At 37.1% G+C, this 113,922-nt stretch overlaps 5 protein-coding genes across 9 annotated transcripts; 3 read left to right on the plus strand and 2 right to left on the minus strand.

Moving 5' to 3' along the window:
* Positions 1–1,602: 1,602 nt before the first annotated feature.
* On the minus strand, positions 1,603–18,178 carry cdc123 (cell division cycle 123 homolog (S. cerevisiae)). The gene is made up of 13 exons (XM_059325497.1): positions 17,992–18,178; positions 17,662–17,733; positions 16,550–16,613; positions 15,451–15,483; positions 15,110–15,205; positions 13,694–13,800; positions 11,019–11,070; positions 10,809–10,884; positions 6,130–6,252; positions 5,803–5,831; positions 5,039–5,143; positions 4,798–4,935; positions 1,603–2,395 (listed from the first exon to the last, which is right to left on the minus strand). The coding sequence occupies exons 1-13, from the start codon at positions 18,063–18,065 to the stop codon at positions 2,333–2,335; spliced, it is 1,032 nt and encodes a 343-aa protein (XP_059181480.1). The 5' UTR covers positions 18,066–18,178; the 3' UTR covers positions 1,603–2,332.
* Positions 18,179–19,886: 1,708 nt separating this feature from the next.
* Positions 19,887–32,950, plus strand: nudt5 (nudix (nucleoside diphosphate linked moiety X)-type motif 5). The gene is made up of 10 exons (XM_059326277.1): positions 19,887–19,918; positions 20,245–20,318; positions 22,046–22,113; positions 26,748–26,800; positions 26,893–27,000; positions 27,156–27,251; positions 30,027–30,128; positions 31,613–31,621; positions 31,708–31,761; positions 31,840–32,950. The coding sequence occupies exons 2-10, from the start codon at positions 20,262–20,264 to the stop codon at positions 31,947–31,949; spliced, it is 657 nt and encodes a 218-aa protein (XP_059182260.1). The 5' UTR covers positions 19,887–19,918; positions 20,245–20,261; the 3' UTR covers positions 31,950–32,950.
* A 935-nt stretch (positions 32,951–33,885) lies between these two features.
* On the plus strand, positions 33,886–62,423 carry fbxo18 (F-box DNA helicase 1). 2 transcript variants are annotated; one of them, XM_059326237.1, is made up of 21 exons: positions 33,886–34,323; positions 37,008–37,175; positions 37,491–38,068; positions 38,182–38,318; positions 40,361–40,508; positions 40,613–40,794; positions 40,880–40,954; positions 41,175–41,266; positions 43,553–43,721; positions 48,310–48,529; positions 48,632–48,719; positions 48,801–48,896; positions 49,007–49,143; positions 53,612–53,708; positions 53,820–53,986; positions 54,671–54,734; positions 54,822–55,019; positions 57,720–57,845; positions 58,625–58,731; positions 61,425–61,544; positions 61,891–62,423. In XM_059326237.1, the coding sequence occupies exons 1-21, from the start codon at positions 34,305–34,307 to the stop codon at positions 62,050–62,052; spliced, it is 3,150 nt and encodes a 1,049-aa protein (XP_059182220.1). In that variant the 5' UTR covers positions 33,886–34,304; the 3' UTR covers positions 62,053–62,423. The 2 variants fall into 2 exon arrangements, with proteins under 2 accessions (XP_059182220.1, XP_059182221.1); XM_059326238.1 differs by having other exon boundaries at positions 57,720–57,752.
* Positions 62,424–67,770: 5,347 nt separating this feature from the next.
* On the minus strand, positions 67,771–83,417 carry il15ra (interleukin 15 receptor subunit alpha). Of its 3 annotated transcripts, none has more exons than XM_059326448.1 (9): positions 83,085–83,417; positions 81,788–81,991; positions 79,001–79,045; positions 78,875–78,922; positions 75,984–76,094; positions 74,245–74,358; positions 69,769–69,882; positions 69,527–69,617; positions 67,771–68,204 (listed from the first exon to the last, which is right to left on the minus strand). In XM_059326448.1, exons 1-9 carry the CDS (start codon positions 83,161–83,163, stop codon positions 68,120–68,122), a joined length of 891 nt encoding a protein of 296 aa, XP_059182431.1. In that variant the 5' UTR covers positions 83,164–83,417; the 3' UTR covers positions 67,771–68,119. The 3 variants fall into 3 exon arrangements, with proteins under 3 accessions (XP_059182431.1, XP_059182432.1, XP_059182430.1); XM_059326449.1 differs by having other exon boundaries at positions 74,245–74,355; positions 75,984–76,097; XM_059326447.1 differs by having other exon boundaries at positions 75,984–76,097.
* Positions 83,418–87,796: 4,379 nt separating this feature from the next.
* rbm17 (RNA binding motif protein 17) lies at positions 87,797–104,404 on the plus strand. Of its 2 annotated transcripts, none has more exons than XM_059326328.1 (13): positions 87,797–87,978; positions 89,559–89,706; positions 90,818–90,934; positions 91,247–91,413; positions 92,413–92,525; positions 92,743–92,787; positions 94,862–94,994; positions 95,791–95,942; positions 96,348–96,398; positions 98,605–98,684; positions 98,906–99,004; positions 99,089–99,161; positions 104,120–104,404. In XM_059326328.1, the coding sequence occupies exons 2-13, from the start codon at positions 89,584–89,586 to the stop codon at positions 104,221–104,223; spliced, it is 1,257 nt and encodes a 418-aa protein (XP_059182311.1). In that variant the 5' UTR covers positions 87,797–87,978; positions 89,559–89,583; the 3' UTR covers positions 104,224–104,404. The 2 variants fall into 2 exon arrangements, with proteins under 2 accessions (XP_059182311.1, XP_059182312.1); XM_059326329.1 differs by having other exon boundaries at positions 87,798–87,978; positions 98,608–98,684.
* Positions 104,405–113,922: the final 9,518 nt, after the last annotated feature.

Here is a 113,922-nt window from a genome sequence, read left to right on the forward strand (position 1 = left end):
AGTGTGTGAAACATATTCCAGGTTACTTGACATCTGCTTAAGAAATACTAATGCAGAAGAATTCAGCACCAAATGCAGCCATCGCATTTAAATGCCCAACCAATACCGTTTTACAGGAGGAGGATTTTTAACAGCTGTTCTATTGCATCTATTGCATTTTTTTTGTCTTTTCAATTTTTTTTTTTGCAAAACTCGTCTTTACTTAAATAATCAAGCATCTATATAACTTTTCATTACATGTTTTTTTCTCCTTATTATTTCAAGTAAACCTTTTATATATATAAGAAAATAGAATAAAAAAATACATCAACCAACAGCCCCAGGATTAAATAACAATGGGTGCAAATCTCTATAGTGCATTGTCTTATTAAAAAAATTAACAACAAATAGAACAAGCATCAAACAAACAACACCACAATTAAATTGCTAACAGGCTAACAGTTAGCTCTGTAGCAGTACAGTGTGTATGTGCTGCTGCTGCAGGAGGTGTTCACTTAGCGATCTCTGTTTGTTTACAACAAGCACCAGACACACAGTTAGCGATGCCGGTTAATTCAGAATCACTATGTTTATGATCAGGAGACGCTGTGCATAATTAGCCATGTGATCACGGATCATGGTCGAAGCTGTCGCTAAGCGATTAAGCTACGATCGAAAGCCATAGGTCACCTCTGGAGTCTAGTAAAACCCTCTGGGGCCCTTTTTGTAATGGAGACACTGAGTGAGCGGACATTTAAGAGGGCGTGGCCTGAGACTTTCCCAGCGGCCGCTCTTTAACCTAAAGGAAACACAGCTATTGTTCTCATAGGTGGCCTCTGTGAACTCCAAATGATGGACATCCATCGTAGTGACGGAGAACTTAAATCCATGAGCTGCCCTTTAAAATACAAGTAGCCATTTGATTCACTGTGATTATATGAATAATGAATGAATGCAGCTTTAGCTTATATGAAAATACACTCAGTTAGGAACATTTAGCTAAAACGAATGCAGTTTAATAGAACAGCCTTGCAAAAAAATTATAGTACTGCATTGTGCTAAGGTATTTCTAATATTTCTTATAAACACCTGATTAAGAAGAAGCAATAATTGCATTCTGTGTTATGCCACATTTGTTTTTGCTTGGTGTACTTATTAAACTAGCAACTGCTTGTACATCTTCATCACTGGCTGAGCTTTGTGTTTACAGATAAAGAGCTGTGTACAGATACAGAAGCTCATCCTCCACCACCGCAGGTCAAACGAGGACGCCTCCTCCTTGTCTGGCTGGTTTGTTTACAGCCAGATTTCATTTTTAAAATGATGATTAACGTGCAACGCTCCCCGCAATATGTGCCTTGTACACTATTTCCCGTCTACGGCCCTTCACCCGGGGAACTGTAACTCTCATCACACCAGCTCTTTCCATCTCCCTGTAATTGCTCTATCAATCCAGCGAAGAAAAAAAAGAAAGAAAGAAAAAAAAACAACCCAAAATGAACTGCCCTGCGTTGTGCATGCACAGCTCATTTAGCTCCCGGCGTAATGAGGGCCGTTCGAAAAAGCACAATCAATTTCTAATGTGCTAGTTTACAGCACCCACCAGACTGACAGCCGAGCCAATACACGACAAGAAGTTTAATGGTGTTTTTTGGAGCAACAGTCTACAGCAATGCATGATGGGAAAAAACAGGAGTCGAAAAGAACGCCCGGAGCAGCTCGGAGCGATGAGTGTGTCAAAACTGCTCAGAGGAAATTGGCAGGGAGGAAAAATTAAAGGTGACTCTTTAGTGTTAAATAAAGAAGTCTGTCGGAGTCTCACAACACATAAATACACAATGAAATGTGTGTGGACTAGGTCATTTTACATCCAGAGACATTTCTTGGCTTCAATATAGATACATTAACTATTAACACACTTATTTTAAAGTATAAAAGCAGGCATTCTTTACAGTATCGGTGAATACATCAACTTGCAGTAACAGAATTTTCCCCCCATAAAAAAATAAACAGGAATAAAGGGCTACTCGACACTACAGGGGCCTCCCTTACCTGTCTCACCGAGCCATTACCATCAGTGAGACGGCGCTCAGCAAAGAACTACCTGCAGAAAATGAATCCTCAAAGAGCCATTAACATGATGTGCTAATTTAACGTGTTCCATTAGACTAACACGAGAGAGCTATTCAAGACGCCCCAGGAACACCGCCCACCGTTCACAGACGAGCGAGGGAGCAAAGGCTGAAATGAAAAATTAGCTCAAACGGGACAGAAGGGTAAAGAGTCACTTCATGCAGAAAACATATATATGGAGCGCAGGTGACACTAGCAGCTACTCTTCAGATTAACTGTGTCACTGTGGAGCGTTCCCCTCCTCTTCTTCGTCCTCCTCAGACTCTTCCTGTTGGCTTTTCTTCTGTAGAGAGGACAAGAACAGGAGAGGAGATATAACTTCAGAACTGGCTTCTCATTTTTATTCATTTTACTTTTTTTTCTCCAACTCTTTTTATTGATTTTCCTCATTTTGAACATAAAACATATCAGACAATACAGACACCATACACATTTACACAAGTACACGTTTACATAAAACGGTCATTTAAATTGTATTAACTTATGTATCTCAAACTGCACTATAGTGTGTAGTAGATTCACGCTTCTAGAAAAGACAAGAACCTTAATATAAGACAGTCCAAAAAACCCTGGATTGTGTTTAATGTCAGCATTTTTAATACTCTTACAGTATAAATTATAATCCTTATGATTTTTGTTTTGGTAGATTTTGTGACAGCTGTACAAAATTTTGAAATGTTGCATTACAGAAAATGCGAATTAGCAACGTTTCCATCAACTTGTTTAGAGTGAACAAATAAAGCTGCATTAACGTGCTTTGGTCAGAAGATGGCAGTATTGTATAATGTATTGCTGTAGGCTAATCTGTCTGTAAACAGTAAAAGAAGAAGAGACTGAGAAAGAGAGAAAAAAATTATTTAAAAAGTTGCTAATTGGACAACTTTGGTCACCAGATTTTGCCATTCCGCCTTCGGAGGTAGTAACAGTGGTTAAATGTGAACCGGTGGAGCCAGCAAGACGGAAAATATGTGATGTAAGTTATTTGTGTGCTTGGTTAATAAAAAAATGACGTGGACCGTATCATCAGAAACCTCTCACTTCAGTCCGACAGTCATCGAATCATGTTCAGAAAAATGCAGAACAACTTTGCTTGAGTCTGTAGAATGTCTACAGAAAGAAACAGCACGATGTGCAGTTCTACCGCCATCTTTACTTTCAATGCGCTCAGCGCCTCCGTCACTTATTGTACACCTACTGCTAGAGGTGTGAATCAGTGTATCCGCCCCACGATACCATTTTATCCCGATACTTGAGTCACAATACGATATTATTGCGATTTTAAGCATTTTGCGATATGGTGAGTATGGCAATACCGTATACTGCGATTTTTAACTGCATTTTGTGTCCACAAAATCAAATTCAATCAAGAATTGTTTTGTCAAATCAGAGAGAATTCTCAGTCTGTTCATCTCACTCCAGTCTTTTTATTTCTCCACAATGAGAGTCAGACCCACAGACCCACAGAACATGTGTGGACGACAACAACCGCAGCATTTTCTCAAACTTTCCTTTATCTTTAAGCTTCACTGCTCTGAATTTTTTTTTTATTGAAACATAAAAAAAGCCAGACTTTGCAGTGTTATTTTGACAAGTGTTGAATTCTTAAAAGTGAGCCAGCTACGGGAAAAAAAAAATACTGATGGCCCACCAGGCCATTGGAACGCTAAATATTGATATTTGGCAGCCATGAATCGATATAATATCACCACGCAAAATATCGCGATACTTAGCTGTATCGATTTTTTCCCCACCCCTACCTACTGCTGCTGTTCACTACTGTCTCCTCCCACTTCGATTCACAATTTAGGATTGCATTTTAATTAACAAACTGGGGACGAAAATATTCTGCCGTTATGGAATCAGTATTGATGTGCTGAGGAGAAATGATGGCAGAGCTTCATTATAGCATTGTTGAATCGCCACTGACAATGCATAGAGGTACGTAATAGGATTGCACATCTCTGTGATAAACGATTCGATTCGCATCTAGATACACAGGTTACGATACGATTCAAAAACAATATACTTTTATCACAAACCCATTCGATGTAAGAACGATATGATTTTATTTATCTTCTGATTCGCCATGGAGTTGATAATCCGTTTTATTGTGGGTCTGAACAACAAAAAACCACAAACATCTTTCTACATTTATAATAATGTAAAGAAAAATCGTTCTAGAAGCTTTTTTTCCTTTCATGACCTGTTATTTCCCCCATTCAGATTTCTTATGAATACTATTAAAGTAAAAAAAAAAAAAAAAAAAACAGTAGAGAGTCTGTCAAGAAAAAAAATACTTATTAATCGTTTGTCATTTTCATTCAGTCCCAGTTCTGCAATATTAAATAACGAATTTATCATCAGGATGATCTATATACAGACGTAAATAATAGGCTAATACAAAAATAATATAATATAAAGGCCTGAGCAGGACACGGTTCACAGTATAAATACACAATGCAGGTTTTTATTCATGTACAGAGAAAACACTAATTTTATTATTATTATTATTATTATTATTATTATTAGTGCATGTCTCCAGCTGTTAAAGTGACTGACAGCTGATCCAGCTGTGATCCATCATTAGAAACAGACGTCTCTTCACGTGACGCTTCGGAGGGAATAAAGGACGTTTCATGTCTCTTAAAACGTTTCGCAAGTGACGCAAGTAAACAAGTTCCTCACCAGTTTGAGGAAGTCGATGAGTTTGTAGGCGTCCTCTCCGGTGGAGAGGTCTGCAAAGTCCCGTGGGATCCTGTAGCTCAGACAGGGACTGGGCTGCACCGTCACCTCGCTGGTGGTGCAGCGGAACGCCGGGCCTTCCTGCACACACAGAGAAAGAAACCACTGTGAAACTCTTTCCAACTGATTTAAGCAGGACACAATCCAAACAATGTCATTGTTTTTGTTTGTCGTGAAGGCTGACCTGCTGCTGGGCGATTTCCCCTCCAGACGTCAGCTCCTCCCAGCTGAACAGCAACGAGTCTGTCACCTCTCCGAACGGGTTCACGTCAATCAGCCACACCCTCCCCTGCAACAGACCGAGGTTATTATAGTTAACGAAGACTAACAAAATAATGAAAACTGGAATTGAAAACATTTTTTTGTTAACTGAAAGAAAAAGAAAAACGAGTGTTTTAAAAAAAAACGATAACTAACTGAAACTGTATTTTGTGGTTACAAAACTAACTAAAACTAACTGAAATTATAGTGAAAATGTCCTTCGTTTACGTCTTTGTCAACTTTTTTCATACGTAAACCTTTTTGGTTGATATTAAATCTATTTCATCTATCTGGTTTTATGACTTAGTAAAAACGTATTGGGGCTGAGATGGATCAGACAAAAGAAATAAAGGCAACATTTATTGTGACCTTATTGAATCTCGCACACAACAAATACCCCATTCCAAAAAAACTAAAACTAACATGAAAACTAATAAAACCTAAAGTAGAACTAAGCATTTTCCAAAAAATAAAAACTAATTAAAACTAGCAAACTCACTCTAAAAACTGATTAAAACTAACTGAATTTGAAAACAAAAATTGACAACGAAATTAAAACTAAAACTAATGGAAAAAAAACAAAACGATTATAACCTTGCAACACACACACATAATATATGAATGTGCCTCAGTTGACGAGTGGCATTTTAAAAAGCGGGCAAAATCTAAATTCATTGATGTGCTTACCTGGCTATCTCTGTAGACATCAAATACAACTGAAAAACAGAGAAACAGATTTAAAAAATACATATAAAACAAATTTATATTACATACATGGATCTGCTAGATTCACAAATAACTAAGACATTTAATGCTTCCTGCTATCACATTTCAAAACCACAATTAAGTGAAAAATGACACATTTGACCGATGTTCCCCTTTCCCCTCCCCTCCTTTCCTTTCCCCTTGTTTACGACAGTAAATATTTAATGACTTTAAAAAAGAATCAGTCTGTTTGTGTCTGAGGAGAGCTGGAGGAGGTGTGAAGCATCCACAGAAAGGACGCAGGCTTACAGTCTTCGTCCAGGAAGTTGTACTGGATGTGCTGGCTGAAGAACTCCTGGATGGCGTGACAGACCTCCTCCTCCTGCTTCAAGACGTGCTGGTAATACTGAGTGTAGTCTCTCTGGGAGATAGCTGTGAAAAGACACATGAACCATTAGTGGAGCTCAAATTGAATTTTATAATTGTTTCTAAATTAGCCTGCCGAGTAAGAGTACAGCTCAAACATCATTATATCACTGTAGCAATAGAGGTTTCTTTTAAAACGAATTCCCAGCTCAGTTCTGTAGAAACAGCACCCTCTTGCTGTTTTGTGCTGTTAATCAATTCAGCCTGTTTCCCTCATAATCCAGCTGGGTGGCTTACAATGTAAAATGCAACATAGATATGATGGTCTCTTTTGTTAACAGACATGAATGAAAAAGTACCCAGATGATCATGACGTCTAAAAACATATTCCTCATCCAAAAAATCCCGGTCGATTGGTTCCGAGGGTTCAAAGTCCGGATCAGCTATAAAATCATTGGCGCTGTTTTCATCAAGATCGCTTCCGTCACTTACTTCTGAGCTCCCTCCGCTATAATCGTCTTCCGCCATGATTTCAAAGTTCTGGAAAAGTCCCATGTTGCATTGCGACACTCCCGTATTTCCTCTGATGCATTTCATTAGCCAAGAGACCAAAAATAGGTGGTAAAAAACTACAAATACTACAAAACGACGTATCGGCTTTCCCGGCCGTAATGGTAGAATAACGCAACAGCGCTCCCGGTTTTAATGGTAGAAATGCGGTAATGCTTTCCCGCCCGAAATGGGTTAAGTACAAACTTACTAAAGCTGGGGTTCAATTCCCCAAAGGTGGGCCGTCACATGAAGTAACAGTCTTTTCTCTCTTCTATAATCCACTTTGCCTCTACTGTTCCACTCTGAATATTGGCAATAAGCAAGACACATGAGTCTTCAGAGGCAGTTAGTCCATTTAAAAGGTTTACTCGAAACAAAATAAAATTACAAGATTCACTGCTTGTGCTCAACTCGTCTAAAAACTTTCTTTCTGAACAGACTGATGAACCTTAACTGAGAGCTATTGGCTGAGATGTAATCAGCAGCAGAGCTAAAGGAGCATTTCAACATTTTTGCTCTAAAGTCACTAAATATATCTAAACAATTCTTAAAGGCATACTATGCAAGAATTGTTGCTGACTGTTTGTAAACACAACATTAAAACTAGCCCTTTCTCTCCGGCTCAACGAAATTGACAGCCAACGAGGCTTGGGCTTATGTTTGATTGAATTGACAATCAACGATGGTTTGAATCAATTGGCAATGCCATTCTAGTGGTTGATGCTTTGACTATTTGATTTGCCAGAAAAACACTGCCATGGTGAATTTAAAGGTGTATATCCCTTTTCAACCAAGGCAGTTCGAGGGCCAGTTCTTCTTCACGCTTCGACAGCCAAAGAAGCGGCTCTTAGCCAGGAAAACTGGTTCCAGAGCGGCACCAACTCTTTGCTGGTCTCGAACCACGAACCGATTACATCAGGGGCAGGATTATTGTGACCAACAAGACCGATTTATGCGTGTATCATTAATTTTATTTTTGACTGCAATGTGATCGATTCTAGGTAGTCTGTGCTAGGTAGCTAGTTAGACCTAGCAGGCTAGTGTTAGCTTACAACAAATCCTAACATTAACATCTTATGTTCAGTGTTAACAAGCAGAACAAATGTGTTGTACATGTACATGTTTGGATGCCAATGTAGGCTCACAAAGCTAGGAGCAATATTTGTGAAGAGACGATGCAGTCCGCCATTGTTGTTATTATACTTGAAGTTGGCACTAGTGTTTCTGGGAAAGCGGAGACATATACAGTGGCCTAATGACTTGGCTCTCGAGTAGAGGTCGGGAAAAAAATCGATACAGCATAGTATCGCTATATTTTGCGTGGCAATATTATATCGATTCATGGTTGCCAAGTGTAGATATTTAACATTCTGATGGCCCACTGTTTACACCGCTCCAGAGGCCATATCGGGCTCACTTTTAGGAGTATATTGGACATACTCGTTTCGGAACGAGCTTTGTCCGTATGGTGTTTTGCTCTATTTGTGGATTTTGCCAAGCTGTATTCACAATTTTCGTGGCTTTATGTCCAAAAGCTGAAGCCCCAAAAAATCCCAAACACAGCAAAAAGAAAATAAAAGATTAACAGAAAAATAAATAAAAGAAAAAACAGGCAGAGGACAGCAGCTCTGCAGATACAGACAGCACCAAACACTTTTACTGGGTCATCAGTGATGATTGAGAGGGATTGTTTTTATCTTTTAACTTTAATGGAAAAAATCTTGCATATTGTACCTTTAATATGGCTATTACATTTCCATCCCCTTACTGCTTATGCTGGATGCGAAACAATTACCATAAATTATTTACACAAAGAGACATAAAATATTCAGCCTGCATTTGAGATGATGTTTGCATAATATACAAAAGGTAAATAAACTTTATGCAGAGTCTGGTCTGTCCAGTATGTTGGTTTTGGCCTGCGAGGGGCCGATTTATCCATTATAAAGACAATCTCTTTAATCAAGAAGTTCCTCTCCATGTCTGTGGGGTTGTTTGATACTTGTGTTATTTCTCTGTTATTGATGATGATGATGATGATGATGATGATGATGATATTGAACTTCATCCATGATAGTTTGGAGACCTTCCTATATTGTAACTGTTGTTTGAGCTGAAATTTCACAACCTTTCTTACAGTATGGATTTGTCTTTCCATTAAACCTTGATGAGAAGCTGCCAGGGTGTTAAATGTGCTACTTTACCAATCTTACTACTGTTATTTTTCTACTGTTCAATTGTATATAATATCAAGTTTTTTTTATCTCATTCATTTACTTTTTTGTTTTTAATTTAACATTTATTGTTTTATTTTTAATGCCATGCTGTTAAGCACTTTGAGCTGCATTTCATGTATGAAAGGTACAATACAAATACAATAATTATTATTATTAATAGCCACCTGATGGCTTTTTGTATCACGGTGTTCGTCTGATTCAGGCTTCCCCATTCTAGATTATTCTATTTCTGTGTTTTTTTTGTGCATCACGCAGTTCTTTTTCTGCTCCATCGTACAAAACAACCCACCATTCTCGTAAGGAGTTCCCATCTTGGAAGCGGATCAATCTGACCTCTTGGATTATCGATCTAATTATAAAAACATTAGCCTCAGGCCTGTTATTGTGCAGACCAAAGCCAACATACTGGATGACCAGACTCTTTATAAACTTTATTTTGTGTCTTATGTAAACATCATCATGAATGCATGCTGAATATTTTATGTCTCTTTGTGTGAGTAATATTTGGTAATGGTTTTTCATCCAGCATAAGCAATAAGAGGCTGGAAATGTAAGAGCCATATTAAGAATTGATTAAATGTATTTAATGACTTGGAAGCAAAAAAAAAGCTGAAATGCTCCTTAAATTAAGCTGATGATGACATCACAGCCAAAAACTCTCAGTGAGGTTCATCAGTTTTTGGACCGGTGAGCCAAGTTGAGCTCAAACTGAGCAAAACTAATAACTTTAACATGTTTTGAGTAAACCTTTTAAATGGACTTACTGCCTCTGAATTTTTATTATGCATAAAGCGTATTGCCAATACACAGACTGGAACAGCATGTTGCTTACTGAACAGAGAAAATAGTCGCTACAGTGCCAAAAGTAAAAGTAGTCATTATACAGAATGGCCAATTTCATTATAATGTTCAATAAATTATTGGATTATAAATAGTGATGCATTATGTGTGAGGATCTTTCATGTTTCAGCCAGTAAAGATAGTGCAGATATCGACTGATTACTGGTTAATCTAACGTAATCTATAATAATACAGCATCATTTATTAGTTGATTATATTTTGTAATAATATTTTGTAAGTTTGTCTTAATTTATATCAATATTATAAATTAGTATTTTATTTGTTTGTTCTATATGGGCTGAAATATGTGCCACCAGAAACTGAATTTGAATTATTTATATTTGAATTTGAATTGATTAACTTGAGTAATTGAATTAAAAAACTGAATTTGAATCACATCATTTGAATTTGTATTGTTCAATTTGAATCATTGCATTGAAAAACTGAATCTGAATTGTAATTTGAAATTTAATTTATTAGTTTGGAACTGAACATTCAGTTCTCACAATTCAAATTCAGTTTGCAAATTTCAATTTTCTGCGACGAAGATACACAGAGCGCCCCTTCCGCCAATCAGCACCTCCGTTTTCTTTGGTAACATTTGTTGCCACCCGGTTGCCATAGCGCCTTTTCGGCCAATCAGCACCTCCGTTCTGTTCCAGCCTCATCCATGGTCAAGCCAGTCTAACTTCTTCCTCCGTTTCGTGGCAAATAATGTTACAAAAGAAAACGGAGGTGCTGACTGGCCGAAATAAATAAAAATAATTAATTCAAATTCAGTTTCTCGTGGCACATATTTCAGCCCATAGTTCTAATGCACCAATTCACCATAGCAAATTCCTTGTATGTGAAAACCTACTTGGCAACAAAAAACGGTTCTGTTTCTGATAATCTCACTCAATTAATCACAACTATCTTGAATGAAAAAAATGGATGTTTTTATAATGCTTCGGGACAAATGAGGATTGGTGAGTGGAGGTTGGTTTTTTTTACCGATCAGTTTGTTTTCTTTGACGAAGCAGCGAAACTCTCCTCCAGGAATCAGCTCGCTCCACTTTCTCAGGACCAGCTGAGGACAGAGGACAACAGCTGATCAAATAAACTCTGTAGTGTGTAACACAGTGAGAAGATTAAGCTGACAATTTTAGGGACAAATAACATAATTTTTTAAAGCTAATGACAGTGATTTGGGGGTAAAAATACCTCATAGTTTATGACTGGGTCTGGGGAGTCCTGGTCACTACACAGAAGGAATCTGCAAAGAAATAAATGACAGTTACAACCAAATATAAACAATGCATTTCCAATTAACTGTAGCATCACAGGCATTTGTTGTTTCTTAAAGAATATGTAATGTAATATTATTAGGGATAATGTGGATTTTTTAAAATGTGGTTGTATGACCCACAGATACAGGAAACTAATGAATGTATTGCTGCAACAAAATAGATTTTAACCACCTAAACAAAAAGGCCAACCTAAAAATATTTTTCCACAGCCGTTTCATTTGGCGCTACTTTTTGTCAACCGTAGAACTATTCTTCTAAACTGTGTCAGTGCGCAAAACATATTAGTGCTCTTATGAGTAGGAACATCAAAATTAAGAAAAAGTAGTGCCAAATGAAACGGCTGTGGGTAACAACAACAATCGGTGGACAAACAGTCATGGATAATATTATTAGACCACCCTTTTTTTCTTCAGTTTCTTGTCCATTTTAATGCCTGGTACAACTAAAAGTACATTTGTTAGGACAAGTATCTATAAAAGCAAGAAGTGTCTGTGTGTGTGTGTGTGTGTGTGTGTGTGTGTGTGTGTGTGTCTAGTTCATATATCTCGATTTAAGATTTTTGAATTCATTTTTCGAAATGTCATCATTATTTACGTAGGACGTGTTGCTGCATTGCACTGTTTCTGATCGGACGCCTTTTAGGGGAGCTCCGCCCCCTTGTGTGATAGGCCTACACCTGGTCAGTAACACAATTCACTCTGGATTTCCACACCTGACTTAGGAGTTTTAAAGTGCGCTACAAGGTTTGATTTTCCAATAATATTCTAATAGTTTCCAGCGAATATCAATGTTCAATGTGTATGTGCTGGATGGTGTGCTACCTTATGAAAAGTAAGTGTTTTATGGAGTTGCAGATGTTGTTGTGGTCTGCATTTAATGCACGAATACATACTTCCTACAGGCACTGCACTAGTAATGATAACAACAAAAAAAAGCTGATAAGAGTTTAATTTAAGAGCTGATATCTAGACATTTTTCATGGTTTTCTTGAAAATGATTTTGGTTATTATCAAGAAAACCATGGAAAATGGCTAGATATCAGCTCTTAAATTAAACTCTTATGAGCTATTTTTGTTGTTATATGTGTCCAAACAAATGTACCTATAGTTGTACCAGTCATTAAACCATTTAAGGCGGGAAAGCATTACTGCATTACTACCATTAAAACCGGGAGCACTGTTGCGTTATGCTACCATTAAGGCCGGGAAATCGGATACGTCCTTTTGTAGTATTTGCAGTTTTTTTCCACATAATTTCGGTCTCTTGGCCAATGAAATGCATCAGAATACATGTCGGAGTGTTACAATGCAACATGGGACTTTTCCAGAACTTTGAAATCATGGCGGAAGACAACTATAGCGGAGGGAGCTCAGAAGTAAGTGACGGAAGCGATCTTGATGAAAACAGCGCCGGCGATTTTATTGCTGATCCGGACTTTGTACCCTCTGAACCAATCGACCAAGATTTATGGATGAGGAATATGTTTTTAGACGACATATTTTCACTATAATACAAACAATATAGATAAAATGTATTATTATTATTTATTATTATTATGATTATTATAATGTTTTTTATTACAGTAGGCTAATGAGAACTATGTCTATTTCTTCCAATGGTCATATCATGTTTGCACCTTGCTAATGGGCATGTATTACTATTATGCATAGGATTTTTATTCAGTCAAATGTAACATTTGCTGAGTTTGTTGATTTTTAAAATACCTTATTGAAGGTTTGGACAAATAAACTCAACTTCTCATGAAAGCCACGGGTATAAGCTCTCAAATACTTTTTGAATTGCATTTCTATCTGCTACAGACGCTGAAAAATATTATGAAAAAATCTCCAGAAAAACTTCAGGTTTTAGAGGGTTCTTTCAAAATCGCCCAGAGGTTTTCCAGGCATTTTTTCCAAGCGTTTTAGGCCTTAATGGGTTAAAATGAACAAGAAATTGAAGAAAACAAGGGTAGTCTAATCAATTTTTCCATGACTGTATTGTAAATACAGCGTACACATAAATGGGTATAACACTTATGTTGCCCTTTGTTTAGGTGGTTAAAATATTGTTTTTTGCAGCAATTCATTCATTAATTACCCGCTTGGAGTTTATCTAGTTCTTCAAACTGGAAAAGTTCAGACCATCAATTACTGCAGTAATACACTGACTGTGGGTAAGTACCACACTTCAAAAAAATCCAAACTTTCCCTTTAATTTCGCCTTTTTCCCTGCTATATTCTTGAGTATTTCCATATCCATAATCTGCTGTATTGCTCTCAGGAAGTTTTTAAAGGAGTCTGACAAACAAGCATATATCACATTACTTTCACTACTCTCACACACACACACACACACACCGCTTTCCCGAGGCTGTGCGCAGCAGTTAATCACTGGCTGTGCTAAATGTTTGTCATGCAGAGTGGAGAGAGCGGGAGGTATAAATCTACATCACAGCAATTTCTCCAGCTGCCACTTGTGTTTTTACTGCAGACTGAAATCAGCATGTGCAAACCAAACCTGCTTATTTTTGCACAATGGTTGCCATCTAAATGCAAAATATGTGTGTGTTGATGTTGTTAGCGGGCTTACGGCTGCGTCAGGTCGTGGGTGATGAAGTCAGAACTTTTGAAGAGCAGAAATATATCACTGAGGCTGTGGCACTGCAGGGAACTGTTCAGAGCAATCCAGTTAGCATCCTGAAAGGGACACAAACACACATACTAATATAATAACAATAAATCATATTGACAAACTTCTCTCATGAATTCATCACTCTATAAACTTAAATGCAGCAGGCAAACACAGATTTTCAATTTATCTTAATGATCTGAACCCCACAACCTACTGAAGACTTGAAAGGCAAGTTTTCTTTAAAAAATAAAAATAAATGGTGCAAAAATTGCAGATTTTCACATTTCTGATGGTCTTTGAACAAATCATGTTCGACAAACAATTCAGTCCTAAATCTAAGCTTGAAATAGTGAGACTTAATCGGAATCACTTCATCTACATGTTTAAATTCAGGCTAAAAATAACAAAAATGCACCAACTAGATCCTGGGGAAAAACATGAAATTCTGAGCATTCATTGCAACTGGGAACCAACAGCTTAACAACGTAAGAAGTGGCGTAATCTTACCCATGGGGATTATTTTGATTATTTTTGGGGCAAAGGTTCCAATCAAGGAAGCAACATGGAGGAGAACTCAAACACAGAGCCAGCTACGTTTTTACCCTAGAAAAATTCCATATCTGTCCTTTGGACACATTTTAGCTTTAGGGAAGACGACACAGAACAAAAACAAGTCAAATGTAAATACTGCGGAAGAACTGTTATTTATTTTTTACTGCTTTAGAGAAGCTGATTTTTACTTTGAAACTAAAATGTGACATTTTCATTTCAAGCGATGCTTTGATTTCAGTTTGAAATATTCAATAAATAACCACAAAGTAGTTCATCTGTGTGTGTTTTCTTAATTTATTTTTTAAATCACAAAAATATAAACTCTTTCATGAGGAAAAATATCCCAGCTTTCATAGTTAGTAGTAGTAATAGCATATTTACAGTGGAGACCATGTCAGTGAACTATGAGGGCAAAAAACAAAAACAAAACAAATGTTCATTAATCTTAATTGAGGTAAAATGTTCAATTAATTGTGATATTGATTTGCAGTCATATCGCCCAGCCATGTGGAGCCACATTTTTTTCCTATATTGTGGAAAAATGTTGCAGATATAGAACCCTGCTCATTCTGTTTTTTGTAAAACAAACTATTAAAGTAAAATTAGCGTTTTTTATGATTTATGGCATTGCAACTGTGTTATTCTGCACAAAAGACATTTTAGAGTTCTCTCTTCTTCTAATCATGATTGTGCCGTTTCCATAGAGCTGCAGGACTTTTATATATTTCAGGGAAAAAAGGCTACATTGAGTAAAATGTGCCAAGAGCAAGAAAAACTGAAACTGCTCGGGGTTGAAAGGAGCAGCTGTGTGCAGGGTTTTACCCGTGGAGCGCTCCAGTTGAGTTTAGGAAAGACTCGCCCACCCAGGGCGTTTATGGCCTCCAGCACTTTAGAGGTGAATTCTGGGAACTCAGGAGCCTAGCACACAGAAAGCCAAATCATGAGATTACAGTCATAAATATTGCATTATTCAATTATATGCCAGGGGTGATACACATTTCTGTCAAACACAGAGAGCAGTAATGCACCATAAAGGTGAGGAGGAATACTTCATACTTGTAAATGAAGGTTACAAAACATGTTTAATAAAGAAAATTGAATGCATTTGTTTGGCATTAAGAATACAGAAGTGCAATTTGATAAGAAACACTTATTTTACTTACAGTGACAGTGGAGGTTGTTTCATCATCTGACCACTAGAGGGAGGTAGAGAACAAGAAACAGGATCAGAGGGTAAACATTAACTTTACATACAAGTCTAAATGATGATGCTATAAATAATATAATGAGGCAAACAAGCAATGTAGAAAGAAAGAAAATTTAAGGTGATATGATGACATTGCTCCCTGATAAAAGCCTCTAAAAACAACGTGTTTCAGTACATATATGAACTCAAATTTAAAAGTGAAATATAGATCAGAGTTTCCCTACTTTTTAGTCCCTAAGGTAGGGCAGCATGAAGCTGCTAACAGTATCCTGTTATGGTCTATGTGGTGTTTGAGACTGCTTTTCAGTCTTTTTATACAAATGTAGATAACTCTATAAATAATTAATGTGTTAAATACAAAGTGACACTTTGACTTAATTAAAGCAGAAGTGATGGCTGCATGCTTTCTGCAAAAAAATTTAACAAATCATTCGGATTGTACATTTATACAACTCATACTCTGTCCAAAAGAAGAGGCAAAATAAGACAGGATACACACCAGGGCTGTCGATTTATCTAATGTTATTTAAAATTATGATTATGGCTTCCAACAATTATGAAGACAAGATAATCAAGATAAATGTATTGTTGTGGTGTACTTAGTTTCTCAATTATGCTCTGGATTTTGTCTTGTGTTATAAAGTCAGCACGTCTCTGTCACTTACATCGATGCACTTCCACCTCTCACTAGAAGTGAAAACTGTTCAGTTCAGCCCAAGCTGAGATGACTGAAGGTAAAAGCAATTCATATGTTTGGAAACATTTTGGTTTTTAGGAGTCCAACAATGATTTATGCTGTGCAAGATTTGTTACACAGAGGTTTCTGCACTCCATGGCAATATGAGCAATTTGCTTAACTGTTTGCTTTTTTTGCATTTATTTTCATTTCAATGTATATTTAAAGTGTTTTAGGTGCAATACATGCAAGACTAATCCTGTTAAATAGGGATTTCCAACATAACTGTGATTATGATTTTTGTCATAATCAAGCAGCCCTTATAAATACTGTAGAGAGCCTTCTGGTTGACAAACAACCTCAGTCTCTTTCTCTGTACCTGAATATCTTCTTCTGCGTCAGAGTCGCTGTTGTTAGTGTGTGTCTGCTGTGTGTTATGGTCACTGAAGGGAAGAGAAACAAGAGATAAGGATTAGTCAGTATAGCAGCTGCACTGGAAACTAGTCAAAAAGTACACGCTTATGCAGGACACAAAATCTGAGGATCTTATAGCACACATTTTAAATGGAGCACATATAGTTTGAGAGGACCTGCTGTGACAACAATAGGGACAATCTGTAGCTACAAACAACCCCTCAGTTTTTTGTTTTTGTTTGTGTTTTGGTCTCTATTCTTACCCTGTGTTTATTTTGGATCTCTGTTTTGGAATTGATGTTTGTGTGTGTTTTTCTTTCTGTAACCACCTGGCAAATATTGTATATATTGTAACTTGTTATTGTGAATAAAAATAAAAAAATAAAAAAATAAAAAAAACCTTGAAATAGTAGCTTTTGTCACATTGTTAGCTGGGACTTACAGTCAGAGCGATGTGAATATGTTTGATCAAATAGCGATGAAGCAGCTTGCAGTCATCAATGAATTTATTGTGCACATCCACTCACGCAAATGTAGTACGGTGGGGTATTATGGGACATGTGTTCCCATGAACGAAAGATATCAGAGTCATTATGTCAGTACTAGACATCAGCTTTAAAAAGGCTTACATCCACTTTTACTGTGACACATGAATTCCCATTTTCTCTGTTAATTTTCTAAGTTCATCATCTCTCTTAAGATCCAATCTTTGTGTGCAGCATGTTCTTCTGAAGTAACAGGCTATTTACTTTGCAAAATTAAAGATATTTTTTTAGTTTGCTGTCCAGTTCTTCAGGCTAAGCTTGGGGGAAGCACACTGCATGTGGTTCCGTGTAGGATTGTAAGAAATATTGTACAATGAAAGCATGTAATGTTGTGAATTACTGTATTAAAATGTTTTTAAAAAGAAAAGAAAACAACCCCTCAGCATCTTTATATCGATGTAAACACAACAAGTGCCTTTCAGGTTTTAAAGAAGGATCAGCAACTATAGGTGAAGCTGCATCTTGTCATGACATTTTATCATCCACTGCAACAGAAGTAACTTAAACAGAAAGTGTGTGAGAAGCCACTTACCTCCCAGAGACTACCAGTGTGCCATCGTCCAGTAAATACTCTATTACATTCTGAGGCAGTGGGAGAATCAGGCTGCAATAAATAATAACACAAACACGTGTAAAAATAAAAATAAAAACAGACTGGCGTACGAAAAGAAGTGGAAGATGGAATTAAACACCATTATTTAGTAAAACACACGAGAAAAATAAAGATAGGTAAGAAGATACTGATGGCAGCTAGCTGTTTCTGTCTGGTAGCTAACGCTAGCGTTTGACTAAATTTACTTTGTTTTACAGCAACAACATTTAAAATAGTTCCTGAAGTTAATGTACAAAGTCAGCAGTCTACCTTTTAATCGTGTGTTTCTTGAATATCGGATACCAAACCGAAAACTGACAGTTGACAACTTGCTCCTTCTTCATGCTGCAATATCCTGTAACGGAAAGAGTCCATCAGTAAATGTCTTCCGGCCCGCTGATGTTTTGGATGTTTTTGTTATTGTGCGGCCGCATTCTCATTAAACGCCTTGTCATTTTAAGGCAATCCTGCTCTTTATTTACACTCTTGTTAATTTATTTTATTCATTAAAATCACCTAGTTAAATATTCAAAACGTCATTGCTAGAATTATGTAATATATTTGTGTTTACAGAGGGGGGCGGGGGGGGAGCCTTTTTGAGGTGCACATGTGGGCGTGATGCTGGAAAAACCGCTGATTTTGACAAAGATCGTTTATTAACACAAAAACTTACTCAATACCCTAGACCTGGATCCAGGATCTTTGTATACTGGTCAACTTCTTTTTTCTGTCAACCATCCATATGTCCATCATTGCTTACAAATCATTGAAACTATCACAACAAATTGTATTTTACTGAATTCATACTTTAAACATGTAGGAATTAAAAGTTCATTGGCTATATTTAATAGTTAATAAAAACATTAACTATTAAATATAGCCCAGTCTTCACCTTAATCAACAAAAAGGTACACAACAGCAGCACATTCAGATCAAATATGAGTGATACAATGCATATGATAAAATTAGATCACTAAAACACAGTTCCATTGATAAACACAATTACGTATATGAACAAATATCAACATATTCATTAAACCAAAGTTATGTTTACTGAATATTTACCTTTGTGACCTACAAAAATGAAAAATCCTTACTCAATATTTGTTTTCTGGAAGCTAAAAGATGTATAGCCTGCTCATGGAAAAGGGATAAACCTTGTACTACTTCACAATGGCTAACAGGGATGTCTTTCTCCTTGGCTTTAGAAAGATAAGCTACACCACCAAAAACAAACTTGACAAGTTTTTGAAAATCTGGAAGGTTTTCTGTAATTTCCTTGAGAAAAATGATATTGAAGTAGATGGCTGGAATGATGAGCTGAACTGAAGATTTATTTATCTTTTCATTTATCTTGATTTAGTATACACATTTAGAGCTTTACAGACATGTATATGTATCTGTGCGTGTGTATATATAGATATATGCTAGCTACTTATTTATTTACTTATTTTTCATTTATTTATCTTTCTACCACCATGATTTTGTTTTGTGGTTATAAATACCCCCCTCCAGCCCCTTTTTCCTTCCAATTATATATATATATATATATATATATATATATATATATATATATTTATTAATTTTATTTTCATCATCATTATTGTTATAATTATTGTTGTTGTTTTCTTGTATGTGCCTTCTTGTTCTATGTTGTTCACCGTTTGTAAATGTGCAATAAACATATGTTTTTAAAAAATCAACATATTCAGTCAGATGTTTTAGGGGATGAAATCCATAATTACTAAGAGGCCTTTTATTATTATTATTATTATTAGTAGTAGTAGTAGTGGTAGTCGTAGTAGTAGTAGTGGTATTGTTGTTGTTATTATTATTATTAATATTATTATTATTATCATCATCATCATCATCCTCCTCCTCATCATCATCATCACCACCTGGTTAATCATAATTAAAAAAAATGTTTAAAGTTAAATGAGTAAAAAAGAGTTAGTAGCTTTAAAGTAAAATAAGATTGTTTCAAATACAGTGCTTATAGAGTAAAAATAAATAAATAAATAAAAGCTAGACATAGACCTCCAAAACGTGCCTCTAGGTAAAGTTCATTGTATGTTTAAACCATTGTCTGTAGTCCTCACCTTCCTGTGAGATCACTGACTGCGGTACCCGGAGGAGGAGACAGAGTGACTCCTCTCTGCTTCATTCCTCTCTCTGCTTCTACTACGGGAGATTTCACGTGAGTTTAGTTTAATTTGTTCAGCTTGAAAGCTTGTTTAAAGTGTAAAATAAACGAGCTTCAACCCCCGCTATCACTACTAAGTGTAATGTAACTAAGTAGCATTAAATAAACAAAGTTACGCAGAGAAAGAGGTGAAAGTGGAGCTGCAACACGGGGAGTTAGAGTTGGTTAGCGCTGCCTGCTTGTAGCAGCTAATTGAAGAGAAACGTCTCGTCCCGTCAGCAGTTAACTGGCGACTATAACTCTGTTTTGTGTTTTCAGATGAACTCGCAGTGTCAAATATTAGTTTAAAGCCTTCTGACTGGACTTTCCTTCATTTTTAGTTGTCCGGAAATTGAAAATGAGCAACAGCGATGATCCCAAAGCTCCCACTGCTCCACACGTAGTGAAGGAGGAGGTAAGTCTGTTGTTTAGTGTTATTATATGTATTAATAAAACTCTGACAGCTGCTTTAAAATGATCCACATGAACACTGACAGCTATGTAATGTTTATGATTAGTGCTGGGACTTACTTGCTCACTTATTGTGTATGAGATAGGATAAAGAATATGGATTGAGACAAAAATCCATTCTTTATCAAATACAGTGCTTTATCTGAAGGGGAGATACTGCAGGTGAGTAGGGTAAAAAAAAAAAAAAAATCAGCTTCACAGATATCAATGAAACTAGTACAATTATTTACAATATATTTATCTTTCAATTATCAAATTTTAATACAATACGTTTTCTAAGAAAGGCCGCGCACACTAAAACTTTTTTTCAAGATTTTTCCAATAAATGTCTTAAACAACTTCAGACTTTTTCAAAACTTCTTAAAACTTGTTAAAATTCTGAAAATGGCTACAGAAGTTTTTTAATTTATTTATTTATTTTTAATTATAATTATAATTTGATTTATTGTTATTTTGTTTTTGTTTTTTTTTCTTTTATGAATATTATTATTTTTATTTCTCTAATTTTGCTACACTGGAACAAATTGCTGTTTGATTAGTCATAATTTTTGGATGACTACTATTTCAGTTGCACAATTTTATTGGAGTGAATAAAAATGTGAAGTTATTTTATATCTGATCCAAGATGAAATATTGAGGAAAGATGGCAAGTGTAATCTGAGGATGCATTATTGGAGGGGTTCGATTTATGTATACCAGATGTATGCAAAATGTTTGTTAAAATGTTCAATAAAAAGAAAGTTTAAAAAAAAATGTTTGGTAGTTTTGAACAAGGCTGAAGTTGTTTAAGAGATCTATGAAAAAAATCTGAAAAAAATATTGATGTATGGTGATTTAATAGCAGTTTTGGTGTTTGTGGCCTTTTTTGGCCAAGAGGGTCACGAGAACGTAGTAAACACGCCAATGGAGTATAAAAGACATGTAAGGGTTAATGACAATGGATTTAAAAAAATTTACTAAAGAGGAAAGTTCCTGCAAAAATTCTTGCCTTAAGCTGTAACACAGCCAAAATGATCAACAAACGGGGGGAAAAAGAGAGAAAAAAGGCCTAAAAAGCCAGAGGAGGGTACAAGGGTTAAATGTGCAAATTAGGAATAATCAATGTATTTTGGTTAATTTTCGAGAAATCTACTGATGCAATTTTACAAAAAAGTACTAAATTAAATAAACACACGTAGTCTGATAGAAGACATGTTGGAAGCAAAATAGCCCAAAAATAAATACATTTAAATTTAACATTTCTACTTATTGATTGGTAAGGCACATGTCATATTCTTTACTACTGTTTCAAAACATAGTTACAATTTTATATGGAGATTTGAGTATCAACAAAACATCAGACAACATTTCCAATGAATGAATGCATTTTGATGGACCTGCATCAACACTCTCAAAGTTAGACATTTTTCAATTACACAAATTAAACCAAATTCAGGTTAGAGTCTTGCAATTATTGCATTTGATTAATTTCTTGGTAGCTTTTTTTTTTTTTTAAAGAAAACCCTCTCAGTATACCACACGTATGCTTCTCTTTGAGATAGTTTCCATTGCTGGTTGTTGTAGTTTGGTGAGATTAGTAATAGTAATAGCTCATATTGTGATTTAGTTTCATTCCTGAGCTGTTTATCTGTAAAACATTGTGATTTCAGATTTCATCTCTCTGTGTTGCAGCTCATGGCAACCGGAAAATGGTTGAAGCTGGAGAAGACGACATATGTGGACCGCGGTGGAAACACCAGGTACTGTCCTGTCTGTGACCCACACAACTTTATTATTACTAGGGCCGGGACTCGATAAAAAAAAAAAATCTAATTAATTAGAGCTTTGTAATTAATTAATCAAAATTAATCGCATTTTAATCGCATATAAATATTTGACCTGAAAACAGTGAGAAGTAATTTTTTTGCCATGGATTTTTAGTATACCATTGAATAATGACTGAATACATGTGCTTAAGCAACAAAAATATTGTTTATTTTTGTTCAAGTCCAACAGACCAGTGCAGTTTTTGCCATTAAGTGTAGCAGTAGCATATTTAGAACTAGAAAATTTCCTCTGGGGAAATTCTGAAAGGGCCACGGGGGCTACTGCCGGTGTGTGTACGCTATAATGAGATTCTTCAGAGATTTCAAACTATGCCCTTTAAAGGAATAGTTCGGAATTTTGGACATAGGACCTCATTTCCAACTTAGCCGGTGTGATATAGGTCGGTGGAGACCGTTTTCAGCACATTTTATGCAGTCCTTATAGTTGCACAAGTCACTGTTGTGTCGTGGCAATTCTGGTCAATTGCACTAAGTTAGTGGGTGAGCTGGCCAAGAACAAAGCACTCAATACTCTGTTCAGCACAATTTATTAGTACATTCGTATTCCATACATCGCAAAATCCCGAATGACTCTTTCACAATACAACAAAGTCCCGTACACCGCTCGACTTATGACTGTTGCAGTTCCCAGCATTGATTCTTTAGTAAGCCTCAATGTGGCCCTATCTTCCTGCCCTAAACATCACATCAGGACAGAGCCCACTGGTCAACACGTTCCCCTCAGTCATGGTGTTACAATTGTTAAGTTCACAGAGTCAGTTCCCACAATGCCTTGTGTCTTGAATACCAAGTAGGTCGCCGCCTACTTCATGTCCCACCATGCAGGAAAACCCAAATTTCCTTCACACTTCCCCCCTTTTGACTAACATATTAGTAGTCAACTACAAACTAGAAATTTGGTTGCAGGCCAAGGGGGAACTGTATCACTGATTGGTAACTTAGTTACACCATGATTGAGTGGGAAGAGGACAACAATGCAACAGTAATTTTAATAGGTGCATGTGAGATTCAGAAACAGTGAGAAAAAGCATGGTGATGTTTCAAAATAAACAATGTAAACAATGAAAGTTGAAAATGGTGTACAGGTAAACATTCTAAAAAGAAAAGAAAACATTCTAAAAAAGTGAATAAAAAAAGTCTTTAAAAAGTCAATGAAACATTCTAAAAATGACAATGTAAGCTTAAAACTCAAAACGGCAATATATACAGCATGGCCAACCAGTACAATGTTTTGCTTTGCTTGTTTTACTGAGTGGTATAAGGTGTCTAGGGGTGTTACCATATCATCGTTTTTGGTATCTTATTGTGACCCCAGGACTCCCCCTCTCTGAAACTTGGGAGTGGGTCAGTAGGTGGCCATTAGTCCATTCCTTGGCCTGTGGGTCAGCCTGCCAATGTCCTTGTTGTTGTGCATTTGGCCAGTCTCTTGCTAAGTAGACAGGCCGTTGTGCTTCGTGAATCCATGTCACCTTGTGACATCTCCTGCTACCTCTGTAGTTTTCCCTGAACAGTCCTGAAGTCTCTGGTGTTAGACCTGTAGTGTCCAACCAGCTGCAGCAAGGCCTTTGAGAACTCCTTGGATAGTTCTGGAAGGTCAGGCATTGCGTGTCTCTCATGGCGTGAAAGCAGACGCTGGCTGGCCTCCATGGTCCTGTCCCTGAATCAAATAATCCTTTTGATGTGTCGATTGGCCACCCTGCAGTGTCGATGGAGTCTCAATCCTCGGCGTTGATGGCTGGTGGCAGGGGCAGTGGCCAGACATGGGGGAAGTCACAGGCAGATCCCTCTTTGCATCACTGCAAGTATCCACTGCTGGTGCAGAAGGTGGAGATGTGTTGAGTCCATCTCCTTGTTTGAGGAGGGTAGCTGGTTCTGGCACACCCATCACCCTTGGGTTGTGGACAAGCTGGCTGTGACGTGGTGGTGGGGGTTCTCGGCCAGGAGTCATCACTGCTGTGTTGCTGGGGAGACAGTCCAGGGCTGGCTCCAGACTTCTCTCTGTCTCTGGAACTGCTGCAACAGCTTGGACAACATTAGAAGCTCTTTGTCTGGCCCTCGCCTCTGCCTCTATCACCCACAGATCAAGTGCTTCCCAGTCAACTTCAACCTTCCTTAATTTCTTGGATTTCTCATACTGCTCTAATCGAAATTTTAAGATTGCAAGTTGGTTAGTGCTGAAGCTACCCCCAGTTGGAAATCCCCATTTATCCCACAGATCAAGCTGTTCACATGTCCATTCACCATATTTTTCATACATAACTCTTGCTGGCCCAGCTAATGGAATTAGTTTTTTCTTTTTCCCCAGTGAACAACCCATTTTCTTTTTACTTAATTTAATCAATGCTAGGGTTTTCACTTAAAATGCAAGACAAAAGGGAAGCCTTCAAGGCTTCACCCAAGGTGAGAAAAAGCAATGGACAGTCAACACCTCCCTCCCCCTCTTTGTTAACGTAGTTAACATAACCAACACCTAATTTAAATTAAAAGAGGCATTGATCTAAAAACTAATAATAATCACACGGTGACTAGGAATGTATTTTGTAAATGTAGCTAGTAGCTAAAATAATTACATTTAATTTAGTAGAACTGAGTATTGGCTCACCCGTGTCCGGTAAAATCACGCATTGAGTAGTTCCAGATCATTCAGCAGGCGCTCAAACCTCTCACCCCCTCCGGCGTCCAACAGCCTGTTCCCAGGGGAAGGTACTGAGTTCCAGGATCCGATCCTCACCTGCAGAATAATCCTGGTCCAACTCAAGTGGTGATCCCGGACGAGCCCCCAAACTGTCGTGGCAATTCTGGTCAATTACACTAAGTTAGTGGGTGAGCTGGCCAAGAACAAAGCACTCAATACTCTGTTCAGCACAATTTATTAGTCCCACCATGCAGGAAAACCCAAATTTCCTTCACAGTTGCTAAACTGGTGTTGAGCTAGCGCACGTCAATAGTATCATCCAGCCTGTCACTAAAAACAGCTTTACCTGCTCTGCAGAACACCCGAGACAAATGCATTACAACGTCGGACTATCGATGTACATGTCTGTGTTGATAGAATAATTTTAGAAATTAAACCAACCTTGCATAGCATTGGAATAGCTTATACTTTGTTCCCTGTTGTTGCTTAGGCTACGGCAGCGGCGGAGTGATATTATCTCCAGGCTAGTGAGGCTACAGTGGAAGACGGTTTCGGTTTCGCTGACAATCATGCGAGTTTATTTAGGTGCTGTCATAGCGGAGACAGGATAGCAGGACACTATGGCCACTGCCAGCCATGCTGAGATCGGTGGAAACTCTGTGGTGCCCATCTCTAACTTTTATTGCTACAATTTTTGAACGCACACTGAAGCGGCATGTTTATAACTACGACTGGAGGGCTCTTCTGGTTTCGTTTTGACGCACTACTACTAACCCACAAAGTAAAATTCCGCTGCTGCTGAGAAACTAGTCCCTCAAAATGTTTTAACATTGAAAATGCAAGGTTGGTTTAATTTCTAAAATTATTCTATCAACACAGACATGTACATCGATAGTCCGACGTTATAATGCATTTGTCTCGGGTGTTCTGCGGAGCAGGTAAAGCTGTTTTTAGTGACAGGCTGGATGATACTATTGACGTGTGCTAGCTCAACACCAGTTTAGCAACAGTGACTTGTGCAACTATAAGGACTGCATAAAATGTGCTGAAAACGGTCTCCACCGTCCAAAATTCCGAACTATTCGTTTAACCTCAAAATGTGTGTGTGTGTGTGTGTGTGTGTGTGTGTGTGTGTGTGTGTGTGTGTAATTAAAATCAATCTTCCTGCGTTTTTAATATGGGAGCCAATGAGGCTGTTGGTGCGTGTTGGTGGATCATCTGTGCGTCCTACGCCCAAACTATAACTCTGACAGCTTTACCAGAGGATTGTGAGTGAGAAGACTAATTTTCCTACGTTTCTATGTATAAGTTATTTCTGTATAGTGGAATTTGTGGCCTGGAGCGCAGTTTTCAAATTTATTTTTTGACAATTTTTTCTCTCCCTCTACACTCTGGCGATGATGTCACACACTGTGACACGAACATTCCGTGCAATACACACCCATTATAATCTCAGAATTTCTCCAAAAATGATCATGGTCATTGAACAGGGATTGATAAAAAACTATATGACCTATCGAAACGTGGATTAATACACCGATACACAAGACTTGTGTCTACTGTTTGAAGTTTAAATGGAGTCTCTAGGTGAAATTATGCCGGAGAAGTAGACGTTTAAATATCTCCAATTATTGTTCTTTTTCGCTAATTTTTTTCGGCCATCCCATTCATTTCAATGCAAAATTTTGGACTGAACTCATGCGTTGTTGCTCCAGTATAATCGGTCCGCCTGAAACGCATCCAGTGAGAAACGTTCCGCGGTGCAAAAATAAGTGTGATTAAAATGCGTCAATTTTTTAACGCGTTATTTTTTGTGTAATTAATTAATCTTAATTAACGCGTTAAAGTCCCGGCCCTAATAATTACACGTTTGCTACAGATTGTTTCACCCACCCATACTGTTTATCACCAGAACCTGGGAGACTGTGAAAAGGACAACGAGGCAAACCAACTCAGAAGCAGATGGTGAACTGTTTTTATTTTCTTTTGTCACAAACTTCCATTGACAGTTGGATTAGATATAGAGTTGTTCAGCCTGTAACACACTTTCCCTGCAGGTGTTGGGATTATCGCGCTGCTGAAGCGGACGCTCCATAAAGACTGCGTGGTGATGGTGAAGCAGTTTCGTCCTCCTATGGGATGCTACACTCTGGAGTTTCCTGCAGGTCCAAAGATTTTCAGTGACTGAAAAGTCCTTTTTAACTTTTTATGTCATGTGGTTTTCTTATCAGTCTTTCATTCCTTCCCCCACACAATGTGCTAGTTGGGACTTTACAAACTGTTGATACAGCATCTGTGTTTCTGTATCTGCTGTGCTCAGGGTTGATTGACGAGGGGGAAAGTGCAGAAGCTGCTGCACTGAGGGAGCTAAAGGAAGAAACTGGCTACAAAGGAGAAGTAGTCGGAGTCACTCCAGGTAACACAGACACTCATTGTGCACAAAGAACAGAGGACCTACACACTGTACAGTCCTCTGAGGCTCATTGGTAATCTGTGAATTTGAGCTATAAAAAGACAATTGAATTGAATGCATGTGATTACATAAGCCCTTTTCTGTGTGTGTGTGTGTGTGTGTGTGTGTGTGTGTGTGTGTGTGTGTGTGTGTGTGTGTTCTTGTACTTCCTACATAGTTAGGACCGTAACACGTTTTGAACCAACAGAGTGAGGACATTTTTGTCCCGTCCTCACTTCTTTAAAGGCTTGTTTGAGAGTTCAGACTTAGTTTTAGGGTTAAGCTTACAATTAGGTTTATGTTAGGGTTGGGCATTTAGTTGTGATGGTGAAGGTTAGGTTAAGGGTTAGGGTCAGGGTCAGGGAATTCACTATTCCAATGAGGGCCCTCACAGAGATAGAAGTACAAGAATGTGTGTGTGCGTGTGTGTGTGTGTGTGTGTGTGTGTGTGTGTGTGTGTGTGTGTGTGTTCTTGTACTTCCTACATAGTGAGGACCAGAACAAGTTTTTAACCAACAGAGTGAGGACATTTTGGCCGGTCCTCACTTCTTTAAAGGCTTTTTTGAGAGTTCAGACTTTTTCTTTAGGGTTAAGGTTACAATCAGGTTTATGTTAGGGTTAGGGCTGCAACTAACGACTATTTTCATTATCGATTAATGTGTTGATTATTCAAATGATTAATCGATTAGTTGTTTGTTCAATAAAATGTTGAAAAATATCAATCAGTGTTTCCCAAATGACAAGATGACGTCCTCAAGTCTCTTGTTTTGTCCACAAACCAAAGAGATATTCAGTTTATTGTCATAAAGGAACAAAGAAACCAGAAATATTCACATTGAAGAAGCTGAAATCAGAGAATTTGGACTTATTGGGCCTCATTCATGAAACGTGAGCAGAACGAATTTGTGTGTAAACCGTTCGCAGACGGAAATTTACGTGCATCTCCGCATTCATCAATATTTTAGTAGCTCCGATCTTTTCGTAGCTACTAACAAAATCTACACATGCTGCTGACCACACGTAGTGCTTGTGTAAATTTAAGAACGCATATAAATAATGCTCGTCACTGTTGGAAATTACAATTTTAATTCATAATGCGTTCTGTTATGTACACAATACGCAGATGCCTTTGAAACATGTGATATAAACATGACAAACGATTAAAAATATAACATATTTAGTTAAATTAGTTGGCAATTGGCGGGATTAAGATTCAGATTAAACTCATAATTGTGAATTATCTATGTAAATTGACGCATCCTGCCTGCAGTTCTCAGAGGTATCATTAAATTAATGCCAGAGTATATCCAATTTCCATACGGCGCACAACGGCAGACAGAAGTAATGCAGGGGTTCAGCGCAGTTGCAAACATGCCAGGTGTTATCGGTGCCATAGACTGCACACACGTACGCACCAAGGCTCCATCCGGTGATGCATTTGCTTACATTAACCGGAAAAACTTTCATTCCGTGAATGTGCAACTGATCTGTGACGCAAAGTGTGTGTTGTTAAACGTTGTGGCACGGTGGCCCGGTGGGACGCATGACGCATTCATCCTGCGTAATTGCGCAGTTGGCACGCGTTTGGAGGATGGAGCTGTGAGAGACGGCTGGCTCATTGGTAAGAATATAGCCTGCATAATCACATGTGTGTGTTATATATGGACTTACCTTTCTATATCCATAGGGGATAGGGGTTACCCACTGACGCCGTGGCTTATGACCCCACTGGCCAGCCCGCAGACACCACAGGAGCATACAATGAGGCGCACGCGGCTACTCGGGCCGTTGTAGAGCGCACCAACGGGGTATTTGGACTCTGAGCGTCCTCCTCCTGTGGCAGATGTACTTTTTTTGTGTGCGCTAATGCGTTTCTTTGCGTCAAGTTTAATGTCAAACCATTTACGTTTAACCTCGGACGTAGTTCTTTGCACTACAGAAACCACATTTACTGGGTCCGTCACCTCCCTCCACGCTTTCGCTTTGCCTGTCCCTGTCACACCACTACTAACAGATGAAAATAAAAAACTTTTTTTGGTCTCCACTTCTCCCAAAATAACTTCAATCTCCGCTTCGGAAAAATTCTTTTTTCTTTCTCGTTCTTTTTTTCTTTGTGCCATGACTGACAGGTTGACAGGATGCCTCTACACACCTCCTTATATGGTGGTCATTAGCAATTCATGGGCGGGGTTCATGCTAATTGCTGATTACCGGGAGCGCGCTGCCACCTTACGATGGATTGGCATTCATGATCATACACACGTGTTTACGATCAGATCTGAGTTTCCCGCGGCGTTCATGAATCCGGAGTAGGTTTTTAGTAGCGTAGGCTTTTATGTGCAAATCTACGCACAAATCTACTAACGTTTCATGAATGAGGCCCATTGTCTTTAAAAAAACCTGCTCAAACCAATTATTCGATTATCAAAATAGTTGACGATTAATTTAATAATCAATTATTGTTCGATTAATCGAATAATTGTTGCAGCTCTAGTTAGGGTTAGGTTTGGGCATTTAGTTGTGATGGTGAAGGTTATGTTAAGGGTTAGGGTAAGGGGCAGGGAATTCACTATTTTCCAATGAGGGCCCTCACAAAGATAGAAGTGTGTGTGTGTGTGTGTGTGTGTGTGTGTGTGTTTGTTTCAGGGGTCAGCAGTACAAAGTGAAAAGAAGTTTTATTCTTATTTTTAATTTTATGTACATGGAATATAAGTAGTAGCATTAATGTTTTGACTGCAGTGACCTGTCTGGACCCCGGTCTGTCTAACTGCACCACCAACATCGTCATGGTGAACATCAACGGAGACGAAGGGGAGAATATTCACCCGACACAGCAGCTCGGTGAGAAGACAGACAGCATTCATTTATTTACTTCCACTTCACTCACTCGTCCAACTAAACACTTGCTTTTTGCTAATTTAATGGTCTGCCTCCAAAAAATATTTTTAATTAAAATGAGTGCTTTAATTATTTGAGGGGACTTTCATCTCATAATTTTATGTTAGGGGACTTTTATTCCATAATTACTCATTCACTTAAGTCAGTAGTAAACAAACAAATAGAAAAATGATTAAATATGCATATACAATGAATAAATAAGGCTATGAAATTAATCCTGAAATAAAAAAAATGCTAATAAATAAATATATTAAAAAAAATAAATAAATAAAGGAGTCAAGGAAATTCAATAAATAAATTAATCAATTTTTATTTTATTTATTTCAAAGGTCTGCTTTGATTTATTTCAGCGGACTTTTATTTCATAATTCTTCATTCATCCAACTAATGAATATACCTATAAATAAATATGGCTTTGAAATAAATAAATGCACCAATAAATATATAAATACATTTAAATATAGATATATTAAGGAGGAGTAATACATTGATTTTTATTTTAAAATATATATTTTTTAAAATAACTTTTATTTATTTTAGGGGACTTATTTCCTGATTCCACATTTATTTGTTTCAGGGGACTTTTATTTCTTAATGCCACGTTTATAAATCACAACAGACATTTAAAGCTCCATTTGAGAACCTCAATAGAAACTTTAAAACATGACACTTCAGCTCTATTGATTTATTTACTCACTGGCCGATCATTCCTTTAATCAATCACTTTGGCTCATTCTGTCATATGCAAAACTCATTCAAGAGAACATGTCAGCATCGTTGATTTTTGTCAAACTTAGAATTTTCTATTGGGTACAAACAATTTGAGTAGTAACCCAAAACCTCACAGAAAAAAAGTAGTTTGTCCGTAGGGCTGGGTGATATGGACCAAAAGTCATATCCTGATATATTTAGGCTGGATATCGATATACGATATATATCCTGATATTTTTATCGCGAAGCAAGAGCAAATGTTCAGTCAAAGTCAAATATGACATGTCACAAGTAGTTTTATTTTATTTAAGTGAACATAAATACTGTATAACAACAGGAGTACCTTTTTTTCTTAAATCAAAGCTCCATAAAGTGCACATTTAATTAAAAAAATATCTTAAATAAAAATAGCCTATGAAATAAAATAGGCCAATCTTATCCTGGAATAAATATATTTGTATGAGAAAAGAATAATGAACATTACAAAAGAACTAAATATGACAAACCCTAGTAAGGGCAACATTTATATATAAAGAAAGAAAAAAAAAAAAGAACTATATCGATATATGCGATATGGTCTAATTATATATCACATTTAAAAATAGGGCTGGGCGATATATCGATATAAAAAATATATAGATATATTGCCCAGCCCTATTTGTCTGTAATGTAAAAAAATGTATTCAATAATCTTATTTACTTTTGTTCTTCCACAGGTGATGGAGGTGAGTTATATTCTTTATTATATCATAAATAACCATTTTCTCTAATAAAACAAATCATCACAAGCCTTTATTTTCTCTTTTCGTAGAATATGTCGATGTCATCCTTTTACCTCTTGATGAATTCCAGACGAAAATAGATGGTGAGACTTCCACGTTTTCAGAGTGACAACAAACATTCAGACCAAGGCACTAACACTTGCTCTTTTTTTTTCTGGCAGATCTGATGAAGAAAGAAAAAATCGTGGTGGATGCTAAAGTGTACATCTTTGCGATGGGGATGGTTCAGGCCTTCTTTAAGCCGAGGGAGCTCCCCGTCCTGAAGCAGTGAAGGAACATGCTCAGGATGAGAATGAGAGGAAGAAAAAGTATTTCCTGTTACATAGGGCTCCTGCACAGCACTGATGAATTGGTATTAAAGAGGAACCAGAGGATTTCCAAATTGTACGAAAATGTGCTGTTACATTGTGGTCTTAGACTAAATGTAACTTCATATTGTAAAATTTGTTCCCATGAAGATTAATGACCATCCATAAACAATATGGAAGCTAGAACACAACTTTGTGTATTAATCATACTGGACACTTAAATCTAATTATGAAATCAAAGTATTAGAAAGTGAACTATGAAGGAGCCCGACAAGTACTGGACCACTTTTTGTTCTCAAGGCCTGAAACATAGTCTGGTGGCCAATGAATTGTTTGCACACTTAACACAGAATATGTTCCAGCCTTTAGTCTCAAATGCCTTACTTGACAAATAGTCATTTCCAGGTTTTAATGAGATTATATGTAGTTTAATGAGATGCAATTTGTTGTAACTTTTATTTAGTGATCTTGAAACATTCCTAACATAATGTGAGGCAGAAACAAATCAACCACAGAACACTTTTTCTGGAAAAATCGGCTATTGCGGAGATGCAATCCAAGTCTTACTTAATATAGTTTGGTGTATTCTTCTTTTTCTATTGTAAAATTCATCAAATCAATCTGGGATCCTTCTGGATTTTTCCTCAAGGCATCCAAGGGGCCAAAGAAGCTCATTAACTTTAGAGAAAGATGAAAACTTGGCCATTAGTTACAAAATAACTCATGCAGTGTGATAAAAGTTACATGTAGTATTTGGTTGCTATATTAACAATGTTAATTATATGAGGGGGGATTACTCCACTAATGTATGACCAAGGTACTGTAATAATAAAGGTGGTAACATATTAATAGGCAATCATCCATGCTGTGCCCTCAACTTCATTATGGTTCAATTAACTGGACATTGATGCTGTACTTACAAATTACTGACCAAGGAATAAATGTGATAGTATTTTTGCTCTTACCTGAATCTGTGTTTCTGTCTCAAACGTAATTGTCAGCAATCACCGTCCCAAAAATAATAAGCCCTGTGTGTTTGTTTTGATTTGATTTGATTACTGCAATCTTCCATTTAATATTAAAATATGTTTAAAAACACAACTACAAACCCTGATAAATACAGGTGCATCTCAAATTAAAATATAGAACATTTCATATCTTAATTTTAATATGGAAATGTTGGCCTCTGAAAAGTCTGTCCATCTATATGACTTAATACTTTGTTGGGGCTGTTTGACTTCAACGACTGGAAATGTACCCTTCCATGATATTCTAATTCATTGAGGTGTACCTGTACGTGGTTGTAAAGTTTCATCAGGCTGTGATTTTCCTAGAGGTCACAGCAGGGCATTTTAGTGAGGTCAAGTTTAAAAAATGGTCACACTCCAATGAAATGGCTACTTTGGGGACTAACATAATTTCACATAATTAAATTGGGCTCATTGATTCCACAAGACCTTTCTACTCCTTCCCAATTTATGCAATTCACAGACTGTTTAAGGACCCCCAGTGTGCAGAAATATTCACATAAAGTATGCTAAAATAACACATTTGTACTGCATGAGAAAATCTGCATGGTTTTGTCCCAAACTGCATGGGATTAGTATAAAGTGGGTATGTCTGTGAAGTGGAGACTTGTGGATAAAAAGTAACCCTCCAAACAATGAGCCATATGCCCTTAGGACCCCGGGAATATAGATAATATGAAGCAGTTTCTAAAACTGGAAATGGACTTTTCCATATTCTAATATATGGAGATGCACCTGTATTTAACACTGAATGATTTTCTTCAACACCAAAGCACTTCTACTATTGTTTTCTGTCCCATACTTTATTCCAGTAGGTGGTGGTAATGCGCCCTGAAGTTGCCCTGGCAACCACCAATAGGAATAAACGAAGAAGAACCGACCAATCATGTTGCTCCATAGCAAAACAAAGTTTAGGACCTCTGCCTAAATGTTTGCTAGCTAACTTCGAAACATTTTTTAAGCTACAAATACAACAAAAGCAAATGTCAGCGTTAGTTAGTTAATTCACGCTGTCCAGGGCAGTACATTTGAGTCCTGCACAGGCCGCTGGTCACACAGTTGCGTCAGAAGTAATGTTAGCATACGTATAATTGAACTAGCATCAGTCGTTGTTTACTACAATGTAGTTAGCATTAGCTCAGACGGTTAGATTTTAATTTTTTGTCAAGTCTACGACGACGGCGTTTCTAATGAGGAAAGTTCGTTTTGGGCCTCAGGAACCCCAATTCTGTGTCCTTCCTGCAAAGTTACGTATTGTGTGACTAATAGACGGATGTTCTGGACACAAAGATGGAAATGTCAGCAAAAGGTAAGTTGGAGCGGTTAAAAGTTCATGTGAGAGGGTCGTCCCGGTGCCACTCCTGGTAGAGCCATACCATAGAGCAGGGATTCCCAAAGTGTGGTGCGTGGACCCCTGGGGGTGCGCGAGCTGCCTCTAGGGGGTGCGCGAGATGAAAAATGTAATGGCGGTCTGATAATTACACAATTACATTTTTTTCCCTCCACACAATAAAGAAGTGTAAATAAACATTTCTTTGTAAAATGTAAAATCAAAAACTGTAATATTAATTAATTAATAAATGCAGGCTATTCAAAATGCACTTCATCTTAAAATGAAGCGAAGAAGAAGTTATCTTCTTCCATTTTTCCAGCCTGTGTTATGATGACGGGGTTGTGAAACCTCCACGGTCATTTAAACTTCCTGCAATTTTTGTTCAACGCGGCTCAAAATATGATAACATTCCCCCAACTTATGTGCTTTCTGCCTCTGATCCTGAGCCTGTCACCATCCTCTTTGCTCTTAAAAGTGGAAGCTTGTTCATAATTTTGTTGCATTATATTGAAACTGTTTTTTAGGTTAATTCAAATGCGAGAGCTCATTGTTGTGATGGCGATTATTTTATTATATGTGTGTTCTGGTCATTTGAGCATGATCAAACATGCCGCCTTTAATATGGCTATAAAAAAGCTTATTGCATTTTGTTTTTTTTGAAGGTCTGGGGGATTGGGGGTGCGTCAACACGGTTGGGACATAGAAGGGGGTGCACGGCTAAAAAAGTTTGGGAACCGCTGCCATAGAGGCATTGTCCTGGTGAGCGGGCGGTCCGGGTTCGAATCCCACTCAGAGCCCTTTCTGCATGTCTTCTGTCTCCCCCTCCACTCTGTCTCTCACTATCAATAAAGCCTTGATAATGGCCAAATGAAAGGTTCCGGCGAGTAACGTGCGTGTGTCAGTAAAGGGAAACCGTTTAAAAGCCAATATCAATCAAACCAAAATACTTTATTTATCCCTGTGGGGAAATTCAGTTAGTCTGGTTGAATCTCTGTTAGAATGAGACGTCCTGATAGCTGTAGGAGAGAAGGATCTTTTGTATCTCTCCGTCCTGTAACAGAGAGAGAGGAGCCGTCCACTGCTGTTTTTTTGGTCCATAAGGATGGCCTCTAACATGTTGACAGTTCATCTCTCCACCACCTCCTCCAGTGTGTCCAACCTGGCTCCAACCACAGAACCAGCCCTTTAGACCAGTCTGTCCAACCTCCTTCATCTCTGTGTGTGATGCTGCCTCCCCAGCAGACTGCAGCATAAAACAACAAACTACCACCACACACTGATAAATCATCTGCAGCATCTTACTACAGATGTCAAGAGATCTGAGCTTCCTTAAGAAAAAGAGACTGCTCTGCCCCTTTTTGTAGAGAGTGTCTGTGTTTAGGGACCAGTCCAACTTATTATCCAGGTAGACACCTAGGTACTTATAACTTGGCACCACCTCCATGTCCACCCCACAGGTATTCACTGGCTGGAGGGGGGCTTGAACCTGTGGAAATCTATGATCATTTCCTTAGTCTTTGAGGTGTTCAGTAGGAGATAGTTCTTGTGACTCCAGTCACTGAAGGCTTTTATCAGATCCCTATATTCAGATTCCTGTCCATTCCTTATACACGCCGCAATAGCAGTGTCGTCTGAGTACATATACATATTCACCCTTAATTAGTATTTAGTTGAATTGAATACATGTAACGGACAAACTAAACCCGGACCAACTAATGATAATTTTTAATTGTCCTAGCAATAAAAGGACAATTTCAGTGCTTACCGTTGTAACTTCTTTTCAGTGTAGAAAAACATTTGGAACCATATTTGGATTAAAAACAGGACTTTTCTAATATTTACACGTGCCTCATAGGGTTGTAGTTGTTTTGAAACTTCTTTAAAGGCCATTTAAGCAAAACACCTAATTTTAAAAGTGTGTAAAAGGTGAGAAACACTGTAGGATTGGACTGGCTGCTTATTAATCAAAAATGATAATGTACAGACTAACTGCCATTGTGAAGAAGGGCCTGTTGGACCATAAGTGAGATAATACAGTACGGTTCAACACATATTGGGTTACATGAGTTATTATGCACTTGATGATGCTGCTCTGGTGGTGAGCAAAACTGGATGCTGTCTCTAGGGGGACTCCCCCCACTCTTATCTCTATGTGTCATATATGATTTTTTTTTTTTTATTATGTATGATATTGCCCACCCCCTGCGGTTCTTGTTGTTATGGTTGTTTTTGTCTAAGACAGCTCTGTTTGTTTGTTGTTGTGGCTGTCTATTCTGGTTTGTGTGATGTATATTTGGCTACTCATGATGACATGCTGTATATATGCGAAGAAAACAGAAACTGTACGGCTTTTTTTTTGTAACCCATGACATAACCTTCCATCCATGTTTCTCCAGCCGATTGCTTTATATTTGTATTTATGTTATTTTATAATTTTTTTTGTTCTTGTTATATGAAAAACTCAAAGATATTGAACAGAAAAAATGATAATGTACAGTATTGCACAACACAAGCATGTTTGTCCACCCTAGCACTTTAAAGGCAAGACAAGAGTACATACCGTAAGAGATACAAAACTAAAGAATAGCTGACATTGTGAAAGGGCAATCCCAATACAGTTGTGCTGATATGGCTGATTGTTTGTTTTTATGATTTTCTAGGAAAGGCCAAAAGGATGCACCTGAATGCAGCGGAGTGTGATGAGCTGGGACAAAGTGCAGCTGGCACGAGTTCTCTCACCCAGCCCAACGCCGTCAACCACGCGCAGGGCAATCACAACCCCAACCGGGGGTTTTACCCCAGGACACCCACCAAGCGGCGGAAGTGTGGTAAACTGCCTTAAAGCTTCTGCTACAAATGTTTTGATAAAAGTGTGCTCAAAGATTAAAAAACAAAACAGGGTTCTATCTCATGTACCAACCTCTGTAGGTTCTCTTTTGTTTTACCTCAATAGTGCACTACTCTATTTTTTTTCTCCTTTCTTTTAATAATATAAATTGTTAAAAAAAACAGGGTGATATCTGTGCAGCTATTTTTTTTGTCTAGTAAAAGTCCTGACTGGCTAATTTCTGCCATTAGGAATGTCAATAATTGAATGATTGTTCTTTCTCCTGCTCTCGCTCTCTCTCTCCTTGCACCATCAGCATCTGCATCGGTAAGTCCTTTCAAACAAAAAGGCATCAACAACTTCTTCTCTGTGACTGGAGTCCTCAGTTCCAGTCCGCACAAATCCTCCTCCAAGCCCTGCTCTTCCAAACATACAAATGGGCTAAACGGAGAGCTCTTTCCTGAAGAACGAGAGGAGGAGGATGACGATGATTATAGCCTATTAGCAGTCCCATTGGCTGCAGAACCTATAGCCGAGGAGGAGGAAGACGAGGTTGATGATGAGACCCTGTTAGCTGCCGAGATGGCATCACAGCCTGAGACAAAGAAGGAGGAAGCGGTGGATTATCTGGAGGGAATGACGGCAGAGATGTTTTGGGATGATGATGAGTTTGACAGTGACTTTCAGAATGAGGAAGAGGAGGTGGAGGCCCTCCCTGACGCCCACTATGGTCTCCTGGGCAGCGGCAAGGTCCTGCTGCAGCCCCAGGGCTGCATGGAGGACCTGCCAGAGGAGGTGCTGAGGCAAGTTCTGTGCCTCGTCCCCGCCCCGGACCTCTACCGCAACGTCCGCCTCGTCTGCCATCACTGGAGGAACATCGTCCAGGACCCCAAGGTTAAACAACCCACAGAATTACATTAAGTCATATATTAGCAGCAGGGAGACAGGTCTGATGGTGAAGGTTACTCACAGTTTTGGATGTTGTGTTTTTCTGTTCCATGGTCCAGTTTGTCCCCTTCAAGAAACAATATTTCTGCTACATGATGAGAGAAAAGGAAACTATGCTGGAGATCTGCTCCATCCTGAAAAACGGCAGCATAACGGATCCACCTTCATCACAGAACAGCATACGGCACCTTGTACTGTAAGTCTGCATTTCCTTTAAAAAGGGTGTTTTTCTAATCATACATACATGGAGAAGAGTCTCTGTAATGTTTTAGATCAGGGATGCAGATGTGTTTTTTTAGGGCCAATAACTTTAAATAATAATTTTCTTTTTATTTTGGACAATACCAATACATCTGGTGTCATGAAGGAAGCGATATATGAACAAGTTTCATTTTCTAATTGTTTTTAATTGTCAGTACTCATTGACTTGTGGGATTCACCAAGGTCACATTCTCTACGTTTTGTAAGAGAAAATGTCAGCAGTTCAAGAGCACTTTTACCAATCAGTATTATTAAAAATAACACCTTGACAGTGGGACAAAAATACCCATTCATAACACGGTTTCAAGTGCTGACCCAACCTTGCAACAGGCTCCACATTATCGTTGGCAATTATCGTCTGAAACTCAATTATGAATGATGATCATTTTAAAGGTTTTTCAGCCAATAATGTATCCACCAAATCCGCACCTTCTTAAAATAATGGCCCGAGCCATTTTTTTCAGGTTTTTCAGAAAACACAAAAAACGATTTAGGTAAAAAAAAAATAAGTTTGGTCAAAATAACACATAGGCCATTATTTTAGGGAGGTGATGAAATGCGTACTCACTTTTTATTTTAGTTAAGACAAGAAAGTGACAAGATGTTAGCAGTTGAGCCTCCAGATAAATACCAAACAGACATTAAAACTTCCAAAATAAAAGCTCAGGCTTAGCTTACCAGTTATAGCAACACAAAGCTGCTTACTAATTTGAATCAAGTGTAAAGTCCTGTCAGCTCTAGACTTTTTTTTTTTAAATCTTCAAGCTATTTCCTTTGTAGCTTGGAGCTTCACTTAAATGATTAAATATTATTATATACTGAACAAAAATATAAACGGCTCATGTCAAATATTGATGCCACATGGAGTTAACAACTCTAAGTGAACATATGCTGACTTTTACTTGTACAATGTGATTATTTCTCTTGATTTTTGTAACATTTTAATCCATCTCTCTGTCGGTGAGCATTTGCTGAGTGATGCAGTGATTTCACTCAGTACCTGGGTGTGGCATTTCCAGATGGTGATCAGACAGAATGAGCAGACACTCCTTACACTGGGGATAGTAAAAGGCCACCCAAAAACTTCAACTTTTGTTATAAGTCATCATGCCTCAGATGTCTCAGGTTATGCGGGAACGTGATAATGTTAATTATCAGACGATAGGCCGTTTGAGAGTTCTATTCTCCGGACATGTCGCCCATAGAGCATCTTTGGGCTGTTCTGTATGGAGGTGTCCGTGACCAGCTCCGTGTGGTCCTCAGGGAAGATTGAAATAACATCCACAGGCCACGATAGAAACCTGTTCAACTCCATGAAGGAGATGTGTTTCTCTGAGAAATGCAAATGGTGACAGACAAGATATTGAACATTCAATTCCTTCAACCTGACCCCCAACGTGTTCAGAGGATTGTCACTTCTTTGCAGATGCCAATATCAAGATGTAATGGACGGTGATCTGAAGATTAGTCATTAACAAAAATGAGTTTTGATTCGCTTCATATATTGTGTAGTGACTCGATTGCTACTCAAAAAAGATGCCATTAGTATGATGAGATCCCGTTTATAGCGTTTTACGCGCACAAATGAAATGTCCAGTTTCCTTATATGAATTAACTGAGTATATTGTAACTTTCCAGACAAAGGTATACTTCCTTCTTAAACAAAAACAGTTATATTTCTAACTCAACCAAACTGTTTGCCTCTCAGGCATCTCATCACAATCAGTCATACATCAGTGCCTTATATTAACTCATGACATCAGAACCAATAATGAGTGCTCTTCTCCACCCGGTGGTGGGAGGCACAAACAAACAAACAAATAAACAATCAAAACAAAATGGCTATTACATATCGCATCTCCCTAATGTTAATAAGAACTCTAAAATTTGACATTTATGTTTTTGTTCAGTGTATATAATGACCAGACTGGTGCGCATAGATTTTTAAGTCTTTTAATATCTGTGTGTGTTTGTCAGTTTGATGGCCCAGCATAGGTTTGGAGAGCGGGTGAGGCCGGAGGACGTTCTGCAGTGTGTTAAGAAACATCGTCTTTTCCCTCATGCTGAGGCCTCCATCAGATTACGGATTCCTGATATTCAGAAGTGCTTTAACCTTGGTATTGAGGTATGACTATCACACTAATGCAAAAAAGATCCTCTGGTGATAATATATGGAATAAATTGACTCACTGTGGATCTTCTCCGCACTCATTTTTGTCCAATCTCCAGGGTCCCAACCCGTACGCCGTCATGGCCGTCATACTGATCCTGGGTGAGAATGTAGGTGACGTGCAGACCTTAGTGTCTCTGCTCACCAGCTGCTTGTCGCACACTGCTATCACGGAGTACCTCAGCCACATGGCCATGATGTTGCTCGCCATAAAAAGAAACAACATCAAGATCAGTAACAGGTAAGAGCTGCACGTGTCAGCACCTTATAATGCCACATCATTCTCGTCCTCCACCCTGTAATCCTTTTCCTTCCCCTCTCTGCAGGTCGTATTACAACATCTACTACGTGCTTCACCTGATGGAGAATGGTCCTTTTTCTGTCGGCTCCGGTCAGAGCAAGTGAGTTCCTTTAGTCTGACTTCTGTAGTGCCTTTAACTTCTTCATAAGCACTGCATCAAGCACTGCAGACGATGTTTATTCCGACTTCCATCTCTGTCAACAGTTTCTCTATTTGTACGAGAGGTCAAGTGTGACACTACGGCAACATAAACTGCACTGAAGTAGTGGATCTCTGAGGAGCTTTTTTAACAGTCATCATTTTGTGTGTTTTTCTACTAGGCAGCCTCAGATTCATCTCACACGTGAACAGCAGCAGATCCTCAGCCATGACATCCAGCCGGATCATGTTGTCAAGATTGTGGCCTTTGCAGGTACAATAGCAGCTGCTAATGGCACCATAGCCATTCAGATTTTTTTCTTAGTCAAGAACACACTGAAATAAAATACATATTGCTGGGGAAAGAAGGTAATCACATGTGCCGGTGTACATTTTACTTTTATTTTTTATTATCACTAGTACTCCCTTTGGGTCCTCGGTGTGAAGTTGATTGGATGAACTTTTCTTGAGATATGTGAAAGATAGTCATGCATACAAAATACACAGTGTTCACACAGTTAGATGATGCTGCAACCGAGCTACTAATTGGCTAAATGGCACCAAGCTTGTCATGGTCACTCAAACATATCTACACATATCCACCAAAACGGTGGTTCCTGGGGCGTCCCTGTGGCTTACAAGTAGAGCACATTCCACAAAGGCTGGGTCCTTGTCACAGCAGACCCGGGTTCAAACCCAGCCTGGGGTCCCTTTGCCACTCTGCAGGGTGGCCCCTTTTTCCCCTTCTTCCATCTTCTCTTTAGGCACATTTCCATTAGGTACTTTTCCCTCTAGTGAGCGGCTATGGGTGTGGTTTGGGAGAGAGGATACGTCCAACTTCACCGGTTAGTGGCTCAGGTGGCGTCTCAGAAAGTACCTGCCTCGGGTAGGTCCTTCCTGAGCCGCTACTGAGAGGCGATTTTGCGCATGCGTGATTCATTTGCAGACTGATGCAAACTGGACGCTGAGGGGTTAACAGCTCCTGTTCTGCTGACTGCAGCTGGGAGAGACTGCTGCAGGAGGACTGGGCCTGTGCTTTGGGACAGCGAATAGGAGCGAGTCACCAAAAGTCTCCAATTACACCAGAAAAAGTCATTAGATTTGTCTCAAGTCACTTTTTTGAAAAAGAGGCACTAGAGGGATCTGAATAGTCGCTTAATATAGTGACAAAGTCGCCAAGTAACACTGCTTCCTGCGTCGGTCTGTTGTCACATTCGACCTCGTTGGTAAGCCGCTACAAAAGTACCTGTATGGAAACAGAGGCCGTGGGGAAGTGGGTGGAGCCAAAACACTCAGCCGCTTTCCAAAAAGTACTCAATGGAAACACGCCTTTTCACTAACAAAATAAAGCTGATTGATCTAAAAAGCATGAAGCATTCAGAAAATTTTAAGTTTTTGGTAATATAAGCTCTGCCCTAGGGGTACAGCTATTGCAAAACCCATATGGAAAATCCCAAATCAGAAAAAGTAACTTTTTCCATCTTTTTCCAGAGACATTCTGTACCAAATTTGGTGATAATAGCTCAAGGATTGTAGGAAGAGTCGTAAAAACAAAACAGATTTGGACACAATTCAAAATGGCCTAACCCTTACTTATAAATGTATGGATCCATCTGGACCCTCCAAACAGCACCACATTCTACACTGCACTCCTTCGGGTGTCCAGCAATACACCTGTCATGTGTGAAGTAGATCAGATTAACAGTTATTGAGATATGCAAAGGACAAACACACACAGATTCCTTGCTTTATACGTAGTTGTGTTATTTACCCATACGCAGATGCAGCATTTACATGTAAACATTAAAACAGAATTATACTATATTTTTTTAACCTTCCAATATGTGTTTGTTCACGTCCTGCCTGTGTGTAATAGCAACTGTAGTTTAAGTGTAAATTGTCTAAAGCGTCACCAGGGGGAACCATTTCTCTAGATCATTCTACAGCTTTCTTTGGGTTGCAAGTCAGCTCTTGAGTAATGAAGAATAGGTTCAGCAGTACAATGTCTAACATGTTTCATTTGATTTCATCATATATGAAATTTGGTGATATTGTTTATCTTTAAACGCAATGGCATGTTATGATAAGTTTAAAGAGTTAAAAATGAAATGTTGAAATGTTGCATTTTGAAAAAAAAAAAGTAAATGTTGGATATTAGTTTTAGTATCGTATCTTCTATAAAAGACATATCGATATATTTTTAAATGTGATATGGAATTAGACCATATTGCACATATTAATATAGTTCAATTTTTTTCATTCTTTATATATAAATGCGGCCCTTATTAGGGATTGTCATATTTACTTATTTTGTAATGGTTGTTATTCTTTTCTCATATAAATATATTTATTTCAGAAACAGATTGGCCTATTTTATTTCATAGGTTATTTTTATTTACGATATTTTAGCTTTGACTTTGACTGATCATTGCTCTAACTTTGCGATAAAAATATCGGGATATAAATCGTATATTGATATTCAGACTAAATATATCGAGATATGACTTTTGGTCCATATTGCCCAGCCCTACTATCTTCACTGTCCTGCTGTCTTCTACAGGTACAGGGAAGACGACCACGTTGGTGAAGTACGCTGAGCAGCGGCCACACCTGCGCTTCCTGTACGTGGCCTTCAACAAGTCGGTGGCCAGTGAAGCGCGGCGGCGTTTCCCCAGCAACGTGGCCTGCAAGACTATCCACTCGTTGGCCTTCAATGACGTTGGGAGGAAGTAAGAACCCAAGTTTCCCTTCAGATGCTCTCAGTGGCAGTCAAAGCTTTGTGTTCACAAGTACAGACTGGACAAAAAGAGAAGGCTCTGGCATGTTTTTCGGCTTTATTAATTATTCGGATAATTAGTCTGTAATATCATATACAACCCTGGTTCCAAAAAAGTAAATAAAACAGAATGCAATAATTTATTAATCCTTTTTGACATACAGCATACTCAGTTGAAAAACAATGCATCTTGTGTTCAAACCAAGGTTATAATAGATTTGGATTTTTCATTAGTTTTAGTTTTAATTTCGTTGTGAATTTTTGTTTTCAAATTCAGTTAGTTTTAATTAGTTTTAAGAGTGTGTTTGCTAGTTTTAATTAGTTTTTATTTTTTTGAAAATGCTTAGTTTTAGTTTAGTTTTTATTAGCTTTAGTGTTAGTGTTAATTTTTTTGTAATGGGGTTTTTGTTTGGTGCGAGATTCAATAAGGTCACAATAAATGTTTCCTTTATTTCCTTTGTCTGATCCATCTCAGTCCCAATAAGTTTATTAAGTCATAAAACCAGATAGATGAAATAGATTTCATATCAACCAAAAAGGTTTACAAAGACGAAAACTAAGAACATTTTCACTATTATTTTAGTTAGTTTTAGTTTGTTTTGTAACCACAAAATACAGTTTCAGTTATTGTTTTTTTTAATGTTTTTTTTTTAATTCCAGTTAACGAAAATGTTTTTTCAATTCTAGTTTTCGTTATTTCGTTAGTTTTCCTCAACTATAATTACCTTGGTTCAAACTGACTTGGAATCAGGATTATACTACAAATATATGCCATGTGCTGTTAAATATTCCCTATATTCTAAACTCGATCATTTAGACAATGTGAAATAAACACAGGAAGTGATGCCTCTCACTTCAGTTGAGTGGGTGAAGAGCATGTGAGCAGTTTGACTATCAGGGAGAAGTTAACATAAGCGGTACAAAAACAGCTCAGACTCACTGTCTCTCCGACACTTCCTGCAGAAAACTCACTTCAGGGCTTATGTCCATGCACACACACACACTTTATTGGTCACTTCTTTCTTGATAGTGTGTCTGAAAACTCAAAAGAAATGTTGTTACCTTATTTTGTGCAGGCCACATGAGAGTAATTATGAAGCAGCTAGCAACACCCCTCCTTGATTTGGACACAGTTCAAAATAGTACTTCTGGGCCCACAAATCCATGATTAATGGTTCAAATGTAGATTTCATCATCATCATCATCTTAACTTATCCAGCACTAAATAATTCACTTCTGTTAGTCAAAATACTTCCAATCTGTATGCTAAATTCAGGTAGCTTTGTCTCTAAGTATATATGTTTTTGTATTTTTGTAACAGTGTTTCTGAATAGCATAATCTGATGAATTAAGTTAACGGTCCATTTGACATGTTGTCATGTCATTATTTGTTTGCAAGACTGAACTCATGATTTTAAGTTCTGAAAGTTATAATTAGAAGCTTTAAACATGAAACAGTTTATTTCATACAGTCATGGGAAAAAATATTAGACCACCCTTATTTTCTTCAACTTCTTGTTCATTTTAATCCCTGGTACAACTAAAGGTAGATTTGTTTGGACACATATAATGATAACAACAATAACAGCTCATATGAGTTTAAGTTCAGAGCTGTTATCATTATGTTTGTCCAAACAAATGTACCTTTAGTTGTACCAGGCATTAAAATAAACAAGAAATTGAAGAAAACAAGGGTGGTCTAATCATTTTTTCCATGACTGTATGTTGTGGGTGCCAATTTTGTGGTCTGAAGAAAAACTGGAGAGACTAAGGAAGACTGATATGTACAATTAACTAAAAAAATATGTAATATGTATGAAACCAGAGTACTGTGGTCTTGCATAGCCAGACCTATCCCCACAGTGCTGTATCAGTGCCGGAGAATTAACTGGTTGTACCCATTATCATTCAGGGATAAGAGAAAAAAACACTCAAACTTAATCAGGCTTATCCCAAAAGTTTACATCCAATAGACGGAGTGCATTTAAGCCAATGTCTCTCCATGGACTACTTTTAAAAACAGTGTTCAATAGGTAAAACCCAGAACTAAGTTTTTATAAACTGCCAAACCAAAAAACGAACTTTAAGAGATCAATAGAGCATACAGGCGTATACAGACATGAGACATAAGCAGTTACAATGGAGGAAACTGTGTGATCCTGAAACTGTTTATATTAAACATTTACTTTTAGACAACCATGGCCTGAAGCACTAACACATGTCTGTTTTGAGCTAAAACTATGAGATTCAAGAATATCATATGATTATTTTAGCACAGATAGCTAATTTATATCCACTTTTGTCCTCTTAAAAGTTCAGTTTTTCAGCTTTGTCAGATTTTTAAAACTTAGTTCTAGGTTCTTTAACTTGTTGGTAGTGCATTCTACCACACAGCAGCTTTTGCTTTCAGTTTTTTGCTAATGGACAAAATTGTTAAGGAGGCACATTCTTTCAATACAAAGTCAATAGAGAGTCATGGTTAGTTGGGGGGCGTGGTCTTCAGAGTATGACACATGGTGCTCTGTCTCTATGAGTCAGACTAAGAACACTGTAACGTCTGACATCCAGTGAGTCAACATTAAATATTTAAAGAACAGCTCAAGCCAACTTAATTTGAACTTGAGGTGTCTAGATAAGGCCTGTTTGACCACCAAAACATTAAGCTGCTCTTCACTGTTATCTTGGCTACATCTCTGATTACAGGTGCGTTTCCACTATAGTCGAATACCCGGAATGAGGCAGGTCTCTCTCACGAAACGCCCCTAATTTGAATGTGAGCCGTCACTAGCGGCCGTTTGACCGGCCGTTTTTTGTCCCTGTAGAAGAGTAGGGCAATTTTTCTCCCCTGAAAAAAGCCTGGTTGCTGATTGGATAGAACGCTAAGCGGGATTTAACGTAGTACTCGACGCCACAACAACACGCGACATTTTCGTCCAAAATCATATCCGCCATATGCATGAACGCGGCGACAAGAAATGCAGTAAGCTCTGCGCCTTCCATCTCTGCGTCTCTTTCCTTATAGTTTAAGTTTGGCGCGTCCCCCATGTTAAATCCATGACCATCGTGACGGTCAAAACTGTCAATAAACAATAATGGGACGATTGAAAACCATGTGTCACCTCCGGAGTCTCATAAATCCCTCTTGGGCCTTTTTTTCTAATTGAGAGGGTGTGGCCTAGGGCTGGGCAATATATCAAATAAAAAAAATATCAAGATATTTTTAAATTTGAATTAGACCATATCGCATATATCGAAATAGTTTAAAAAATATATATGTATAAATGCTGCCCTTACTAGGGTTTGTCATATTTAGTTCTTTTGTAATGTTCGTTATTCTTTTCTTATATAAATATATTTATTTCAGAAAAAGATTTTCTCATATTATTTAAGACATTTTTTTATTTAAATGTGCACTTTATGGAGCTTTGGTTTAAAAAATGTTAATATGCTAAATGGAGTGCACTTATATATCGCTTTTATCCAAAGCGATCTACACTACAGACTGCGCTCATTCGCCCGTTCACACACACATTCATACTGGTGGCCGGGGCTACCAGGGCACACTGGTGCCACCTGCCACCATTGGGAATTCATTCACACACCGATGAACGCAGCATCAGGAGCAATTTGGGATTCAGTATCTTGCTCAAGGATACTTCGACATGTAGGCTGCGACGGTCAGGGATGGAACCACCGACCTTCCGATCAGTAGGCGACCACTCTGCCAACCGAGCCACAGTTGCTCTGGAAAATATACGGTTTCAATAAAACTACTTGTGACGTGTCATATTTGTTCTCACTTTGCGATAAAAATATCAGGATATATATCTTATATCAATATTTAGCCTTAATATAACGGGATATGACTTTGGTCCATATCGCCCTGCCCTAGTGTGGCCTGAAACTTTACCAGCGGCCATTTTTTTTACCCTAATGGAAACGCGCCTTACATCCATGGTGACTTACAAGTGTAGCAGTAAAACGATGCACCACGGTAACAGCTGTTTAATTTATGGAACAAATTTGAGAGAGACTTAAAAACATGCAATACCATTAACTTATTCAAAAAAGTACTTAAAAATAGGATGATTCATTTATATAAGTTAGAGTAATGTGTGGTGACACGTTCTATGTGGCTACTATTTAGGAAAAAGATAAATCAAGCCGCTTCTTTCTTTTCTCTCTTTTGTGACCGCTTATTTATTTTATTAATAGATAACAGATTGTACATTTCTAAATTTTAAATTAACTTGAGTTGTAACAGGGTAGGCGTAATAAGCGATGCTTCAGCCTACGCTTTTTCGGTCTAAATGTCTATTATCAATTTTCTTTCTCTGTTTACTTATTGTTTACTTTGATCAATGTTTTTTTTCTGGTTTGTTATTTCTGTTTTAATGACATGTATTGACCGAAATAAACGGATACAAAACGAAAATAACGTTCTCTTTAGCTTGTTTGCCTTTCATTTCCGTATTAACTTGTCTTCTACTTGAGGTTTATCAGTATCACTTGTTGTACTTCTGTTATCTTCCCTCCTGCAGATATCATAATCACCAGAAGCTGACCCTCAACATGAAGCCATTCTCCATCAGCTTTGTTCTGCCTAAGGGCCGTGGCGCCTTTAGCAAGGCCAAAGTGGTCACCACAACTCTCAACGCCTTCATGGCTTCAACGGATGAGACCATCAGGGCCAGGCATGTCCCCTGCTACATTAAAAACAGGGATGGCCAGAGGCAAGATATACCCGAGGGTGAAATAGCGGTATGAAGACATTTATGTAAACAAGTCACACACTTTATATATTTAGTGTGAATAATTAATAAGCACTGCAAAGTCACATAATCTGTTTTTGTGCAATCCTAGTTGTTTGTGCAGGACGCGAAGGAGATCTGGAACAAAATGAAAGAACTCAGTAAGACCAAAATAGACGCCTTCCGCATGACTCATGATGGTACGCAAACTGCAAATAGTAAAAGTAATTCTGTGTTGGGGGGATGCAGCACAGGTGGTCAACAGAACTGTTTATTCTTAGGTTATCTGAAGTTATGGCAGCTCCAAGTCCCGAAGCCATGCCTGTCTGACAAATACGATGTCCTTTTCATCGACGAGGCTCAAGACTGCACTCCAGGTAATGATAGAGTTCCACAGTCCAAGGATCGTGGGAAATGTATAATTGCGATGATGATTTTTTTTTTTTTTTTTTTTAACTCTCTCCTTCTGTCCCTTCCTCTCTCTCAGCCATCATGGATGTGCTTCTGTCTCAGAGATGCGGGAAAATCCTGGTTGGAGATCCCCACCAGCAGATCTACACCTTCAAAGGAGCCGTCAACTCCTTGAACATTGTCCACCACACACACATCTACTACTTGACACAGGTATGCACAATTACACACTGGGGCACGCTGGCTGGCTGGCTACTCCATGTTCTATTGGAAAGCATGTTCACAGCAATTAAAAATGACAGGATAACAAAGATTCTATAATACGGTATCTACCAACTGTGACAAATGTTATGTGAGGTGTTTGCTCAAGATTGATGCATTTTTTTTCTATGTATGTAATATAAAAAAAACATAGTATTATAATAATATAAAGGGAGTCAAAAGATCAGAGAAACGGAAACATTAACAATTATACTAATAAAAGAAATACATATACATAATACATACATATCATTGGATGCATCGGGGGGCACGGTGGCGCAGTTGGTAGCGATCTCGCCTCACAGCTAGAAGGTCCTGGGTTCGATTCCCGCCAGGACGCTGTGGGCATTGGAGGCGTGTCCCCACCTCCATGTCTCCGGTGTCCGTAGCTGGTCGGTGTCAGCAAAAGTGCATTTCTGTGTGGGGTTTGCATTGATCCTGGTCGCTATAGAGCCTCCCTCTGGTCGGTCGGGGCGAAGCTTCGGGGGAAGCATGTGGCTAGTTCAGGGCTCTCCTCAGACCGACAGGGACGAGGTAGCGCCCAGGATCATGAAATAGGACAAACTGGGTGATAAATAAAATGGGTTACAAAAAAATTGGAAGAAAAAAAAAAAAATTGGATGCATCAAATCGACTAAGTTGGGGTCCAGCGAGGTGAGGGTACTAGGGTATCAAGGAATATTTGATATTTTGATCAAATATTTGATTTTTGATTTTTTTCCAAAGACAGAAACGACATTAAATCAGTGTGTGTGCGCTGGTGTGTGCGTGCTGGTGTGTGTGCGTGCTGGTGTGTGTGCGCGCAGGTGTGTGTGCCTTTGCATCGCACTTATCTGTGCGATAAGTGCGATGCACTAGTGCTCGGTTTCCTCTGCATCTCCAGCGGCTGTCCCAGATTGCCTGAGAGCATCCACAAGAGAATGCTTGTCACTGTCAACATTATTCCCACATTTTCATTCTCCTTGATATGATCAATTAATGCAGTACTGCCCTTTTTTGAGTCCTGGACTTTGCAGCAGTTGTTTAAGTAGTACTTCCTTCCAGCTGGACTGCCATTGGTGTGGCTCGTATGACAGTATACGGACCCTCTCGATGTGGTTGATGCCACTTTTGTCAAAAGATTTTGATGTAGACTCTTGAGGATATGTAGTCTTCCATTATGCACCAGTCCAAGTTGAGAGAATTGCACCAGGCATGGATTTTCTGAAGATTGGCAGCCCAATAGTAAAATAATCAATTAGGCAGTGCAAGACCTCCATCCAATTTGCCTCTTTGGAGAGTTGTTTAACGCGCTCTTGGGCTTTTAGTCTGGCTGATTTAAAAAATTTTCTTATATAAAAATACATGCATGCCGTTTTACTGACGTTTAGTGTCAGGCAAGACTCAGCCAGGTGGCAATTTTGGCCATCGCTGCTGTCAATTTGGCTGCCACTTCACATCTGTCCTTTCCATGTGCCAGGAAATAGCAAGTAGCCGTTTCAGTCGAGTCATTTTTTCTGAAGCCGAATTGCATAGGATGAAGAAGGGCTTGTCCAGAATTTAGAAAGTCAGTTAGTTGTTCAGTTACCACTTTTTCTGCAATCTTTGATGCCACAGGCAAAATACTGATGGGTCTATAATTGGCTACATCAGTTGGTTCACCTGCCATGAGAATGGGAACTCCAACTGCAGCCTTCCATGCAGCTGGAAAAATTGACTGTTTTATAGACAAATTAACTAGATGTGTAATGGGGGTGCAAGTAGTATTCTTTAAAATTGTTGAATCCCATTCAAATGTATCTTTTGCCTTTGAGGACTTTAAAGTGCTTAGGATCTTATAAACTTTATTTTCAGGAACTTCAGTTGTCTTAAAAATCGGCTTATTAAAATCTGGTGCTACTATGTTTTTAATTCTTGCACAATTTACAATTTCCTTTACCGTCTTAATAACATCCATAAAAAAATGTGCCTTTGCTTTCCTTAATCCATTCACTACTTTATTGCGAAGGCTTGTAAAAATGTGTCTGTCTGCAATTGATTTAGACTTCAGTGCTACTTTCAGAGCAAGATCACGTTTTTTCATCAAGTCCCACAGGTGGTCATTAAACCAGGGTAGCTGTCTTTAGTCTTTTCTTTAGTTCTTTTTACTGTGCTTATAAAAGACTCACAGGAGGCCTCTATATCATCTGTGAGCAAAACAGCTCTCCAGTCAGTTTGACTTAGTTCTTCCTTGAATGCCTCCATGGCTTGTTTCCTTATTCCATATGCGTGTTTAATTATCTCTTGTTGGTAGATAACCCTGTTTTTTGTCAATTTCCTTGCAATAAGAGTCATATTGTGATCGGACAAACCAGTGAGGAGATTATGAGTATAATTCCGTGTTTGATCTCCACAATCATTCATGCAAACAAAAAATCTTTCTATGTTTGGAATCAAATGATTGTTTGTTGTTTCCGGCGGATTACCACCGGACACATGCTGTGTGTTTTTTCATCATTTATAGCTAGATGAGTCCTTTGTTGATCACGTAATGGTGATATCTTCAATGTGTATTGAGGATAAAAGTCCATTTTAATTCATTTTAAAAAAATGTTTTAGATTTTCAGTGATTCAGGCCCCCAAAGATTTGGCAATAGTGGAGTATTCTGGAAATTGTGAATCACCACATTAAACAGAAAGGCCGTGGAATTACGAGATTTTAACGTGACAACTTGTTTGCTCCTGACACTGACAGCAGTGAAGATCATCTTAATATTGAATAAATCTTACTGGACTGCTGTCAATGTAAACCTGTGTGCAAAGAATCCTCCTTGAATAAGAACTGAAGGAGTAATGGCTGATGTGGACACACACACACACACACACACAGCCAAAAAGGCAATGTCAAGTATTTTACACTTGTATTTCAACATTGTATTTTTCAATAATTCTGTATTCCTTCCTTTGATCTGTTGTAAATATTAAGGTTTTTGCAAAGAAACTAGTCTCAAAGTCCCCCGTGGAATTTGAGATTTTTTTACCATGGAATCCTGGGTGGCCTGAATAACTGGTTTAGGATAATCAGCAGGACTTTGTTTACCATTTTGGGAGCTGAAACGAGACCAAAAAACAGCTGTTGTGTTGCCCAAAGGGAAACTTGCGTCCTGTTTCCATTACCCAAAGAATGTTGGGAACTGTGGTTCCAAAACTTATTCAACCAAGTAACACGTTAATAATACTGGAATATGAAGTCTGTGGAACACTTTTCCCTCCACTTCCTTTTAAATGTTGTGAAGTCTATACATGCATACATCTATATAGACCCTTTTTCAGCCGACGAACGTGCTTGTGTTTTATTTGCAGGCGGAGCGTCATCGGCTTTGTTGTTTTGTGTACATGAACACAGAAGGCACAACATCAGGACTACTAGAGTCTAGGGCTGGGCGATATGGACCAAAAGTCATATCCCGATATATTTAGGCTGAATATCTACGATATATATTCTGATATTTTTATCGCAAAGTGAGAGCAAATGTTCAGTCAAAGTCAAATACAACATGTCACAAGTAGTTTTATTGAAACCGTTTATTTAAGTGAACATAAATACCGTATAACAGGAGTACCTTTTTTAAAAAAATCAAAGCTCCATAAAGTGCACATTTAAATAAAAAATATCTTAAATAAAAATAGCCTATAAAAGGCCAATATTTTTCAGAAATAAATATATTTATATGAGAAAAGAATAACGAACATTACAAAATAACTAAATATGACCCAAGTAAGGGCAGCATTTATATATAAAATATATATATTTTAAACTATATCGATATATGCGATATGTTCTAATTCCATCTCACATTTAAAAATATATCAATATATCTGTAATATTGATATATATCGCCCAGCCCTACTGGAGTCCAATGATGCCGTTCGTTTGTTTAGCTTAGCAGGCTACTAGCCAAATCTATTGCCGGCTTATCAAACTTTAGCTGCATTTGATTACTATTCTAAATAGTACAGACAATCGCTAATGTAAACAAGGCTTCCCGTTAAATCAAAGAGTAGATAGATAACCTTACCTGATATAAAGTGGGTGCTGCAGACGCCAGCATTTCTAGTTCTGTCCTCATTCCAGTCCACGCGTTTAATCACCTGCAGCCACAGATGCCGTCGGATGCTCTGAAATGTTCATTCTGTTAGAATCCTAAAAAACTTCAGTCCACCGGTGCGATTCCTACAACCGTATACGCAACAAAAAGACATATTGATGCTGGGAACCGTTTGTAAATGCTTATAAATGCTTTTTTGTCAGTCAGAACGGCTGGAGTACAATACCACTTCCGTTATCAGAATGCGAGCCCATACGTTCTACGTCATCATTGTGGACAAACAGTAAAAGGGTCTATATACAAAGAGTTTGTGTTAATCAGAATATTAACCTCATTCCTACTGATTTGTTCAGAGCTTCCGGTTCGGTGCAGAGATCGCCTACGTGGGCGCCACCATCCTTCAAGTTTGTAAAGGAGTGGAGAAGATTCTAGTAGGAGGAAAGCAAAAAGGTGAATACTATAAACATTTCTCCTACTTCAAGAAGAAGATGGATGCTTTTAAATCCCTGGAAGTTGACAGTTTTGACATCATGTTCGTGTGTGTTACATGGCGCTCTATAGGCGGTGTGTGTGACGAGGACGCAGACAAGATTGGAGAGGCTTTGAACACGGGGGTCAGTCTTGGCCAGGGGAAGACGGCCATCTTGGCTAGATGCAATATCACTGTGTTCAGCGAAGCCGTCCGGCTCACCGATTCCAACCCGCAGTGCCAGATCCACCTCATCGGAGTGAGTCATACATACACTAACAAACGCACACAAGGGGAGTAGTTCAAACTAGGGATGCACGATATTGGATTTTTTGCCGATATCCAATATTTTTTTACAACTAATTTAGCCGATACCGATATTTTTTTCCCACACGACTAATACCCACAATTGGGGCAAATTTGGCCAGTTTCCCAGTTGGCATAATAAGTAAACATAACCTGTGTTCACTGGGAACAAAAGTGCAACTGTACAGCAATTAAACCCAAATTGAATAAAACTACATGTACCTTACAGACTGCTGATTAAATTCAAATTTAACTTAAAACAAGAGCAGAAATATCAGCAGCTTCAGTCCATAATCAGAACCTGTGGCCTAGAGGTTAGGAATCGGGTTTGTAACTGGAGAGTCGCCGGCTCGAATCCTGGTACTGACAGGTCAAGGAATGAAGTGCCCTTGAGCAAGGAACACAGTAATGTGCTGCCCACTACAGAGTGTGTAGTGCACTCCATTATTTAATCAGTTTATGATATTGGCGTGTTGGCCGATAGTTCATTTTCAAGCCAGTATCGGCCGATAACGTGTAGATTACATCGTGCTTCCCTCGTTCAAACATACTTTATGTCATGAATGCACCTTATTTTAGATGTGATAAACATCTAAAAACCCATATCAGGCACTTACAAGTGTACCTTTTCCCTCAGGGCCTCCCAGGTATCGGCCTGGATAGGATCATGGACATCTGGAACCTCATGAAAGGGAAAAAATGTGAGCTTCATACACATTTTCAACCTTCAATTTAAGAAAAAAAATCCTGCCACTTGACCATTAATGTTGAATTTGCTTTGCCTTCAGACATCAAGGATCCGATGCTTCGCTCCTTTGCCAAAAGAAATGAAGGTTGTGGCTTCTTTGCTCTAAAGAGGTACGTCCAACAGACTGAGGATCTGGAACTGGACGGCAAAGTCAACATTGTCGAAAAGTACGGAAATCGCATCCCTGAACTGGTCAGCCGCCTGGAAAGGTGCTTTGTAGAGGACTTCAACGCAGCAGGTATGCAAAAAAACGAACTGAAACTAACATAAACACAGCTTGAGAAAAAAAAAAAAGTTTTCTACTTAGCCACTTTCAGGACCTAGACATAAACATGCAAGTAAATTTGTCATCCATGGTCATGTTATCTGCATCTTTTACCCTTTTAGACTGGATGCAACTGTCATGAACCGGCTCATCGCTCATGACAAACAAGGGAGACCACACATGTTTTCAGATTATAAGTAACAAATATTTATTTGTTAAATTAAAACAACACAAAGATACTCAATTATGTGAATCAGTTATCAGTGGTGAGGTGTGTGCATCCATGCGATGTGATGAAATGCTGGTGTTTAAGATGAAAGTAACTAACAAAGAACAAACCAGCTACACCAAACAAAGTTGGTGGCTGTGAAGGAGAGCGACGAGCTGAGGCCTCAGCTCCTCTACAGTCATGGAAAAAATAAATAGACCACCCTTATTTTCTTCAAGTTATTGTTCGTTTTAATGCCTGGTACAACTAAAGGTACATTTGTTTGGACAAGATAATGATAACAACAAAAAAAGCTCATAAGAGTTTAATTTAAGAGCTGATATCTAAACATTTTCCATGGTTTTCCAGTTAAGGATTTTGGTTATTATCAAGAAAATTAAACTCTTATGAGCTATTTTTGTTGTTATCATCAGGTGTTCTCCTGACACTCCTCCAGCACTCTGCAGACTGGAGGAGTGGCATGGCCTGTGGCTCCTCCTACACAGGAAGAGAAATACAACATGCCACAACACACAGAGGGGGGAGGGGGGTCATCACACAACATACTGTATGTGTGTGTGTGTATATACCTTTAAGATCGGATGCGACGTCCGCATGTTCTGGATGATGTCGTAATTTTTAAGACACATAACCGATGAAGTGCAATGACCATAGACTGTATATAAATAATGGACGTAGTCACCGTGACGTCACCCATTGGTTTGTGGCCCATTGGAAGCATGGGTCAAAGTTATGAGACCAAACTGGTAAACGTCCTTTTTTATATCTATATAACGTTATATATAACTTTATTGACACGTTGCTGTGGATACGCATTGTTCTGCTTCTCTCCTGATGACGGCTCACCTTGTTAGTGACCTGTCAATCAAAGGTAGCCACGCCTCAAATCATATGATTCTTTATCTTCTATTTTCTTCTAAATGGGGCCATTATTAGAACTATTAACATCAAATTGTCTTGAAGAATTTTACTAGTGATTGAGACCATAGTGTTGTCCTAAAAACATTTCTGAGGTAATAAATAAAGTGAGAAGTTTTCTCATTTTTGCACTGAAATGAATAGACAGAAATTAGCAACCAAACTTAGCGCCCCCTGCTGGAATTTTCGGTAGAATGCAGCTTAAGGCACTTCCTGGTTTGCCTCCCTGCTCAGGCACAGAGGTTGCCGCCTAGCAATGACAGATAGCGAGTAGTTTGTAATAGGTACAGTAGGATGATGTTGTACACGAACTGCAAACACTGCAAACAAACTTTTATATAGTTATTGCATTACTTTTAACTGACACTTTGTTTTATTGAAAATATTGCTATCACTTTTTTCTTTCTGTGCCACACAGATATTACATTTTCATTATTTTTGTTGTTGTTTATTGATGTTTTAGAAAATGTTAATGCACTGTAGGACAAGGCAATGTTTTACAGTTACAGGTGCATCTCAATACATTAGAATATGATGGAAAAGTCCATTTCCAGTACAGTACATTGTCAATTCAGCAGCAGAGAGCACAGGATGTAAGATGTGAGGAAGCATGTGATGATTCAGTGGGTGATGAAAGCGGCAGGACGTTTCGTTCTGAGATCAAATACAACTGAATACACAATCCAGTCAAAGCAAAACTGACAAACTATACTGTTCTCAAATTGAAATTGAAAGCCAAGTTATTATATATTATTTAAATTAAGTGTTATATACAGGTGCATCTCAATACATTAGAATAGGATGGAAAAGTCAATTTCCAGTAGTTCAAGTCAAATATCCCGAACCAAGTGTTGAGTCATATAGATGACATACTTTACAGAAGACAACATTTACTTATTAAACATACTTTTTAAAATTGGTCTTTTGTAATATTGAATTTTTTTGAGACACTGAATTTTAGGTCTTCATTAAATGCAAACCATAATCATTGTAATTAGAAGAAATTAAATAAATTAAGACATGAAATGTTTCATTCTGTGTGTAATGGATCTAATGTGTTATTTCCGCTTTTTGAATTAAATTACTTGCATAAATAAACTATTCTATGGTATTCTAATGTATTGAGATGCACCTGTAAAGCTTTCAAATAGTTTTTATTTATCGTCTCTGTCTGCTACAGAGGCTGAGAAATTAATTATTTAGGAAACGTTGACAGAAAACCCTCAGATTTTGCAAGGTTGTTTTTGAAACAATGCTTAGGTTTTAGAGGGTGTTTTTAGAGGCGAATTTAGGTTTTTAATGGGTTAAAGGCTAGTGTAGACTTGAGCAGTACTCATTTTCTCATACCTTGAAGACATTTGTGTGTGTGTGTGTGTGGGGGGGGGGGGGGGGGGGGGTGCTTGGGGGAACATTAGACGATGATCATTTTAAATGCTTGTAAAATGTTATATAACATATAGGTGAGCCAATTTTTTTCCACTGTATATTGCACTCCACTAAATAATATGTTTGCTGTTTTGTTTCAGATTTCATACTGGGGACGGTCCACAAGGCGAAAGGTCTGGAGTTTGACACAGTGATGGTCACCGATGACTTTACCAAAGTTCCCTCTTCAATGCACAACCTGCACTACCATTCCAACTTCTCCTTCTGTATGTCTTTGTCTAGTTTTTTTACATAGATTTTTCATTGTTTACCAAAATGTAGACTCTGCGATCCTATACAGAAGAAATCTGTTTCCTGTTTCTTGCAAATTGGGTTTGCTTACCCATGCATAAGATAGTTCTCTTAGGCGTGTTTCCACTGAGTAATTCTTGGAAAGTGGCTGAGTGTTTTGGCTCCGCCCACTAGTTAGTTCCCCTTAGTCTCTGTTCCCATACAGGAACTTTTGTAGCGGCTAACCAACAGAGTTCAAATGTGACAACAGACTGACAGGGCAAGCAGTGTTGCCAACTTAGTGACTTTGTCGCTGTATTTAGCGATTATTCAGACCCCTCTAGTGACTATTTTTCAAAAATGCAACTAGCGACAAATCCAGTGACTTTTTCTGGTGTAATTGGAGACTTTTGGAGACTCGTTCCTACTCTTCTTAAAGAGTAGCAGATGCCGTCCCAAAGCACTCACAAGCGGCCCAGTCCTCCCGCAGCAGTCTCTCCCAGCTGCAGATAGAGGAACTGTAAACCCCTCAGCATCCAGTTCGCACCAGTCTGCAAATGAATCACGCATGCACGAAATCGCTACTTCAACCATATCCAATCGGCGTTAACTAGTCAGTAGCGGCTCAGAAAGTACCTGACCGAGCCAGGTACTTTCTGGGGCGGATCCCGGCTCATGAGAGGCTTTGTTCTTTTATTCACTTCCTATAAATTTGAGGGCAGTCTAAAAAGTCGTTAACAATGTAATTATTTGAAAATATCTCTTCCCTACTCAGATGAAGTTCCTGCCGATGAGTGGAACCTGCTGTACGTGGCGGTGACCCGTGCCAAGACCTCACTGATCATCACTAAGACCGTCCGCCGAATCCTCACAATGGCTGGGGTAAGACACCATCACACACTCTGTGTCCTAAATGCTTCTGCAGGTTCATTCATGTATACACTCACATATTCAAATTTATCCACCATTTAATCTCATATTGTTATGACAAACATCTGCAAACATTTAAAGCCAGTTCAAAAGTTTTTATGTCCATTTCTTCCTGTCTTTTCACCCAGCCTTTCCTCTGATTATCAGTGTTTGCTTTCGGTTTTATAACAATGATCCGTCTCCCATACTTTTCTTTTTGGCAGCTTTTTAATGTAGCTGGCAGGATGTTGTGGTTGTGTTAAGGAGAAATAGGATGTTGCTGTGGCTTCATAAGTAATTCATCGCACATTTTTAGCCAACATGATTCAGATCGTTTCCCTGCAGACTGCACTAAGCATTTTCACTTCCTGCACTTATATCGCTAGACATCTAGGCTGGTCTGGTGATATAGTGCTTGTAATGTGATGCATAGGAAGTCAGTGTTTGGGTAATTCAGGAATGGATATTTCTGCATGAATATGACTGAATTAATTTTGCTTATTGTTTGCATTTGGTAGATTATGGTCCATAAAAGAATACTTTATAAAGCATAAGAGAAGAGGTCAATGGAGTGTTAAGTGTTGTTCTCAGTGATCCAAATTGTAGCGTACCCACAGCAGATGCAGTAAGTCAAACACAAGTAGCTGTTTAGTCTTTAAAGTGTCAAAACCAAGAGGTTTAATGCAGCCTGGATTAGACAAGCTTTCAGAAAGGGTTGGATTTGTTGTAAGCCAGATGTTGCAGAGTTCTCCGTCCAGTTTGTGACAACCAGGGAGCAGGTGTTGTGAATCGAGCCACACACACAAAAAAACAAGGAAGCAAACTGAAGTGGAATTTGTGTACACTTCAATTTTTGGACTTCTCTGTTCTTGTTCCCATTGCTGTTTAACAAGTGTCCGTAATGGAGTGCTGTTGTTGGCGCCTGAACCATGCAGAGAGAAAAAAAACCAACACCCACTTCTGTTGCAACCACAGTGCAGCAGGATGGAAGTTTCACTCCTGCCTTTCTCCCCCCAGAGAAAAGAGGCTGGTGATGATGTAATTCAGTGTAATGCAAAACACATCTGCAGAACACACACTCTGGAGAGCATCTAACTTGCATAGTGCTGAGCACATTATTCCACAGGCTCCCCAGTTGGTTCCTCTTATACAGCTGTCAAGCCATAAAACACAGCCTATTCTTCAAACTACCTGGAATATGAAATGCATAATATTGGTTCTTTGAGGCAGCAGTTTCAACAGAAATTAAGACAGATATTTGTAGCTACCGGTGATGTATCTCTGCTTAGGACTGCTCATGTTTATAATGTAATACTTTTTAACAGAAAACCAAACATTTTGAAGCTTCGTAACATTGATATTATGAATTCAAATTCACAGTCAACATTAAAAAAACTAGGTCCAAACCTAGTATATGGCTTCCCATGTTTGGTCAATGTGATTTTGTGGGCAACGTGTTACATGAATAGTTTATGGTAGTGTCTATGATGTGAATATTTTGGATAAAAGAAGTTAGTATTCTTTTGTCCCAGAAACAAACGAGTAATAATAAGCTTAATGATATAATAAGGCCCTCTTCCGTCACTTGCACGTCTCATGGAGAGACAATGAGATTGAGATTGAAATGAGATGAGTGAAGTAAAAGCACTGTCCTTATGAGGCCAATAGACGCGTTTCCATTAGGTACTTTTCCCTCTGGTGAGCTATGGGTGTGGCTTGGGAGAGAGGATCCACCCAAGATTTGCCCAACTTTCACCGGTTACTGCAACTGACTTGTCGATGCGGTTGAGGCGGCGATTTCGAGCATTCGTGATTCATTTGCAGACTGGTGCAAGCTGGGCGCTGAGGGGTTAACATCTCCTGCTCTGCTGACTGCAGCTGGGAGAGACTGCTGCGGGAGGACTGGGCCGCTTGTGAGTGCTTTGGGACGGCACCCGCTGCTCATTAAGAAGAGCAGGAACGAGTCTCAAAAAGTAACCAATAACGCCAGAAAAAGTAGCTGACTTTGTCGCTAGTTGCTTTTTTTGAAAAAGAGTTGCTAGAGGGATCTGAATAGGCGCTAAGTTGGCAACACTGCTTGCCACGTTGGTCTGTTGTCACATTGGAACTCTGTTGGTTAGCCGCTACAAAAGTACCTGTATGGGAACTAGTGGGCAGCCGCTTTCCAAAAAGTACTCAAAAAGTACTCTGGAAACACGCCTAATGACAACATGTTTGAAAACAGGCGCATCGTGTGAACGCATAAGAAAGCAGAGGACAAGCAGCCCCGCCCTTTGAACAAAGTAGTTGACTCACTCAGTCACATACAGACCTGTGTGACTGGCTGCCAGAAGTATCAATATTCTACTATTTGTAGAATTAGTTTGCAGTGATGGGAGCCAAGGATTGTTTCCAAATCGTGTGTATGTCCAGTTACGCCATAATCAATTGAAAAGCTGCAAACAAAGGGAGACACAAACCTGTTATTGTGATTCATATAATCACATAGTTATTAAAGTGTTAATTTAATAAGGATTAGCTTGTTTCATCTGATTGAATCTTCTATTCAAATTGAGGATTTTGTTAAAGGATTTTTTTTTTCTTTGGTGATGTCATAAAAATAGCCATTGAGAAATCTCTCAAACGTTCATTCCAGTATAACAATCATCACTTCCTGTCATCTTTAGGAATACTTCCTGAAGTCGGAGATGCCGGTGGGCAACCCCCTCCCCTGCTGTGTCACAGACTGTCCCAACTGCACCACACCCGGCTCAGCATTCATCATGTGCAAACAACAGATGAAATGTGTAAGAACATATCAGCTTCTCCTCACTAACGTAACAAACAAATATTCTTTTACCTCCAAATACGATAGTGTGGTCATGTGGTTCACTTCCATTCATACTTGTACATAGTCAGAGCAGGCTCAGGTCCAGGTAACGGCTTGTGTCCACACCTGGTTCTCGGCTTCATTATTTTTTTAATTGCTGTATTTTCTTGCAATGTTTCTATCTGACATGCTGTAGCACTTTCTTGATTGAAGGTTTTAATTGGAAAAAGTCGTACAAAAACTAACCATGAGAGCTGTAACACCTTCAGAGACATTGCTTGCTATTATTTTTAAGTCTTCTTTTTGTTGTTGTCTCTGTCCAGTCTGATGGTGTGTCCCACGGCGGCCCGTTGTGTGAGAGGTGTGTGTGGACTCGCATCGGGCCAACTGCCTTCCTCATGACCGACGACGTGATCTCAATGGCTGAAATACCAAGAAGACTCGGCCAGCAGTTCCACCACGTGATAATTCGAGGCGTTATTTAGTGTTGCTCGTCTTCAAGGACCTTAAATTAAAGAACCCTCAGGTTAAACCAGCCGGGATGACAGACTAAAACAGACTGACAAGTGTGTTGAAATTGTTGAAAATGTTGAAAAAATTGTTGAAAACGTGTTTTTAACGGACAAGGAATGTTGCAATGTGACTGTTTTTTGGTGTGTGTTTTTATCTCTGGATTGGATGTAATTACATCCAGACGAGATGCAAGTTTAGAATTTGCGATTCACAGCCTAAAGCTCCCAGTAGCCAATACTGAGCTTTAACTGGAGAGCATTGTGATTGTGCTATAGTGTGAGTGTATATATATATATATAAAAAAAACTGCTGGCAGACTTTTCTACTTTGACTAAAAAAGAAACTTTTGTGTGTGTCTTTCTTTCTTTATATTAAGTCTTTTTGGGACTTTTTTTGGCAGTCTGTGGTCTGTAAAAAGGGCCATGTTATTTCCCTAAAAAAACACTGTTCCTTTTTATTTGGATTACAAGAGTAAGAGCTGTATTAAGGGCAGGGGAGTGCAAAGTTTGGCTGCAGCATTGATAGATAAACTCCCAAAACGACTCCGCTGGGATTTAAATTCTTCCCCATAAAAGGCTGTTTTTTGTGACCCTTAATTTCGTGGGAACACAGTCAAACATTACTTGGAATAATGGATTAATACCACACATGCCTTTCAGGAATAAGAATGGTACATTAAATATTTTGCAACTACCAAAGTGGGAACATTAGGTTAGGGTTAGGGTTTCCTGTGAAAGGCATTTTACTCATACAAATGTTTTCATCATGAGTGGGTTATAATCCACACTGGTGTACATGACCAGCTGTGTGCTTCAGTGTGAAGAAGAGCGATAAAATATAACAGCAACAGTCAGGCAAGTTTGTTTGCATTACTTCATGCCACAAACTTTCTATATGTAAACTATGTATACAGTCTGTATACTGAAATTTACTTCTAGAGAAGTTGATGAACTCAAGTCCAGGAGATATGGCCACCATCTGGAAAGGAGGAAACACTATATCTTGTGTTTAGCGCTTAATTTGTACGGAGCCCCCCAGGGGACACGGGGAAAAAAAAAGATGGGTGAAAAAAAAAAAAAATGATGGGTGAAAAAAAAAAAAAGGACGGACTTTTGCGAGATCCTGAGATACTTTTGCGAGATCCCGAGATACTTTTGCGAGATCCCGAGATACTTTTGCGAGATCCCGAGATACTGACGAAAGAAGAGGAGCAATGGAGGAGCGATATTCGCCTATTTTCCGGCCTTCTAACTGGAATAGCGTCACGAAAACCGCACCAATTTCCCCCAGGATGGTTTTATTTTGTACAGAAAACTAACACTGACATTTCACAGGCTTGATCAACTCCCCAAAATCAGCGAGTCTGGCGAAAGATTAAAGTAACTGGGCCAAATATACGTCCTAGTGCCCAACGGCAGCCAGAGTGCTTAGGGACCCTCGCAAAAGTGCAACGTCTTTCTTTTCTATTTTTAATAACTCACTGGAAATTCATATAATAAACACCAAACGACTTCTGATGTGTTCATGAACTCACTGTGGACTTCCCACACCCTTTATTTTCAATACACACCTTTTCAATTCCTTTTATTCAGTGTGTACAATATTTAAGCCTTTTATTTTGTAATAGCTCTCTTGTTTTTATAGATATCAACACCAAACCACTTCTGATGTGTTCATGAATTCATTGTGGATTCCCCACATCCTTTATTGTCGTAAAACAAACACTTTAAATTTCAGATACCATTCCTTCCAGTGTGTCACCAATCATAAGACATCTGTAAGACAATGAATAAAAATGTAATTTACGTATTTAATTACTGTGCAGCCCAATTTATATATGACTATGTTCAACAAAAGACAAAGACTGCTCTTAGTATTTTAACTCCTCACTATTGCTTGCTATAGTTGTTCTCGATTTTCTGTTTTGGAAAGCATCACAAGCTGATGGTCAAGTACAGATGCATACTTGTGGCTGTAGTAATCATATTTTTGTTTATTCACTTTGCTTTAACAGCTTGCAATTAATGCTAAACTACCTGAAAGGTTGTATGTGTCATGCTTGAATGACAATTTGCATGCTTGACCTGAATTAACAGCAGCAATTTTGAAGAAAAAGAACAGTGAAGTCAAAATAAAAAATGAGAAATGTAAAGAAATGAATGATGTCTAAGAATCTTGTAAGGGTTTTAAAGGAAAGCAAGAAGCTGTGGAAGCTTCATAGTGAGTTCATGAACACATCAGAAGTGTTTTGAAGTCAATATGTAGAAAAACAAGTGAGTTATTAAAAAATAAAAGCCTTAAGTATGAATAGAATATACATGCTTATTGCTCCTTATATCTAAACAACTTGTAAAGGTTTTGCTTGAAACTAAAGGGTTTTGACTGATTCAAACAGCTATCAAATAAGAAAGGCCTTATATATGAAAGAACTATACACACATATTACTTGTGCCTTTAAAAAAGGGGGTTTATTGAAAATAAAGGGTTGTGGGAAATCCACAATGAGTTCATGAACACATCAGAAGTGGTTTAGTGTTGATATCTATAAAATCAAGTGAGCTATTACAAAATAAAAGCCTAAGATATGAAATAATTATATATACTGATTACTTATGCCTTTTAAAAAAATTGAAAGAGTTTTTAATGACAATAAAGGGTTGTGGGAAATCCACAATGAATTCATGAACACATCAGAAGTGGTTTGGTGTTGATATCTATAAAAACAAGAGAGCTATTACAAAATAAAAGGCTTAAATATTGTACACACTGAATAAAAGGAATTGAAAAGGTGTACATTGAAAATAAAGGGTGTGGGAAGTCCACAGTGAGTTCATGAACACATCAGAAGTCGTTTGGTGTTTATTAGATGAATTTCCAGTGAGTTATTAAAAATAGAAAAGAAAGACGTTGCACTTTTGCGAGGGTCCCTAAGCACTCTGGCTGCCGTTGGGCACTAGGACGTATATTCGGCCCGGTTACTTTAATCTTTCGCCAGACTTGCTGATTTTGGGGAGTTGATCAAGCCTGTGAAATGTCAGTCTTAGTTTTCTGTACAAAATAAAACCATCCTGGGGGAAATTGGTGCGGTTTTCGTGACGCTATTCCAGTTAGAAGGCCGGAAAATAGGCGAATATCGCTCCTCCATTGCTCCTCTTCTTTCGTCAGTATCTCGGGATCTCGCAATAGTATCTCAGGATCTCGCAAAACTATCTCGGGATCTCGCAAAAGTATCTCAGGATCTCGCAAAACTATCTCGGGATCTCGCAAAACTATCTCGGGATCTCGCAAAAGTATCTCGGGATCTCGCAAAAGTCCGTCCCTTTTTTTTTTTTCACCCATCATTTTTTTTTTTTTTCACCCATCTTTTTTTTTTCCCCGTGTCCCCTGGGGGGCTCCGTAAATTTGCAATACTGGATGGAAGTTTTTTTAAAGAATATTTTTAATCATATAAAAGGACAGCAAAGAGCAAAATCACACATAACAATGACATATAAAACATGTCACGAGTGGCAGACAATATTGAGAAAATCAAATATCAATATTTTTAACGTCAGTATTGTAGGGTTAACTATTGGTGGTCTCACAAAATATTCATACTATGAGATGTTTCATAGATAATCATCTAATGTTGATATATTCATTTAGTGGGAAAAGGCCAGTAGAACAGTCTGATCTGGATCAATATAAAAACTGATTTATTGATTATTTACTTCATGGTGGTCTTGGTCTTGGCACAGTACATAAGCAGGCACACAGAACAACAGTGATAAAAAACAAAATTGAGTTTTTACAAATCATAATTAAAAAAAAAAAAATTTCCACAAATATTGTTATGTCTGTTGACAAGATTTCTGTTATGTCTGGAAATTATACATATTTGAATATTACAGACATACAGTAATTGTCATTGACATGCATCATAGTAAAGCTATACAAGTGTCATACAGTCATACATCTATACATCAGTCAGCTAGTCACGGAAGGAATACTTCATCCCAAAAATGCAAAGCGATCTCAAAACTTTTACAACAGTTTACAAATTCTCACAGAACTTGTGCGGTATAAGCCAAGCCTGATGTATCTATCAGATGCTCAGAATTTCCGAAACAAAAAACACAGCGTAAACAGTGTCACAGGTGTGAGCAAGTGTCATATCTCATCATTTTGGGTGAAATATTCATTTAAAAGCAAAGTCTTGCAACCAATCCCGATTCCAGGAAAGTTGGTACGCTGTGAAAAATATTGATTAAATAGAATAATTTGCTGATTCTTATATATATATATTCAGTTTAAAACTGTAAAAAAAAAAGACACTGAGGAATCAGTGTCTGTGGCTCAGTACCAATAGCTTACAGGTACAGCAGCCAACCAAAAAACAGCGAGGCAAATAATTAACTCTCAGGTTTAAGAATCTCAGACAAGTTTAGTATTAAAAGATTAAGATTAAAATTAAGAGATTAAATTATAAAACCTAGTCTTCTGCTACAAACTGAAGAAATACATACATGCTAGAGTGCTAGCTTAGTTCAAAACTAGCCGTACTAGCCTTTAGCTTTTTGGGTAGAAAAAAGCTATAGGCTACTTAGCCAGCCTATGTAGCTACTAAGCTAGCCTGCTAATGCCCCCAAATAATAAAACATGAATTAAAAGGTCTGGCTGCAAACTAAACAATTATTTTACACACATATATATTTTTTTTTTTTTATTTTAGTTATGTAGGCTACTTCTGTTGCCTAGTCATACAAAATATCAGTCTTTTAATTGCCTATATGTCTAATGGCAAAACTTTTAAACTCTCCAACTTAATATTTTTTAATATACAAAGACACAAATGAAGTGCAGACTATCGCCAAAGCCTTACATATAGGAAAAGGTTGGAGATCCGCTCTATTTTCTTTGTTTCTCTGTACAAGCCAAAACTTTCCAACTTCCCTTGCCTGTCTCAGCACCAACATTATTAGTTCACAGTGAAAAGACATTTTCAGGAAAAGTCTGAATAAGTCCCTAAAAGATCCTTGAGCAGTGCCCAAGACTATTTTATGACAGGACTATTCATTGCACCATGTCACCTAGGGTAAAGGTGTGGCACACTAATGTATTAAATTGTTTTTAGAGAATAATTGAGCTCTACACTGTTTTTTAACTGGACAGCCAAATGTCAAGTGATATGACACTTATTTTTACATGAATTGATGACATCATTTTTATGTAAAAAAAATCATGATGATTTATTTGACCTTTGACCCAAAAAACATAGTTACTGCACTCAGTGCAGAAACAACGTTGTTGTCTTCCTTCAGCTTTTATATTTAGTTTTCAGTGAATAAAAATGTTCAAATTGATTTGTTATAAGTGTAATTAAAAGTGTTTAACAACTCTATTCAAAGATTTGTGTATTTTAGACTTAATATTATAAAGAAATGTTATATTTTAGTCTTAATATAATTTTATCTCACTTTTTTACTTCATCACTATCTAGATATTAAGTTCCCTTTCCCTAAATTTCCCTAAAATAAACTTATAATTTATATTATTTTTATGTTTAAATGAGTATATATATCCAACGCTGACCGTGGTAAGTGCAATTACTGCTTGGTTTTGAGTTGGATTTTGTGGTTTTTATATAATTATTTATCTGAAATAAAGCAAAATTGAAATCTAATACTTTGTCACAAGACAAAACAGACATCAAGGAGTTCATTTTTAGTTATAACTCAATTTTGACAAAAAATGTAGTTACTGCAGTTAGGATTTGTATAGCACAAAGTAATAAGCTACATATGGTTCTAGCTAAACAGAATATTATCGGTTTTGATATTTTCATGAGATTAAAAATAAGAAACATAAATATCAAGCATACAGATGGTCACAGTGTCTTTAAAATTAAAGCTGCTTAAAATGTGCAGTTCATATTAGGTTGAGATCAGCTCAGAAAAAAAGTTGAAGGAGTTTTAACTCCTCGGGGATGTGCAAAAAACAAATGTCACTGGATGGTCCAATGAGCTCCAGTAATGCCATGTCAGATGCAGGGAGCAAACTCTACGACGGTGATTCAGGTGAAACATTATTCATGGGCAACTGTTCTTCTGCTTCTATCTCTGTTGGGATGTTGTTTATTGATCTCCTATGGCATAAAGAAAACATTCTTGTAAATCACCAAGGTTATTATAGTTAACGAAAATTAACGAAGTAACAAAAACTAGAATTGAAAAAACATTTTCCTTAACTGAAATAAAAATTAAAACGAAAGTTTTTTTTAAAAAGGACAACTAAATGAAACTGTATTGTGTGGTTACAAAACTAACTAAAACTATAGTGAAAATGTCCTTCGTTTTCGTCTTTGTCAACTTTTTTCATACATAAACCTTTTTGGTTGATATGAAATCTATTTCATCTATCTGGTTTTATGACTTAGTAAAGTTATTAAGGCTGAGATGGATCAGACAAAGGAAATAAAGGCAACATTTATTGTGACCTAATTGAATCTGGCACCCAAGATTTTAAGAGTTATTTCTTATTTTAGGGGGTTCTACATGCTTATTTCTAGATTTAACGATCTTAATTTAAGGGCTACACAGTGGTGTAATGGTTAGCACCACTCTTCTGTGTGGAGTTTGCATGTTCTCCCCGTGTCAGTGTGGGTTCTCACCGGGTACTCCGGCTTCCTCCCACAGTCAAAAAACATGCAGCTTAGGTTTAACTGGTGACTCTAAATTGCCCGTAGGTGTGAATGAGAGTGTGATTGTCTGTCTCTATATGTCCGCCCTGTGATAGTCTGGCAACCTGTCCAGGGTGTACCCTCTCACCCAATGTCAGTTGGGATCGGCTCCAGCCCCCCACGACCCGAGTGCGGATAAGCGGTTAACGATAATGGGTGGATAGAATTTAAGAAATCTTGTCAAGTGAAATTATCTGTCCCTCAGATTTAGTGTTTTTATCTTGTTTTTAGACACACCTTTTTTGCAGTGTATCGCTCTATTTAAGCCTGTCAGTTCCTCTGCCTCATTGCCAGATCTTCGTTAGTGCTCCTGCCTGCTCTTTGATTACTTGTTGGGTTATTTTTGGATTTTTGACCTTTGCCTGCTTCCTGTTATCGACCTGCCTAACGTATCTGTACCTTTTCCTAGAACACTGCTTTTGTCTTTAGTAAAGTCTCTTTTGCCTACTCCTGCCTCTGCCTGTGATTCTGGGTTTGGGTCCGCCTGATCCGTGACACATAATGTTGTCTACTTTAAATTGTAAACACAAACTTATTAGGAAAAGGTTTACTGAGGTAATAAATTAAGTTAGAAGTAGGATCATTTTCTCATACGCTTCTATTCAATCAGACTTCTTTACAACCAGTGGAGTTGCAGGTTTAAGGCACTTCTGGATTGGCTTCACTGTTATATAATACCATATATATGAATCAATGTTTCATCAAACCCTTGGTCTTCTTGAGCTTACCTTTTATAAAAAAAGAAGCTCATTCCGAAGACAGCGCAGACGATGACCAATGAAGCACAGCCGATCACCACTGTTGTCGTGTTAACGGGTCCTGCCAATAAGAGAGAAATACTAAACATAAAATGATCCTCATGTATGCTCCTGATTCTCTGTTTGTCTGGCTTAATATTCTTTTTGGTACAAATGTAGTTATAGTACGCCTTTGATTTGGCACAAATGGGTACAATATTAGTGAAGCTTACTGGTGTCAGTTCGATGGGACACATCAGGATTCTCCGTCCTGTTGGGTGAAGTCTGAGTGGTGGATGAAGGTATCCAGTGCTTCACGTTGGTCACCGTCACATCATCTTCTTGTGCTGTGAACAGATTAAAGTATGGTTTTCCTGTTATTGTTATTGTCATTCATTCGCTGTGAGGATGTGTTTGTACAAAAAGGATGATCATATGTCAATCCAAATGTCATCCACACCGTCCACTTTATTATATACACCTGTGCAACAGCTCTGTCATAAATTCTACCTTGACAAAGTTTGTAATGTTCTGTTGTTGACATTGTCAGGACTGTGTATATTTATTATGTTTTTTTTAATAGAGGTTCTAGTTTGTAGTTTTGCTGTCCTGGACTACATTATAAAGAGAGGTATTTCATTTTTTTTACCTTCCTATTATATACATGGCGGGGGGCAGATTATAGGAAGCATCTCTCAATAATAGTGTCACACCGAGGTGAGGTTGTGTTTTATTTTGTGTTCTGGTCTTGTTATTTCCTGTTTTATTTTGAAATAGTAACTCTCCTCTCGTTTCAGGTCACTTGCCCTTCCTCGTCTGTCATCTGTCTCCCCTAATCACCGATTGTGTTCACCTGGTGCTCCCTTCCCTCCATGTGTTCCAATAGTCTGTGTTTTCCCTTGTCTTGGTCCAGTGTGTTTGACCCGTCACCAAACCAACCAGTTATCTCCTCCTTGCCACAGCTTGTCTTGTTTTCGCCCTTTTTGATTCATCGCATGAGTGATTTTTCTTTGTAATTTATTAGTTTAGAGCAGGTCTTAGTTCCTCAGCTTTTGAGTCAGCCGTCTTAGATTAGGATTTATCTATTTAGTTTATTAGTGTAGATAGGTTTCAGTGTTTTTCCTCCTTTGGAGCAACTTTTCTTTGTTTAGTTTTTACTCAGAGTCAGGTGTTTCATAGCCCTTTTCTTTCACTCTGTGAGGACTTACCCTGCTGCATTCTTTGAATAAAGAAACTTTTAAGTTCACCTGATCTGCATCTGAGTCCTGACTTGAGCCCGGCCTGACAAATACACCATACACCACCACTAACTATGACCTTGATGCTAAACATGAACACTGATAATTATTGGATTGGATTAGTACAGGTGTACCTTATAAACTGACCACTGAGTGAATGTTTCTGTACTACTTTTTGATTCAATTGATGTGCTCTTTTTATCATTTTATTAGTGGAACCAACAGAATAATTATGATCTGATCATGTGTAAAGGCAAATAAGAGAATAAGCATGGACTCATCAAATGTTCACACATTAGTGTGATTCTTCCTAATGTCTACATTAACTCTCTGAACCCCAAAAAGCTGGGTTTGAAAAGCTTTTCTTTAAAAAATTGCCCACATTGAACCATTTCTTATAGCCCGGAACTGTAAAAACAGAAATCATTGTCGGATTATCAACTTTTTCACAGTTCTTGGATGGATCATGTGTGACAAAAACGTCCGTCATGAAAATTAATTGTGATATTTCATCAAAATAACTTAATTCTACATGTCTGGTTTAAAACTTGCGTGACAAAAATTCGGTCAACCTTAGATTGCACTGCAGGCTGTTTACACAGAGCAAAGAGGAGAGGTGAGAAGTACAGGTTGTAAAAAAAAGTAAAAAAAACATGTATAGCATATGGAGCCCCCATTTTTGTGGGCACTAACATATATATATATATATATATATATATATATATATATATATATATATCAAATCAAATCAAATCCATTTTATTTATATAGCCCAAAATCACAAATCACAGATTTGCCTCAAAGGGCTTCACAGACTGTACATGGTACGACACCCTCTGTCCTTAGACCCTCACATCGGCCAGGGAAAAACTCCTTTAAAAAACCCTTTTAGCAGGGGAAAAAAGAAGAAGAAACCTCAGGGAGATATATTACATTTAATTTTAATTTTGGTGAAATAAATTATTTTAAAAAATCAATTTATGTAATTTTCTTTGTTTATGCTGCATGGCATTATAATTGTATTATGCTCTATAACTGTATTATACTGACATGTTCTACTTTGAGCAATGACTCTCCTGCTTCCACAGAAACAGAAACGACTGAAAGTATATTTTTGCAATTATATTTTTTTCTTGCAGATCTGCCATTTTAAATCTCGTAAATCTGAGACTTTTTTCTCGTATATTTGCCCCTTTAATCTTGTAAATTTGGGACTTTTTCCTCAAAATATTACCCCCCTCCCCGGGTCCGTAGCTTGGCACTAATACGCCCTCATATTTTTGGTCTCCACCAACTCGTGAGTCTTTAGCAGCGTATTGCTCCACTAAGTTCACCAGCTGGTTGCTCTTTATGCCATTTGATGATGATTGAAATACAGCCATTCCATAGGGCCTCCACTGAAGGTTGTAATTTAAAAACATCCCTATATCCACCTTGAACTAATGTAAGAGTTTTATCTAGAATATCAGAAATAGTATGCATATATAATCAACCTACATGAACCAATTATGGTTATTATATTATATTATTATATATACATATTAATTATAATTACCAACTGCCACAGACAGCATTGTATTGGATATGTTTTCACATATGCAATAAATGACAGGAAAGTAAAAGTAAAATGATCGATACAATGACTGAAGGGTAATGTAAATCCTGACAAAAAAAACATTTCTCAGACATAATACAAGCAGGGCTCTGTAAATCATGTCAGATTGAGCAACATGCACTGCTATCAGCAACATAACATGCATGACTATGAGCTGTTTACCCTGTGAGTGATCTGACAGACCAGGTGAGGTTGGCTCTGCCATGTATGTTCCTGTGGTCACCGAAGCTGATGGGCTTATATTCTGGCTCTTCTGTAGGCTGGAGGAAGCTGCTGCTGATAAAAAAACACATTTACTTCTACGATATACTGATAAGAGGCTGTGTCTCAGCTACTGCTAATACTACTTCTACTGCAAATGTCTTACTGTTGCTTCTTCTACCATCACTACTATTTGTAAAACTACTGTTTAAGAAAACAAACTCATACTGTGGTCTTGGGAGTCCAGGTGTACGGATGTCTTTACTCATGCACACGTGACTGTGTAGTACAGAAGTACTGTAAGTAAACAATTTCTCACAAATGCACTACAGTCATTGGTCATGCCATTTACTCTGAAAATGCCACATAACTCATAAGAAAAGATGAAGAAACATGCATGGTTATGTGTTTGTTTTTGATTGTTTCTTAGAAGGCCTGTCATTGTTTCAACTATGAGAGGAAATGGCAAACAGGCTTTTCTATTTAGTTGGACCAGTTAGTCATGTTTGTGACTACAATCAAGCATTTATTAAGAATATTAACAACACCTTTATTTTTTCTACAGTGACAAGTCAACATGTCTGCTGTGAGGTCTATCGTGTTAACCCAGTAAGTCAGTAAATACTGTTTTGTATATTTGAGCTTTATAATATTCATGTTTATTTCAGCTCTGTTTTGTATGATGCCTTATTAGGGCCAAGTATGAAAAAAAAAAAAAATACAGACCCGGGGGAGTGGGGCAATATTTTAAGAAAAAAGTTGCAAAATTAAAAGATTAAAGTGGCAAATCTACAAGAAAAAAGTCACAGATTTACGAGATTTAAAGTTGCAAATCTGTGAGGAAAAAAAACACAGTTTTGCAAGATCAAAAGTGGCAAATTTGCAAGAAAAAAGTCGCAGATTTATGAGAAAAATTTTTCGCCGACTTAAAGAAAAAAGAAATCTGCTACTTTTTTCTCGTATATTTGCCACTTTTTTCTCATAAATCTGCTACTTTTTTCTCGCAAATTTGTCACTTTTTTCCTCATAAATCTGAAACTTTTTTTCTCGCAAATTTGCCACTTTAAATCTCATAAATTTGAAACTTTTTTTCTCGTATATTTGCCATGTTAAATCTTGTAAATCTGCAACTTTTTCCTTGAAATATTACCCCCTGCCCCGGGTCTGTAGCTTGGCACTAATACGCCCTCATATTTTTGGTCTCCACCAACTCGTGAGTCTTTAGCAGCGTATTGCTCCACTAAGTTCACCAGCTGGTTGCTCTTTATGCCATTTGATGATGATTGAAATACAGCCATTCCATAGGGCCTCCACTGAAGGTTGTAATTTAAAAACATCCCTATATCCACCTTTAACTAATGTAAGAGTTTTATCTAGAATATCAGAAATAGTATGCATATATAATCAACCTACATGAACCAATTATGTTGGTACCAACTGCCACAGACAGCATTGTATTGGATATGTTTTCACATATGCAATAAATGACAGGAAAGTAAAAGTAAAATTATTGATACAATGACTGAAGGGTAATGTTAATCCTGACAAAAAAACATTTCTCAGACATAATACAAGCAGGGCTCTGTAAATCATGTCAGATTGAGCAACATGCACTGCTATCAGCAACATAACATGCATGACTATGAGCTGTTTACCCTGTGAGTGATCTGACAGACCAGGTGAGGTTGGCTCTGCCATGTATGTTCCTGTGGTCACTGAAGCTGAGGGGCTTATACTCTGGCTCTTCTGTAGGCTGGAGGAAGCTGCTGCTGATAAAAAAACACATTTACTTCTACGATATACTGATAAGAGGCTGTGTCTCAGCTACTGCTAATACTACTTCTACTGCAAATGTCTTACTGTTGCTTCTTCTACCATCACTACTATTTGTAAAACTACTGTTTAAGAAAACAAACTCATACTGTGGTCTTGGGAGTCCAGGTGTACGGATGTCTTTACTCATGCACACGTGACTGTGTAGTACAGAAGTACTGTAAGTAAGCAATTTCTCACAAATGCACTACAGTCATTGGTCATGCCATTTACTCTGAAAATGCCACATAACTCATAAGAAAAGATGAAGAAACATGCATGGTTATGTGTTTGTTTTTGATTGTTTCTTAGAAGGCCTGTCATTGTTTCAACTATGAGAGGAAATGGCAAACAGGCTTTTCTATTTAGTTGGACCAGTTAGTCATGTTTGTGACTACAATCAAGCATTTATTAAGAATATTAATAACACCTTTATTTTTTCTACAGTGACAAGTCAACATGTCTGCTGTGAGGTCTATCGTGTTAACCCAGTAAGTCAGTAAATACTGTTTTGTATATTTGAGCTTTATAATATTCATGTTTATTTCAGCTCTGTTTTGTATGATGCCTTATTAGGGCCAAGTATGAAAAAAAAAAAAAAAATACAGACCCGGGGGAGTGGGGCAATATTTTAAGAAAAAAGTTGCAAAATTACAAGATTAAAGTGGCAAATCTACAAGAAAAAAGTCACAGATTTACGAGATTTAAAGTTGCAAATCTGCGAGGAAAAAAAACACAGTTTTGCAAGATCAAAAGTGGCAAATTTGCAAGAAAAAAGTCGCAGATTTATGAGAAAAAAAATTTGCCGACTTAAAGAAAAAAGAAATCTGCTACTTTTTTCTCGTAGATTTGCCACTTTTTTCTCATAAATCTGCTACTTTTTTCTCGTAGATTTGCCACTTTTTTCTCATAAATCTGCTACTTTTTTCTCGCAAATTTGTCACTTTTTTCCTCATAAATCTGAAACTTTTTTTCTCGCAAATTTGCCACTTTCAATCACATAAATCTGAAACTTTTTTTCTCGTATATTTGACATGTTAAATCTCGTAAATCTGAAACTTTTTCCTCAAAATATTACCCCCTCCCCGGGTCCGTAGCTTGGCACTAATACGCCCTCTTATTTTTGGTCTCCACCAACTCGTGAGTCTTTAGCAGCGTATTGCTCCACTAAGTTCACCAGCTGGTTGCTCTTTATGCCATTTGATGATGATTGAAATATAGCCATTCCATAGGGCCTACACTGAAGGTTGTAATTTAAAAACATCCCTATATCCACCTTTAACTAATGTAAGAGTTTTATCTAGAATATCAGAAATAGTATGCATATATAATCAACCTACATGAACCAATTATGTTGGTACCAACTGCCACAGACAGCATTGTATTGGATATGTTTTCACATATGCAATAAATGACAGGAAAGTAAAAGTAAAATTATTGATACAATGACTGAAGGGTAATGTTAATCCTGACAAAAAAACATTTCTCAGACATAATACAAGCAGGGCTCTGTAAATCATGTCAGATTGAGCAACATGCACTGCTATCAGCAACATAACATGCATGACTATGAGCTGTTTACCCTGTGAGTGATCTGACAGACCAGGTGAGGTTGGCTCTGCCATGTATGTTCCTGTGGTCACTGAAGCTGAGGGGCTTATACTCTGGCTCTTCTGTAGGCTGGAGGAAGCTGCTGCTGATAAAAAAACACATTTACTTCTACGATATACTGATAAGAGGCTGTGTTTCAGCTACTGCTAATACTACTTCTACTGCAAATGTCTTACTGTTGCTTCTTCTACCATCACTACTACTTATAAAACTACTGTTTAAGAAAACAAACTCATACTGTGGTCTTGGGAGTCCAGGTGTACGGATGTCTTTACTCATGCACACGTGACTGTGTAGTACAGAAGTACTGTAAGTAAACAATTTCTCACAAATGCACTACAGTCATTGGTCATGCCATTTACTCTGAATATACCACATAACTCATAAGAAAAGATGAAGAAACATGCATGGTTATGTGTTTGTTTTTGACTGACATTATCAGTAGGCCTGTCATTGTTACAACTGCCTCTAATATTACCAGTAGGCTACCAGTACTGCAGCTGCTACTTGAATCCTACAAACGTTCTAGAATATTGATATTAGTACAACAACAACAACTACTACTATGAGAGAAAATGACAAAGAGGTGATTCTGTTTTGGTTCATGTAAGTTAAATTTATCACAAAAAACATGCAATGTTATGTGTTAGTTGTCCATTGTTAAAACTGCCTTTACAACTTCTTCTAATAGTGCTAACAGTCAAAACTCTGCTGCTGTATATCTATAGTACATCATTACTAGCGTGACTACTATACTGCTAATATTGATATCAGTACTACTACTACCTTTGTTACTACTACCACTACTACTACTACTCGTGCTACAAGAGGAAGTGGCAAACAGGCCGTTCCATTCTGTAATTAGGTGGACCAGTTAGTCATGTCCGTCACTACAATTAAGCGTTTATTAACATCATTAATTACACCTGTGTCAACGTGTCTGCCATTAGTTCTTTGGAGTCATTACTTCAACTCATTGCTATTTTGTATTTCAGGACTTTATTATATTCATGTGTATTTTAGCTCTGTTTTGGTCTCCACCAATTTGTGAGGGAAATATCTGCTTCTTTAGCAGCTAATTACTCCACTAGGTTCATTAGGTAGTTGCTAAATTTATACCGTTTGGTGCTTCAGGTAGCATACAGTGAGTTTGACGGAGTATTTTCCCTTAAAAACTAATGAGCAGTTGATGTTGCAGTTGTGGGCATTAAAACTAAAACAGCTACCTACAGTCATGGAAAAAAATATAAGACCCTTGTTTTCTTCAATGTCTTGTTCATTTTAATGCCTGGTACAAGCGCATTCAACACCATCCAACCCAACATACTCAAAAACAAGCTCACAGAGATGGGAGTGGATCTTTCCTTCATCTCCTGGATCACAGATTACCTGACAGGAAGACCACAGTATGTCAGGTTGGGGAACTGTGTTTCTGGGACATTAATGAGCAGCACAGGGGCTCCACAAGGCACTGTTCTGGCTCCATTCCTGTTCACACTGTACACAGCAGACTTCAAATACAACTCTGAGTCCTGCCACATCCAGAAGTATTCGGATGACACTGGTATTGTGGCGTGTATCAGGAATGGACAGGAATCTGAATATAAGGATCCTCTCTCTCCGTTGCATGACGGAGAGATACAAAAGATCCTTCTTCCTCCTTTAGAATGAGACAGCCATCAGGCTGTCTCATTCTAAAAGAGATTCTACCAGACTAACTGAATTTCCCATCTTGGATAAATAAAGTAATTTTGATATGATTTTGACTTCGATTTGATTTGAACTAAAGGTACATTTGTTTCGACAAATATAATGATAACAACAAAAAGAGCCCATTTTCTATGGTTTTCTTAATAATAATTTTGGTTATTATCAAGAAAAACATGTTAAATGTCTAGATATCAGCTCTTAAATTAAACTCTTATGAGCTATTTTTGTTGTTTTCATTATATTTGTCCAAACAAATGTACCTTAAGTTATACCAGGCGTTAAAATGAACGAGAAAAAGAAGAAAACAATGGTAATATTTTTTTCCCATGACTGTATAAGATGCTCCACAAAGCGAGGGGGAACTGCAGAGTCGAGAGATACTTATTTGTGAGTGATCCTCATAATATGCCTACTCATTCAACTAATTTTAATAGAGTTGTCTCCTGCTAAGACAAGTCCAAGGTTTTGGCATGACATGAACATTAAAATAACATGACGCCGTACAGAAAAATGATAACAGGTATCAACATGCCCAGGTTTATCATAATTTTATGCAAGGAAAACAGCTTTTCAGAGCTAAACATGTCAGTCAAGTCTCTCATAGAGCCCCACATTGTAATCTAATGAAACTTCTGGGCTCCCTCCATTCTTCAAACACACACATCATATATGTTGTCATACATTTTGGACTTAATTTGGATGGATCCTATACTTTCTTGTCGTCCTTTTACTCACATTACATTTGAATTAGCTTTGTTGTAGTCACAATTAATTCAACACAAGAAATGTTAATTTTACTGAGGTAAAAACTATTTAAAGTAACAGAAGTTTCCCTTGCATTGGTGTTGATGTTTTGGTACTCATTCAACCCGAACATGCTGCTACATGTAGCTACCAGAGCAATTACTATTCCTACTGCCCTTTTTTTAACCACCACTACTACTATAAAAATAATTTGTATGGGTTTCAAATAGATCAGATAATTATTTTAAACAACAGCATCAGCCCAGAATTTTACAATTTGCGCAATCCCTAATATAGTTAGTTGTAGTAATCTTTTAGTTTCATCATAAGTATGTATTAATTATTAGTTAATTAGTATTATTGTAGTGCTTTTACTGTCTTCAAAATTCATGCAAATACAGAACTCACTGACTGTGATGGTAATGGTGGAGTCACGGGGAATGTCAGTGTGTCTCTCTGCAAGATCAGACCATTAATGATATTACAATACTGCTTTCAAGTTCTCTGGAGTTATGCAACAAAACTTACACTTACCTGATTTTGGGGTTGATTGTTGTCGTGGGGGTCTGTTTGGGTCCGCTGAAACACAATTAGAAAGTTGAGCCGTTTGTTCATCGTCTGAAACTTGAAAGCATGAGCAAGCTAGAGGAGAACATTGACTTGATCCAAAATCATTCATTCATTATTATATTTGGGGGACTTGTATGTGAAGATCCAAAAGCTATGCATCTAGGCCGAGTCGTTTTTCCCTGTTCACATGGTTCCTTGAACGCCGCCGCGGCAGGGGTTCAATTCCTGGTCTTGGAAAAAATAAGATGCCTGTAAATTAAGACAATTCTTTGATAGGTTAATCTGGTTTAGATTCCGTTCAAGTTCATTTTTCCTGCCGCAGCCTGGGTTCGATTCCCAGTCAGGGAATGATTAGATACCTCTAATTTGGAATTTTAAGATGTATGTAAATTAAAACAATTTTGGATAGGTTAACCCGTGTTCAGATTCCGTTTGAGTCGATTTTTCCTGTCCATGTGGTTCTCTGGTGGTCTAGTGGCTAGGATTCGGGACTCTCACTGCCTCAGCCCAGGTTCAATTCCCAGTCAGGGAATGATGAGATACCTTTAATTTACTTAAATGAGACTATTTTTAGATAGTTTCATTCGTGTTTAGATTCCGTTTGAGTCGATTTTTTTCCTCTTTAGTAGTTCCTTGATGGTCTAGTGGCTAGGATTCTGTCTCACCATCATGGCCGGGGTTCGATTCCGAGTCAGGGAATAACAAAATGCCTGTCATTCGGTTAAATGAGACAATTTTTGGGTAGGTTAGTCTGTGTGCAGATTCCGTTCAAATCAATTTGTTGTGTCCACCTGGTTCCCTGATGGTCTAGTGGCTAGCATTCAGAGCGCTCACCACCACGGCCTGGGTTCGATTCCTGGTCGAGGAATGTTAAAATGCCTTTCTTTTCCTTAAATGAGACTATTTTTGGATCGTTTAATTCGTGTTCAGATTCGGTTCAAGTCGATTTTTCCTCTTTAATAGTTTCTTGATGGTCTAGTGGCTAGGATTCAGTCTCACCATCGCGGCCAGGGTTCGATTCCTGGTCAGGGAATAATTAGATGCCTGTAATTCAGTTAAATGAGACAATTTTCGGATAGGTTAATCCGTGTTCAGATTCCGTTAGAGTCTATTTTTCCTCTCTAGTGGTTCCTTGATTGTCTATTGGCTAGGATTCAGTGCTCACACCGCTGCGGCCCGAGTTCGATTACTGGTCAGGGAATATTAAGAAGGCTGTCATTTACTTAAATGCAAACAATCTTGGATAGGTAAATCTGTGTTCAGATTCCGTTTAAGTCTATTTTTCCTCTCCAGTGGTTCCCTCAAGGTCTAGTGGCTAGAATTCGGCGCTCCCACCCATATATAAAGATGTCTGTAAATTAAAACAGTTTTTGGCTAGGTTAATTCGTGTTCAGATTCCGTTCGAGTCGATTTTTCCTGTCCATCTGGTTCCCTCATGGTCTAGTGACTAGGTTTCAGTTCGTTAGATAGTCCTCATAATTATGAACTTTTCCACTAGGGTCATGTGATGTTTATCTTACAGTCACATAAACAGACCACATGTGGTCGGTTGCTCTTTTCATATACAGACATGTTGGTGTATGTCAAAGATGAATTACATGAAATGACAACATTTGGCACAAAAGTGTGACAGTATCCTTCCCCACCAAGGAATGTGAAGCTTTGTGTCAGGGGTAAAGAGATGGCCACAGATATGGTGACTTCCTTCTTACTAGTGCTGCCAAGACTGTGTGGGTGATCAAGTATTTCTCCCAACACTCCCTTTCTGGCTTTAATTTGGTGGACATTTTTGAGCATCAGGTTAGGATTATAATAATTGCATGATGCTGAATTTGGTCTAATAAGGAGATATTAAGAACCCAAACCTAGTTATATGTTTATCCCTTTGATGCACAACATGGGTCTAAAGTGATGAAGTGTTTTTATGATCTATGCCTTTGCAATACATTATTTTTCATCATTCAGTATTCCAGGTTTTCCTCAATTGGTTTGTTTTTGATCATCATACATCCTAATTTTATGTTTTCCTTTATTGATTTTTTAATAAAAATCCCTTTTTGTGTCACTACGCTTCTAATGCACAACAAGGGTAAAAAATGACCCAAATCCATTTTTTTTAGCTAAGTAGCTTTCTAAGCTAACTACTTAGCTAAGTATTTAGCTAAGTAGCTTGCTGAGCTAACTACTAAGCTATCTTTTTTGCTAAGTAGCTAGCTTAGCAAGCTACTTAGCCAAGTAGTTAGCTGTGTAATAATACAAAAACTTTTTTTCTTCATAAAGTATGAGAGGCAAAATGGTAATAATGATCTGTTGTTATCAAAAACAAGATATTTAAAGAATACTTGGAATATTAAATCATAAAATAAGTTGATATCAAAAGATAGAGCACAGAAACACACAGCAGCATTAAATAACAATATTATAATAAATAACATGGGAATGAATGAGACCCATGTTGTGCATCAAAGGGTTAAGTCAGATCACTTCGACCTACAGGCCCTACAGGCACTTTTGTTTTCTTAAGAATTCATACCAGTTTTACAACTCATAAATCTGTGTTACAACACTGCTCTTAAAGGGCCCCCTCCCTATGGGGAGGGTTGTGTTGAATCCTATACGTTTCTATTCAAAGAGCCCTATGGCAGCATATGGTAGCTGGGTCAGAAATATCTGATCTTTGCAAAATCTGTTTGGATTTGGATTTTGTGATTTAGCTCTTCTAAAGTAAAGAAAAAGAAGAAGAAATCTTACGTATACACACGAGGGTGGGGGTGGGCGGGGACCATTGCTGCGATTCATTATTCACTTGCTTGCATCTGATTAGATTTGAAGTTCCCACCTTCCTCACGTAACCTTCTATGCATCTGTACCGAAAAGTTTCATTGATTTTGAAGCAGGTCCTCACTGGAACTTCAGTTAGAGGCTTTTCAGGGATTCCTGGACATGTACAATTGTCTGAAAGAAATAACATAATGTGGAAAAATTACAATATGGATACAGAGATCCACATAGAAATAGCAAAAATAGACAGATGTTATGAGACATTTGGAGAAGGAATAATCTGATTCTTACTGAAAAATCAGGAAACAAAGTTCTATGGAATTTGGCATCCATTTATTGATTATTTTAATCAGAACACATAGTCTGAGGGCTATATATATATTTATTTTATTTTTTTGTGTGTTTTTGAATGAATCTCTTACATCTGTCTACTTTTCATTTTGAGATATATATAAATTCATACAACTTAAATTACCTTTTTTATGTTTTAAGCCAAAACCAAAAAAAGTTGTAGAGGGACATATTGTTAATAAATCGTGTTTCACATCTTTTGTAAGCCAATTCTACACATTATGTTGGGTTAATTTACCTTTTGCTTTATTGTAAATTCATAATCTGTTCCATAGTGCATGGCTAGATTAATCAGTAACATATCAACACAGTTAAACAGACCAGTTATCTCCTCAAACTTTGTTTACCTGGATACTTAAGGTGCTTTTTAAAATAAAAAAATATGGTGCAATGGTCTAGGTACATCGTCCTAATTATAAATAATTAAATATGTAAGTTTTTACATGTGCACAGGTCCATGTGTTATTACAGTGTTACCTTTTGTTAAGAACTATTGACAGAGATGGGTTTTTAATAACAATATTAATAATAAAATAAAAATAATAATAATAATTATTATATATATATATATATATATATATATATATATATATATATATATATATATATATATATATATATATATATATATATATATATATATATATATATATATATATATATATAAACCACACAAGTTAGAAGAACTTGTGTTTGCTTTGCTATCTGACAGCACAAATGATCTCAGACGACAGTGAATGTGAAAGGAAAAGTGCATATTTTTAAAAAGCAAACAATGTTATTATTACTTTTATTATTATTGCAGTGTTCGGTTTTGGAACCAAACATCACAGCATATACCGAGAGTACAAGTGAAGATTTTGTAAATAGAGTTGTGAACATAATCTCATGCGGAAAGTGTTTATTTTGTACTTACGACTGTCGGAGCAGAGCGCAGCTCCGAGCAGGGAGATCACCATAGCACACACAGAGAATAAAAGGGGGACCAGATCCATCTGAGGACGCTGTGGAGACTTAAAACATGTTCGCCAAGTCTCTTAAACCGCGGCCGGTAGATACCATCCTCACTGCGCGAAATCCTGCTGACACTGAACTTCTGTCACTTACTTTCGGTTTTCACTGCGGTCAAGCCAGCCGCTCCAACATTTCCAGTGCGCCCTTATAGCCGACTTTATGGTAAATACTTTGAGACGCTGTGAAAGTCGGCGCTAATTTACTGCAGTGTGTGGAAACGTCCGGTTTACAAAATAAAATGTGGGCGTTAAATGTACGCTACTGTCCTACATTGAGCTTGAGCCAATATGTCACATGACCTGGAAATGATTGAGCTTTAATTCTCATATTTACATTATGAAATGTATTATTATTATTATTATTTCAATTTTTCTAAAGGGTCTATAATACACTGTGTACAAATTTACTACCCTTTCAGACCCTTCGGGCTGAAAATATCCACCTTCAAAAAAATCACGATAAAAACTTTACAAATTAATATTTTTTCTACTTTTTTCTGCAAAAACCTCTTAAACAACTTCTGCCCTGCTCATAACTACCAAATTTAACATTTTGAGGATTTTAACCCTCTAAATGCCAGTTTGATTACATTATGTCACTGTTTTTCAAAGAAAAAACACACAAAAATGTAGTTATTTTTAATATATATTTTTTGGCTGGGGCATTTATTTGCAAATGCATAAAAAAAATGCAACAAAATCAATTTTGTTCTTAATCTTTGACATATCCAAAGCTGTGATTAAAACAAATGCCCCAGCCTAAAAATATTTATTATATAGAAAATAACTACTGTTTGTTTTTTTCATAAAAACATCAGTGACATTGTGCAATCAAACTGGCATTTAAAGAGTTAAAATGCAAAAAATGTTTAAACATTTTGGCATTGAGCAGGGCAGAAGTTGTTTTAGAGGTTTATAACCTGGAGATTATTTAGCTTTAATGCCCATATTTACATTATAAAATGTATTAAAAAGTAAGAAAAAAATATATAAGGGAAAGTAAAATGCTATAAAAGCAGGTGTGACTCATTCAGAAAGTCTAGATCTGCTGTCCTACACTGATAGGTCACATGACCTGGAAGCTGTTGAGCTTTAATACTCATATTTACATTATGAAATGTTTAAAAGTTCATAAAAAAATATGAGAAGTCTTAAAATGGTGTAAATAGAGGTGTATTAGAATTGTATTTAATACATTTCAAAATGTAAATATGAGTATTAAAGCTCAATAGCTTCCAGGTCATGTGACCTATTGGCTCAAAATCAGTGTAGGACAGTAGATCTAGACTAGCTGTATGAGACACACCTCTTTTTTATAGCATTTTAATATGATTTTAACCCATAAGAACCCATGGTGACACCTGTGTAACAAACACTTTAAATGTTCTAGAATCTCCCATATTCAGCTTTATGCTTCACATTAACTCATTAAATCCCTAAACGACTATACACCCTGGTGTGGTGGTTATGTGACTGTGAAAGGAAGTGACTTCTCCAAAATATGTGTGTGACTGAAAACAGAAATGTGAAAAAGTAGCTCCAAAAATTCCAAAAAGCTTATTTTTTGTTATGTGGCTAAGTTTAAACCCATTTAACAATTATACTCTGTTAATAGTGTGTCCTTTATTGCATTTAACTTGTTCTGACCATATTTCCTGAACAAATTAAAGTCACAATTTTGATATATGTTATGGAGACGCAAACAAAAAGGCAAATGGTTATTTGTTTTTATTTATTATTGATTTATTATTATTGTCTTACTTAAAAACAAATCTGAAATATAATTTGTTGTTAAACAGCACTATTATTGTCACAATTTTGATAAATGTTGTCGAGATGCAAAGAAAAAGGCAAATTTGTGTTTCTGTAAGCAGAAAATGTGTCTTATTTTTTTACATTTTTAAATTAAGAAATATCATAAACAGAAATAACGCCCAATGTAACATATATGTCACATCACAGATTTTGACATTTAGGGGTAGAATTGATCACCAGAAATGTGTTCTATGTGGTTCACTTGGTATGTTTGTATATCTCCCATAATTTTCCTTTATGGCTGACTTCTCATATTTTTTTATGAAATTTTAATACATTTCATCATGTAAATATGAGCATTAAAGTTCACTAATTTCCAGGTCATATGACTTATTGGCTCAAGATCAGTGTAGGACAGTAGGGTACATTTATTACCCACGTTTTATTTTGAAAACCAGAAGTTTCCACACTGCAGTAAACTAGCGCTGACTTTCCCAGATGTCGCAAAGTATTTGCCGTAAAGTCGGTAATAAGAGCGCACTGGAAATGTTTGAAATCTCGCTTGACTACGCGAAAACGAGAGACGGCTGGCTTGACCGCAGTAAAATTTCATACCACTCCCCTCTGTTAATGATACGTCATGCAACTGTTTTGATAGGTGGCCTCTGTCAAACTCGTACGTCTGTTCCTTCTTGCTCGCCTGCAGACGCCATGTTTGGAGTTCCGCAAGTAACTACGCTCACATTGGCTCACAACCGCGCTCATTGGTTTTCTTTTTCCGTCAAGCAAATACATTCACTGTATATTATGTAACAGAAGAAGGGATGGTGGTCTTGAGGTATTAACTTATGAAACATTAAATAATACTTTCAAAATAAAATGGTTAACTAATTTGATTATTGAGAGAGACAATATATTGAATACTTTTCCAAAACATATTTTAACTCAATTGGTGGTCTGAAATTTCTGTTAAAGTGTGACTATAAGATTGAAAAATTACCTTAAATTAGCCAACTTTCATAAACAAGCACTGCTGACCTGGAAAATGGTATACAAGTATAATTTCTCACCAACTAGATATTACATCTAAAATAACAACAATATTCAATACAAAAATCAATCATTATACTTTAAGAAATGGGTTGAGAACGGAATTGTTTGAGTTAACCCTCTGGAGTCCATCTAGTTATTGAAAATACACGTTTTATTTACAGTAATGACTTTATTTATATATGATATGTAGACAAGCTGAGAAAGCCAGTTGAAAGTGCAATCATAGAAGCTTTCACAGTGTGCCATTTATGTTTCTAGACCATTTTTAAAATGTGAATTTTCTTTCTACAATGAAAACTATTACTATTTTTCAATTTACATGAAAGTAGACTGTTTTGTAGTTTTATTTTTTTTCTGTTGTTTTTGTGTGTATAAATGGTAAATAATAATAATAATTTTAAAAATGGTATATTTCCTCGACACCTTTGTCTTTTGTTTGTATTTTCGGTTCCTTTATACTTTGTTAATTAAAATAAAATGAAAAATCTGACTGATAGCCAAGTTTGTGTGGAGAAAAGGAGCCATGCATGTTATGTAAGGACAGACTGAAAGATGCTAAACAGAGACAGAAATGAATGCATAGGAAGTTGACAAATTTGAACCAAAATCTACTGGATTTCAGAGGTTTAAATAACTTGTGAATGCTGAGGAACAGTTACTGACGTATGGTGAATTCCTCACTAAATTCAGGTTAATTACCCCAAAAGAACATCAGTGGTGTTTGATACCATACCGAGGAGTGTACTGCAGCTGATTAGAGGATCAACAATAGATGTCTCTTTGATGGATCCACTCAGTAATGCTTTGTTCCTCGGAGGCAGTGATATCACTAAAAATAAATGCTTGAATAAATTCACCAGGAGCCTCATGCTGACTGTAACTGGGCCCTCAGCAAAATATTTTTGGACAGTGTTATATGGGGATATTGACTGGAGGCAAATTTGTCTAGTTGGGGATAAATTTGTCTTGAATAACAAGGTTAAAGAAGTCTCCTTTCAAATAATGCATAAAATATATCCAGCAAAAAAAGAGAGGTTAAAGCTTGATAATGAGTATTCTTGTGTGTTCTGGTTTAGAGGAGGAAACAATTTGCCATATGTTTTATGACTGTGTATATGCTCCAATATTCTGGAAGGGTGTGCAAAATTTTGTCAACAAGAAAACTGGACAAGCAATCCACTTTACGGAAAAATACATTATTATTTGTTTTGAAGAAAATCAGAGAGAAAAGGGCTTGATTTTTATTTTTTTATTTTTTACAGCTACTTCTGTTTTTAGGGAAGTTTAACCCTTTGATGCACAACATGGGTCTAAAGTGACCGGACTGAGTTTTTATTAGGTTAGTTTTTATATTTTTGCAATAAATTAATTTCATCATTCAGTATTCCAGAGTTTTCCTCATTAACTTGTTTTTAATCATCATAAATCCTAATTTTTTGTTTTCATTTCTTACTTTTTGAATAAAAAAACCCTTTTGTATCACTACTCTTCCAATGCACAATGTCATTTTTGACCCACGTGTGTGTAAACTTGATGCAATAATACAAAAACTATTTTTGTCCATAAAGTATGAAAGGAAAAATGGATATAACGATCTGTTGTAAAAAAAAAAATAAAAATAAGAAGATATTCAAACACACAGCCAGCATGAAATAACATGGGAAATTAATGCGGGTCATTTTTGACCCATGTTGTACATTAGAAAGTGTTTATAATGTTGTGCATCAAAGGGTTAAGAGGTTTATACCTATTTTATACAGCCCGTACAGGCATGTTGTGCTCTAGCGGCAGTAGACTGTTTATAGAGTCATCCAGCCGCTAGGGGGCGAAACACTAAAACTGTCTCTAAACGTCGTTGACTGTTGTTATGCTGCTGACTTCCGCCTCGTACAGCGAGGAGCTAACTACGAGCTATATTTAATGTGCCGCTAAACCTTTTTATGTTTTGTGCATTTACGTTTAGTTAATGTCCAGGTATTTCTAAAACAGGTAAGCTAAAATAAATAATATGGTTGTTTAAACATAATTAGTTTCGGACCAGGCAGTAAGTAACCATGTTATCATTAGCTAACATTAGCTACATTGATATTTAGCTTCCTCTACCTCTATGGGTTTAAGATACAGGCATGGAAAAATGTATTACACTACCATTGTTTTCTTCAGTTTATTGTTCATTTTAATGCATGGTGCAACTAATGCTGCATATACATCAGAAGAGCTCACACCTGCTCACATCTAAAGACAAGTGTTTAGAGTTTTTAGTCCCAGCCTAGTCTCACACTGAGATTTTAGACAGACTGTGAATCTTGCAGGTTCACCATTTACAAGACTACAACTAGATTCTTTTAGCAGTTTTTTCCCATCATGCATTTTTCCCCATCACGCTCTTCGTAAAAACTTTCAAAAGGAGGAGAAGCAGCTCTGGGTTCCAGCTGCTCTACAGTGTGCAGTGGTTTGTGTTGGAAAAAGGAAGAAGAGAAGACGCCACAAATTCCCCCTCACAAAGCTGAAAAGGGGTTTCTGTTTTTCTGACATGAAAAGTTGACTGTTTTACAGTAAAAATAGATACAAGGAAGAGTAAAGGAAAGGAAAATTTAGAAATGAATTCATACATTTACGTCCTATTTAATTATAATTCGTGTATACATTTATTTATATATTTTAACTGGGTCTCCTTACTGTTCTCTTTACTAAGAAACAGCACCCCAAAAATCGAAATATATGACATCACTATATTTTTATTTCGGACTGAGCTTACTAGCATTATTGTGATGTTCCTTTTTCCTGTGGAAGTGGTTTTACTGGCCGGTCTGGAAGTGGGGACCTTTCCCCCGCTCATCTATTGGTTGGTGATTGTGTTACGTCACTGAGACTTGAGATAATATCAAACATGTTTGATATGATCCAAACCTAAGACTAGGAAAAGACTGATATGAAACAGAGCACATTACTACCTTAAACTTAACGATGGAGATGACGGGAGCGCCGTGACTCTAGTAAAACTCTTAGATTTACTAAAGACTTTCAGTTTTTATACTGGGACTGTGGAAATGTTTTGGTGTAAGCCCAGCATAAAGGTACATTTATTTGGACAAATATAATGATAACAACAAAAGTTTATTTTAAGAGCTGATATCTCATTTTCCATGGTTTTCTTGATAATGATTATTGGTTACTATTAAGAAAAAACATGTAAAATGTCAAGATATCACCTCTTAAATTAAAGTCTTATGAGCTATTTTTGTTGTTATCATTATATTTGTCCAAATAAATGTACCTTTAATTGTTCCAGGCATTAAAATGAACAAGAAATTTTAAACATAAGGCTGGTCTAATATTTTTTCCATGACTGTGTATAAAATGTTATGTAACACATAGGTATGCTTTGGACAATTAAATATTACAAGTTATTTCGCCATATTGTTGCATTTAACAAAAGGGAACCAGCTTTCTAATTTGACTGCTGCCAAGCTACAACCTAAATTTCTTCAAGTATTGCAGAACAAAGTGAAGCTAGTGAACCTGTTTAGCCTAAGGTTAAATTAAATGAAAATTGTCTCTGTCTGCAGGAAACGGAGACACTGAAGAGCAGCAATGTCGTTATATGATGACCTCGGTGTGGGAGCCAGTGACACCAAGACAGAAGGCTGGTCCAAGAACTTTAAGCTCCTGCAGTCCCAGCTGAAGGTGAAGAAGGCGGCTCTGACCCAGGCCAAGGTAGGTCATACTGTCACAGTAAACAGGGACAATATGGGGATGTTTGGATAACCATAATAGTCATAGATTTCATACTGAAGTGCATATACAGTTAAGATTATAACTGTAACACAAATTGAAAATGAAAAAACATGATATGTACAGGTTAGGGCTGGGCGATTTATCGATATAAAAAATATATTGATATATTTTTAAATGTGATGTGGAATTAGACCATATCGCATATATTGATATAGTTCCTTTTTTTTGGTTTACTTTCTTTATATATAAATGCTGCCCTTACTAGGATTTGTCATATTTAGTTATCTTGTAATGGTCGTTATTCTTTTCTCATATAAATGTATTTATTTCAGAAAAAGATTGGCCTATTTTATTTCATAGGCTATTTTTATTTAAGATATTTTTTTATTTAAACGTGCACTTTATGGAGCTTTGATTTGAAAAAAGGTACTCTTGTTGTTATACAGTATTTACGTTCACTTAAATAAACGGTTTCAATAAAACTACTTGTGAGATGTCATATTTGACTTTGACTGAACATCTGCTCTCGCTATGCAATAAAAATATCAGGATATATATCGTATATCGATATTCAGCCTAAATATATCAGGATATGACTTTTGTTCCATATCACCCAGCCCTAGTACGGGTGCATCTCAATACATTAGAATATCATGGAAAAGTCCATTTCCAGTAGTTCAAGTCAAGTATTGAGTCATATAGATGACATACTTTTTAAAGTTGGTCTTTTGTAATAATCATATTTTTTGAGACACTGAGTTTTAGGTCTCTATTAAATATAAGCCATAATCATTATAGTTAGAAGTAAATAAATAAATGAACACATGAAATGTTTCATTCTGTGTGTAATGGACCTATATAATGTGTTATTTCCACGTTTGGATTAAATTACGGACATAAATAAGCCTTTTTATGATATTCTAATTTATTGAGATTCACCTGCAAATGTGCTCTAAATGCGCATGAAAAAGTATTCAGAATGCCAAACAACGATGATCTATACATGTGTACATATTAAATTATTGTGTGTGTGTGTGTGTGTGTGTGTGTGTGTGTGTGTGTGTGTGTGTGTGTGTGTGTGTGTGTGTAGACCCAGCGGATGAAGCAGACCACTGTCTTGGCTCCAGTTATTGATCTAAAGAGAGGAGGCTCCAGTGATGAGAGACAGATCACAGACACTCCTCCACATGCTGCCGCGGCCCTCAAGGTCTGTCTAATCCACTGAACCTGGTTATCAGTGATGGTGAAATCTTCTGTGTGTATGAAAATGCTGAGAATGTCAAAGCTGCTACATTTTTTCTCTTGAGTTGATTAGTGTGGATCTTAGCCAAAGATGAAAAGTAAAATTGTTAGTACATACTGTTATTAACATGAAACAGAGCAGTGTGTGGGGCTGTGATGCAGCTTGCACAAAGACATTTACAAATAAATGTAAATATAGATATCAAAATAACTCTACAGCTACGTCTGTGGATGCCATCTCTAACTCACACCTTTGTTCTTCATGTGCGTGCTTCAGGACACTGTGCCCAGTGGTTTCTCGTCCGGCGATGTGCTGATCCCCTTGGCAGACGAGTACGATCCAATGTTCCCTAACGACTATGAGAAGGTGGTGAAGCGACACCGAGAAGAGCGGCAGCGACAGAGGGAGCAGGAGCGGCAGAAGGAGATCGAGGAGAGAGAAAAGTACTGTCATGATAGGTCTGGGCGATATGGACCAAAAGTCATATCCTGATATATTTAGGCTATTTTCCATCTTTAACAGCTCTGCTACTAATTCAGCCTTGCCTGCACTTTGCATCTATTCTAAAACCCTTTAACCTTGTTCTCCTAACCCCTAGACAATGATAAAAACTAAGCTAAATCCACAACACACATTCATTATGGATTAAAGGAAAAGTTTGACAAATTGAAAAGGAAAAAAACAAGATGAAAATTTAGCCTTAAGATGAATAACAGAAGTCATTATTGTGGCAAACTTTCTCTAAATATTAACATAGCATCTCAATTTAATGACATATTATCAATAGGGTTGGGTGATATGGACCAAAAGTCATATCCTGATATATTTAGGTTGAATATCAATTTACGATATATATCCTGATATTTTTAATGCATAGTGAGAGCAAATGTTCAGTCAAAGTCAAATATAACATGTCACAAATAGTTTTATTGAAACCGTTTATTTAAGTGAACATAAATACTGTATAACAACAGGAGTACCTTTTTCTTTAAAATCAAAGCTCCATAAAGTGCACATTTGAATAAAAAAATATCTAAAATAAAAAAAAATAGGCCAATCTTTTTCTGAAATAAATATATTTATATGAGAAAAGAATAACGAACATTACAAAAGAACTAGATATGACAAACTAGTAAGGTCAGCATTTATATATAAAATATTTTTTTAACAATATATCAATATATGCAATATGATCTAATTCCATATCATATTTTAAAAATATATCAATATATCTTTCGTCTATTCAGGGTTCTGGTTCTTTAGGCATCTGGAAGTGCGTGCTTGAAGTCATAAAATGGGATCAAACGGAGAGATGTGCTTTAGGCTTTAGTTATTCATTATGTAAAAGTAATTTGTGAGGAACTAAAGAACAAGTCTACTGCACTGATTTATTTATAGGAACACAAAACTCCTGATTAAATGTTGAACCTGGTGTGTTGCAGGAAGAGGAAAGACAGGCACGATGGCGGAGCTCCGAGTGGTTTCTCTCGTTTCCCTGCAGCAGAGGGCGAATCAGACGAGGAGGACGACTACGAGACAGAGCGGAGGAAACGAAGTGAGTATTTTACTCCACTTGGCTTACAAAGGTGGCACCTAAAGAAATACTCATCATCCTTGGATGTTTCAATGTTTTCAGAGCCAACAGTGCCTGGATGAGTTATTCTTTATTTGTTAGAATCTGACCTGTAACCAAAGTGTCGTCATGTTTAGCAAAAAAACAACAACAAAATTCCGTTCTCTAACATTATGCATCTCTTGTGTCTCTTTGCCAGGTGGAGCAGCTATCGCCCCTCCTTCTTCACTTGTCGACAAAGACGGTAAGTGAAATGATTCATCATGTTGTGATGGTTTTAAACCACTAACTCGTTTTAGGAAAAGGGGGGAAAAAACTAAATATGTTCATCAAAATCAAAATGACTTTATTTATCCCTGAAGGTAAATTCAGTTAGTCTGGTAGAATCTCTGTTAGAATGAGACAGTCTGACGGCTGTAGGAGAGAAGGATCTTTTGTATCTCTCCGTCCTGCAACAGAGAGAGAGGAGTCGTCCACTGCTGTTTCTTTGGTCCATAAAGGTTTTGTGTAGCAGATGATCTGGGTATTTCAGGATGGCCTGGAACATGTTGACAGGTCATCTCTCCACCACCTCCTCCAGTGTGTCCAACCTGGCTCCAACCACAGAACCAGCTCTTTAGACCAGTCTGTCCAACCTTCTTCATCTCTGCGTCTGATGCTGCCTCCCCAGCAGACTGCAGCATAAAACAACACACTACCACCACAGACTGATAAAACATCTGCAGCATCTTACTACAGATGTCAAGAGATCTGAGCTTCCTTAAGAAAGAGAGGCGGCTCTGCCCCTTTTTGTAGAGAGTGTCTGTGTTTAGGGACCAGTCCAACTTATTATCCAGGTAGACACCTAGATACTTAGAACTTGGCTACACCTCCAAGGTATTCACTGGCTGAAGGGGGGCTTGAACCTGTGGAAATCTATAATCATTTCCCTAGTCTTTGATGTGTTCCGTAGGAGATAGTTCTTGTGACTCCAGTCACTGAAGGCTTTTATCAGATCCCTATATTCCGATTCCTGTCCATTCCTGATAAACGCCACAATAGCAGTGTCGTCGGAGTACTTCTGGATGTTGTATTTGAAGTCTGCTGTGTACAGTGATTCATGGTGATCTTGTATGAAACAACAGTGAGAAAAATTCTCCCAGGATTTGGATAGTTGGTGGAAATTGAGGCTGGTGTAACCTAGTTTTCAGTGGAACTGAAATGTGAGGGGAGGAGTTTTCCCAGTGGTCAGTTCAACAAAAAGTGCAATTCTTGAAAAAATCTCAAAGTCTAAAATCACCAAATTTAGCTGTCACTAAATACCAAGTCACAGCATGGATTTCCCATGCAGCAGCTCAAGGTCTTGGTGTCTTGATGTGGTATTTTTGAGGGATTTTTACAATTTTCTAAATCAATTCTCAAGAAAAAAAAAAAAAAAAGGGTGTAGACGTATGAGACATCATTGCAGTATGTGATAAGCCTTCATAAACTCATATCCCAGCTTTCAGATTGTGTATCCCACTTCTATGTGGCATCTACTGTTGCCCTGCTGTCTCCCCCTAAAAATCCACTGCCCCTAACCCCTAATTCTTTGTAAAAGGGAGCAGAATGTTAAAATAAGAGACTAAACACCAGCCTTTTTCTTACACAAGGATTTAATTATGCACCAAAATATACAAAAATATAGTTGTATCTCTTAAAACTGCTGGAATTGGAATTACTATTATACTGGTGTTCTGATGTGTGGCATATAACATATAATGAATAAAATAATATTATACTGGTTAGATTGTTCCATAGATCCTGCCACCTTGTTAACACTGCCATTGTGTCTATTGTGATCCTTCTAGCCAGCCTGCAGCGCCGCAAAGAGCAACACATTTTCTTTGTTGTTGCTTAAATTTTATTTTTACTTCAGTTATTGTGTCGTATTGCTGGAGGGTTTTAGTGGACACATCTGAGTAAAAAAATCCAGGGCCATCTTTCATTCCCAGTCTGTCCCTGAGCTTGTGTAACACTATAATTTGGAGTTTCCTAGTTATGTTAGTGACGTTAGTAGTCTGTTTAAACAGCAGTGGTCTACAGCAGAGGGCAGCATTGTCTACATCTTCAGAAGCATCTTTAACACTGAATATCAGAGGAAAATGACAAGGAAAGATAATCAGAGGCAGGGTGTTTTTTTGCTTTAGTGTCATTAGTTTTTCACAGAGCTAATGTATTAAAAAACAACAGAATACATAATTCATGCAAAAATATCAATGTAAAATTAGGATTTAATATAGCGTGTGTGTGTGTGTGTGTGTGTGTGTGTGTGTGTGTGTGTGTGTGTGTGTGTGTAGGCTCGTACAACTACGAGGATGAAGGTCGTCCTGCCAGAGGCTCAAAGGCTGCCATCCCTCCACCTATGTATGAGGACATCGATCGGCCACGTTCACCACCCGGACCAACCAGCTCCTTTCTGGCCAACATGGGGTGGGTGGGACACACACACACACACACACACACACACACACACACAGAAAGACATGCAGTCACTCACAGCAGGCAATTTATATTTTTGAGAAGTAACTTGAATTTATTTCTAGTAGAAAATGAAAATGGTACCAATAATTTAAATGCAGATCTTGAGCAGTCATTGATTTGATTGACAGCTGCATCGGACACTACCCAGCTCTGATTGGTTGTTTTTCTATGGAAGCAATGGAGGAAACTTTCAACAAATGTGAAAAAATATTATTTATTTATATGTATATATATATATATATACATATATATATATATACAGTCATGGAAAAAATGATTGGACCACCCTTGTTTTTCATTTAATGACTGGTACAACTAAAGGTACATTTGTTTGGACAGATATAATAACAACAAAAATAGCTCATAAGAGTTTAATTTAAGAGCTGATATCTAGACATTTTCCATGGTTTTCTTGATAATAACCAAAATCATTATCAAGAAAACCATGGAAAATGGCTAAATATCAGCTCTTAAATTAAACTTTCATTACACTTTAGTTGTACCAGGCATTACATTTAACAACAAATTGCAGAAAACAAGGGTGATCTAATCATTTTTCCATGACTGTATATAAAATATTTTTAAACCTTACCAACCGTAGCTTTAATTTTGGTCAGAAGGCTGTAGGTTTGTTTCAGTCATGATTCAAACATGCAAATCCGGCAGTTTAGACAAACAACTTTAGTATTACAAGAAATCACACTTCTTCAATCCAGATGTTTCTTCTCCATATTTTCTCCCACAGAGGTACGGTGGCCCATAAGATCATGCAGAAGTATGGCTTCAAAGAAGGCCAGGGCCTGGGGAAGCACGAGCAGGGCCTAAGCACGGCGTTGTCCGTGGAGAAGACCAGCAAGAGAGGCGGAAAGATCATCATAGGAGACGCCGCAGAAAAACGTAAGTACTGCCTTTTGTCTGAGTTACAGCAAACATTCTCTTCATGATCAATGCTTTATGTATCTCTGTTTTTACTTGTTTTTTTTTTTTTTACTTTTAACTTTGCTTTCCTCCAAGTCTCTTTTTACCTGTGAACTGCATGCATCGACCTTTTGCTCATGTCGTCTCCAGCCCATGTTAGTCGTCTGCTCTCAGTCTGTGACTTGAACTTGTGTTTGGTTTCACTTTTGATCCTCTCATGTGTATTTTTGCTCCACAGTCATCAATGAACTTCATGGTGTCATTCCAGGATCAGTTTTATTGTGACTTTGTGTGCATGTCTTTACATTTTGTGTACTTGTGTGTGCGTGTGTGTGTGTTTTTGTTTGTGTGTGTGTGTGTGTGTGTGTGTGTGTGACTGAGCAGCAGGGTCCAGCCAGGCAGGTGCTGCTGAGACTTCAGGCGTAGGCTCTGCAGGTGGGCCTTCACTCTCATTTTCTCCCTCTCCCATTACACAGGGTGTTCTGTTCTGCTCGTCTTATTTTAGAAGTGTGTGTATGTGTGTTTGCATGTGTTTTATCCATGCTTATCTAGTGTCACGCACCGTTACCTAACTGAAATGCTTTGTGTCTGTTGAGTTTTTTTCAAACCATGCAAAATGTAGCAATAAGTAGTCAGTCTTGCATGTTTTTTTGCTGGATGTGCTAATAATGCTAAAGGTTAATGTGGGCTAACGCTGCAGTCTTCACTCGTTTTTTTACTTAGATTGGCTCTGTGTTTACCACATACACAATCTTTCGATCTCTTATGCATGGTGTTTTTGTCGCCTAACCTGAATTGAAGATGTCCCTTATTTTCCATCTTTAACAGCTCTGCTACTAATTCAGCCTTGCCTGCACTTTGCATCTATTCTAAAACCCTTTAACCTTGTTCTCATAACCCCTAGACAATGATAAAACGAAGCTAAATCCACAAAGTACATTCATTAGGGATTCAAGGAATAGTTTGACAATTTGAAAAGGGAAAAAACAAGAAAATTTAGCCTTAAGATAAGTAAAAGAAATATTGACATAGCATCTCAAATTAATGACATATTATCAATAGGGCTGGGCGATATGGACCAAAAGTCATATCCCGATATATTTAGGCTGAATATCGATATACGATATATATCCTGATATTTTTATGGCAAAGTGAGAACAAATGTTGAGTCAAAGTCAAATATGACGTGTCACAAGTCGTTTTATTGAAACCGTTTATTTAAGTGAACATAAATTCTGTATAACACCCACCTTAAAAAACCCCATCTTGAATAAAAATAGCCTATGAGATAAAACAGCCATTTTTTTTCTGAAATAAATATATTTATATGAGAAAAGAATAACAAACATTACAAAATACCTAAATATGACAAACCCTAGTAAGGGCAGCATTTATATATGAAGAAAGAAAAAATTAATAATTTAAGAAAATTCTTAAGAAAAATAAAAGATGTTCCCAATGTTCTTAAATGATATTCACCTATTTTTTTCTTAAGAATTGTGGTATGTCTTAGGAAGTTCTTAGTTTTCTCACTTAGGACGTTCTTAGATCTTTAACTTAAGATCACTCGCGTGACAATAACACCATCCGACAAGTAATCAGCCAGAAAAACAATTGCAGGCCTAGGGAGTCTATATTGTCTAATTAAGACATGATCAGGGAGAGTAAGAGGATCCATTCTGTCCCTCAGAGGTCTTGGTGGATTTTGCTCCCTAGCTGCCACCCAATTAACTTTCATCTAAAAGTAATAATAAGGACATGGTTTCAGTAAATTGGCCTCCTTAAAAAATAAGTTTATAGTGATTCATTAAGTAGTATCAAAAACAACAACTGCATCTGTGATTTACTAAGAGTACATCGTAGTGTAATCTAGGAGTAGGCCAAGGACATTTCAATTATATGTCAACTGCCAGAATAAGATTTATGTGATACATTAAAAAAAACAAAACTACTCTGACCAACTTCAATGAACAGTATTTGTTAACATATCGTCTAGGGCTAAACTAAATATGAAAGAAATCAAATACATGCCATACAAATTTGTTCAAGTAAATACAAATCAAGACCAACCGTTTCACTGGAGCTGTTTTCAGACTGCTGAGGGCTTCTCTTAAAGTTGTGAGGAAATATGAAAAGAAATCTAAGAACTTTGTTTTCAAGAATCTCATTTGTTCTCAAGTTCTGTCTTAGGAAAAAACTTAAGAAGCATTTTTTTCTGAAGAATGCTTTGTGAATTCACAAAAGTGTTCTTAAGATAAAACTTAAGAGAATTCTTAAGAAAAAAATAAGATGTTACATTAAACCCTCTGCTGTTTAGCCAATTGTTCATAAATGCAGAAATGATATTGCACTGCATTTCGTCAGTCAGCAGCATGTGTAACACAATAAAATCTGACAAAAACAGCCAGACGTGACTGAAAAATCACATTTGTTCAGCAAACAGAACATTTTTTAAAACAGGGTTTGAACTACAGATTTGCCAAATTGTTTCATTTTTATCACACGTATTGACTCCAGCTCAATACAGTATGATAAAACTTATTGTTGGGCACTTTCAGTTGCTCCATCCAGCTCAGCAGCAGCCTCTGAATATTCTTTTGAGGAGAAATAAAGCATGACCTTTGTCCTGTTTCCATCCAAGCAGCAGACTCTTCCAAGAAGTCAGAGGCCAACCCGCTCACAGAGATCCTCAAAAACCCAACCAAAGTGGTCCTGCTCAGGGTATGTGTGGGCGTGTGATTGTGATGAGTCATCACCGTGTGTTTCACCAAATGCAAACAACAAATCTCGACTGTTTAATCCAAGTCTGGAAATGAGCCACAAGTCAGAAAATGTAGACAATACAAGACCTTTGAGTGCAGACTTTCCAGTGGTTGCATCAGATTATTATTTTATCTTCTGTTGTCCCATGCAAGTAGGCCTGACGTCTGTTTGTTTTGTAGAACATGGTGGGCCGAGGAGAGGTGGATGAAGACTTGGAGGGAGAGACGAAAGAAGAGTGTGAGAAATACGGCAAAGTGGTAAAATGTGTCATTTTTGAGGTGAGAGAAGAGACTTAATGAATAAATGTGAAGTGACTTTCCTGATCAAACAGAATTATCACAAAACCCCCCTTTGCTTCTCAGATTGCAGTTGTACCAGATGATGAAGCTGTCAGGATATTTCTGGAGTTTGAGAGGGTGGAGTCAGCCATCAAAGGTCAGTATTTTTGTTGTCATCTCGTGCAAGATCAATGATGATGATAAGTCCACTTATTTTAAACGTTTTAATTAGGGCCAGGACTCAATTAAAATAATTAATCTAATTAATTAGAGGCTTTGTAATTAATTAATCGAAATGAATTGCATTTTAATCGCATATAAATATTTGACATGAGAACAGTGAGAAGTAATTTTTTTTAGTATACCGTTGAATAATGACTGAATACATAAGCTTAAGCAACAAAAATATTGTTTATTTTTGTTCAACAGTCCAACAGACCAGTGCAATTTTGCCATTACGTGTAGCAATAGCATATTTAGAAATATAGTACATTTCAGAAATTCAGGTAGCCTATAGGTAGGTAGACCTTCTGTAAACTATAATACTTTGGTTTTAGGGTCATAGCTCTAAACACAACCATGCTCTTATCGACGCTTCCATCCGTTGGTTTTTTGTAACAAAATGTCCCATCATCCACAGGGCCAACCAAAGCGCTCTCATCAGCTTCTTCCTTCATGTTCACTGTGGTTTGTTGTTGTCTGAACTCATGAACGCTAGTTGGTGCTCCAGTATAATCGGTCCGCCTGAAACTCATTCAGTGAGAAACGTTCCGCAATGCAAAAATAATTGCGATGCAAAAATAAGTGCGATTAAAATGCGTCAATTTTTTGTTAAAGTCCCGGCCCTAGTTTTAATGCCTGAGCACAAAACTTGAAGTCTACATGGCACCGGATTTGTCTGTACAACAACACCTGCAAGTGATCTGGAGGACCATTTCTGCCAGTAAAAGAAAAAAAAATTATAAAAATTTTGCCTTGAGATGAAAAAGAGAATGTTGTAAGTCATCGTCATGACAACCTTCTTAAGATATTATTTCAAAATAATGTTTTAGTAAAATAATGACTTCATTGATAAATAATGACATAGTATCTCAAAGTAGTGACTTAGTATGGTAAACTAGTGACATCATTGCAAAGTAATGATGTCATATCTCAGACAAATGGCTTGGTATTGCTAAACAATGACTTTGTTTTATATAATAATGACTATCATAAAATAAAGAGAGAAGATATTGCGCTACAAACTATCTCAAAATATACTAATATTTTGAGAAAGTTTCTCAGTATTTTGCAATTCAAAAAGTCATTATTATAAGGCATAACGGAATTTAAAAAAAATGTCATCACATGAGAGGAAATGCGCTTGGGTCATGTTTCCCTCAAAATGGGTTAAATGTCACAGGATCCCCAGAAGCTCACATTAAAATCTGGACCCTTGTTGATTCTCCAAACTTGATCACTGAAAATCAATCATCACCATCAACATTTCAATTGCATTCAACCATTTCTATACATAAGCGTTTGTTTTATTGGTAGGGGATCAACTTTATGTAACTGAATCAATTTCCTTACCTAGCCTTGTATAACTGATCTAATAGTGTGGGTGAAAGCGTGTCCCATTCTAAATGAGTTGGCCCAGATCAGAAACCAGGTGAGACTCCCTGTGGTGTTATATCATATGTGGCCCAGCAACCCTGCCATCTCCCTGCGGCACCAGCAGAACCGCGCTTACATCACAGCTCTCAGAAAGCGGGACAGACACTCAAAGAATAACACAGAAGGCCTCAGTCATAACGAATTGTGTTAAAGTGTCACACTGTGTGAGCCATTTCTTTAGATGATGATGAAACATTTTATTGCTCCCAGAAGAGAATATCTTTGCCACGTTCGTTTCATTGATAAGGGGCTCAGAGGTCATGATTACACAGCCAACGGTTGGAGATGACTTTTAAATTCAGTGTACGGCTCAAAGACTTAGACAAAAGAGTCTGAACCCAGTTTCAACTCATTACCTCCACCAAGGAGGTCATGTTTTTCGCTTGGTTGGTTGGTCTGTTTGTCAGCAGGATCACAGAAAAACTGCTGGCCAGATTTTAATTAAATTTGGTGGAAGGATGTAGCATGGGCCAAAAAAGACCCCATTAAGATTTGGAGGGGATTAGAGTCACAGGGTGGATCATTTATTGTTTACAGTGTGAGATAGGGCATTTGTGCTGTCTTCAAGTGGTGTCAGAGTTATTAGAAAAATAGAAAAAATTCATGTGAATGCAGGGTTGGAAATAAATACTAGCCACCAGTGAAATGCTGGTTAAATATGCAAGTTGATGCCAGATTTGTTTCTCTTACTAGGTCAAGGTTACGTTTATTTGTAGAGCACCTTATACACAACCAAGGTTGACCGAAGTGCTTTACATAAATGAATAACAACAAAAAATCCAAAAGATGTATAAATGAATAACAATGAAATCAAAGATAAAATTAAAAAAGACAATTGCATCAAGTAATATGTAATATGAGATATACAATAGAGCACACAAAAACAATTTTCTTCTCACACAGGTTGGAAAGCCTGGGAGAAAAAGTGAATTTTAAGAGAAGATTTAAAAATGTCCAAAGTCTCTTAAAATCAATTCTGAAGCGCACAGGAAGCCAGAGAGGCCAGAACTGGGGATATGTGTTCCCGTTTCTTTGTGCCTGTTAAAAGACGAGCAGCAGAATTTTGCACAAGTTGTAGGCGTCGCAAAGGCACTTCTGATCACAAAGCCAAACAAATATTGGTTAAAAAATCTAATCTGTAACTGGTTTATTTTGAAATCTACCAGTCACAGTTGCAGGTGACTGTTTTTCCAGTCCTGCATGAGCACTCACTCAAGTCAGAACAACAACTCGCCACAAACTCATTCCTGTGGCGCTGTATAGCTGAAAGCCGCTTAGCTTAGCATAGAACAAAGACTGGGACCAGGGGGAAGCTGCTAGCCTGGCTCTCTCCAATCTCCGTAATGTAAATGTTACATCCTGTTTGTTTACTGTAAAGACAAGTTGTGGGTTTATCAGAGTTATCTGCTGAACTGCTTCTTGGCCGTGGTGAAGTTCCACAGTTTTTCCTGGCTTCCGGTAATATACAGTCATGGAAAAAATGATTAGACCACCATTGTTTTCTACAATTTCTTGTTCATTTTAATGCCTGTTACAACTAAAGGTACATTTGTTTGGACAACTATAATGATAACAACATAAATAGCTCATAAGAGTTTAATTTTAGAGCTGTTGGCTAGACATTTTTCATGGTTTTCTTGATGATTACCAAAATCACATATCAAGAAAACCATGGAAAATGTCTAGATATATATTACTATATTTGTCCAAACAAATGTACCTTTAGTTGTCCCAGGCATTAAAATGTACAAGAAATTGAAGAAAACAAGGGTGGTCTAATATTTTTTTCCATGATTGTAGATGTAGGTTCATATTTATCGTATAGACATGAGACTGTTTTTGGCCATCTCATCTACCTCTTGGCAAGAAAGCGAATAAAAGGATATATCAAGATGTTTCCATACACAGCTGCAATGTAAAAATCTTGCCGTCACAGTCTAATCACTGCAACATAACATCCAGTGTCAGCATAGTGAATTTGGTGTGCACACACTGTATTGTAAAGTACTACATGAAATGTGCTGACTTGGCCGATGGTGACTGTTCTCCAAGGAGAATGGATTGGACCTATCAGCTGAGTGTAACACACAAACAATATGAGGGTGTTCATTTTAGTGATTGAAGGTCAACGCTGCCAGACAACATAGAATGAACACAAAGTTGTCCTTTTTAAAGGAAGGTTACCGTAGTGTGTGGAGCAAACACGTGGCATATCTTGGGAATCAACACTGATGTCATTTTTTTCCTTTTTTCTCAGAAGTGGAGCCAAAGCAAAGTTGTTTTTCTTTTAGGGCTTTTATCAAAGACTCTTAGGGCAAACTGTAAGCATCACTCAGCTGCTTTTCACAAAAGTTTGTTCCACACAAGTTTAATATTTTTTCTAAGAACAAGCGAGACAGCCACTTGAAGGTTCAAGGAGAAAACTTAAAAAAACAATCCTGGCTTTATTAAGTAGAAGTATTTCTCTCCTTCCTAGTGACATTGCATCAGCATAGTTACAGCTAACTGTGCTAACAGGAAGTGCATTATAAAGTCTGAAGTGGTTTTCTGTAGGCCTGTCACGATAACACATTTTTTTAGGACGATATTTTTTCACGATAAATTATAGTATTGTTGTATCTATGTTGTTTTAGTTTTATAACTACATCCTTTTCCACAGCAATTAATTTATTAATCTCCAATATTAAACATTGGAATTGAAATGTGGAAAAGAAATATTTAAATATCCTAGATAAATTAAACAAATAAATAAACTACAACCAAAACAAATGACATAGACTTTCAGGCTCTGATAACAAAACATTGCAATGAGATAATCATTATGTATCATATTATTTTATTATTAAACAGGGTTCATACGGGTGCTTGAAATTTTTGAAAATGCTTAAATCTTAATGTTGTGTTTTCAAGATTTGAAAAGTGCTTGGATTTTGGATTTGTATTTCTCGTGCAATCATATGTTCAATGAAAAAAATACTAAATTGAATATTGAGGTTAGCAAACCGTACTTTTGGTTGTTAAAAGTGTAAAACCATCGCTGTCTGTATGGTTGAGTGAAATTACCCAGTACTCATCTTAAACATGCAACTTACAATCGTTGTAAGGTCCTGGAAAAGCTTGAAAATGGAACTTGAAAGTCCTTTAAGTGCTTGAATTTGACCACTCAAAAAGTGTATGAACCTCGATTAAAATAACATATAAACAGCTGAAATGGCTGCTTGGGAAATCCTTGCAGCATTACTTTACACACAACACAAAAAAGCAGAAAAAGTCACGCATGTAAACGACAATATATTGAGTCCAGAAAAAAAGTGTCCATTTTTCTATATCGAACAATAAGTAGATATTGTGATTATGGTGACAGGCCTAGTTTACTGTAATCTGACCATATAAATCCTGTTGTTAAAAGGTTTATCCGTGTACTTTGGTACTGACTAGCCTTAACTGTCTCTCCTGCAGCTGTGGTGGATCTGAACGGACGTTATTTCGGCGGGCGAGTCGTCAAGGCCTGCTTCTACAATTTAGACAAGTTTCGGATTTTGGACCTCGGCGAGCAGGTCTGATCCTCCTCTGGCCACCGACAGACACACATCATTTCCTCACTTGTACATAAACCTTTTTTATATTTCCTCAACAGCAGTGAAGTGTCTGTATGTAGTGTTGAGTTAATCTTGTAGATTTCTTTTTCCTGTCATGAAAACATTAATACCTTTATGTCAAGACAAAATAAAGGCTATAAATTATCTCTAGTTTACAGTTTTCTTTATTTTTATATCAATGGTCTTCATGCAGCAAAATTCCCTTAAGATTCTTATATTTTCCCTAAACGAAGAACTCTACACTGCAAAAAAGGTGTGTCTAAAAACGAGATAAAAACACTAAATCTGAGGGAAATGATCTCGCTGCATGCACAGATAATTTCACTTGACAAGATTTCTTAAATTAAGATTATTAAATCTAGAAATAAGCATGTTGAACACTTAAAATAACAGATTAACTCTTTAAACAAGATAAATTAAAGCTGCAAGCAGTGATGAACTGGCCCGAGCAGAGTGCACTGACAATTATTTAATAATAACTTCTTACCAAGATAAAAAAAAACTTTAGATTTAAAAGTGTTAGATATTTTCTTATTTTAAGTGTTCAACATGCTTATTTCTAGATTTCTGATGAATCCCACTTAATCATAATTGTTTGTTAGCACAGGTAACACCACCTAAACACTATATAAAAGCAGATATTGTGCCGTGTGCAAATCAAATATTCTGCTAAATGCCCAAGAATCAGAAAGATGCCGCAACAAAGATGAAGAAGTTCAGCTGTAATGAAATTCAAATACTGTGAACTAAACTTAAACAGTGTGAGTTTCCAGAGCACCAGTATTACAGCACATATAATAATTTAAGAGATAAATGTAATTATATCTAATGTATAACAATCATCTAGATTTTATTATATGCACATGCTCATCAGATCCTTATGTTGGACTAACAATTTATTGTTTCTGAAAACTATATTTTTCTTCTTCTCTTGGTAAGAGTCCTCACAACCTCATAACACTTTCCTTACCTCACAAAAAAATAACCCTAAAACATTGGTTCATCCTAGAAATAAATGGGTACTTGCAAAATAAAATAAAATTGTGGATATGAACAAAAATAAGAATATTTGTCCTGTGAACTGTTCTCTGACTTTAACATTTTGAACTACTCACTACCAAGGTTATTATAGTTAACGAAAACTAAAGCAATAACTAAAACTAGAATTTAAAAAAAAAACATTTTCGTTAACTGAAATAAAAATAAAAACAAATTTTAAAAAAACCAATAACTACCTGAAACTGTATTGTGTGGTTACAAAACAAGTTAAAACTAACTAAAATTATAGTGAAAATGTCCTTTGTTTTCGTCTTTGTCAACTTTTTTCAGACGTAAACCTTTTTGGTTGATATGAAATCTATTTCATCTATCTGGTTTTATGACTTAATAAACTTATTGGGGCTGAGATGGATAAGACAAAGAAAATAAAGGCAAAATTTATTGTGACTTTTTTGAATCTCAAACCCAACAAATACCCCATTACAAAAAAACTAACACTAAAACTAATAAAAACTAAACTAAAACTATGCATTTTCCAAAAAATAAAAACTAATTAAAACCAACTGAATTTGAGAACAAGAAAGCACAACGAAATTATAAACTATTATAACCTTGCTCACTACTGCAGTCTGAGTTTCACTATTAGGAATCAGCCTAGTCACGGTGACTGGGCCACCGTTGTTTTTCCCGTTTCAAAGTATGAAATATTTCATCCTGCTATAAACACTTCAGAGTGAACTCACAGTGAAACTCCAAGGTTGCACACATCCTGCCACGGAGCAGCTCCTAATATATGAGAAGCCTAGTTATGAAATTTTGTCTGACATAACTCTGATTCTACACTAGTGTTAACACTTCCCCAGGGTCCTATAGTCTTAACTTAGCCCTGATGCATTATGGGTAGGGGACTGGGACAGTGAGCGCAGCCCCAGCCTCATTCAGAACTTATGTAAGTGCGCCAAAAGGGCCCTGGAGGTTCCAGTGGACTACGTCAGGAAGGATCCCACCGGAGCAGGTTTAATTCTGATGAAGGAGACGGCCTGGAGAGAAAAACAGACAGGAGAAGGAGGAGGAGAGAGGCCTTTATGAAAAATGTAATCCTCATTCATGGTGTTCATACTGCCGGGGTCAAAGGACAAGGAGATATGAAAACATCCTGCTTAAGTAGAAGTCATTACTTGTTATTAATATGTTTGATTTAAAAAAAAAAAGGTAACCTAGAAAAATAAAAATTCCCAATAACAACTCTTCTAGTGCTAAGGACTGGAGAATAGGGCTGGGCGATATATCAATATCAAAAATATTTTAAAAATAAATATATTTTTAAATGTGATATGGAATTAGACCTTATTGTATATATCGATACAGTTCACTTTAAAAGAAAAAATCTTTATAGAGGTGCATCTCAATACTTCAGAATATGATGAAAAGTCAATTTCCAGTAGTTCAAGTCAACCAGCCCCAACCAAGTACTGAGTCATATAAATGGACAGACTTTTCAGAGGCCAACATTTCCATATTAAACATACTTTTTAAAATTGGTCCTTTGTAATATTCAAATGTTTTTGAGACACTGAATTTTAGGTCTTCATTAAATGTAAACAATAATCATTATAATTAGAAGAAATTAAACAAATTAAGACATGAAATGTTTCATTCTGTGGATCTATATAATGTGTTATTTTTACTTTTTGAATTGAATTACTGACATAAATAAACTTTTCTATGATATTCTAATTTATTGAGATGCACCTGTATATAAATGCTGCCCTTGCTAGGGTTTTAGGTTATCACCTAAATAAACGGTTTCAATAAAACTACTTGTGACATGTCATATTTAACTTTGACTGAATATTTGCTCTCACTTTGCGATAAAAATATCAGGATATATATCGTATATCGATATTCAGCCTAAATATATTGGAATATTACTTTTGGTCCATATCGCCCAGCCCTAGTGGAGAACTAAAACTACTTTCCTTTAGTATGAAAAGCTGAAAATTACAAAGTAACATGCAGCAAAGTTACGAATCAGAGCTAAAACCATCTTCTTTATGCAGTTTTGAATAAATTTGAAAGTACAACACTTTCAAATGACTGACACACAAGCAGTCAGTAGGTCACATGTATGTTTTGGCCACAGTCATGCTTACAGTAGCAGTGTGTGTAGTCTGTGTGTGTAAATGTAGGGCCCATGTGTGAGACTGATGGTGTGAACGTGTCCTGAACGTGCACAGGACAGGAGAGTGATGTGATTGGCTGTTAGTGGCCCATTAAACTCTGACCTAAATACCAACAGGTGTGACCTGAGACGAGGTCGAGGGGCCACTATGCATGTGGCTTAAAGTGGCTGAGGGTCACTGTGGGGTTGTAAAGGCATGTAGGATGACCTGGATATGTTGTGTCCACTTCATCCTGCACACCTTTAGAAACACAGTGATGAACAGAGTACATGGAATATCAACAGAAGAAATCATTTTGCAAAAGAATTACTGACTGATAGAAAAAAATATTAGACCCCCCTTGTTTTCCTCACTTTATTGTTAATTTTTAACCTAAGCTGATATCTAGCCATTTTTAATGGTTTTTTCTTGATAACGATTTTGGTTATTATCAAGAAAACCATGGAAAATATCTAGATATCAGCTCTTAAATTAAACTCTTATGAGCTATTTATGTTGTTATCATTATATTTGTCCAAACAAATGTACCTTTAGTTGTACCAGGCATTAAAATGAACAAGAAATTGAAGAAAAAAAGTAAGAGGGTACCTAAGTTCGATCCTTTTTGTATTCATATCTAGAAAAAAATCACTATTTACATGGGTTTGCAAGCAGCTAATCACCATAAACATTCTTCGATCTATTGCAAATTGAGATTGGCCCAGTGCTGCAGCAGCTACAACCCAAACTTTCTGTGGCACGGAGAAGTCGAATGCAGTGTATTTGACAGAGACTGCAAAATGCAAAATGTTATTAAAATTGTGTTTTTTTTACACAGCTGGATGCTCTCATTCATGTGATGGGTATTGTATTAGGAAAAAAGGTATCAAAAAGTATCAATATCACTTTCAATGTACTGCTGTTGGTACACAAAACATGTTTTTGGCCTTAACTCAATAATTCATATGCTCATTATGTCAAGATTTCACAGAAATATCTATTTGGATAAAATGATATGTCATTTTATACACTAAAGGTCAAAGGTCAACATTACTGTGTTGTTTTAATGTTTGTTAAAACTCTTTTCTGCCCATTATTCAATGCTATAACAAGGGGAGCAGTTTGTTTGGATACTGAAGTGGTGACCAATCACTGGGTGCAATCACCCTTTAGAAATTGTAACTTCTTTATGATAACATCCATATTTGAAACATTGTCTATTGTCATTGTCTATTGAGATCAATGTAAACTGGAGGCATACAACAGCAAAGCAGCCATTCTAGGTGTACGTTTGGAATGTGGAATTGCAAGATATGTATTTTGTTGTAAAGCCATAAGCATATTAATCCATGTCCTCTGTCTGAGGGCGGGTCTACACAATTTCAAAAAGGTGGGCCAAACTGGAGCCACATGCCATTTTAAGGGTGCCATATATTCCAGATATCTAGAGGTAAAGGGACTCCACTGAAAGTAGTTGAGACAGTTTTCTGTCATGGCTGCAGCCTTTGTCTTCTATTCTGTTCTTCTGCTAGTCCACCATAAGGTCATTGGTTTGGTTGATATTGAGTATCAGGTGACTGATGTTGTACCACGTGACTAAGCTCTCTATTGGTCCTTTGTACTCATTTGTAGTTCCTAAGTGAAAAAAGCATCAGTGGAAGTTATTCACTGGAATCAGAATGTGTAAAAAAACATACGGACCTGGGGGAGGGGGGTAATATTTTGAGAAAAAAGTTTACGAGAATGTGCAGATATCAGAGATTTAAAGTGGTGAATCTGCAAGAAAAAAGTTGTTTTTTTTCCACTTTTTTCTCGTAAATTTGCGACTTTTTTCGCGCAGATTTGCCACTTTAAATCTCTTAAATCTGCAACTTTTTTTCTTGTAGATTTGCCACTTTAATCTAGTAAATTTGCAACTTTTTCCTCAAAATATTTCCACCCTCCCCCCGGGTTTGTATCTTTATTTTTATTCATACTTGGCCCTAATATGCCGTCATAGTCAAGTTCTCCTCGTGTTTCTTGCAGATTTTTTTCCTAATTTTTTCATTTTTACATTAGAGGTCAAGGTCAATAAAGTTAATATTATTATATTATTATCATACTGATTGGTCAGTTGTCATGGTGTCACCGTCTGTGACGTATCCTGATCTTTACTGATTAGCTGGAAGAAATCCATGTGGTTCTACGACCAAACAGAGAGACATGGGGACCCCATTTTGGATATCCACTGAAGTTACCATATACGGTTCTTCGCCTGATAAAGGGTTAAATACCGAACATTGTTCCTGTGTTGCATCAGTAACAATGAAACACCGTAAATGTATATATCAGCCAGAACAGTATTTTTTACAGTTTTTTTTATTATTTTTTAAATACATTACTCTACTGTAAAATACACTGGCACCGTGTTTGTAGCAAAAATATATGTTATATACATTTACGTATATACTGTAATATTCAATGGTAACATCTTTAATTTATGCAGCATTTATAAAGTATTTTCTTGTCAATTATATGTCAGAACAGCGTTTCTTTTGATGGAAAAACTTTTTATTTTTTAAGGTAAAATATGGAATAAAATGGCAATCTTAAACGGGAAATCATCAGTGCTAATATGATTTTACTGTAATTTTAGAAAAAGTTCTACCATATTTAGTACAGTAAAGTTCTGGCAACCACAGCTGCCTGTTTTTTTTACCGTAAAAACAGGGTTTTTTTACATTGTACATACTATAGTGTAACTTGTATTCGAACCAAGAAATTCATTGTTAAACTCAGTACAGCACATTGTATAAACCATTATGAATGAACCATTTTGTGCTTAAAAAGAGATGTCAATCAAAGTACATTTCATTACAGACTTCAGAGTTAATCAAGTATTTCCCTCACAAATAATTTAATTACCTTATACTAGCCCTGTTTGAATCCACAGCTATATTTAGGGAAAGTTGGCCAAGACAGACAAGCAGTTTATCCTCCAGAGGCAAAATACAGTTTAAATCACTGTCAAACTCTACACATTTGCAATATATGAAATGGAATATAGCCATAGCAATCTTCTTTTATTTTTATACTAAATAATCAGACATTGTAATAAATTGCACAATCCCTAATTGAATCTTCAGAAGCTTTTTTTTTCAGAAAGAACATGTTTCCTCGCTGAGTCTCTGCAGTATAATAAGGGTGCAGTATAAGTTCAAGGAAGGTTATAATCTAATCTTATGAAAACACAGAAAATGCATCCGTGTTCCTATACACTTTATCTTTTCTTTATAAGGCAATGTTTAAAAAGTCTCTCACAATCAGGACAAACAACAGGCAAAAACCAAATTTTCAAGTTTCACAACTACAGTTTCTCCATCTAACGCGTTCACTCCAGACTGTGACATTCTGAATGCTCAATGTGGAAAAAATCAGAACTTGAACTTTTCTTCCTTTTTTCTGTGTTTCAGTAAATGACTGCAGTTAATGTTTTTAGGAGGATGTTCAACACATAAGTATCGCAACAGTTCTTCTTTGTGTCAAAGCTTCACTTTGTTCGAGCGTCAGCAGGAAAGACTTTCTATTCTCTATTAAATAAACAGTCTCATACATGAGGTGTTTGGGAAAAGGTTGGAGAGAGTTCAGAGAGTTTTTTTTAAGTACAAACTTAAGCAACAGAGGAGTTTCAGCACACTGTAAAAAGTTAAAGAACCACAGAAGCCTGTAAGGTATTTTGGATTGCATATTATTTACAGTGCAGCCACAACTTTACTGTAGGAAATATTGCTGTAGCCAGAAAAGTATGTCACCTCTATAAGTCAATCTTCACCTATAACCTACAGTATGCACTTTTTGAAGTGGTTACAAAGCGATATTTTAGAGATATTTATATGTTATATAGTTTGGAAAATATTACAGGGCAATGATATGATGTCATTTTGTCTGAAGTCTCAATTTGCAGCCTGGTGGCACAGGGTTCAGGCTGAAACAGCAAACCAGCAGGAGCTCAGTGAGCTGTTATTTTCAGACTCTGCCCAGATGCTGCTCTGTAAAAAAATTGTCTGTAGACTTTACATTGAAAAACTGCTAAACCACGACAGTAAAAGTAAAAATGATGAATGAGTTAATTCAGTTTCAGTAACAATGACACACCATAAATGTATATATCAGCCAAAACAGTATTTTTTACAGTTTTGTTTTTTTGAAAAATACATTACTCCACTGTCAAATACACTGTATTATGTATTTAATGTAATATATTTTTACAAGCCACCACTGTATTTTGGCATTTATTTTTTGTAAAAAATGCTTTTTCTCACTGTTAAATGTACTAAACACCATATCTCTAACAAAAATATACTGTCTTTAATTTATGTGTTTTCATTTATAAAGTATTTTCTTGTCAATTATATGGCAAAACAGCGTTTTTTTAAATGGAAAAACCTTTTATTTATACAGTAAAAATTTAATTAAATGACGATCTTAAACGTGAAATCAACAGTGCCAACATCTTTTTTACCGTAATATTAAAAAAAGTTATATCCTATTAATTACGGTAAAGTTCTGGCAACCACAGCTGCCGTGTTTTTACCGTAAAAACAACAGGATTTTTTTTTACAGTGTGCAGAAAGCTGAACATGTACTGTACATTAAAAAAAAAATAGGACATATGTTGGTTTAAATACATGATGATAATATTAACATAAATTGTATATTAAGATACTTTATTTAGGACTATTTTGGGGAAAAGGGAAGTATGTATAATTTTACAGGAGGTCATAAAAGCTCTTTAGTTCCCTAAGGCCTATCTACACTGTAAAAAAACCTGTTGTTTTTACGTTAAAAAAAAAACGGCAGCTGTGGTTGCCAGAACTTTACCGTAATAAATAAGGTGCAACTTTTTCTAATATTATGTAAAAATTATTTTAGCACTGTTGATTTAACGTTTTAGTACTGTTGATTTAACGTTTAAGATTGCCAAGTTTTTCCATCGAAAGAAACGCTGTTCTGCCATATAATTGACAAGAAAATACTTTATAAATGCTGCATAAATTAAAGATTTTACCATTAAATATTACAGTATATATTTGTTAGAGATATGGTGTTTAGTAGCTACATTTAAGTGAGAAAAAGTATTTTTACAAAAAATCAATGCAAAAATGATGCCTTGTTTTGGCTGATATATACATTTACAGTGTTTCAATGTTACTGAAACTGAATTAACCCATTTATCATTTTACGGTCATGGTTTAGCAGTTTTTCACCGTCAAATCTACACACATTTTTTACAGTGTAACAATGAAACCGTCGTATCTAATATAGCTTATTTTAATAGGATTTTTAAATGGAGTCTGGTTTTCCTGCATCTTTTAAAAATTCTTTAGTACACTTGAGCTAAAACGTGTTAGGTCAGTTTGGGCTTTTTTATATTTATACCAAAGCGCTGTACAGACTGTAATCATTATTATGACTCAATGGGAGAACCCAGTGTGAGGAAGCAGAGAGAGGTGATGTGTGACTCTGCACGTCTCCTCCAGGTTCTCTCACACCGATCAAACTACAGCAGGGCTTTTGTTGAAGCACTTTCTGTTGGGGGAAGGATCTATTACCAATGAAAGGTCCAAATATAAACAACTGCCACTTTTATATAGCCTCCAATAACCGATAATATCGAAATTTCCAGTTTAGAATAAACATAAAAACATTACATGACTACTGCTACTGCTCCAACCTTGTTAAAAGAAGATTTAAAAAAAGCAAAAATTAGTCTAAAACGTTTAAAAGTCAATGCATCTAAATTACAATAATGCATTGAATATAATATAGTAATATAGACGAAATTTAAATTACTTCGGCTGTTACTACTAATAGAAAATATTTTTTTAACCCAAAGAGAATCAACGTAGGAGGGAACAGCTATTGTCTTTTATTACACTAAATCAGGGATGGGCAACTGAGGCCCGGGGGCCGCAGACGGCCCGCACCCTCACTTGAAGCGGCCCTCAGTACAACTACATGCGTTTGAGCATGAAATCTTAAAAGTGCAGTGTAAAAATGCACAAAATTACTTCTTGCAATTAATGTTGGTCTGCTGTTTTTGCACTGAAAAAGAAGAAACCAGAGTATACTGTTATACATGCATTTGAGCATGAAATATGTTAAGTTACTGCACTGTAAACATATTTAAAATTGCATATCATATCTGGTTAAGTACACGGTCCTATTTGGTAGTGTCGATGAAAAATTGTGGCCCCCTCCAGCATTTCAGTTGCCCATCCCTGCACTAAATAAAAAATAGCAAGCATGCTGTATTAAAATACAATCATGGAAAAAATTATTAGACCACCCTTTTCCTTAAATTTCTTGTTCATTTTACAACTAAAGGTACATTTGTTTGGATAAATATAATGACACACGATAATTCTACTCCTTAAAGAATTGTCACTAGCACTTATTGCTGCACTAATGGCTCTTATTGCACTATACCTTGATTGTTTGCTTTTTTTCTTTCTTCCTGTAG

The sequence above is a fragment of the Centropristis striata genome, chromosome 22 (assembly GCF_030273125.1).
Source record: "Centropristis striata isolate RG_2023a ecotype Rhode Island chromosome 22, C.striata_1.0, whole genome shotgun sequence".
In the NCBI taxonomy this organism is placed as follows: domain Eukaryota; kingdom Metazoa; phylum Chordata; class Actinopteri; order Perciformes; family Serranidae; genus Centropristis; species Centropristis striata.

Bases quoted from the DNA above. Each gene is read 5' to 3' on its own strand.
- fbxo18 (XM_059326237.1), top strand. The intron at 37,176-37,490 runs GTAAACTGCCTT...TTGCACCATCAG, and splicing joins CACCAAGCGGCGGAAGTGTG to CATCTGCATCGGTAAGTCCT. The intron at 61,545-61,890 runs GTAAGAACATAT...GTCTCTGTCCAG, and splicing joins GCAAACAACAGATGAAATGT to TCTGATGGTGTGTCCCACGG.
- rbm17 (XM_059326328.1), top strand. From the start codon at position 89,584: ATGTCGTTATATGATGACCTCGGTGTGGGAGCCAGTGACACCAAGACA. The intron at 90,935-91,246 runs GTCTGTCTAATC...TGCGTGCTTCAG, and splicing joins ATGCTGCCGCGGCCCTCAAG to GACACTGTGCCCAGTGGTTT. The intron at 99,162-104,119 runs GTCAGTATTTTT...TCTCTCCTGCAG, and splicing joins GGTGGAGTCAGCCATCAAAG to CTGTGGTGGATCTGAACGGA.
- cdc123 (XM_059325497.1), bottom strand. From the start codon at position 18,065: ATGAAGAAGGAGCAAGTTGTCAACTGTCAGTTTTCGGTTTGGTATCCG. The intron at 17,734-17,991 runs GTAGACTGCTGA...TATTTATTGCAG, and splicing joins AAGAAACACACGATTAAAAG to CCTGATTCTCCCACTGCCTC. The intron at 16,614-17,661 runs GTAAGTGGCTTC...TCTTCCCTTCAG, and splicing joins ACACTGGTAGTCTCTGGGAG to TGACCATAACACACAGCAGA.
- il15ra (XM_059326447.1), bottom strand. From the start codon at position 83,163: ATGGATCTGGTCCCCCTTTTATTCTCTGTGTGTGCTATGGTGATCTCC. The intron at 81,992-83,084 runs GTAAGTACAAAA...TATTTCTTTCAG, and splicing joins TGCGCTCTGCTCCGACAGTC to ACAATTGTACATGTCCAGGA. The intron at 68,205-69,526 runs GTAAGCTCAAGA...TTTATGCCATAG, and splicing joins AGCTTCTTTTTTTATAAAAG to GAGATCAATAAACAACATCC.
- nudt5 (XM_059326277.1), top strand. From the start codon at position 20,262: ATGAGCAACAGCGATGATCCCAAAGCTCCCACTGCTCCACACGTAGTG. The intron at 22,114-26,747 runs GTACTGTCCTGT...GTTTATCACCAG, and splicing joins GACCGCGGTGGAAACACCAG to AACCTGGGAGACTGTGAAAA. The intron at 27,252-30,026 runs GTAACACAGACA...TTTTGACTGCAG, and splicing joins AGTAGTCGGAGTCACTCCAG to TGACCTGTCTGGACCCCGGT.